We start from the raw sequence: 138,028 nt of genomic DNA, 5'->3' as shown, positions 1-138,028 counted from the left end.
GGCCTCTGTGGAAATCAAACAAGCAGCTTTGCCCATTTTTAAAGATAAATTAAATGCATCAGTATAAAAAACGTCAGGCAGCCATGCGGAGGGGTGAGGGCGGGAGGCGGATGGAGCTGTGATTTACTGGTTCCTTGATGAGTATTTCTGGAGCTGCTCTGGCTGCTTCCCACCAACTGCACAGTGCCCTAGGCCTCTCCACGGGGAGCAGAGCCGCCACCCAGACTTGGCACCCACTGGCCAGGCTGGAGAGGCATGTCTCCTCCCAGCTGGTATCTCAGGAACATCCAATACCAAGGAGCAGGGGCGGGCAGGAGGCCCAGCCCCAGCTGGGGAAGGTCTTACTGGCTGCTCTTGGGCTGGCTCCCTGTGTGCTTACACTGCGGGCCTGCGCTTGGCTGAGCGCCTCGCAGGGCTGCGCCCGGGTTCAGCAGCCGGGAGCTGGAGCTGGAGCTGAGAGGGCCCTGGCTGGCTGTGCTTTCCCGGGTCCTCAGCATGAAACTGCAAGGGCCCTGTGGCGCCACTGCCCTCCCTCCCTCACCCCCTCCCACTGTGGGTGCCTTTTCCCTGCAGCCCCCAACACCAGCCACAACCACCCTGTGATGTTTGCCAATCTGGTAGGTGAGAAATGATGTCTCCCGGTTGTCTGAATGTGCACAGCTGACCGGGGGAAGGCTGGAGCATCTTTTCATTTGTCTGTGGCCATCGTGGAATGTCTGTTCACAGCCATGCCTATTTTCTCTTGAGAGGCTGCTGTTTTCCTCACTGATTAATAAAGACCCTCCGACATGTTGCGAATGTTAACGTTCTGTCGTGTATGTTGTACATAGTAGCTGGTTTGTCGCCCCAGCACTGGCTCCAGTGTGGGGCTGGGAGGAGGGTTGGCCTTGACCTGAAGGGTGGTCTACAGATTTATGTGGATTCATATTCACTACTTTATTGTCAACAGATACTTAGTGAGGGCCTGCCTCCTGAGAGCCAGGGGGGACACAGCCAGAAACACAATGGACAGAGCGATCTCACATCCTAGTTGAGGGAAACACTCTTAAAACAATGAAACCTTGGGACGGGTCCGGTGGCGTGGTGGTTAGGTTTGCACGCTCCACTTGGCAGCCCGGGGTTTGCAGGTTTGGATCCCCGGTGTGGACCTACACACCACTCATCAAGCCATGCTGTGGCAGTGTCTCATACAAAATAGAGGAAGACTGGCACAGACGTTAGCTCAGGGACAATCCTCTTCAACAAAAAACACCTCCCCAAATACCAAGGAAACCGTGCAGTAAGTTAGAGGAGATGAGGGCTGCAGAGAAACAGTCACAAAGCCGAGACTGGGACAAGGAGGGGGCAGGGAGTCAGGGGGTCAAAAGTTTAAATAGGGAGCTAGGGGAGGCCCCTCAAAGACAACACTTGAGCAAAGATTTGAAGGAGGACATGGGGGGCAGCCAGCTGATGGGGAGAAAAGCAGTCCCCAGAAGAAGGAATGGCGCAAAGGCCCTGGGGTGAGCACAGGTCTGGGTGTACTCCAGGAACCGCAGGGAGGCCAGGGCATCTGGAGCGTCAGATGGTGGCAGACAGAAGGGCATATTAGGTGGGGCTTGTGGTTCCTCAGAGGACTTGGGCTTCTCTGAGGGCTCGGTTACAGGGCAATTCTCTTGGGGTGTAAGCAGGCAGCTAAAGGGGATTCCCAGTTTGGGGAGAGAGCTCTGAGGCTGGGAGCAGAGTGACTTACAGAAGTTTACTGAGCCAGTTAGAGGCAGAACCCCCCCCCCCCAGCCCTGGCTCCACAGGCCCCTCTGAGGACCTCCTGGTCTGCCCGCCTCTGCCCTGCCCTCCGTCCTCCCTGGGACTTGGGGTTTCTGATCCACACCCAGGCGGCCCTTGGGGAGCAAAGGCCCAGGCCTGGTGAGGGTCAAACTTGGCCCCTGGAGGCCTCCCTGTAACGGGGGGGAATGGGACTGGCAGTTCCCGCTGTTCTCGCGGTCACCTGTCTCCGCAGCGCGGCCTCCGTGCACAGGGGCGAGGTGCTGCCGGCCCTGCCAGCCATGTCCCTCTCCAAAGGCTCCCCCGAGCTGGGCTCCCGGGAGGAGGGAGCGGGGAGCAGCACCTGCTCCACAGCCCTCTCACTCGGGCCGTCCCGTTCCCCTTCCTGGAGGCCCCACCGGCCAGGGGGCCCCCTTCCCCGCCATGGGGTGGGCCTCACTCTCGGGCAGCTGAGCCCAGACACAAGCGAGTCCTTCCGCGCCCGGCTGCGGCTCTCTGCGGCCTTTGTGCAGAGCGCCGCCCGGCCACCTGGAGGCCCGAGGCGGGAGCGCGCGGCCGGACGGGGCTGGGGGCAGGGCCCGAGGGCTCGGCCGCGTGGGCACCGGGGCCGCCGCACCCGCGAGAAGCCGGGCTCCCGAGGGAAGGGGCAAGACCCTGTCCTGGAAGATCTCGGGTCCCCACGGGCCCTTCAGAACGTGGGATAAGTTATCTCCGCGGAATGGGCGGGGGTCGCAGCCGCCCTTGATTCTATTAGTTATTCCCCGAAGCAGAGCTGACTTAATGAAAATTCTCCCGAAGCCTTTTCTCTTAACCTTGCCGCTCGGGTGCAGGGCGGGGGGAGAGGAGGGGGAGGGTAAGGAGAAAAAAAGAGGGGAGGGGAGGGGGGAGGGGAGGGGAAGAGACGCGGGCAGGGGACGGAGAGGAGGAGGGCGAGGGCGGAAAGGGACCTGGGAGTGGGAGGGGACGGGGCAGCGCGGCGCGGGGGGGAGGGGCCTGTCTCGAATTTGGGGGGGGGTCGCGAGCCGCCGCCCAGAGCCCCCGCCACCCCCTGGTCGCCGCTGCCCGCGTCCGCCCGCAGGGCCGACAGGGACCCCCGCCGCTGCGGCCTCGGGGCTCCTTTGTCTCGGAATAAAGGGACCCCTCGCAGAACGCCGCGGCCAGATGTCGCCCACCCGGCTCCGAGGGGCCGTCTCGTAAATTCTGCCTCTCCCTTTGTACTAAAGCGTTTATTCTACAATAATGACAGTTCCGCGGCAAAACAGTGCTTCCACCTCCCGGTCCCGGCTGGAGGTTGGGGCTCCCGGGTGCACGGATGCGCGGCCAGGGGGGTAGGGGGGTTAGCGCCGACCCTCGGTTAGGGCGGGGGCGTCCCGGCACGGCCGGGAGGGAGGGGTGACGCATCTGCGAGAGACCCCTGGCCCGCGCCAGGACTTCAAACGCGTGGACCGCTCAGACCCGCGCGAGGACCACGAGGGCCGGGGCGCACTCAGGCCCAGCACGCAGCGGCGGGGCGGGGCCGCGCGCAGGCCCCACCGCGCACGCGCCCGCCGCCGCCCCGCCCACTGCGCTCCCATTGGGTGCTGGGCCGCCGCCGCCTGATTGGCCCGGGCGGTCGCGCTCTCGGCCAATGGGCGCGCGGCTCCTCCGAGCCCGGCGGCGGCGGGGTCTCCTCTTCCCCGGCCGCCCGCCGTCCGGAGGCCGCCGCGACCCGGTCCTGGGCGCCCCGGTAACGGACGTTCGCGCCGACCCGCGGTCCGCCCGGCTGGGGGCCCCGCCCCTCCGCGGACCCCGGGCGACCCTCGCAGGGCTTCGCAGCCCCCCCTACCGCTCGCCCGCCGTTCTAGAAACAAGGCCTTAGATGGAGACCAACAGTCTCGCCCAAGATGAGCGGTGGTCGTCTCTAGGGGCGGGGTGGGAGGAAAATGAAAAATGTTTGTTATCTCTGTAGCTTTTACATTCTTCTCAACGAATATATAGCTTGTAATGCAAACATTACTTTTAAAAATCAACGCTATACAGTAATAATAATGATGAAAGTAACCTGCGCTGGTGAGGAGGCAGAGAACTTGGAACCCTCACGCAGTGCTGGTGCCGCGTTCTGGAGAACAGTTTGTCCCCTCTCAAAGAGCTAAAGAGAGAATTGCCTTCCACTCGAGGACGCACTCAGAGGAAGTGAGGGCAGGGCCTCGAACAGACGCTGTACGCCAATGTTCGCTGCAACACTGTTCACAACAGGGGAAAGGGGGGAACAACTCAAGTGGCCGTCAACAGATGAGTGGAGAAACACGTGCTCCAGCCATACGATGGAATATTACTCAGCCACGAAGAGGAATGAAGTTCTGACACACCCTTGAACATGGATGAACCTTGGAGACACTGTGCTGAGTGGCATAAAAGGACAAATACTGTATGATTCCACTCATATGAAACATCTAGAGTAGACAAATTCTTAGAGATGGAAAGTAGATTAGAGGTTACCAGGGGCTGGGGGGAGGGAGAAATGGGGAGTTATTGCTTAACGAGGACAAAGTTACTGTTCAGAATGATGCAAAAGTTCTGGAAATGGGTAGTGGTGATGGTTGCAGAACACTGAATATACTTAAATGCCACGGAACACTTAAGACTTAAAAAAAGGGTTTTAAAATGGCAAATTTTATGTTCTATATATTTTACCACAAGTTAAAAAATTAATGATGTAATATACTGAAACCACAGAATTGTACACTTTAAATGGGTGAATTGAATGGTGTGTGAATTATATCTCAACAAAGCTGTTGAAACATTTAAAGCCGTAATACTGGAAACAGCGTCTGCCGTGTCTTTGCTCCAGAAGTGCTCTTGGCCTGGGTGTGGCAGGATCTGAGCTCAGAGGGAGGCGCTGGTGCCTGCTGGGTGGGCTCCCACGGGCTGCTTCACTGGGCGTGTGCTCCAGTTCCGCACGCGCCCCCTGGGCGGGGCGGGGCCGGCCTCCTCGCTGCGCGCTGCGGGGCGGGGGCAGACCATACCAGGGGCTGTGTCCATCACAGAGACAAGCCGGGGACACATCCGCACCTGATGGGGATAAAACTAGACCGAGCTCCTGACTGAGTGCTCCCTCAGCTCCTGACTTAGTAGTCCTCTCCCAGCTGCAGACCAAATGCTCCTCCCCAGCTCCTGACGCAGTGCTCCCCCCAGCTCCTGACTCGGTGCTCCTCCCCAGCTCCTGACCCGATGCTCCTCCCTAGGTCCTGACTCAGTGCTCCCTCAGCTCCTGACTCGGTGCTCCCCCCAGCTCCTGACCCGATGCTCCTCCCCAGCTGCAGACCAAGTGCTCCTCCCCAGCTCCTGACCCAGTGCTCCTCCCCAGTTCCTGACCCAGTGCTCCCCCCCCAGCTCCTGACTCGGTGCTCCTCCCTCAGCTCTTCATCAGATGCTCCTCCAGCTCCCGACAGTGCGCCCTCCACTCCTCCCTAAGTCCCTCTCCCCAGCCCCGCCCCCTTGGGGCTCCAAGAGGTGTCTGGCTTTTAACTCTTACAGGCAGCTCCCTCTTTGGTCCCCAAGTTACCTGCGATCCAGTCAGTGACACGGGGCGCCGTCCGCGAGGCCCGGCACTGGGGCGCGGCTTGGTCCCCAGGTCCCCCCAGCGCAAGCTCGCCCCGCGCGGCCGGCGCTTCGCAGCCTTCCGGCCGGCCGCCTTCCCGACCGCGGCCGCTGGAGGGCGCCCCCGCACCGCTCCTGCCGGCCGCCGGCTCCCGCCGGGGGCCCGCGGCGGCGCCGGACGTTGATCTCCTGGTTCACACCGGCATGGTAGAGCGAGGGCGGGAGCGGGAGGCCGCAGAGGCGACTTCAGACCTGCTCCCCAGACCCACTGAGCGGCGACGGGCCGCCCCGAGACTGCACCGCAGCTCGCGAGGTCGGGGCGAAAATGCGTCGCAGGCTCAGTGGACGAAGTGACTGCCGTTCCTTCCTTCCAGGGCCCTGTGCCCCCTTGTTACCTGCTTGCTGGCTCCTCCGCCGGCAAATGGGGGCTGACCGCACTCTCCGGAGTGGGAGCGCGCCACGCGGCCTGAGCACTCGCTGCTCTTAAGACAGGGCACTGGACCGCCCAGACCCGGCAATCCCTCTCGGGTCCCTCTCGCCCATCTCGGACACCTCCAAATTCTACCCAAGGGGGATGTGGGGCTGTGACTTTGGGGGTCCGAGTTTGAGGTTCCTTGGCGGGTGACATGCAAGCAAAAACCAAGAGAGTGCCTGTCACCCTGTCCCCGTCCCTCCCTGCGTCTTGTCTGCCAGCAGCTGGGCCTGGAATTCAGGCTGGCTCAGAGGGGCCTGGCTGGGAAGGGGCAGTGTCCACACTGGGGCCCCAGACCATGGGCTGCGGGGGCTGCAAGGGTCTCCCCATCTCCCGGTGAATTAACCCTGTCCCAGGCTAACTCCTGGAAGTGGGACCCTCAGCCAACCCCAGACCCAGGTGTTGGTCAGTGCCCTTTCTCAGCCTCTGCCTCGTCGTCCTGAGTGCTGACAGAGGAAGGGCTCTCGCTGACCATTTGTCCTCCATGAGTTTGCTGATGAGACACTCGTCTGCCTCAGGTGGCCTAGTAACGGTCACTTGACATCAAGGGACAGACGTGGTCTGGCTGTCTAGGGTGGCAGTGAGATCATTGCTGCCATGGCTCATGATGAGCAAAGGCACTTTGGTGAGTGCCTGTGCCAAGGATGGCAGCTGGGTGGGGAGCCCGGCCCGACTCACAGATACCCTGCTCCCTCAGAGCTGTCGCCCAAGGAGACGCCACCTGGCCCTGGGTCACTGGGGAAGGGCGTTTGAGGAAGTGGCCCTGCCACCCTTGCAAGAATCGAGGGACTGGGCACAGCTTGGGCAGGGGGATGCTTCGGCAGCTGCTTGGGCTCCTAGGGAGTGGCCAACCCTGGGTCAGCTGGGTCACAGAGCAGCCGGCCTATAAATCGTTCTGGGCCTGCCCAAGGGGGAAGCTTCCGCTCCAGGTGGGTGACCAGCGACCCTCACTATCACCTCCACAGTCTGTTTCCTCTTTCCTCTGCCGGCTCCTCAGGCCTCCCTGGGCAGCCTCCTCTCTCCGGTGGAGCCTCCCGGCTTCCGGAGGCCTCTGTGTGAGAGCAACAAAATGCCTTTGAAAGGACGCTGCGGTGTCGGGAGCTCTGGTGTCTGGTGCCCCAAAGGGTTGCAGGGCAGGCAGCCGAGAAGCCGAGTCAGCGCCTGCATCTTGGATGAGAAGTGGATCTCAGCCTGGCGGGTGCCACTCCCTCTAAGCTTCCTCCACATCACCCCCAGTACTGTGCCCCAGCACCCGGGGCTGGCTCTACCTTTTGCGCATGCCCCACCCTCCCTCACTGTGGTCAGCAAAGAGGGTCCCTGCCCCCAGACCACAGGCAAAGGGGTACATCCTGTCCACCTCTTCACCCTGAATTCTTGCCGGGGAGCCGCCCCCCAGAGAAAGTCTGTGCTGCCCCCTTGGCTCTGCTCTCCTCCTTTCTGTTCACTGGGCTCCGAGCCACCCCGATGGGGCCTGCTTAATTGATTCAATTTGTCCAACAGTAAAAACACTCTGCAGATGTCAGCCTCCCAGCACCCCACCCCCAGGGAGCCAGCAGACACCTGCCAAGGCCCTGAGGCTGGGAGTCCTTCTAAGGGCCACTCCAGCCAGGCTGCAGGGGAGGCCTCTGACCCCCATGCTGCTTGTTGGGAGCTGGAGCAGGTGGCCCAGTGCGCTCCAGCGGAGGAGCCACCTATGGCTGAGGGCCTGCTCCACCAACAGTATGGAGAGGCATTCTGAATGCTGAAGAGGCTAGAGTCTCTGTCTTTCTCAGGGAATTACGTGTTTTACAGACTCCCAGGTCCAGGCAGGTGACCTTGGAGATGACAGCCATCCCTGAGCCACTGTCAGGACTCCTTCTCCATCAGCACTGGCTTGGGGGCTTTTCCAGGTCAATGGGGGATGGGAGGGGCACTGAGGACTCCCTGGAGCCTGACCCCTTCTTCTGCAGAGGACCCGCCCTGTCTTGGTGGGCTCCACAGTTGCCACCTGGTGGAAGGAAAGGAGCTGAGCCTAGGGGTCCCTGGCTGGGAGGGGACCTCAGGCCCCGGACTAGAGATTGGGAGCCCTGTGCCTGCCTCCAGGGATGCGTGTGCCGCACCGCTCCGCTGGAAAGTGCTTTCAGGGAGTTTCTGAAGGGAAGGTGGTGGGCTAAAGGGAGAGCAGACCAGAACCCCTGACCCCCTAGCCCAGCTCAGAGCCCTCTCTCCCTGTGAGGGCCCCTGGCTCCTGGGGCCACCACTTTCCACCCCAGAGGGAGGCCACTTCGAAGAGAGATGAAGAGGGAGAATGATTTAGGGAGAGTTTGCACAGCTGGCCAGGCAGAGGCGGGACTTCTGCCTCATCCCCCACCCGGCCCATCTGGGACAAGAACCCCCAGCCATGATTAGGAAAGGACCGTCACTCTGAATACGGCTTGAGGTTAGCAAAATCCGGACACCAAGGCTCCCCTCCTCGGCAATTTCCCACGTGCTCCCTCTCAGGAAAAATCAGCGCCTTTCTACCATTGACTGGTTACATTTTAGAAAGAGCCCAAGCTCATTTTTTATGGGCTCTTCTTCTCCGCAATTCCTACGAGACCGGGGAAAGCAAGGCTAGGAGAACCGAGGGACGAAGCGCTGAAAGGGCTGGTCCAAGGTCAGCCCCTGCGCCGCCGCGTTTCAGGCGGCTGATCCTTTCTCCGGGTGAGCGTGTTGAGGGAGTTGTGAATGGGGCGGGAGGGGAGCTGGCCCCGGAGCGGCCACCTGGGAGGGGCGTCCGCCGCGGCCGCAAACCAGCGCCGGCTCCCCCGCAGCCCCGACTGGGGCTCCGCGGTGGGGGCGCCCGCGGCGCCGACGAAAGAACAAAAGGGAGCCCCGCCCCCTTCCCGGGCCGGCCCAGCGCGGCCAATCGGCGCGGCCACTGCCGACAGCGCCCTCTGATTGGCTGCGCGGCGGCCAATCGAGAGCCGGGGCTGCGAGCCCGTGCGGCCCCACGTGGGGTGGTGCGCGCGGCGGTTCGCCAGCTGCTGCGGGCGGGGCGCTGGGATGGGGGCGCGCCCAGGGGAAGGGACGGCGACCCGCGCCCCCGCGCCGCCGCCGGGACCCCGGCCCCGAGGACCCCCGCACCGCCGCCAGCCGTCCCCGAGGGTCCCCGAGCACCTTTTGCTTGCGAAGCTCTGTGCCATCTTTTGGATCATCTGCTGTGTGGGGCCGGGGTCGTGGCTGTCCCCATTGCACACGCGGAGGTGAAGTGACAGCCTCAAAGCCCCCAGCCTGTTAGGGTGGAGGACGCTGGGGACCTAGTTTCCTGATCCCGCTGCTCGGCCGCGGCTCCTCGCCTCCCCTGGGGGCCTGGGCGCAGGGCTTCTCCACCCACCCACCGCTGTATAACCAGAGGGCTGGCTCAGGGAAAGGAAGGAGCCTGTCACCTGGGCTTGGCCGGGGAGACTGAAGCAGGCCTGGTGGAAGGAAAGCAGAGGCGGTCTGCTATTGGGCGGTGGAGGAGCCGGGCAGGATCAACTCATTCATTGAGTCAGTTATTGACGCCTGCTGCATAATGTCCTGGGGATACAAACAGTGGTGGCCCCAGGGGAGGCTTGGGGGCTAGCCTCCCCCTAGTTTTCAATAGTCTTCCCTCCAAGCTACTCCAAGTGTAACATACAAGAATGTTCTCTGATATGGGCAATTGACATGGTCTTACATTTTACCGGTACCCTCAGACAGGGTGTTTGAGAAGAGTTGAATAAATGGAAAATGAATGAATTAAAGGAGAGATGATGAGTACCCAGGGCCAGTGACAAAGGGGAGCCGTTACTACCAGACCTGAAGGGCAGCTGTAGCCATAGGAGAGGCCCGTCTGGCAGGAGCTGTGACCTTGGGGAGAGGGACTCAGCAACCTGGCCGGCAGGAACCTGGTGATATATATACTGACCTCACTCCCTCCTGCCTGCTCCTCTGTCTGTGGGCTTCCCCTTGGCTGAATCTAGCCCGAGCAGGGGCAGAGGAGTCCCCAGTGATACTGTGCCTACAGCTCAGCCTCCGACCACGGGGCAGGGCAGCTGGGGTGGCGCACTGGTAAGGTGTCCAGCGCCTGTTCTGAAGTGTGAATAAAAGCATCTTAGAAACATTTCTGTTTTGTTTTGTGGGCAGTGACATACCTTGTAAATCACTGTGCATGTGCACAAACCCATGTGCATCCTACACAGAAGTAGCCTCAAAATGGGTGGGTGGGGGGTGCGCACTTGAGCTCCTTCCTCCTGCAAAGCCATTCAGAGCCTTCCAGCAGTGGGAAGACGTCCTGCAAGTGATGAATCCAACAAGAGGCAGAGCAGAGGAGGAACAGCGCACCTGTCAGCACACGTGGGCCACAAAGTTCAGGTGCCACCACCGCCTCTAGGAGGCCCTCCTGGATGTTCCATTGTCATTAAATAGTTGTCACAGGGCATAAGTCCCATAAGTCCCAAGGGCAGGGACCAGTCTTGTTCACTCTTGTCTCTTCATGGTGCCTGAATCTGCCAGGCACTCAGTACACACTGGAAGATGAATGAACCATGCCTTTTGCCTGGTCAAGGTCAGAGCCAAGGGCAAGGTCAGAGACAGCACTTCCTTCTGAGGCAAAGGGTGTCTATTCACTCAACAAACATTTTCAGGGAGGCCCTTCTCTGCTGGGCCAGGGCTCAGACCCAGGGGGCCCCAAGGAGGAAAGGATGTGTTTCCGGCATGAAGTTCACGGTCCAGTGAAGCCACACATAAGTTCAGGATGAGGCAGTCTGAGCCAAGGACCCTTGAGAGGTTCCGGAGGGAGAGGATTCCTTTCAGAATGGAGATGAGGGAAGGAGGTGGCACTTGAGGTGGCTTTGAGGGCAGGTAGGAGTTAGAATGGTGGCGAAGATGAGGAAAGATGGAGAGTGTGGAGGTGAAACCACAGTCCAAGGACGTGGCCCTGGGGGTCTGGCTGCGTGCACCCCATGTCTGCCTCTCGGGAGCCAGGGGTCCTGGGCGAGGCAGCCCGTCTCCATCCCTCACCTGTCACGTGGCGGTAATAAGAGGCTTATTGGCAGGTGGGAAGAGAAGTAGGTGATGTGCTTAGCGGAGTCTTGCGCTAGGTAATTACAGGCTCCATAGATACGCGTGAGCTGTCACGAGCATTCACTGTGGTTGGGGAGGTGGCGGTGGGTTTGGCGGAATTCGAGGAGCCTGTGTAGGGGCAGAGGCGGGTGCAGAGTGAGGATGGCTCTCGGGGACAGCAAGCTTGCCTCTCATTCCTCCATCACATGTGCCACTCACACATCAGCCGCTCTTTCCTGCAGAGTCCAGAAGTGGCCTCAGAATCTTTCTCGGCACATTCTCCAGGCAGCCTCCTAATCAACCGCAGCTAGCACATAAAATGACCCTGTTTGCCATCCCTGGCTTGGCCAGCATCAGAATTTGGGACCTGATGACCTGGAACCAGAAGTGCCAATTCCAGACCTGGCTTCTCTGAGCCTAAGCCCTTGTCGAGCCTGATTCCCACATGGAAGGAAGCCCAGGCAGGTGGATGAGATGCACAGGGAGGGTAAGTCCTTAAGAGCAGCATCTGGCGTGGGGGGTTGGGACGTGCAGGTGCCCTCAGCACTGTCAGAGCAGTCCCAACCCAAGGCCATGGAGGCCAGCGCCTGCCAAGGTTGAAGAGAGAGAATGGACCGGAAGGAGCCTCGGGAGGATGGGAGCAGGTGGCTGCTGTGCGTACGAGGGCTCGGCCTGGGGACACTGCAGAGCCGGGAGTCTCAGGGTGGACAAGAGGTCGGAGGAGGGGGAATGAGGGCTGGTCTGGGGTTACCGTGGCAGGGCCGTCACGCAGACCCACGCTCTGCATCCTCAGAGCACGTCTCTTCGGCTTAAGTCCATTTGAACCTGAGGTGAGCGCACGGACCACAAGTTTACAGGTGGGTGCATTTTTATGTTCATGTGCACCGCGAAACCACCACCATCCAGACAGCTGCCAGCCCCCCAGAGGCTCCCTCGTGCCCCTTCCATCTCAAATCCCGGAGGAGCTCCCACGCTGTCCCTGAAGATTTGCTTGATCTTTGTATTCGGATTAATGGAGCCACACCGCCTGTCCTCTGAGGCTGGCCTCTTCCTCTCAACACGAGCTGTGTGATGCATCGCGTCGCTGCGTGCCTGTGGCTGGTCCTGCTGTGTTGTAGTCCGCCATGTGGGTGTGTCACAGTTTATTTGCCCAGTCTCCTGTTAATGGACACGTGGGTGATCTCCAGAGTTTACAAATAATGCCATGAGCATTCTAGTGCGTGTCTTCCGGGTTTGTGCCTGGCAGCGGGGTTGCTGGGGAGCCAGATGTTCAGGCCTCCGATGGGCAGCTGACGGCCACTCCCACCAGCAGCGTGGGCTGGTTCTGGTGGCCACACCTGTGCCAGCACTTGGGATGGTCTGTCCTTTACTGTTAGCCCTTAGGGGGCTGTGGGGAGCACAGCCACCTCTCGATCTTCCTAACGTCCCTGTGGACAGGGTGCTCACCTGGGCAGGGCGGTATGTGATGGCTTCATAGGCAGAAAAAGGACGCGTCTGAGAAGTGAGGCCACACCGCCAGCATACGCTGGAGCTGCTTCCGGAACTCCAGTCTCCATTCTTCCCTCGAGTCTGAAGCCAGAGTTCAGAAAATAAAATGTGAGTAGTGTGGCGAGCTGGAAGGCCCCAGGGCTTGGAGCTCCAGTGCAAGGTCAGGACTGGCGCAGAGCAGAGAGAGCTGGGGAGGGCATCCGGGCACTGGGAGAGGGCGGGGGGCGGGGAGTGGCAGGGGCCGTGGGAGCCGAGGAGGGGAGCTGGCAGGACCGCAGTGTCAGCACGGCCAGCACCCACCTGGTGGGCGTTTGCTGATGCACCCTTGGGCCCGGGCCCCGAGCTGGGCGCAGGGACGTAATGGTGAACACACACAGGCAGGGCCCTGCCCTCACGTTAATGACAGTCCTGGGAAGCAGGCAATCAAGGAAATCCACAATAAATACATAATTACAGGCTGTGATGAGCACTCCATGCTGTGAGAGGGCCTGACTGGCAGTGACATCAGGACTGAGAGTGAACTGACTTCAGAGATCACAATGCCCCAGGGGCTCTTAACGGAGGTGTCCCAGCAGAACGGGGGTGCGGGTCTGGGAGGGAGGGGTGAGAGGCGGAAGTGGAAGTCAGCATGGACAAGCAAGTCTCAACAAAAGGGGAGCCATGGAGATCGGGAGCGGACTGAACATACCCAACACTCAGGATTAGGTTTAGTCTCCATAGAAACTCCAAAATAACAATAACTTAAGCAAGGGAAACGCTTCTTTCTCTTTCACATAAAGCCTCCAGGGCAGATTTGGAGGTGCCACAGTCATCAGGAACCCAGGCTCCTTCTGTCTTGTTGCTCTACTATCCTCAAATATAGCTTCCTACTCACGATCCAAGATGACTGCTTAAGCTCCAGCCATCACATGTACGTTCCAACCAGTAGGAAGGGAGAAGGGACAAAGAAGAGCACAGCCCCTATGTTTAAGGACACTTCCCATTGCCCTTGGCATTGCCGTTCACCTTTATTGGCCAGAACTTGGTCCCAGGGCTGCATCCGGCTGCAAGGGAAGCCAGAAAATGTGATCTTGACTCTGGACACCCAGGTGCCCAGTTACGAGTTGGGGGTTCTATTTCTGAGGAAAAAGGGGAAGACAGGTACCGGGGCAACACAGTCTCTGCCCCTCCTGGTAACAGGGAACGAGGACACGATGCTGAAGGCAGGCAATGACCAGTGGGCTGGATCGCTGTCCCTCCCTGCAGACGGTGTCGTTACTCGGTGCCCAGCAGCTCGGAGGCTGTGGGGTGACAGAGCCTGCTGTAGTCTCCACTGATGAGCCATCCTGCTGGGGTCACATCTGACCTCATTTTCAGCGAGGAAGAAACCAGGCGTCGGGGAGGCAAGTGGCCTGTCCAAGGGCCCTTGCAGCTAGGACATAAGCCAAGAGAAGCAGGCTCTGCTGAGAACTTTCCAGAATTTCTACCCACGTGGTCAGGGGGCTCAAGACCATGAGGCCCCCATCACTCCCTACCCTGAGACGCTCCTTCTCTCTCAGTCCATTGCTGACCAATGCTGTCACCGCCACCACTTCAAACAGGACACAGGAGTGGCTGTAAACCCCCTCCCATCCTCCCAGAGCATGAGAGGCAGGGAGGGACCAGCGGCGGGTGGCCAAGCTCTGGATGACTGGTGTGCCCTCAGCGCTGGATGGGAGCCCCGGCAGAGAGGAGAGGACCAGGAGCTGTCCTCCTTGTGCCAGCGCGCCACCACCTGGGCATCTGCCCTCCACTGGGGCCCGCGGGCAGCGTCCTCCCTGGGCCAGAACTGGGTCTTGGACCTGAGCCGCGATGTGACCTCCCTGCTGTCTTTTCTGTCTTCACATTTGCATGAAAACTTACAAAGGGCACACGCTCGTAAGAACAAAAGCAGACATTTCCTGGGTGCATAAGGTCAAAAGTCAAATCGCGTTGGACGCCGTGCCTGTGGGACGCGGAGCCGACCTGGGGCAGCTGTTTCCAGACAGTTTCTGTACTGTTTCAGGGCCGTATGCACACGTGCATGTGAACACACGACTAGTCCCGCACTGGGCCCTGCTCCCCTCCCGGCCCGCACAGGGCTTCCTGTGCTGTTGCCTGGGTGGCCGCTGCCCATTCCGTCTGGTTCGGCTGCTGCCGATGGGCACGAAAGCTCTGGCTGGAAGTCTTGGCATTGGAGCACTCATGCAGCGGCTGTGGCGGGGCGCGTCCCCAGAAATCCCACTGTCCTCCCTCCCTCATCAGGCCTCCGTTGGTCCCACCCCCTCGGGAGTGTTCGCGGGACCCTGGGACAGAGATCCAGAGGACCCAGTCCTCTGGCGCGTGGACTGTCACAAGTGGTTCTGTGAAATGGTGGCATCGGGGCACCTGACTGCCAGGGCCGGCACACCCAGATCCTCTGGTTACAAGTGATTGAATCCCAACTCACACTCGCTCAGCTGAAGTTACCACCTGAACGGCCAAGGGCTGCGCTGGTTTCTGGGCCTCCGAGGACTCAAATGTCAGAGGTGCATCCATTTCTGTCTGTCTCCTCGAGTTTCTCTCGTTGCTCGGCTTTGCTTCTCTCTGTGTGCTGGCTTCTTTTTCTCCACACATTTCCTCCGCGTGGCAGAGGTATGGTGCATGACCCAGACAGGGCCAGGTCACCCGTCCCAGCTTGGGTACCCAGGGGGGCACAGGTTTCTCACTCCTCGTCCAGGAAAGAGCTTGCTCCCTGGGCCAGGGGTCAGCGCTCTGTGATCGTCCAGGCCTGGGTCCCGAGCTCACTCCTGCACTGGCGGTGGGTGGTGGCTCTACAGAACCATGTGGGTCGGGTGAGGGCAGTTCCTGCAGGAAGCAGGGGCCACACTCTGGCCCTGTGGCAGCCACAATTCTTCCTTCACTCACACCCATGGTTCCAGGGAGCCCTGCCTGGCACAGCGCAGCTGTCTGAGGGTCAATAAAAACACTTCCTTCCCATCAGAGGACCACCCAGGCCTTTGGTCATGGAGGCAGGAGGTGACTGGGACCACAGTCCCCTGGGGCACGTCCACCTCCTTGAGTTCTGGCGAGGTTCTGCCCAGTGTCTGCAGCCTGGAGTAGATGCCAGAATTACCCACCGTCAGTGCACCTGCTGCACCACAGCAGGGGAAGGAAGAGGAAAGAAGGAGAGGATAAAAAACAGGCGACCTCAGATGAGTCAAGACGCTCTCCTTTTTCCCGAAGGGGTCACAAGCCCATGGGTGTCTGTGACCCTCCCTGCTGAACTTTCTCATTGCCCTCGCCGATAGGCAGTGGCTCCAAAAGGTGGGTTCTCCCCTGGGGGGCCAAACCAACCTTTATTCCTGAGGAGGTCTTAGCCTCTGTGTCTCTTGCCCCCCTGGGGCTGCAAAGGTCCCCCATTAACACATAAGCATGTCATAGAGGAATATTCCTGAGGTCTCCTGTCCCACCCATGTCCCCCCTGCCCCACCATAGGTCAGAATGGTAGCCTCACACTCTCTTTCCCTGTTTACCTGGCACAGCCGCAGCTCCCAGGTCCCTGGGCTGGCAGCGTCCTCCCCTGAGTACCACACTGCAGACCAGCCAGCTCTGAGTCAGGACAGGAGGCACAGCCCAGGGTCACTGCTGTGACATGAGAGCCTTCGCCTGCTCCTCCAGCTCCTGGCTCCAGGACCCATGGCTGGGGCTGAACAAGAAACACTCACCCCCCTGCCCAAGCCGGACCAGGCTGTGTCACTCCCGAGCTGTGGACGCCAGGGCCAGCATGGCATGGGGATGGTCGTGCTCCTTGCTGCACCTGTGCTCAGAAATGGGTTCCTTGGTTGCAGGGGCTGGGCAGGCTTCCCTGAACAGGTCTAGCGGTTCACTAGGCCCATGACACATGCAAATCCAGAGGAGTGTCTATTCCTGGTGAGGAAAACTGCTGCTCATGCCATGGTGGAGGGGCCCAAAGTAATCAACCTGCCACTGCACGGCTGCTTGGTTCCCGTGAGGCACAGTACCACGGCCGGGATGTGAGGTCTGTTGCTGCTGACAACTGGGCGTTCGTCAGTGGGGATCTAGGTCAGCCACTGGGAGGGAAGGTTCACGGGGAGTCTCCGGGCATATCCTGCCCGCCCACCCACTGTGCTCTTTGCTTGAGCGCACTGAGCAAGGCCGAGGCTGACCGGGCGGAGAGGAGATGACAGGCAGCTCTGGGGTAGGTCATGTGCGCACTTGACCGTTAAGAACTCATCTGCAGTGGGCCTCTGATGACCCTCACGTGGGCGGGAAGATGCTTGGCCTCTGGGCACAGTCCACAGTGTCTGTCCACTCTCCTCCTCCTCGAACCTCCTGGACTCATCTGTCGTTTGCTTCTTCCAAGTCCCTCACGTCTGGCCACATGACCAGGCACTGCCCAGGACCCTGTGTAGACCCCAGCCTTGGACATCCAGACCGATGCTCAATGTTCAGCCCCCTGGGGGGACTGTCCTGCAAGGCGGGGTTGTAATGGCACTGTGGTCCACCTGGGCTGGGCTGGCGCCTACCGAGCCATCTATAAACCCAGCTGCTTCTTTGTTAGGCAGTAGATCACGTGGCTTCGCAGAGGTGGTGGGTTTGGGCTCCTGTGGCAGGAGTGAGCTCCAGAGGCTCCTGTGCCTACGGGCCTGCTTGGCCTCTTCCGCGTGCACCTTCCTGCCCCATGAGGGACACATGCTGGGTGCACCTGCTTATGGCCAGGTGGGCTGGGGAGCACCCAGTTTATTTTGAACAGTTGGGTTTCAAGGTCAACCCATTGTCCCACAGTAGCAAATAAATATAGGACGTCGGGGTAAATTTAAATTTCAGATGAACAACGAATAATTTTTAGTATAAGTATATCCTGAATACTGCCTGGACCATAGTTATACTAGAAGCTCTTCATTGTTTATCTGTCAAATTAAACAGGGCGTGCTGTATTTTATCTGCTGACTCCATTAGGGTCAGGGGTTCCGTCTGCTGGAGCCCAGTACCAAGCCAGGAGACACAGGCCCACTTTACCGCAGGCACCACCGGCTCGGGCTGGCATCACACCTGGCTACCCAGGCAGACTGCACTCGCGCCTCGGGTCTGCCTGAGAACCCACGGGCACACCCTGATTGGCTTAGCCTGGGCCACTTGCCCAGCTCAAAGCCAATCGCTGTGGCGAATGGGGCAGAGGCTCCCCCCCCCCCCCCCCCCCGCATTGGCCCAGACGTGGTCATGTGACCAGAGGGCGGCATGGCGCCCGCGGGGCCTTCTGTGTTCGAGGAGGGGTCTCAGGCGACCATCCTTGGGCACGGGCCTCAGAGGAGGCTGTTTCTCGGACGGAGGGGTCTCTGGGCCCCGTAACAGTGGCCTCAAGCGGCCCTCGCGGGCTTTGCTGCTCGGCAGGCGGCGCCAGTAGCCCAGGGGTCCCGGGGGCTGGGGCCGCGTGGCTTCCCTGCTGCTCCCACGGAATTCTCCGGAAGCCTGGGCGGAGGCCGTCCCGGCTGGCCTGTCCCTGGCAGTGGCACGCGTCTCCTTCCTGTCAGGGTCCCTCCATACCTGCTTCCAGCCCGCGTCCAGCGGGCTCCCCAAGAGAGGGGCCGTCGCGGGGCCGTGGGGATCCCCAGGCCGGAGTGCGCCGCCCGGGACCAGGGGTGGCGGCAGGGCCGGTGGTGAAAATGTAATTACCCTGTCAGTGCGGCGCGGCCGCGCTCGCCCTGCTTGCTGCTGGCCCGAGTCTGTTTCTTATAAGTGAAAACAGATTTCCTGACAAGGGGCAAGATCTTAAACTTGTTCAAAGCCTCCCAAATAAAAAGGGTGGTTTTAACTTTCCCCTCTCAGCAAACCAAATTGTGAGGAGGCCTCTAGACCATTCCATCTCCGCAGGAAGGGCTCGGGAGCCCGGGGCTCCTCACTGCTGGGAACCTTAGGGGAGAGGGGCTGCGGGGGGCCTTGGGTTGAACCCACCCCACCGGCATCTGGAGGCTTGATCTCAGTGGAGACCCAGCCCCCACCCCCAGGCTCAGCACAGCCGAGTTCCTACTGGCCTCGGGGTCAGCCTACCCCAGGGTAGAGGGCCCAGGCCTGGAGGTTGTTCTCCTGTGTCACTATTTTCTGAGTTGATGCCAATGGAAGATGGTTCCCACTTGGCAAACCCCCTGGTCCTCCCTTCCTCTGAAAGCTGCTTTAGCTGGAACTTTCTTCTTCGGATTAAACCAGTTAAAAGAAGCAGCTGCAGTTGCTTTCTGCCGGGGGCTGAGTTTCCTGTGAGAGGAGCAGGATTGCTCCCCTCCCGGGGTCCTTGACCTGGATTTCTTGGCCCGCAGACGCTCTGTGCTAAGGAGGGGCCCTGCCCGGCGCCCTCCAGCACAGCTTCTCCATGGAGCTCTGGGCTTGCTGGATGCCTTGGCTTCTGTACCAGCCTTCTTCCCTGCTGGGCTCCGAGCTCCTGGAGGGTGGGAACTTTGTGCAATCCCCTGGCACTGCATCCCCGTGCCTGGCACAGGGCCCAGCACAAAGTAGGTCTTCAGTCCATACTTGTTGAAATGACAGACAATGGGTGGATGGGTGGACAGACAGAAGCAAGTTGTGTTCCTGCCAGCAGCAGATCACATCTGCAGGGGTTGAGAAAGATATGGGCTGTGCCTTTCTCTGATGGGCAGGATAACTGGTTCCTGGATGTTTGGAGTAGACTGGAGGTGTTGGCAGCTTCCCCGCCAGCCCTGGGTGTCATCAGGAGCCCGCTGTCCCTCTCCGTTGAGGGAAACAGGACCAGTGAAGGTTCCCTTGAACAGCAGGCATTGGCCCGCGAGCCTAGTGTGCTGGCTCAGTCCCTTGCCTTTTCTTTCTGCAGACAGATGCACTCAGCCTCGGGAACCCTGCAAAATCAGACAGGAAACACCCAAGCGAGTGGTCCCGCTAACTCTGAACTTGGGGCAGCATGTGATGGAGAGCACCTGAGAACTCAAGCTAAGCGAAAGAAAGGGGCAAAGGATGTTGTCAGGGGGACGTGGAACTTAAGAAAAGAAATGAGTGCCTCGCTGTGCGTCGTGCGCCTTCCTAGCCCTTCTCTGGGCTCCGAGTGGCTTGCTCTAGGTCGGCTCAGCAGCGAAGCGATGATTACGACAGTTCTTTGGACGCTCTTCAGGGATGGCCCCTGCTTCCTGTTTGGGGAATCCCAGCCGTCGGGATTCAAGTGGGCTCCGAACTTCAAAATTGATGCCTGGAGAGCTCTGGCGACAGACTTGATCCCCTTCATAGGGCACCAGACACAGACGGGGGGGTTGGAAGCTGCCCTGTCCTCTTTCCGCCTCAGCTGGGTTCCTGCAACACTCCTGAGGGTGCGGGGTGAGGACCCGAGGCCCTGCAGAGGGGAGGTCAAGCTTGCAGAACACTGAGTCAGGAGTCTGAACAGGCGAGTCCCTGCCCCTTCCCGACTGTCAGGTTTACAGCCTGATGATTCTCGTGTCCCGCAGCCGCCGCCGCTCCCTGTCCCGGCCTGGCTGGCCAGGTGTGACGAATCCGCCCTGCCTTGAGACACCGACCTGGCTCGTTGGTACCACCAGAGCTAGTCTGGGCTTCTGGTGAGGAGGCTGAAGAAAAGGGGTCCCAGGGCTGTCCATGACGGCCCACAGCCACCCTGTTCATCCCCACACCTCCCAGGGGTCTGGTCCCTAGTGAGTCTGATGGAGACTCTCTCCCTGGGGCCCAGGACCTTGGGGGCACGCAGAGCTTGACAAACGAGTAGTGTGTGTCCGAACTTCTGAGTTCCAGGGCAGCCGGGGCGGGAGGAGAGAGTAGGGGTGGGAGGGAAGGAGGGGTGTTGGCACCCCTCCCCCATCACTGCTCAGAGCCCCTCCTTGGCCCCCGCTTCTCTTCTCACCCCTCCTGGAAGCTTGGGGCTGCCTTTCCTTTCTCTTCCTCTGGTGCTCTTTGTCTCAGCAGCCCCCACCCTCCTGCCATCCTCAGGGCTGGGCTGGGGGCTGCACGGGGGCTCCACGGCCCTTGCGGACCTGTGGGGTCCCTGGCTAGTGTGAGGGAGGGAGGTGTGTCCACGGCTTTGGGGACTCCACCAGGGATCCTTCTTTACATGGGGGGCAGGGCAGGTGGATGCAGACCTGACACCCCAATGGCTCCTCGAACTTGTCAGAGGAGGGCAGGCAGTCCCCCTTGTGCGCCCCTAGGGAAGCCCCCGTGAATCCCTGGCCTGAGCCCCCAGGGAGGCTGCGGTGACCCTTGGTGGAGTTGCTGGGGCAGCTTCCTGGGCCCTGAGGAATCCCTAGGTGGGGAAGAGCCGCGCCCCTGAGCCAGACAGGGGCGTGGAATCTGGCTCCAGTGCGTCCAGCCCGGGGCCCTGTGTGTGTCCCCACGCTGCGAGCCCTGGTCACTGCCGGCCAGGACGGTGTTGGGGCAGCAAGAAAGTGCTGGCCCTTCCTACCCGGGGGCAGTGGTGTGAGGACCAGGGAAAGGGCCCGCCCGCCCACAGGGCCGCAAATGCCTTCTGCTGCCTCCCGGGCACCTCACCCCCATCTCATCGGCAGGCAAAAGTTGGGGACCCATTTCACAGACAAGTACTCTGAGGCCTGAGATGGGGCGCCCCAGGCCACAGACCCACCGCCGCCTCACCCTGCAGGCCTCCCTTCCACCCGGCCTTCTCTCTGGAGGCCAAGTTGCTCCACCCTCTTGGTGCTCCTCGTGGCGGGCCTCTGGCCCTGGGTGGGCACTGAGTGGGGGCGTGGGCTTTAATGACCCCCCAGCCTGGTTGTCTAGGGGAGCTCATCCACCCAGCAGCCCATATCTGAGCTAGCAGCCTGAGGCAGGTGTCCGGGGAAGGGGGCAGAAGGCTTGAATTTTAGAGGAGAAACGGCTTTGGAGGGGTGCTGGCTTGTCCCTGCGGCCCCTGGGGAATGGGACGAGGTGACAGCAGGGAGCAGGGGGAATGGAGCATGGAGGTTGAGACCCCTGGGTTCCTGGTGGGAGGCAAGGGAGCCTTTCAGAGTCACTCTCCTTGGTGCCTCCTCTGTCCACTTCCTCAGTCGGCACCCAGGGGCCCTGGAGGTGGGTCCCTCCTCACCTGGCGCAGCCTCATGCAGCTGCACAGACTCAGGAGGCTGCCAGGGGCCCGACCGGCCACCTGCCTTTGGCCAGCTGAGTGCACAGGTGACCCCTTGCTGGCTGGGCGCCAGAGCCGACCTCTCCCCCGTCCCTGCCCAGCCCCCTGGCCACCTCACCCAGGCTAGGGCACGAGCAATTAAAGCCTCTTGTCCCCAATTGGTTTGTGGTATTAAAAACGAATTGCGATGGGCCAGGTTGTCATTTCTCCCTGATAAAACATCACTTTTATTGATCTCGCTCCCCCAGTGCCATCATCCATCTTGCTTCAGTGTTTCACATCATGGCTCGTTTGTCTTGATCAAAGCACAGTCCCGCATGTTTAACCCTTGGGGCTCTGCAGCCTCACGTGCCCACCCCTGTCCCTTGCCCAGGCCCTGTTCTGGGGGGCAGGAGGTTCTGGAAGGCAAGGGCCACCCTGTCTGAATTAAGGCGGGAAGAGGGAAGGGGGGAAAGGAGGCAACCAGAGGGGGTTGGGGAGGAGAGGGTGGGGCTGGGGGAATGAGCAGGGCTAGGTGGGTCAGGTCGCAGTGGGGCTAGGGTGTCCCAGGGAGGAGGGGCCAGTGGAGGCCAGGCTATGTGTCCTACCTCAGTGCCCACTGCTGCCCCCTGCAGAGTTCCTCAGGGTGAGGTCCGACCCTCTGTGTTCCAGCAGTCACCTGACTCTTGGCTCACCCCACCGGCCCCCATTCCTGGGCCCATTGGCGGTCCTCCTTGTCATCCAGCCAGCCCCCCGACCCACGGTCCTGCCCTCCACCCCTTAGAGCCTTTCTCTGGGTGCCAGCACCTCCCCCAGGTGCCAGTCTGGTCCCTCCAACTCTGAGCCCTGGGTTACAGAGGGAGTGCTCTCAATTTGATGGCAGACCAGCAGCTCCTTATGCACCTGGGGGGTGGGTCTGTGTCTGGGTCACAGCCCCACTCCTTGCGCTGACCTTGCCCCTGCATACCTGCCCTAACCCAGAGTCCACTTACCAAGGTCCCCACTCCCAGCTGGGTTCTCCCTCCCTCGGGCCCTGCCTGGCTGAGTGGCAGGCTTCCCGGAAAGACCTCAGGGCCTGCAGCCTCACTGGATGGGGCTCTCTCTAGCTGGGGGGCGGGGTGCATTGGCCTGGCTTCTCAGCCCCCTTTTGCACCCCTCTTCCTGAAACCCTCAAGCTTGGGGTGTCAACTCTCCATCTGACAATCAGGGGCGTTGTTTATTTATTACCCCATGCGCAGCTGTCAGTCAACAAAATGTTTGCTGAATGAATAAATTCATGCTCTCCTTGAGGACGGTGTCTGCTCTTTGGTTGGCCCACGCCATTCCCTCTGCAGGCCACAGAACTTTGGGGACCACCCTTCCTCCTTGTGCTTGTGCCTTTGCGGGCTGACCCTCCCCTTCTCACCTCCAGGGGCGTCTGCCCTGGCCACATGGACTGGTTCATGCTAGACATCTGACCGACATCTGGTGAGATCTATAAAGACAGACCTTCAGAGGCCCCGGCCGCCCCAGACTCATTCTGGATGGACGTCCCTCTCACCGGCCTGAGGCCGGTGCCTGGAGGGGCTCCGCTCCGCCCAACAGGCGGCAGGCCTGGCTGAGACGCCCCAGGCCGGGGGCTTGGGCGTGTCTGCTGAGACCCCCCAAATCTCTGGGGCTCCAGGGAGTCACCGTGCGACACGCACACAGACCCTGAGGCACAATTAGGATTCCAGACCACCGAAAACTGTACAATAGTTCATATATTTATTCTTAAGCAAGTTATCAATAGAAAATTTAATACTAAAATGCCTTTACATAGAGTTTGCTGTTCATAAAACCTTTGTGTTTTTTTTTTGTTTGTTTGTTTTTAGTGTTTACATTGAAAAAAACCCAACCATCCTCTTCGTTTACACATTTACAATAGGGGAGCTTCTGCCAGGTTTAACCACGGTTGGGGGAGGGGCCGCACCATCCACACGCACAGACATAGATGGGGGAGGAGAGAGGACAGGACAGGACAGCGGAGACCCGGGGTGGGGGACCCCCAATGAGGGCGTGTTCCCTCTGCTGGGTGCTCGGGGTGAAAGCAGCCTTGGGCTGCGCTTCGCGGCTGGGCTGTCACCACGCGGAGCAGGGCGCGTCTTCCCCTTCGGCATCTTCCTGCTTCCCCAGCCTTGGCAGCCCCTCGGCCAGCGGATGCCACCGGGACGCCCCCACCGGGAATGAAATATTGCACTCGGCCAGACAAAGGGGAGCGTCGGGCGGAGGGCAAGCTGGGGTCCAGGGGCCCCTCCCCATCCCTGCACTTCCCATGGAGCCGCCGGGAGTGGGAGGAGGGCCCTCCAGGGGGGCCGGGACGGTTTTCTGGTCTCCTGGTCAGAAAGAAAGGGGTCCGAGGGCCCAGGTTGTGGTGCCGGCACCTGCTGCCACGCCTTGTTTCCTGGGCACCTGGGCTGTGGGTCACATGAGAACTCGTCCTAAGGAGCAGTGGCTAGCTTGGGGGGCTTTCCTGGGGCTCCTGGTGGGGCCAGGGGAGCCCCGGGGAAGTGGGACATGGGAACACATGGCCCTTGGTGAGTTTTGGGGACAAGGTCTGTGGGGCTACAGGTCCAGCTTGCCCTGTCTGTCCCTCTTGGCCGTGGGACAAGTGAAGGGTGACATGTTCTCTGGGGTTCCTGGGGTGGCGCTGAGGGTCTGGTGCCCAGGGCACTGGGCGGAGGGGAGCTCCCTACACTCAGGGTCAGGGTGTGGGCTCAGGTGAGCAGGAGGGGCCCTCGCTCCCTGCTCCCAACACTAGCCCAACAAGCTATTCGCCCTGCCAAGTGGCCGCAGGAAACCTCCACGTGTGTTGGCGGGGGCCAGTCCCTTCCCTGCTCTGAGTGGACACTGGACAAACTGGCCATCGGAAAAGAAATCAACAGTAACTTGGAATACTCAGGAAATAAAATCAAAACATCACTTTTTCATATCGGTACTTCAAAATATTTGTTCATTTTTGCTTTTTTTTTAAACAGAGGTAAGACACGTATGGCTGCTGTCACACTCCTGGGCTGGGGGCCCAGCTGATCCTGGCTTTCATTTTAGCTTCTGGGATCCCTTCTCTCCCCGAAGGACCCTCATTATTGAATCTCCCCCCAGAACTCTTTTTCCTAGGAGATGAGTTAAAAGGAAATAAACTTGTGTGACTTTCGTCTTATACAGTCCCCCGAACAGATCAGCGGGTGTCACCAGGGGTCCCATTCAACCCCTCCTATGGCCTCCAGCCCCCCGCCCCCCACCCTCAGCTGCCTCTGTCATCACAGATGCCCCAGTTGGAACTCAGCTATGCTGAGGAAAACAGTGCATTTTCAAAGAAAACCCTCCAGAACAAAATCTCTACACACACGCACACGCACGCACACACTCTCATCACGTGTGGGGAAAATCCTTTTCCACTTTTTTTTCCGTAAAACTTCCCCGCAGAAATACAATATTTACAGAGAGAAATAAATAGACAACACACCTGATTTCTGCTTTCCCTGGTGGGAGACAGTCGGAGGTACTAGGGAAAATATGGCTTGGATTCTAATCTCTCGTGAACTGCCGGCGGGAAAAGAGAGCGCGGCGGCCGGCGGGCCACAGCCGACCCTCCGCAGCAGACAGGGTGGGACTGGATCTGAGGCCCAGAGCTCTCTTTCCAGGGAAAATAGTAAAAAAGCCTGGGTCTCGCCTGGTGGGTTTGCATATTTGCTCAGACTCGCCCCTTGGGGTGCGGGGCTGGCTGCTGCCTGTCTGGCGTCCTCGCGGCTCCGCGCCCCGGGCACCACTGGGCGGGCAGGGCCTCCGCGGGCCAGCCGGGCGCAGGCTCAGCACAAGATGGGCACGCCGTCGGCCGTCACCAGGCGCCCCGTGGTGGGGTCGTAGGTGCCCGCCAGGTAGTAGAGGTCCCGCCGGTCCTGGTACTTGCGGCTCCGCGTCATCTGCTCGTACTGCTCACGCCCCACGACCTGGCACTTGTGGGAGATGGTCTGCACGTCATTCTCGTCCTCGTGGCAGGACTGGTACAGCGCGTTCTGTGGGGGCCAGGAGGGCGAGGAGCACTCGGGGTCGGCGGCCGGCCTCGGCCAGTGCACCCCACCCAATCCCTTGGCTCTGGAAGGGTCCCTAGACTAAGGAGCCTCTTCGCTGGGCAGCCAGGCGGAGTCGGAGGGACACTTGTTCCTGCACTGTCTGCAGACCCAAGCTCTCCTCAGGGCAGAGCAGAGAGGGCATGGGGGACGTTTCTGTCTCAGGCTGGCATTGGGAGGCAGGGAGCAGAGGGCCATGGGGCAGAGAGGCACTGCCTCGGATGAGACCTGCTTGGTGCCACTTGCTGCTGTGGGTCATAGCCCCCCACGAGGTGAAGTCATCACCCATTTCACAGAGAGCCAGGGAGGAGGTGCGGCTGGGGAGGGACCGGGGTTCCAGGGCACGAGCCCTCAGCTGCCTTGCTTCCTCCGGGGCCTGTGGCCACCCTGGGCAGAGAGGCTTTGAGGGGTGGGGTTGGGGAGGGGCCTCCGAGTTGACCACTCCCCTTGTTTTGGCTCTGGACCCCCCCAGAATCCCCACCTGCTCACAGCACCCCAGGGGCCTCACCTTCCCGTCGCTCTGCCGCTTCCCCAGCTTGGTCTCCTCTGGGTGGTAGAACCACTTGACCCTCACGACCATGTTGCTGCCCCACGACTCCCACATGCTCTCGATGCGGCCGACGTAGGGCAGGTGGGGCCGCCCGGCCGACAGGAAGACGGCGCAGTCCCCGACGCGCAGCGTCTCCTTGCCCCGGACGATGGCCTTGTAGAACAGCTTCCTGGCCTTCCCCTTCATGCCCCGCCTCTGCAGGGGAGACAACCAGAAGCAGAGGGCTGACGGGGGCCCAAGCCTCGGGGACCGGCGGTGGCTGGGAGGTGCAGGAGAGAGAATGACAGAGACAGAGCAGGAGGGACAGACGGCATGTTTCGTGTGTGACTGTGTGTGCGCGGGCATCTGTGAGGGCAAGACAACTGGCAGAGGAAGGCCACCAAGCCATGGGTCCAGGATGAGGTCAGTCATGCCTGGGTCTACCCTGCCCACCAGGTCATGACATCAAGACTGAACCAACTAAAGGAACGTGGGATCTGAAGGCAGAGAGGGTAAAACTGTGAGCCGTCCACTGGAGCGTCGTCTACAAGGGCAAAAACATGAGCCGTCCACTGGAGCATCGTCTACAAGGGCAAAAATATGAGCTGTCCACTAGAGCGTCATCTACAAGGGCCAAACTGTGAGCTGTCCACCGCAGCATCGTCTACAAGGGCCAAATTGTGAGCTGTTCCCTGCAGCGTCGTCTACAAGGGCCAAACTGTGAGCTGTCCACTGCAGCGTCGTCTACAAGGGCAAAAACATGAGCCGTCCACTGGAGCATCATCTACAAGGGCAAAAACATGAGCTGTCCACTACAGTGTCATCTACAAGGGCAAAACTGTGAGCTGTTCCCTGCAGCGTCGTCTACAAGGGCAAAAACCTTGAACAACTACATGTTCACCCATAGAACGTTGGCAAAGACAACGTTTGCATCCGTGCGGTGGTATTTTGAAGCCCTCCCAAAGCTGGCTGTGTTGTTCATCAACATGAAAAGAAGCTCAATGCAACACTGTGGACTGTGGACAAGCGGAACTGCCACAGGCAGGACAAAACACAGGGTACGTGCCCCAGTGCAAACTTTATTCACACGATCATATAGGCAAAGGCAAGGACTTGGAGGTGAAATTGAGACAGTGGTCATCTGCCTCCTTGGATCATGGGTGGGTGTTTGTTCTTCCCTTGAGTTTCCTAATTTTTTCCGTTGAAATTGAATAGAATAAACCCCAAAACAAGAGAGAGAGAGAGAGAGAGGGAGCTGAGGAGCAGGAACACGTGCCAGCTTCGCAGGGCACCAGGGCTCCCCACTGGGCCTCTGCCCACAGGGAGATGGCCCACCCACCTGCGTGGGGCTCCCCGACCACTTCCAGAGCTGCCGGGCGGGCAGGAAGGCTGAGATCTTTGGCCGGTTCTCCACGGAGGGCAGCCGTTGCCTCCGGGAAAGCTCTTTGGCTTTGGAGAAGCTCATGGCCTCCTTGCGCTTGAGCTTGGATTTGCTGCCGCTGGGGCCCGCGCCCCCGCTGGCCACCGCGGCCCGGGACAGGAAGCAGCGCTGGGCATGCGCGTGGGGGCCACTGCCCTTGGCACGCAGGGCCTCGGGCTGGGCCAGGAGGGCGGGCACTGGGTGGGTGAGGCAGGTCTGCAGCAGCAGGGCCGGGTCCTCATCGTCCGAGCTGTAGGAGGAGCCCTCGTCGTCCGAGGAGCAGAGGCTGGAGGTGGACAGGGAGCCCGAGGAGGAGGAGGTGGACGAGCCCGAGGAGGAGGAGGACACGGATAGGCGGGCGAGGAAGCGGGAGGGCACGCCGGGGGCCAGCCCGGGCTCGTCCTCCTCCTCGTCCGAGTAGGAGCTGTGGCAGTCACTGTCGCAGGGTAACGTGTACTCGGCCTGGCCCGTGAACTTGCGCAGCGCCAGCCCCACGGGCAACGGGTGGACGGGTGCCCGGCCCTTCCTGTCCTTGCCCACGAGGGCTGGGTGTGCGTAGCCTGGGCTGGGCAGGGGCCGCCCCAGCTTGGGCCCGAGGTCCTTGTTGCCCACGAGCAGCGCTTTGCAGTTCTTATTCTTGGGGGAGGTCACGCCCTCGTGGTCCAGCTTGACCAGGAACTCGCCGCCCGCCCGCCGCCGCCCGCCCTTCTCGGCCTCGGCCCGCTCGGCTTTCTTGGCCCGCAGCAGCTTGTGGGCGCCCCCGGGCAGGCCCGGCCCGCCTGCGCCGACGAAGGGTGCGTAGGAGCTGGCCAGGCTGCTGAAGGAGTCGGCACGGAAACCATTGCCGAACACGGGCGTGGCCACGCTGTGCACAGGGAACAGCGCCTCGCGGGCCCGCAGCTTCTTGGCGCTGCCGTTGAGCTGGAAGAGGTTCTGCAGCATGCCCGGCCCCTTGCCGCCCGCCGTCGCTGCGGCCACTGCCTTCCGCTTGGTCTGTGCCACTGCCGACCAGCTCAGCAGAGGGCTGCCCCGGCGGGCCAGGAAGTGGTCTGAGGCCCCTGAGGGGGGCTTGGCACCTGAGGTTAGCAGCTCTGCTTTGCCTGGGGGAGGCCAGGTAGGGTCAGAGGGACCGTCTGCCCACCCCTCCCAGCTCCTGCCCCCCTGCCCCACCCCGAGGGTGCATCCCCACCCGGGTTCTCAGGAGCCCCTCGAGTACCAGCTTTGTCTTTGCTGATGGATTTCTTCCCGGGGGTCTTCGAGGCCTCAGGGCTGTCATGTGCCTTGGGTGACAGGTTGGGGGCAGTGGCCTCGCTGGGTGGGGGGGCCTCGCAGGAATTTTTCTTAGTCCTCCGGCAGCTGCTGGACACCAGCAGGGCCGGCGAGGGCTCTGTGCCTGCAGAGTGGACAGGCGGCCTCAGCACTGTGCCGTGGGGTGACGGCCCCCTCTCGACCCTCCTCGGGAGTCTGTCTGGACCCAGGGGAGGCCCAGCCCGACTCCGGCGTGGGGCTGACCAGGCAGCGAGAGGCCTCCCACCGCGGCCCTAGGGCTCACACTGGATCTTGAAGTCCGGAGGCAGCAGCCTGATGTTGGAGACGGCGATGTGGCCGGTGTCCCCGTCGTCAAACTCCACCACCACTGAGTCCAGGTCCTCCTCCTCGTCACTGGAGGCTCCTGGGGACGGGGCCCATCTGAGCATGTGGCCCTCTGCTCAGGACCCACAGGGCTCTCCCTGGCGGCCAGGTGGCCGGGACGGTAGGATGACAGGATGGGCTCCCAGGCGCCTGACAAATGACGCTGGGCAGATTCTGCTCCCTGATCACATTCCACCTTGGAGGTGCCACAGCGGGAAGCAGACGGCCTCCCCTCTGCCTCCTGCACTGTGGCTGGAGCGACAATATTACCGCCATCCATCACCCCCACCCTGGGGCATGCGCACAAGGATTCGGAGCCCAAACCTCCCCCAACACACACGTGCATGTGTGCAAATACACCCCTGGCTGAGGCCTCCTGCCCGCCCACCTGCCCATCAGACCCCAGGGGCCCCACATCCCCTGCCTGGCAGGTCAGGAGGATTCACCCCAGGGGAGCTGGTGCCCACGTACCAGTTCATGACCCCCAGGACCGGGGCTCTGGGTCCCCTTCCCTGCCAGGCCTTCTGGAGAGCCAGAGCTCCCCACCCTGTCTCTACCCCAAGTACCCCCTGGCCTTTCCTGGTGACAGAGGAGCTGACCCCACTGTCAGCTCTGCCTGCCTTGGCTCGGCCTGGGAAGCAGGGCTGGTGGGAGGCGCCCCCCCCCCCCCCCGAGAGGCAGGAGCCCCTCCTCCGGCTCTCTGGGGGCCTCAACGTGGCCTCATCTGCAGCTCTGCTTGAGGAGAGGAGCTGATCAGCCTGGCTGGGGGCCTTGGCTGCAGCTTACCTCGGACCACGTTGCCTGGGTACAGGCAACGCGACTTCTGGCTCCAGTAGGCGCAGACCCTCGTACCGGGGGGAAGGTACCGGCTGGACTGTGGCCGGACATCAAGAACCTGGGGGAATAGCAGGGGCGGCAAGCCCTGAGCGGGCAGGGCTGGGCCAAGGGCACCACGACGGGCTTCGTGCAGCCAGGCCACCTCACCTGGGCAGCAGGCCGAGCGGGGGCTGTCCCCTTACCGCCTCCTGCAGCAGCTGCTCCAGTGAGTAGATCCTTTGCCGGTTGCCTCTCTCACCCTCGATGACGATGCTGTAGCTGAGAGGTGTTGGGGGAGTGTGAAGGGGCCTGCGCATCCACGGCCACCCATGGAGGCCACGGCCCGCGTCCCTCTCCCCAGCTACACCCGGGCCTCACATGTCCGGGGGCTGCAGGGTCCTGACGCTGCCCGCATACAGCAGACTGTCTTCCTTGGGGATAAGCACAGCCAGCCCGTCCTGCAGGTCCTCCTTGTGGATGGTGCACGAACGTGCTGGGGGGACCGTGGTGTCAGCACCTGGCCTCTGCCCGCCCCCGCTTCTCCCCGCCCCTCAGTGCTCCTCCCGCCACTCACCCAGGGCGGCGCTCTGCTCTGCGCTCAGCGGGCCACTGGGACCCTCCTCGTCCTCCTCCTCCTCCTCCGAGAAGCTGCTGCTGTCGTCAAACTCGAAGTCGTCCTCCACTGCGAAGCTCTCCAGTAGCCGGCTCACCGCCCGGCCCTTGCCCTGGGGGGCCAGAGGGGTCAGCTCCCTCTGGGGGCTGTGGGAGAGGTCTGTGCCCCAGCCGGACCCCAGGGGTGGGGGACGCTACCTGCTTGCCGCTGGCCTTGTTTTTCACCTTGGCCACCTTCCTGCCCCTCCCCAGGATGGCCTTGGCATTGCGGGGCGACAGGGCGATGGACAGGGCCCCGTTCTTCCGCTGTTGGGGCAGGTGGGAAGGGACTGAGGTGAGGGTGGCACCAGCTCCCAGCTGGTGGCCGGCCCAGGGTATGACTTGTGCTGACCCCGAGTGTGAGCCCCAGGCTGTGACTCAGCAAGGAGAGGGTGAAGCGAGGTCCCCAAGGTCTTTTGCATCTGGTACCCACCCTGCTGGGCCCAGAACCCTTGGGAGGGTGCCCACTGACTGTGGGGTGCCGGCTGGCCCTCACCCGCAGTCCTGGCTGCAGCATTGTGCTCTTGCGTGTGGCTCTCTTGAGGCGCTCGCTGGCTAGCTTGCTGCCCTCCTCGCGGCAGGTAAAGGCCCGGGTGGGGCTGAAGAGGGCGTCCCTGCTGGGGGTGGACCCCGGCTCTGCCCGCAGGCCACCTTTGGCCTTACCCTTGGCCTTCTTGCCTGGCGCGCCTGGGGGCCTGCGCCCCGGGGCCCGCTCCAGCTTGGTGCCCACCTTGGCCTTCACCGTCCGCCTCTTGATCTTGACCTCGCTCTCTGGGCTGGACAGGCGGCAGGCCCCTGTGGGAGGGAGGGGGGCGATTGCAAGGGTCCCAGCTGTGGGGTCCTGCTGGCCAGGCTGACCCCAGCTGCCCTTGCGCCTGCTTACCCAGCAAGCCCTGTCGCTCTTTCTTCTTCTTGGCTTTCTGGTTGGCTTCCATCTTGACCACGGAGGAGGGCGAGGGCCCCAGCGCAGCCACACTGGCCCCAGCATGCAGAGCCAGCCCAGGCTCCTTGGGGGGTGCCTCTGTCCCTAAGAGACCCTCGCAGGTCTCACTGTCATAGCCACTGCCTGGGGGGAGGTGGAGGGTCCGGGTGACCTGGCGTCAGAGCAGCACCATTTTGGGCTGGAATCAGGGGAGCTGACCGTTCTTGTGTGGATATGCTGGGGGCTGAGTGGGGCCCTGTCACTGTCATCCCTGGGGCGGCTCTGGGGGCAGGCACCTGGCCAGGCGTCCTGTGGAGGGGGAATGGGGATGGGAAGGGGAGGCACCTCTCTGCCCTTCTCCCTGCCTCCCTTTTCCTTTCTTATACCCTGGCCAGCGGGGTGCCCTCCCTGCCAGCTTGGGGAGCTTTCCCCAGGGCAGCCCCTCCCCCTTTCTGTAGTCCTCCCGTCAAATGGCCTCCCACTTCCTGCTTCCTCTTTCCCTCCCTTTGTTCCTTCTCAGGGGAGACCTGGGGAGGCAGGGGCTCGAGGGGAGGAAGCGTCTATTTTTCCAGGCTCCTGTTTCTGGACATGTGTGTTTGCTGGGGGCCTGATAACCCCTCCAGGTCAGCATGGCCGGACGCTGCAGGAAGGCAGGCTGGGCAGCAGAAGGGCTATTTTTAGCCCCCTTTCCAGGATGCATCCAGGGGCCTCTTTCCTCCTCTTTGCCCTGATGTGGGGGTAGGGCAGAGAGACCTCTGTGCTCTGCCCTGGGGCGGGGTCTTCTTCCCCTGCCCGTGCCAGCAGGAGGTCCTCCCTGGGTCCAGCAACCCCATGAGCCCTGACCTGGCTCCTGAGGCTGTCCTAGCCTCTGCCCGCCTTCTCCCCCAGCCTCCAAGGGACCACGGCCCGGAGGTCCTGGCTGCCACGCTCAGACCAATGACTTGCCTGCCTCGTGTGCCGTGGCCTCTGCCGGCTGGGCAGGGAACTTGGGTGTCTCCCTGCCGCCGTCACCGTCGGGCTGTGGGTGCCGGGCTGCCCCAGACACTGTAGTGCTCTGGGCTCGAGACAACTTCTTCCGAATTCGCCCACCTGGGGCAGCCTCTTTCCGCCGGAAGGGACTGAGGGTGGTGGGCAGCCCCTTGTTCTTGACTTTCGGCTTCAGCTGGGCCACCTTGTGGGCCACTGCGGACACCAGCTCGCCCTGACTACTGCTCTTCTTACACCGAACCTTCTCCTGCAAATGGGCAGGCAGCAGCTGCACTCACTGGGACCCTCACCCCAAGCCATGCTCGGAAGGTGTCACTTTCCTTGGCATTGCCCTCCAAAGGGCCGAGACAGCTTCTGGCCCAGGGGCACAGGGCCTGCCCACTGGAGCCTACAATTGTGCCTGTCCTGTCCCCCACCCCATAGCCACCCCCCGCCTCCCCTACTCAGGCTAGGGGGAGGGAGGCCAAGGGCCCAGGGGGCTGTGTGTTCTCTGGGAGGGATGGGCAAAGTGATATCATGCTCAGACCCGCCCCTCACCTGTCCCTCCCCGGACCCTGGGATAGAGAAGGGGCGGGAGGCGCCCCCTGCACAGAGAAGGAACGCATGCTGGCACCTGAGGGCCAGCCCACCCCAGGGCAGGGGCAGTTGCCATCAGCCTGCACTACACCAGGTGTGCACCAGGCCCCGTGGACTCCATGGACCCCTCTCTGTACCCTGGGGTTCCTCTGCCTTCCTGTTCCTTCTGCCTTTGTGAGCTGAGGGGGTCACAGAGCATAACCAGCTCCTTGTCCCACCCTCAGGGTCAGAGACCAGCCTCTCCTGAGGTCCTGAAGTATGCTGGGCCTTGGTTTGCTCATCTGAACAGTGGCAGCCCAGCTGGGTGCTGGTGCAGAGTAGGATGGCAGTGTCCCCGTGGGCTCAGGCCCTGTCTCTTCCACATCCCGCACCCTGAGCCCGAGGGCGGACCTGGGACTCACCACAGGGGCGGGCTGCAGGCTCACACGGACGCCCTTTTCCAGTCGGCTCCGCTTCTTCGTGGGCTCGTCGCTGCCGCCCCGCAGCTCAGCACACAGCAGGCTCAGGCTGGACCGCACGGCTCTGGGGGTGCAGGGGCACAGGTGAGTGCAGGCCAGATGCAGGCACACCTGGGCGCCCTGGGCCTTGTCGTGTGGCGGCAGCCAGGGCACCCCGGGGGGGGGGTCACATGGTGCAGCTGCATGTCTGGGAGACCCCCCTCTGCCAGTACTCAGCCCCCCTGGGCACCTGCCTCCCAGCCAGACCCTCGGCTCTCTGACTGGAGGCGCAGCCCTGGGCTCAGGAGCCAGGGCTCCGTGGCTGGCTGGGCCACTGTGTGACCGGGTCTGTAGCCTCAGTCTTTCCACTGGAAGATTGAGACAGTAACAACTGTGCCTCTCTGCTAGGCTGAGGCCCTCGGGGAGCCACTTGCTACCAAATCAGGAAGAGGGCGCTGGGAAAGGCTCCTGAGAATGCGGCTGCCTCTATCATCACAGCCACTGCCAGGAAGAGGGTGGCGGCAGCCACCAGGGAAGCTCTGCCTCCCAGTCCCCAGGGGGTCCCCAGGGGATGCTCTGCTGGGCTCAGACCCCTCAGAGCTCCATCCTCTGCCCTCAATTCAGCGTCTTGAGGGAGGGAACCCTGTACCCCCCGCCCAGCTCTCAGACGGGATCCGGGAAGCTGCCAGTACTGAGCCTCAATTTCCCCATGTCCCACATGTGTGAGTGGGGAGATGCCTGTATTCGCTGTCCTATGCTAGACTGGGGCTGACCTCTCACTTGCCCCCTCCTCCACCAACATGGCGTTAATGAAAACGAGTCACAGATGGAAGCTGAGAGCCCCGGCCTGGCCCCGGCCCGTGTGACCGGAAGTTCCCCTTCCCCTTCCCAGCCAGGGAGGAGGCTGGGCAGGAAGCGGGGCCCTGCAGCCATGCTCGGGCCCCCAGGCCCCAGCCCTCCCACTTCCTGCCTGGGCCCAACTGCCAGCAGCCCTGCAGGGCAGGGCCCCACAGGGGGATGGGGAGTGTAGAAACCCAACACGGGGAGGTGGCGAGAGGGAGCCCTGATCCTTAGGAAGGAAACTCCCTGGACTTGGTTTCCTTCCCTGTCCTGAGGCCACTGCCCTCCAGCCAGGGCCCGGCTTCTAGGGTCAGTGGAGAAAGTGGCTGCAAGTGAACAGCAGGATGGGCTTTCAGGGTTGGGGGCTTCATGCCAGGTGGGCTAGAGCACAGTGTGGGGCAGCCTCGCCAGGGGCTCCCCAACAGGGCCCCTGGCCAGACCCTGGCATCGGTGGGCACCACCCTAGCCAGCAGCCCCCACTGCGCTGGCCGGTTCTCAAAGGGGGACCCCTGGAGCCCCCTGCAGGGTAACACCTGGGCAGGGCGGAGGGACAGCTCGGGGAGGCCCCCCGGCCATATGGCGCCTTCCTGCCACCACCCGCAGCCGATGCAAACCCCTCCCTGTACCCTTCTCTGCGTTTGCTAATGTTTTGTGACATAAAGCCCCGAGATTAATTTTTTGCCTCTGTCTTAATTGAAGGAACCATTTAGTGCCGATTTAACTATTATTACCGAATCATCAGGATTGATGCAGTGCGCACACGCGCGCGCCAATCGTGTTTGGAGGAGCTTGGAGGATTTATGCAAATGGGCCTGCCGGGAGAGGCAATTTGTAGCCGAGAAGGACAATTATACCAGGCCCGGGAGTGCGCCAACGACTCTGCCGGGCGGGTAATGGATAATAACATCGCTCGGCAGCCGTGAGCAGCACCGCAGCGTGACCAACGACTTTATACAGCGCAGATAAAGAGGCTTTTACGCAACGCCGCCTCACGCTCGAGGGCGCCGGGCCACAGGCCGCGGCGTGGGTGGGGCCATGCCACAGCCCTGGCCACGGCCGGGTGTGTGGAGGTGGTGTGGCCGCCCTCCGGGCTCACAGTGACTTCCAAGAGGAAAGGAGCCCAGGTGGGGTCGAGTGCTGACAGTGGGCAGAGGGAAGGGGACGTCTGGCCTGGGCTCCGTCTGCTGGGTGGTCACTGTGGCCCAGCATTCCGAGAGGGAATGCTGGGTCTTCAGGAGGAGCTGTGAAGTGGGGGCAGCTGGGGAGCCAGAGAGGAGCCCAGCGCCAGCCCCACCACGTACCCGCTGGCCTGAGGCACCCCGTGGCCGCCCCGCACCCAGGACTCACTTGACCTTCTTGCCATCGCCCCTGGGGAGTGGGCCGCTGGCTCGCAGGGCAGGCAGCAAGCTGGAGTATTTGCGCTTCCTTGGCCGGCCCGGCCCTCGCCTCGCAGGGCTCCTCGAGCTCTCCTCTCTCCTGGGGGCCACAGGAGGGGCGGTCTGAGACTTATGCCCACTCTGGCTCCCGGATGGGGATCCAGGAGAGGGCACTGCCCTTGGGGAGCTGCGGGGGGCAGGCCCTCCCAAGACTTGACCCGGGGAGGCTGCACCAGCCTCTGCTGGCAGTTCTCCCACCTGGACCCCCCGTCCCGACTTGGTTTCTCTGCTGGGTGAACAGCTCATCATCCTGCTGCCTCAACGGACCCTCCCAGGCCCCAGCTTCTGACCAGCTCAGCCGGTCCACCAGGGTGCTCCCTGCCTACGAGGAGGTGCCCTGGGCTGGGCTGTACCCACATCTGTCCGGGAGCCTGAATCACACGTGCCCGTCCCCCCCGACCCCAGGCGTACTCGTGGTCATGCCTGCGCTGCAGGCGGGCCAGCTCCCGCTGCTTTTCCTTGTAGCGCCGCTGCAGCTCTGCCAGCTGCATGCGCATCTCCACCTCCTGCGTGTCTAGCCGGTCGATGGCGGCCTTCAGTGGGCATACCTGGTGGGCAGGAGCACAGGAGCTCATGAGCCCCGTCAGGGCCTCACGACGTGGCAAGTGGGCGGCCGGCCTGGGTGCTCAAGGTCCCCCCGGGCTCAGGGCACTGGGCTATGGGGGCAACCAGGGTCCCCCACTCACAGGCTTGGTCTTGGGGGTCCAGGTGTCCTTGCGCTGCAGGATCTGCATGCGGGGGGTGAGCGTGGGAGCCCTGCGGGGGTCGGCAGCAAGGGGCTGGGCTGAGGAGGCAGGGCTGTCCAGGCCAGCGGCCTCCACCAGGGACCAGGCTGAGGCCAGCGTGGCCAGGCGCTGCAGGTTGAAAGCCAGGACATCCTCCTCCTCTGCGGGGGACATGAAGATCAGAGTGTGTGCGGGTGGCGGACACGCATTGTTCCTCAAAGAGGTTCTGGATGCCAGCCTGCATCTCAGCATGGCCCAGACCCCTGGGGCTGCCCTGCTCCCTGAGAAGTGAGGACCAAGGATGAGGGTGAGGTGGCCAGGAACAGCAAGATGGGGCTCGGGGCTGCCTCTGCCTGGGGAGAAGTCCCCTTTGGCTACTGTGGGCCAGGCCAGCTGGGATGGCACAACCCCTCCAGACAGACCTCAAACCTAGTAAAGTCACGCAGCTTGTTACACTTCTAAGAGACACTGCCCGTGCATGTGCACCCACTCCTGGCTTCATGAAAACCTGGAGCATCACAGCCCTAGCGGGGTGGGGAGGGATGGCCCAGCGCAGGGTCAAAGGGCAGCAGAGGCAGCATCCATTCAGGAGAGAGTCCTGGAATGGAGACTTGGGACCCAAGTGCAACCACGGGGATGCAGTGGCAGCAGAGATGGGGCGCTTGGTGCACATGGACAGGCTGATCCCTGGAGGAGCCACAGCTAGGCAGGGGAACCCACCAGGAAGAGCCCTGGGGGTTAGACAGGGCACCTGGAGCTGGAGGTGCCAGTGGGCAGTCGTGTTTCCCAGAACATACAGCTAGCTCTGACCTCCTAGTGGGCCTGGGCGCACGACACTCGAGTAGCCAGGAGCACACCTAATGCCGTGGTCTTGGCCTCCTGAAGAAGAGAACTGGCTCCTTGGGGAGACGGCTGATTCCAGGGCAGTGGAGGTATGGGTGAGCCCGGAACACAGGAAGTGCTCAGAGAAAGACAGGCACACATGGGCACACACGGGCCAGCCAAAGGGGCTCCATGGGGCAAATGTGAGACAATTCGGTCATCAAAATAAATGGTGACAGCCACAAATTACAACAGATTAAAGAGAATAAGAATTCACGAGTCACACTGATATAGATAAACAAATGAATTGAATGAAGAGGAGGGGAACCATGTGGTTTCAGAGCGCCTCCCCACGAAGGTGGAAGTGCCCGGCCGATGCCACGGATGGAGCCGTGAGGTGCACCACCTCCACAACGGCACAAAGCCGCAGGGCGGACGCTGGAAGCTCAAAGCTCTGGACACTGGTTCTGGGCCAAGACCACGGGAGACCCTCAGCCCAGAGATGGGCTGCTGGGTCAAAGGTGCCCTGAAAATGGGGGCTGAGGGGGCCCTCTCCTCCTGGCGAGCTGAGCTGCTCCTGCCACCTACAGCCAGGGCAGGGCTATCTGCTAGCTTCATTTCAGCAGGAAGTTCTGCACGGTCTTCCCATCTCTTGGGGTCACTGTGAGCACTCAGAAGCCCCTCTCCTCGCCTCCCTCAGTCCTCCCCAAGCCCCACCTCCCTCAGGCGAAGCCTGTTGAGATTGTGCAGTCCTGAGGGTGAGCCTGGGAGGAGGGTGGGTGCAGGGAGAGGGCAGAGAGGGGGCATGGAGGGGTTGGGGGAGGGCCCTGCTCTGGGCTCCAAACACCACCCAGCCTGGCTCTCTAGTCTGGGGGGCAGTGGGGAGAGCCGATAATAGACCCGCTCCCAAGCCCCAGGGGTCTCAAACCCCTATCCCCAGGGCTGTGTGAAAAGACGTGGGACCTTGTAGGGCTGCCCAGGCAGGCAGCGGGCGTCACAGACAGAGACAATGGCCGAGACGCAGGCTTCCTCCCCACAGCCGTGCCTGGCCAGTGGGCCAGGGAGAAGGCCAGGGGGTTGGCCAGGGGGAAGGTTGGGGGGCGGGGGGCAGGGCAGTTCAAAGCAGGGAGGTCTGGGGGCTTTGATCCCGGGTGGGATCTTGGGGCAGCCCATCCTGGTTTTAGGCTCACTCAGGAAAGAAGGGCCATCCACACCTGGGAGGGAGAGGGTGCCCAGAGCCCCTCATAGTGCTCCCCACCCCGGGCAGGCCTCTGCCAAGGGAATTTGGGCTTCCCCAAATCCCAGGATGGATGGGAGGCCAAGGGGCACCACATCTCCAGGCAGCTCCTCCAAGAGCAAAGCAGGGCCTTCTGGGCGCTCAGGGCCCAGGCCCTGCCCTCGGGCCTCACCATCCAAGGCCAAACAGAAGTGTCCCACTCACCCCCACCCCAGGGCTCCATCTGTCTGGGGCCTGAGTCCCTGCAGCTGGGATGGGGGTTTGGGGGCAGCTCACCCACTGAGCTCCCTGGCTCTGAGCCCAGGTGGGGGCAAGTCAAGGGTCCCTTGGCAGAGGCCTGCCCAGAAGGGGGAGGGGGCGCTATGAGGGGCCCTGGGTGCTCAGGTCAGTGAGGGTGGGACGGGCCCCAGCCCAAGAGCAAACAGGCTGGGGCTCTAACCACGGCCCGGCCATGGAGCCAAGAGCCACAGAGCCGAGGGCCACATCGCCTCTCTGAACCCAGTTACCTCCTCCCACCTCTCTGGGACCCCCACCCGGCCTTTCACCAGTTGCTCTGTCCAGCCTGGGGGAGTACTTTAGGGGGTCCCCTCTGAGGAGGAAGCAACAGGAAACCCTGCTGTTTCTGGGATCTTCACGCCTCTCTCTCTGCTCCCCGTCTCACTCGGCCCCGATCCGAGTTCTCCCAATTTCTCCCTCTGAGTCCTGCTGTTTGTTCGCTCGGAGAAAGGAGCCGATCTAATTAATTTCAGGCAAAGCGGTCACTGCACTTGCATGGAACAGCTCTGCAGCTGGGAGGCTGCGCAGACCAGACAATTCACTGGGACAGAGGGAGGGTGGGGGCCCGCGGGTGACAGGAGGGGAGCATGGGGTGGAGACCTGGCTGTGGCCCCTCTCTTGGTCCACACACCCTGGTGATGGCAGCGCCTGGCCTGGGCTGGCAGCTGCAACCCCCACAGCGGGACACACGTGGTCTCCACGTGAGCATTCATTCAATGAATGGGCGCCGGTCCAGCAGGCATTCACACGCACAGACCGGGTGGCCACACACACGGCACCGGCATCCGCTGGGAGCAGCCTCATGCCAGAGACACTCACACGTGGGTCCCAGCAGCACAGGCCCTGCCCGGGGCACCCCCGCCTCACCCTACAGCCCTAAGCCCCAAACGAGGCCCTACTGGGGCTCCCCGGCTTACTCCCCTCGGCACAGCAGGGACCCTGTGCAGGCAGACAGGAGAGGAGGGACACAGAGGCCTTCAGGGAAATTAACTTTACAGGAACATTCACTTTATCTCCACGCAGCACAACAGGCGCCAGCGGCTGGCAACGGGCAGCAGAGAGCTTCACGTGTTGGGAAAACAAGTGGGCAAGTCTGAGGACTGTGTTGGGTTCTTCCTATAAATATCGATGGAGCACGATGCCTGACCAGGGGCTCCCCCAGGTAGGGGCTCCCTGTGGGACATGGAAGATGGGCTTCTCCTAGTGGACACCTGGGCAGCAAGGAGGGCCCGTGTGGGGTCCCTTTGGGGCACAGCGGAGGGCTAGAGCAGCCTAAGCAGAGACCTGGCCCATCTCGCTGGGGGGCAGCACCAGCTTTACGCCTGTGCCCCGGGGCTGCTGGGGGGTGTGGGGAGCCCAGGAGCACCTCATCCTGCACCCTGCCCCCAGCCCCCAGCCCTGCTGAGGCCGCAGGGGAGGTGGGAGTGCTGAGGCCTGGGGACCCGTCTGAGCAATCTTGCGTCACTTCCCCTGGGCCTGGGAGGCAAGCGCCAATGTGTCCTGAGCAGGGCCGCGCACAGGCCCAGGGCCAGGAGCCTCATAGCCCGAGGTGGAAGGTGAGCGTTGAAAGCTTGCAGAGGAGGATGCCATCTTTCTTCCCCTTTCCCTGGCTGTGAGGCATCTGTTCAGAAGCTTCGACCCCTGAGCCCCACCCTGCGGGGGCCTGGGCATCCTCAGGTTGGAAATGGAGACAATTGTGGGCCCTGAGGGTGTCGGGAACATCAAGTGCAGGGAGGTGCGGCCCGGAGGCCCCTCCTCTGACACCACCGTCCGGTGCACTCCTGGCCCCTAGTGGACCAGTCAGCAGCCAGGGCTGGGGGTGATATGGTGTGGGCACACTGCCTCCGGGTTCCTGTCAAGGGGCTGGTGGGTGGAGGGGCAACTGTGGGACCACACTGTGGAGACAGCTGAGCAGGGCCGAAGACCACTATCGCTTGTTGACCCTGAGCCCGTGCCTGCGGGTCCAGCCCCCGGGGCTCCAGAGGGGTGAGGGGGCTGGGGGCTCACCTGGCAGGGCTGGCTCACTCCTCCGCTGCTGGATCTCCAGGTCAGCCAGCTCGCTGAGCAGGGCGATTCCGTGAATTCCTGAGCTATGGGGCAGAGGGGCTGTGCTGGGCGGCCCAGGGACAGTGCAGGGCTGAGGGTCCAGCAGGCCAACAGCGGGCAGATCCCCCAGGTCGATGGTGGCAGCCACTAGGGCATCCAGGCCCAGCAGTGTCCTGGGCAGGTGCCTGCTGTCAGGAGTCGATCCCCAGTCCTCCTCCTCCTCCTCCAGCTCATCCTCCTGGAACTTGGCCTCGGCCTTGGCCGCCGGCTCTGCCTCCCCAGGGGCCTGCCGCTCGCCTGGCTTTGCCTTGTCCAGGGCACCCGGGCTCCCCGCCTGCTGCTCCAGGGCCTGGGGGCCGGCCCCTGACGAGGGCCCTTGCTCCCTTTCTTCCCTCCCCTCCTCCGTGGTCCTCTCCTCTCGGGCCCCTCCCTGAGTAGAATTAGCCTGGCCAGTGGCCTCAGGGCCCCCTCCCCTGAGGAAGGGCCCGAATTGCAGTTCTCGCAGCCCTTCCAGTGGGCTGGGGTCTGCTGCCTTCCCCGGGGGTCCCTGCTCTGCAGGGTAGGGGGTGGTGGCAAGGTCCTGGGTGGCCTCCCTGGCGCCTGAGGGCAGCCCAGGCTCCTCGAGGCTCGGGGGACTGCGGGGGGGTGGCTCCCTGGGTGGGAATGTCCTCGTTGGCTCAGGCTGGGCCCCAGGGGTGGCGGTTTGCATAGTTTTGGGGTCCGAGAGGTCAGATGAGTGCACGTTGGGGGGCAGAGAGCAGCCCGAGCCAGCCACAGGGCACGTGCATCCGGGAGGCAGCTCTGCAAAAGAGGGGCATCATTAGGAGAGCAGCAGGAGGAGGGTGGCCTCAAACCCCTCGGACCCCCATTTGGGAGGGAGGGCCCCAGCCAGCCCTGTGCCTACGGAACATGTCGGGCAGGAACGGGGACAGGTTATGTGGAGGGGGAGCCAGACCTCCAGGCTGGCCCAGGACCCTCTCTCTGGCCAGGACAGCTGTGAGGCCCCTGGCCCTGCCGCAGCCACAGGGACCCCTGGGGGCCATCTCCAGCATGGTGTGGTATGGCTCATAAGAAAAGGGGGGCGCTTTAAACCCAGACACTTGAATCAGGGCTTTCCCTGAACCAGAACGAGCGGCAGCCTGTCAGAGGCATTACGCCCCATTAACTGCAATAAAAAAAAAAAAAAGAAAAAAAAACTAAGGGGAAAAAAAAGCCTAAAAAAAAAAAACCACCTCTCTTGGCTCGGTCTCCTTGTTGTGGAACTGGGACGGTTTTATGTTCGCCACACGGGCTTCCAGTGTAAACTCTCAGCCTAATTCAGAGAGAATCCAGCAGCTGTGGGGGAGCTGGCAGGCGGCGGTGGGCGGGCTGCAGAGGCTGAGGCCGGCCAGGCCCCTCCACCGCGGGCCGCCTCTCTCGCTTCAGGCCCAAGCGGGGTGGCATCTCTGGCCCTGACGGCCGAGGATGTGTTCCCATGCCCAGCTTCATGGCTGGGGACAGGTCCTGCGGCTGCTGCCCCGGGGTCCTGCCACGGTCCCCAGCAGGCCAGTACTTCACCATTTACAAGGCCCAGAGCCGGCCGACTGGGACTGACCCTCATCTTGCCCCATCTGCCAGGGACCCTGAGTGCTTCCCCATGGGTGACCCAGAAGGATTGTGGAGAGGGAAGAGGAGAAAGAGCAGGGGACAGTCAACTTGTCCCAGGCCCTACCAGGGGGCCTGGGACCCCTCAGCTCTGGTCATTCAGCTCTGCCCGCCCAGGACGGGGGGAAAGGCCTCAGAGCGGAGGGGGCGGGTCGTGGCCAGCCCAGCGCGGCCCACTCTCACCTGGTTCCAACGCGCTGAGGTCGGCTCCGGGCCGCCGGGCCTCCCCACTCTTGTCCTCGGTGCTGGACAGCTTGGAGCCAGGCCCGGGGCTGCCGGTGGGGCAGAGGGATAAAGTGCACGGGGCGCTGGGACGCGGCGGCGGTGTGGGGCAGCTGGCAGGGGGCTGCGGGGCGGGCGAGTGGCAGCAGGGTGGCAGCTTGGCGGGGCCTGCAGTGGCGGGTGAGGGGGCGCCCTTGGCCGAGGGGGTTAAGGCAACTGGCTTGTGAGTGGACTTCAGGGCCTTCTCCTGGGCGGGCTCCTCCAGCTCCAGGTGGTGGTCCTCGGGCTTCCGCTGTCGGGGTTGGGGAGAGGCTCAGCCCGCTCGGCTCCCCTGCTCAGGACACCATGGTGGGGGTAGGGGGTGGGGGTGTGCGGTGGGGACACCTGGGCCAGGCCAGGTTGGAGCAGACAGGGAGCGGGCGGTACCCTGGGTCCCGGCTGGGTGTGGCTGTGGGGGTGGGTACCTGGAACTGGGCGGCCCGCTGCAGCTCCAGGGCCTGGGCAGCCCGCTGCTGCTGCTGCTGCTGCTGCTGCTGTTGTTGCTGCTGCTGCTGTTGTTGCTGCTGCTGCTGCTGCAGGGCGTAGAGCTCCTGCTGCCGCAGGAACTGGGACCGCGAGTAGACAGGGAGCTGACCTGGGTGCTGCATGTGGGAGGCGGGACCCCGGCTCCCGTACATGGGGGGCCACAGCGAGGCCTGGTCCATGACATCAGCTGTGGGCAGGGCCAAAGGAGCCATCAGCCCCAGCTGGGATGGGTGGGCTATGTCCCCAGCCACCAGAGCCGGCCCCGTCACCATCCCTCACCGCCGGCTCATCCACCTCACACCTGCCTCCCTCGCCCTGGCCAGGTCCTTGCTTCCCGCCCCTACCCCCACGTGGGCTGCTCTCTCTCTCAGATCTGCTTCCCACACCCCCACATGCAAACAGCCTGGCCAGGAAGGCCCTTACCAAGTGCATGGGGGGCGGGGTGGGGCGTGGGCTCTGAGGGTAGGATGACTAGCTGTGCAGGGGCATCCTGGGAGAGGGGGAAGACGGAGGGCATGGAGCCGGGCACAGAGGCAGGGAAGCCAGGGGGCAAGTTCTGGTGCAGGGCAGGGTGCCCAAGGCCTAGAGAGACAGGGCACAGTGGTCAGGCAGTGTGAGGCAGGGAGCAGGGACCGCAGGCCAGCTGGGGCCCATGCCACATCAGGCCTCCCACACCAGGCTGGTTGGCCCCAAGTCAGCCCTGACCCCCAAGCCCGGCCCAGACACTTGTCCTGCCCCGTCCTCACCGGCTGCCCCAGACCTGCCCTCGGAGCACTGACCGTAAGAATGTCCCCCCATCCACAAGGAGGGGCTACGGGTGCGGGGCAGCCAGGGGGGGTGTGCAGGGTGGGGGTGGGGGGCTGGGTCCCCGCCCAGCTGGCTGCTCTGCAGAGAGGAGCTGCTGCCGATCATGAGGTGAGGGGCCAGATCTCCGGGGCAGCTGCCTGACGGGTGGATCCGGGTGAATTCCACGAGGTCCTTGTTGTCCCTGTGTATCATAGGGACCACAGTCGGGGGGGCTCAGGATAGTCACCAGGCCACCCACCCTGTGACCATCAACCTTGGAGCGTGGGCGGTGGGGGGGGGGGTTGGTGGCTGCTTGGAGGATCAGGAGAGACCCCAGGCTCAGGCAGCTCTTAGTGTCAGAGGCCTCCGTCCTGGCAATGGCCCCGTTGGTGGAAAGGGAGTTAGCAGAGCTCCCCTCAAAGTGGGCAGACACCCCAGAAAGATGCTGAGGTGGAGGCACAGCCCTGCCTGCAACAGGCTGCTAAACCTGACATCCCATCCAATTTATCCCATGCAGGCTTGAGTGGGCAAGCCTGGGGTGCGGCCTGGCCCCTGCCCCAAAGGCCGAAGCCCCGGTTCTTACTGCAGCAGCAGCTCACGGCCCGAGAGCCCCAGACGGTCCTCACACAGGCGCGCCCTTTCCTCCTCGGCCTCCAGGTCCAGCGCGTGGGTGGTGCGGGGCCCTCCACCAGCTGCATGGGTGGGAGACAGCAGAGGGGACGAGGGTTGGGATGGCGGGGAGCCAGCAGCTAAAGCAAGCAGGGACCCCACTTCCAGCCAGGGTGGGTCTCCTGCCCTGTGGGCCTCAGGGGTCTGCCGAGGGCAGGTGAGGGGAGCCAGCGGGTTCACGGGGCAGGGGCAGGCCAGTCCGCCCTAGGAGGTACAGGACTGCAGACACGAGGAGGAGACAGGTGGGGGTGCCCAGGGTGCTTCCCAGGGAACTCAGGAGGGTGAACAAAGGTCCCCTGTCTCCCTCCCCATGGAGGGGCCTACCTTTGAAGGTGGGGGCTGCCCGGCCCTGCCGCCCGGTGCTGGCACCATAGGCCGTCTCAGGTCGGCTCACTGTGTCCTTCTGCCGGGCCAAGGCCACCGCGATGCCTACGGGCGGCTGGCGCACCTCTCCATCGCCGTGTGGGGTGTCGTGTTCCCGGCTTCGGGCACAGTCGGGCCTCTCCACCTCACCGGGGGCCTGGCCTGGGCCCTTGGAGGCCGGAAACTTCACGTCCTGCTGGGCGCAGCTGGCCTTGAGGCCACCCAGGCCCACAAAGGGCGCCTTCTGGCCCACGACCAGCGCGTGGCTGCTGTACTTGAGGAGGCTCTTCATGGCCGAGACCTCGTCGGGCGGGGCGGGCAGGTCCTGGGACAGAAGAGCTGCCTGCTGCAGGCCGCCGCCGAACGGGTCCAGGTAGGCGCCGCCCTTGCGCTCCTCGCTGATGGCCATGGTGGTGCCCTGGCTTGACTGGACGCTCCACGGGGGCAGGTGGGGCCCACCATAGCCCAGAGATGCCAGCTCCAGAGACTTGCGCTTGGCCTCGACCCCACTGGCCCCCGGCTCCACCTCAGGGGCCACCAAGTGCTGCTGATGCCGGATCCGGGCCACCTTCTGGGCCCCAGGGGGACCCACGGGCGCCTCCTTGCTGGCAGTCTTGTCTAAAGTGCAGCAGGCCTGAGTGACCTTCCCACCCAGCGGGTCCTGATGAACCGGCCGGGCACAGTCCTGTGAGGGGGCGGGCAACTCGAAGTAGCCGCCTTTGTCCAGACTGCCTTTGGGGAGCCCAGGGAAGGGGGCCTCGGGGCCTGCACTGTTGAGATACTCCAGACCCTTTAGCCGGGGGTTGAGGGCCGCCTCAAAACCCCCAGGCCGCCGCTCACCCTTGCCCTCGGCCTTCAGGTGGGCATAGGAGACCCCAAAGGGTGTGGTGTGGTCAGGGGCCACAGCCCCATCCAGGTGCCGATCTTTGCCCTCACCTGCCACGGCACAGGCCTCGGCCGCCTGGAAGGGGCGGCTCTTGTCGGCCAGGTGTCCCACAGAAGGCACGAAGGTGGGCCCGCTGGCCTTCAGGTCCCGGGGGACTTTGTCCTGCAGTGGGCAGAGCCCATCTGGGCTGCCATGCAGCTGCAGGCAGGGGAAGGAGCCGGTGGCTGTGCTGAGGGGCGGGGGGGGCCCAGCGGGCAGGCCAGACGGCACAGTGTAGGACACGGCGTGGTGCAGCATTTGCCGCCGCTCCAGGCACTCGCTGAAAGCCGGCCCGGGCTCCGCGGGGCCCGCTGCCTCCTTGGTGCAGCGGCCCGAGGCTGCCACGCCCATGCTGGACCTCGCCAGCACGCCCCCTGCACAGCTGGCCAGGGCAGCCTTGCCCATATCGCCGTTGAGCACCTTGGTGTTGAGCAGGCAGGAGGCCAGGTGCTTGGGGCGGCCCTCGCAGGTGCCCCGGGGTGCGGCAGTGCCCTCTTTGCAGTGCCCGTCAGCCGGCACGGGCAGCACCAGCTTGTGGCGCTCCTTGCCGCCGTCGTCCTCTGCGACTGGCCGCTCCTTGCCCTCTGCTGCCTTGCCAGCCTTCTCTCTGCCCAGCTCTTTGCCCATGACGAAGCGGTCAAACTCCTTGGCGCCCTTCTGCAGGGGGCTGGCCTCGCCCCGGTCTCGGCTGCAGGAGCCAATGGGGTGGCCAGGGGCAGCCCGGGCCACGCCGGGGAAGTTGTGGTTGGCAGGGAGGAGCGTGGGCTGGGGGGGCAGGTTGCGCAGGTAGAAGTTATCTGCGTGTTGAGAGAACCAAGGTCAACTGGGAGCAGGGCCGGGGCTGGAGAGAGACTCCCCCAGGACCCAGGTGGCTCCCCACTGCCAGCTGGCACTGACCCAAGGTTACTGTCTGAGGAAGGTTTAAAATTGTAAACTGCACATAACATAAAACTGAGTGCTTTAACCATTTTTAAGTGTGATGTTCAGTTGCACTAAGTACATTCGCATTGTCTGGGCAACCATCACCACCATCCATCTCCAGAACTTCCTTATTGTCCCAACTGGAGCTCTGATCCCATGAAACTCTAACTCCCCACCCCCTAGAAGGGTCTGACTGATGTTCAGCCACCCAGGAGATGGGAGCTGCAAACGGCCCGGTCCCCCCTGCCTGGCCCAGTGCCCATGGGGGTTAGTGGAGGGCGGGCAGGTAGGAGTGGATGGCAGTGTGTGCTGACAAAGCCAGAGGGATGAGGTCCACGGCAACAGGCATCTCCTCTCACCCCACATGATGCTGGAAGCACAACCGGTTGGTTTTTTTTTTTTGAGGAAGATTAGCCCTGAGCTAACATCTGCTGTCAATCCTCCTCTTTTTGCTGAGGAAGACTGGCCCTGAGCTAACATCCGTGCCCATCTTCCTCTACTTTATATGTGGGACGCCTGCCACAGCATGGCTTGACAAGCGGTGCCATGTCCGCACCCGGGATCTGAACCGGCAAACCCCAGGCCACCAAAGCAGAATGTGCGTACTTAACGTGAGCCACTGGGCCGGCCCCCTGGTTGGGTTTTTACAAACAGCCATTAGAACCTCAAAAGCTGAAGGAGGCTGCTGCCTCACCATTGGTGAACGGCTAAGTGGACGGCAGTGCACATGGCATGTGGCGTGATGTGGCCAATGCACAGTGTGCTGTGCCAGGATGCCAAGCTACATGGAGAGGCGTCTGAAAGAGCCCACTGCGAGTGGGGCCATGCGCTGTGGACGGCTAAGTGCCTGGCTCTCACTGGCCCCAGGGCATTGCTCAGACCCTCAGGAGGAAGTGAGACCCAGGGGAGAAGTGTGTCTGAGAATGGGCTGGGTGTGAAGGCCCCTGCTCACCTACCTCCTGAATCCCCCAGGAGGCCCCCAGCCTCTCTGCATCTTAACTATGGCTATATCTCAGGCTGGGGGGCTGGGTGGACCCTTTAAAAAAGGGAGGAAGGAAAAGGGTCCCAGTTGGCCATCCCCACCCCTAGCCCACAATCAGCTTTCAATGCCCCTGCAGCTCCGAGCCCACCCAGCCTGGGAGCGGATGGGTGTGCCCCCAGCTCCCTGCGCTGGTCCGTGGCCTGGGGGAAACCCTTCCTGCCAGGGTACAGCCAGCCCTGGGGACACCCACTGGTCTCCAAGCTGAGGCCGGTTACCATCTCTGGGGACCTTGGTGGCCCCCCTCTACACCGAGCTGAGGTGGCTGACAAGCAGCGTAGATATCCTGGAGCTGCGACAGCAGACAAGGCAGAACAAAAGAAATGTTTGGAACTTGTAAAACTGTCCTCAAGTCGCGTAAATTCCTTGTCAATTTCCTGCTAATTAAAACAAGGGGAAGAGGGTGGCCTGGGCGAAACCTAATTAGCTCTTTTTCCAAAACCAAAGCATTCTTGGATGGGGCTCTACCACAACGTGGTGAAAGCCGAGAGGCCACCAGCACTCCAATGGGGACCTGGCTCTGGTTCACTGAGTTGGGTTTCTGGGGCTGGGACCACCTGCCTGCCCCTGACAAACACCATCCCAACAGCTGCATGTGCCGGGGCTGCCCTGGGAGTCTGGGGGCCCCAGCCCACGGGCGGTGAGGGGCTGTCCTCGGGGCAGCAGAGCACCTGGCCTCCAACCCTGAGGAGGCTTGGACTTCCTGGGTGTCTGTCCATCCCCGGATTAGGGGTGGGGAGCTTGTCTGCACCGCTCCCAGCGGGCCAGCTCTAGGCCAGGCCAAGGCCCTAAGGTGCAAGATGGGCTCCAGGACATGGACATGCTGAGGGCCTGGAGTGGGAGGTCAGGAGAGAGAAGGGGCTGGGGGATGGCCAGGGCAGGCAGGAGGGCTGACCACAGGCTCACCTCGCTGGGGACCCCTTCCTTCTCTGAGACCCCTTCACGACACTCTCCAGTTTAACTGCTGCCTCCTGAAGCCCTGCCAGGTGCCCTGTCGACCTCCCGGGCTCTGCTGGGTGCTCCGTGGGTCCCTTCTTTGCTCCACTCAGAGCCCTGGCCTTGGGGCTCCCTAGCATCCTCTCTTCATCCACCCTCCTCACCCGGGGCAGCCCCTCTCCTTGAGCCTGGTCAATCTCCCAACCCACCCCTCTGGCACTGACCCCCAAGACCCCTCTGGCACTGTCTAGCCATCACCTAGATACCCCCAGGAAGGCCCCTCAGCCCCTCTGCACAGAAGCTGAACTCACCCATCCCCTGTGAACTGCTGGCCCCTAGGTGTGCCCCCTCCCGCAGCCGGGGCCATGAATCAGGGGTCATCTAGGACCCCCTAACCTTCAGGCTCCTTCCAGGGCCCTCATGGGATCCCACGTCCCAGTTCAAGGCCGTATCACTTGTCATCTGAAACATGGTAACTAACCCAATGGTCTCCCTGCCCCAGCTTCCTGGGTACCACCCCAGGGAGCGCTTCCCAAAATGCAAAAGAGATGTCACCCCACCCAGGAAAAATCCTGGAGATGGACACCAAGGCCTCCAGCCACTCCCTACACCTGTCCCATCTCCAGGCGACTGCATCTCCCACAGGCTCCTTGATGGGATCCACACCCTCAAACTGGGACTTTTGCACATATGTGTGTGTGTGTGTGTCTCTATGTGTGTATGTGGTATGTGTGCATGTGTGTGTGCTCTCCTGGGGCAATGCCCCTCCCACTGCCCCACCAGCCCTGCCTTCTTATCAGAGAAGCCCCAACCTCAGCCTCCCTTCTCCAGGGACACCTCCTGGGGGCCTCCTCCTGCCAAGAGGTGGGAGCCCCTCTCCTGTCCACTGGGCACAACGTGGCCCACCTGCCTGTAGCCTCTGTCTGTCCTCAGGCCCTGGGGTGGGGGTGGGGGACTTGGGCCTCAGGCCATCCAGTGAGGCGGAAAGTGCAGGCTTCTGGGGGGCCTCTTCTGCCCCCACCTGACGACATCCTCCCCTGAACTGCCCCTGGGACCCCTGAGCTGCAGGGGCAGGGCAGAGGGTGCAGGGCTGGGCCAGGTGCTAAGGGAGCTGGACACCACTCCCTCAGGGTCACGGTTACTTGAGATGCTTCCACCTGAGCCACGAGAGCTCCAGACGGCGTGCCTGTGTCTTCAGAGTGCTCACCTGACCCAGCACTTAACCTGCCACTTGGAGTTTAAATTCTCCAGGGGCCTGGGAAGCAGGTGCGCCCCACTCCTGCCCCTACCCCACCATGGCCCAAGACCCGGAGGGGAGGGTTCACCCAGGCTGGCCGCCTCTACCTGACACCCCAGAAGCTCCCAGTCCCGCCCTCCACCCCTCCAAGATCCCTTGGTCCCAGGCCCCTCATAGTCTGACGCCAGCACTTGCCTTTTTGGGTTCCATAGAAACGATGTTGCCCATAGAGAACATTGCTGTTTCCATGGTGATCCAAGTGGCTCATGGGTAGGAAGGTGGATGCCAGACTCCCCGAAAATCTGGGGTACCCTGGAGCTAGGGAAGCAATGAGATTGGCTGCAGAAGCGCCTCCAGGCCCCCCGGCCCGCACTCCCCTGACCCCAGGGAAGTGAGAAGCCGGCGGGCGGCCCAGGAGCGACGCCCCGCGGAGCCCAGCTCGCAGCCCGCCGGTGGGAAATCAACCCATCAATACATCATATTAACTCTGACTCGACTAATACCATCCCTCCGGTGCGGCACAAATTGAATTGCTGATGGGCTGGGGAGAGGGGAGGATGGAGGAGGGCCTCTTTGATGTCTCTCCCAGCAGCACTTAGCGGTGCGGGAGCTGCAAGGCAGGGCAACAAAAGGGGCTCTGGAGAGGTGTCTCGGAGGAGGGAGACGTGGTGGACGGAGGCTCCTGGCCAGGAGAGCCAGGGCCAGACGCCACCTCAGCCTGCGCCATCTGACAGGACGAGCAGGGATGGCGCGGCCTGGGGTGGCGGCCTTCTACCTTGCTGGAAGCAGCAGGCGCCAGGCTCTCCAGCGGCCAGGCCTCGTCTGAACTCTGACATCAGCAAAGGGAGCTAGTTCCCAGCAGGGGCAGCATAGCCCCCAGAGGAGTTCCCAGCCTCGGTCCTCAGCCCTGAGACCCTCCCTGGTGCCTCCCAGTCATGCCAGGCAAGACCCCCTCTGTCCCTCTGAGGGGCCTAGTCTGTCTCCCAGTCTGGCCCTGCCTAGCACAGGAATGCTAGCCACACCCTGGAGCTGGCCCCACTTGTCGGCCTTGGACTCTGGGGGGCTCTGGCCACCTGGACTCACACTCTGCCCCCCAGAAGGGATGAGGACAGACAGAACTAACCAACGGCCCGGGGGCCCATGACGAGGCACAGCGGGCAGGACACTTGTCTGCTGGACATCCAGAGCCTCCAGCCACTGGGAACAGGGCGCCTCACCACTGGGTGCTCCCCACCAGGTCCAGCAAGGAGGGGCAGGGTGGGCAGAGGGCCTGCAGCTGGGGAGGCCAAGTCACCGCTGGGCTGGGGTGGGCAGGACACTGTCTTACTCCAAAATTCATGCCTTGAGCTAATGCCCTGAACGTTCACCCCATGGAAAACAGGCCCCAGAGGAGCTCCTCTTGGGGACCCCATCATTGTCCCGAGACCCACTGGCTACTGGGAGCGGCTTCCCATCCGACTTCTGGGCTCCCTTGCCTGTGATAAGGCAGCAGGAATCCTGGGGTTTCCCCAGGGAGCGGCGGCCGCGGGGACAGAGCGAGGGAGGAGCCTGTGCAGGACCCTGCAGGCGGCAGTCCCCAGGAGCGGGCAGCAGGCTGGCTACCAAGGCGCGGGTGTGAGTGCCTGTCATAGATGTGCCCTGATGAAAGGGAGCTGTGAGCCACAGCCTAGGGAAGAGGGCCGCTGGCAACCCCTCTTAATGCGTCAGAATGAAGTCCCTGACAAGTCCCGAAGCAGAGAGCTCCATGCATCTTGCTCATTAACTGTTTTCTGAGCTCCTTTTATGACAGAACCCCTCTGCTGTTTCAGTGGCCAAGCATTCCACGGAACACACTCTGAGTAACCCCTTTCCAGAAGGGGCAGGCTCAGAACCACAGGACAAACCTCCAGGCCCACACGTCCCCAGATAGCCCAGGGCATTTGCCCGTGGCCTGAGGCTGGCCTGCCTGGACGCTGAAGCTATTGAGATGGAGGGTGGAGGCCGGTGCGGCCTGGCCTCCATCTTGGTACCAGGGGGTGGCTGTGGGTGCACTGCGGGGGCAGCCCTGGAGGCCGCCGTGAGCATCCCAGGAGACGCCTCGGCAGGCTCGAGGCCAAGGGGGAGCCATGTCAATGTGGGTCAGGCTATGGAACCCAGCTCAGAGGTGAAGATGGACAAGGGGCAGGGGGCAGAGCTCAGAGTGAGAAACGGTCAGGCAGCAAACGCGGTTACTCCAGGATCGCACAGGAACAAGGTCCCCAGTCCAAATGGGGCACACTGCACCCCAATCCCGGGGGGCCCCTCGGCAGTGGCAGGCTACCATTCAGACCCTAAAGACGCAGTTTGATGTTCTCTGGCCCAGTGGGTCCAAGGTGAAGCTGTGGAACACTATCCCCAAGAGATGCTCCATGTAGAATGCATCCTGGATCCCACACGCTCGAGGACGGCTACCCACACCAGCCCCATTTGGAGGCTCGTGACAAGCACACATAGTGAAGGCTCCGAGGAGTCCCTGGATGTCTCCCACTCAGGGCTCACACCTCCGGCTCGTCTGAGGACTCGGGCAAGGTGCCCGCTGCCACCCTGGCCTGTCCCCCTGCAGCCCCCCTTGCCGAGGGCACGGGCTGAGTCCGGAGAGCCTGGCCAACTGGCCTGGTTTGTGTACCGAGACACATCTGGAGCAGCTGTTTCCTAGATTAAACGCAGCTCCTGGAAGACTTGACAAAAGCTGAGAGCCGGGCGGGTGGGGGTGGCTGGGGCAGGGGGCAGAGGCCCATGTGTGCTATACGGAGGGGGCTAAACCCCACAGCTGTCCCCCTTTAATTGGCTGCTGTTAAATGTTTTACGGGGCCTCGTTTTGGTAAACAGAAGTCTGTAAATTCCTCCCTCCCAGACGCCGGTTCCCAGGCAGACTCCCCAGTGACCCCTGGGAGGTCCGGGCCTCCCACCCACCCATCCTCCGAGGGGAGCAGGCCTTCAGCCAGCTGAGTGGTGGGCTCCTTCATGCCCAGCACCCTTCAGGGGCAGTGTGAGGGCAATGGCTCTTCGTGTCCCTCCACTTCTGACCCCGAGCTGGTGGCTGTCCAGGGAGCAGGGGCAGAAATCTACCAGGGGCCCCAAGCCCCTGCCTCCCCCGTGTTCAGCCTGCCCGAGGCCCCTCCTTCTGGGACCCCAGAAGGGGAATTAAGGCTGGGGGAGGAAGGCGGGGGCAGATGGGGGTGACGGAAGAAGAAATGGAGAGAGCCTGGGCCAGGGGGCTGGGTGGACGACCCGGTGAGTGTGGGGAAAGAGGCCCAGACGGGTGGGGATGAGGGGGCAAAAAGAGGAGGGGTCAAGTCCTCCCTGCCTGGCCACAGAAAGGCCCCTTTCTCTGCCCCAACAAGACCGTACTCTCTGAACTGAAGACGAAAATACAAAATGATTTTTATGAATCAGAGCAGCTGTTCTGAGACGAGAAGCCAGGGCTGCTGTGGCCGGCTCAGGTGACGCTGGGTCCTTGAAGGGGCTGCAGCAGAGAATGTGGGGGCTGTTTCTGGGGAGGGCTAGGGGATCAGGGAGGGTGCAGGGTGGCAGGCACAGGACACCAGAGCAGGGCGTGCTACAGACACACCAAGGCGGCTCGGCGGCAGGGTGGGGGCTGGCTGCCGTGGAATCCAGGGCCAGAGCTCCTCAAACTCACATTCTTAAGGCGGCAGCACGGTCTAGGATCCCCCTTCCCAAACCCACACATCCCTTGGGGTTGGGGTTGCTGGGCTCACCCTAACAGACAAGTGGCCAACCTGTGTAAAGCAAGTGCCCACGGTGAGGAGCTGGGCCCCAGACCTGCTGTCCCTGGGTCCCCCTGCCCTTGGAGCCCTGGGGAGGGGCCCTGGGCCACAGTGGAGTCTCATTGAGGACACCCCCCCATCCTGCCCCCACTGCTGTGAGCTGCCAGAAAACTCAACCCAATCCTATAAGTGACAGTGGGGGACAAAGGGTCAACACCATCAGAACCTGATGAGGTGTAATGAAATGGAAGCGGTCAAGGGCTGGGCAGGGATGGCATATATCAGGTCCCTGGGGCCGTGAGGCAAAGTGACTACACCCCTCAGCCCCCCGGTAACCCCTGGGCCTTCTTGGGCCACGTCCGGAAGGTCAGGGATGCCGGTGGGAAGTGTGCGGAGCGGATAGGAAGAGAGGGGTCAGCAGGCAGCCTGCCCGGTGGGAACCTCCAGAGGGCAGGGTCTGAAGGACAGAGGGGTGGGAGGGTGGGCAGGGCACTTCACAGGGGAAATGCGTGAGGAGGTGGGGGCCCTGGGGTGGGGGGCTTCTCCTGCCCCCGAGTGAAGGGGCGGGGGCCCCGGAAGACACAAGGCCTGCTGCAAGCCTCTTGGCCAAGAGGCAGGAGGGTGGTCCCCCAGGGCACACACGGGCCGGCGCCTCCGTATCTGCCTTCCTCCCTCGGTGGGGTGACCTCAGCCCCACCCATCTGGCACCTCACTTCTCCTAGGTTTCATCACAGCACCTTCCCAGCAGCTAAGGTGCCCGCGACCCCACCTGCCCCAAGCCAGGCCCAGCACCTTCTTCCTCACCAAGCCGGGGAGGTGGCAACCGCCCCCTCCCAGGGACCAGCCTCCTGACGTCTCTTGGGAGGCTGGACACTGGGAGTGCTCCGGCCAGGCCCGGGAAGGGTGTGGTCAGCCATCCAGAGGACGAGGATTCCCCAGGGGTGAGGGAACCCCCCAGCGCAGGGTCACCTGGGAGCCCCCACTCCCAGGCCCACCGAGCTCAGCACAGACACGGCAGGTTTAGCAAACTCTTCTTGAGGCCTGACGCACAGGCTCCAACCACCTCTCCCCAGGGTCCTGCCCCAGTTCCCTGCCCACTGCCTCCACGCTCACGAGACAAGACCCTGTGCCACCTTGACAGATGGCATTGCCACCTCCCTGGAGGGCAACACCCACCCTGACCCTGAGGCTCAAATTGCTAGAAAGTTCTCCCCACCGTCGAGCCTTGAGCTGCAGCTCCCCACACCATGCCTGGCTGAGTCCTTGACCAATGGGGCAGGGAACCTGTACCTACACAGCCATACCTGGCGGGCTCCGAGGAACCCATGTCGGGCTGTCTCTACTGCCCTGACCTGTCAGAGGCCACATCTCCTCTGGGTCAGGCTACCTCCAGGCCTCAGCGGTGGGGAAGGCCCCTCTCAATGAAGCCCGGCAGAGCCCCCACCCCTGTCCATGTCCTGCCAGCCTTGACGAACGCCACCCTTACTCCACCCACCATGACCCCCGCCGAGATGCCCAGGAGACACCAGGCCTGGCAAACAGCCCTGGCTCCTGGGGCCCTGGCATACTCAGGATTCTGCCACACTGCCAGGGTGGGGGCCCCGGCCCAACACCCAACACTAACTGGGTGCTAGCTCTCTCCTGTGTGACACCCCTTTCACTCAGGGTGTCAATGTGTTTCAACTGGGGTGCACAGGTCTACTAAACCATAGCAACCACTCAGAATGCTGGGGTAAGAAGGATTCTGAGGCTGCGACCACATGCAGCAGCAAAAGTGCTGTGCTGCCATCAACTAATAATGTCTGCCCTGGGTACAGGAGAGGCATTGGCAGTGAGTTGGCAGGACATTTGCCACCCCTGCTGTAGTATCTGAAGTAAGTCACCTGGAACAGCCCCCTCCGCAAGCCCTCCCTGCTTCCTACCAAACGCCCCTGCGTCCAGCCCTAGGCCCCTCACACTCGCAGTCAGAACCCCTGGGCATCCAGGTTGTGTGTTCGAAGTGCAGCTCCCAGGATTGATCACCCTGGACTTTGTTGAGAGGAGCCGAGCGAGACCCCTTCTTGGGGCTGGAGTGGGTTTTGGCAGCTCAGCCCCTCAGGGTGTGTCCAAGCCTCAGCCTTCTGTAGCCAGGGGCTGGGGCCCGTGTAGACTCCTGCCGCATTCCAGCCCGTCAAAGGCGGCCCACCACACCGGCCTGTGGGGCCCCGGTTCAGGCGCTCCACACACACACTGACCCCCAGCCACCCCAGGGAGGGGCCTGGCAGCCTCCGTCGGTTCCCAGGCTGAGAGCCGGAGAGGTGCCAGGCTCCCGCAGGCACCTCTGGACCAGAAGCAGTGGGCAGCCTGGCCAGGACACGGGCGGCCGCGGACGGTCCCGGGCTCCTGGCACGTGCTCTGCCCGGGGCAGCAAGGCTCTGGCTGCAGAGAGCAGAAACGCAGAGCTCGGCCAGGGCCCCTGAGGGAGTCGGGGCCTGAGGGCTGGGGAGAGCTGGGAAAGACAAAAGAAACTCAGAGCTTGGAGCTAGCTGGCGGGACCCCCAAAACCTCCACCAACACCCCAAAGCTGCTCCGACTGCCACCCTGCCCTGCCCCCCAGACCTCCTGTCCGTGGCTTCCTCACCCTGGCCTCCCATAGGCTCCAAACCCCCCAGGGGGGTGTCCTGGACACTCACAGGCCATCATGCTTGGGGGTCCCAGATGCTTGGGGACACAGAATGCCCAGAGCCAGCCCCCGACAGACATGCAGTGGACAGGTGCACCTGCCTGGGCAGCAACAGCGGGTCTCTCCCCCCGCAATCAGACCCAGGGCTTCCCACACACACGTCCCTGCCGCAAATGTCAACCCAGGACGGTGCCAAGGCCCCCAGCTCAGCAGTGGACAGCTGCTACAGGGGACATGTGAGGACATGCGGATCTGAACGGCTGTCCTGGTAAGTGCAGTGTGTAGATGGGGAAACTGAGGCTCCGAGGTGCCACAGCTCTCCCAGCCTCCTCGCCAGGTGCCGAGGACGTGAGGCTAATACAGCTCTCAGGCTGTAAAGACACCCCTTGCAAAAGGCAGGTGCCTGGGTCCTTGTCGCACACAGTCCCTAGCGCCCTCCGGCTGTGGGCATCTTAGCCCTGGGCCCCACAGCTGCCTCCACACCAAAAGCCCCACTGAGTCCTGGCATAGGGACCAGCGGGAGCTGGGGAAGGAGCTGCCCAGTCCCGACACAGGGTAGGCGGAGGGAGACCTGGTTCAGAAGGCAGCCGGGGTGGGGGAAAGGAGAAGTGAGGCTTCGGGTTGGACTCTGGACTCAAATCCCGTAACACACCTTCTTGAGCCTCCATTTCCTTACCTGTGAAATGGGTGAACAGCCACCCACAGATGCGGGTATCGCCGGGAAAAGTAAATGAGGTGAGCGTCACATCAGGGCCAGGGGCAGGTACAACACCATCATCCTGAATGCCACCGGGTGGACCTAGAACCAGGGACTGGTCCCAGGATCCCTGCCTCAGGGCCACCTGCAGCTGCAGGAACCAGGCCCGCACATGCACACTGGGGCAGGGCTCTGGTGCCCACAGTGCTCAGGGCAGGACCCCCGCCCTCAGCAGCTGACAGGACAAGGAAAGAAGCATGCGAGGGAAATCGTGGTGAGCTGGGCTCTGGCTGCGACAGAGACCTGCCGGAGCGTGAGACTCGGGCCCGTCGGCAGGAAGGTGGTGCCCTGATGGGGAGGCAGGCCGAGGCCAGATGCAGCCAGGGGCCAAGGACTCAGGGAGGGCTGGCCACGCAGAGCCCTGAGAACGCTCTGCAGGGGTGAGAGGTCCAGACAGGATGACCTCCCTGTGCCTGTGGCAGCCCTGACCCCCATGTGGGGATCTGGGAGCTTAGGCCCCTCCCCTACAGTGTCCTCCTGTGGCCACGGGTGGGCATGGGTGGGGGCCAGGAAGGAGGGCGACGGGTGCCACTCAGACATGGGGGCATCTCCACCGGGCTGGGGGGAGAGCACTAGCGGGTGATCGCTAGTGGTCCTGTGAGGGCAGATTCAGAGGCCATTTTAGCCACTGAGGAAACTGAGGCCAGGAGAGAGAGGAGGAGCTGACAGGGTCTGGGAGAAAGGGACTCAGAGAGGGGCAGGTGGAGGGCCCTCTAGACAGTTCCAGAAGGTGGAGGTGTGGGAGCCAGGAGGCCTCCAAGGTCACAGGAAGTTGGTGGGCTCTGGGTGGGACCTCTGTCCCTCACACAGACATGCTCCTGGCTCCCACTCGCTCCCAGAAGCCCCGGCAAGCCCTGAGATCTCAGAGGGGACAGAGGGGGAGTGAGGGGCAGCTGGCGGCACGCGGGGAAGCTCGGGGGCCAGGAACAGCAGGGACCACTGGATAACTCTTTGGTGTAGCCCCTGCCTCACTGGAGGCCTGCCCAGCCCTGGATGCACAAGTGGCTGCAGGGATAGGTAAGGCTCTGACAAAGAGGCCAGCCAGGCTGACGGCCGGGGCTGGCACGTGTGCCCACTGCCGCCTGAGGCTCCCCCTCCAGGTGGCACAAGAGACCACAAGTAGCCTAGGCTGCAGAGCACAGCAGCTCCGGCCCCCACCCCTCCCCAGCTGAGCCCCCAGAAACAGAAGTCCCTTTCATCCGCCCTGTGGGTGGTCCCAGCCAGGCAGCTGGGGGCTGGGGTGGGGAGGGAGGGGGCCAGGCTTGCTGACAATAGGACCAGCTGTGCTGCGCCCCCGCTCCCCTCGACCCACCCAGGGCAGGCTTGCTGGACACTGGCTCACCCCTGCCCTGGGCCAGTCCCACCGCCCATTTGCACCCTAAGCTCCAGAGGGGGACATGCAGGCTCTGGCAGGATCCCTCACTTGGGTGAGCCTAGGGGGCCAAGAGGCTGGGGGACTGGACAGACAGGCTCTGGCCCAGGCCAGATGTTCCAGGGTGGCTCCTCCATCTCTGGGGTGCCTCCCTTGCACCCCAGCTGCTCCACCAGGGAAGCAAGAAGCCCGAGCCCACACTCTGGCAGCTGCCCCCCAGATGGTGGGCTGGGTCCACGAACGGAGGGGGGAGCCCTGCCTGCAGTGGGGGGCACCTGGCCCACCCAGCCCCCACTTGCTGCTGGCCCTGGCCTGCCTGCCCTTAAGATAAGAAACCCTTCAGGGGCCCAGCCCTGGCCAGCCCCAGACACGGGAGGGAGCGGTGAGCTGGCTTTTCAGGGCACCTGCCTCCCCATCCATCCTGGAGGCTGTGGAAGGAAGCGGGATGAGGGTGTGAGCCAGACCTCTGAACAGCCCGCCCAGGCAGCCCACCGTGCCTGTCGGCCCCCACCCTCCGGCCGTGTCGCGTGCCCCCCGCCCGCCTCCTCCCCCACACGCCCCCCCCCCCCGAACACACACGGCAGAGAAACAGGCCCCGGCACGCGGGGAGCCAGCTGGCACCCAGTCAAACTAGCAGCCAGGCACGCTGCCAGGGCAGCCAGCCAGCAAGCGCTGCCACTCGCTCCAGCCCCGCCCGCCCGCTGGCCTTTACGCTCCGAGCTCACAGCGAGGCAGTCGCACCACGTGGCCTGTCGGGGAGTGAGGCTGCAGCAGACAGGCGGGCAGAGGGCGGAGGGCAGGGGAAGCCCCACAGGAAGGGGATCCCGAGGTGGGGAAGCTCAACTGAAGGAAGAGAACGGGAGACGGCAAGGGGGTAAACTGAGGCATGGGCCTGGGAGGTGCATGTGGTTGCATGGTCCCCTGGATAGACACACACTAGCTACCCTCAGGCGGAACCTGTCGGGTTGGGGGGTGTTCTCCCCTCGACACCTGCTGCCTCCCCCACACCCGTCTTCAGACCTGAGGTGTACTCTGCTCCACACCCACCCTGTGTTCCAGAGCCTGGGTGAGTGGCCAGAGGCCACGTCCCACTTCTCCTTGTTCTGCGTCCACCTGTGCTTGCCCACCAAGCCCACAGTCCTGACACACCTGTCTTCCCCACTAGACTGTGAGTATGGCCAGCTCAAGGAGGTGCTGGTGGTGTTTCGGGGCTGGGTGGACAGACAGATGCCCACTAGCCCTCAGGGCTGGCTTCAGAGGGAGAGGCCCAGCCTCGACCCCTCTTCCTGCTCAGACCAGCCATGCCTTGAAGGAGCTGCCTCTCCAGGATGCAGGATGGGGCCAGCGCAGGCCAGAGTGCCACCCCCACACTGGCCTCCCACCAAGACAGGTGGACTCTCATGGGCCCAGGGCTGAGGGCAGGGGGCAGGCAGCCGTTGGCTCAGGGGAAGTGAGTGACTGGAGGCCGTTGAGGGCACTCTGTCTGCAGGCCGCCTCCCACCCCAGCCTCCCAGCAGCCCCCAGAGGGACGGGGGCACCTTCTCCCCGGGCCCCAGGGCAGGTGGTGCTGCCCACAAACCGCCCTCCTTGCCGGCGAGGTCCCTAAGGGTAGGAGAGAGGGGAAGGGGATGCATGGCTCCTGATGCAGGGCTGCTGCCACTCCTGGGGCCGACCAGGGGCCACCGTTGCAAGAAGGGGAAACCAAGTCAGCCAGCCTGGGGGCACCCACGCACCTGTGGCTGGGCCAGCGTCGGGCCGTGGCGGTTACTTCAGTTGAGGCAGTCCCACATGGCTGGTGCAGCCCTCCCCCAGGCTCAGCCACCCTCCTCCCTCCTGCAGACATCCTGGGAGCCAGATGCTCCTGCCAGGGCTGCAAGTGTGCCCGGCAGACACAGAAGGCGGGAGGGCTGGAAGGGGCAGGGGGGTGAGTGGTGCCAGGAAGGCATGGGGCCCACCCACGGCCAGTCCAGGAGGCCCCAAACCAGGGTCTGGACTCATCTGCACCAGGTCGCCCCTCAGGGAGGCTGCTAAGAGTGCAGCAGTGGGAAGCGGAGGTGGGTCTGGGCCAGGGACCCTGCTCTGCCCACCTGGGTCCTCAGAGCCAGTCTGGCCTCCCCTCTGCCAGGGGAGAGAACTGCTCCTTATCACCTGTCCAACATGTGTGCTCCACACAGAGCTTAAAGCCCAGATTATTCTAACAACTGTCCCTCACTCGTCACCTGTCCTGTCTGGAAAACAGCCCCTTTCTTATTGCACAAAGAGAGATTTCTCTCGCTCTCCAGCAGCGCCGGGCGCTAATCTCCCAGCCTGGAACATGGGCGGCGACGGTCGCGGTGTGTGGGTCCGTGCGCTCTGCAAACACAACACCCGCCGCTCAGCAGTCATTGAATTACGGCGGTGCCAGTGCCAGGAGCGGAGAGCCCTCTGTGCCCGCTGCCAACTGCAATTACCTCTCCGCGTGCCAGCCGCTGCCAGGCTTAACCCTTCCCACGCCTCGGGGAACTGGACGGCCGAGCGGATACTGGCAACCAGGGGCCAGGGACATTGGGGCCCAGGGCCACCACCCACGTCACAGCGCCAAGGGGCTGAGCAGACAGCAGGAGCTGGGTGGGGGGTGCCCCACCCTGGGAAAGCCAAGGGGAGCCTCAGAGACCTAGAAGGGCCTCCAGCGGCCCTCCTGCCAGCCACCTGGCCTGAGATCGATGCTTATTCACAGGGCACCTACTGTGCGCACAGGGGCTGCGTCCCATGGGGAGGCCAGGCCTGGGAGGGACTCCGTTGTTCTAGGCAAGGCCCCGAGGGTGGCAGCTGAGAATGCTGACAGCTCTCTCCTGACTGCCCCTCCCTCCCAGCTGGCACATCTGGAGCCCATGCCTCCCTGAGTCGGAGAAGGTGGGTGCAGCCCGGACCGGCTGGCCCAGCTGTGCTCCATGTTTCCTTGGCTCTCAGAGCCCTCCCAGCTCCACCCTCTTCTCTCCCTCTCTGCCCATCTATGGTGCACATCTGGCCAGGACCACTGCCTGGCGGGGCCCACCCCTCTTTCCAACCAATTACCACCTCCCCCATGGAGGCTTCCTCTGCTGGGAGCAGCCCCTCGCCAGAGCGCTTGGCAGGGTCTGCCAGCCGGCTCTTGCCTGCCACAGCGGGGGAGCCCTCTGCCTCGCCACTGGCCCTGGACACCACGTCGGTGGCTCTAGCCGCGGGTGCTGCCGGGAGCCCAGGCCCCTGACTTACCTTCGTGCGAGTGGGAGAACCAGATCTGGGAGGCGGTGGGGTGGGGGCCACGGTAGGCCTGCTCCGAGGGGGAGGGGGCGGGGCCACTGGGGTGCGCAGAGGCTGCCGAGCCCAGGCTTCCAGTGAGGAAACTGCCCATAAAAGAAGAGGCCGGAGAGTTGCCCATCAGACGGCTGCTGGCTGTGGACACAGGGGGCGAGAGTGAGTCTGGGCAGCACCCCCACCAAGGAGCCCCTCTCAGGGCCGACTCTCCAGCCCCAAGCTCCCTGGGGCTTTTGTCTTCAAATCCCAAGCAGCCCAGGCGGGAGAAGCTACCCACTCGAGCCCCGATGGTCACACTCAGAGTCCAGAGGTCCTGACGCCCTCCTGTTACTGCAAAACCCCCAAGAATGGCGCCTACTCCCACCCCATCAACCAGGGGCCAGGTTCTCTACTAAATAAACACTCAGGGTCCAGGGGAGCAAACGGCCCTGTGGGTGGGTCTTCCCTTTGCGGGCAGAGTCCCTGACTCCCCTAGGCCCAGGCGGTGAGCAGCTCCACGGCCTCAGCCACCAGCGGACCTGACAGAGGCCAGCTGTCTCTCCCCACCCGCTGGGCGGCACTTGGGGGGGCTAGCCTTTCCCCACAGTGGGGTCCTCAACCTTCTCCCCTGGTCTAATTAACTGGTTCATCAGACTGGGTGCCTTGTCTTAGGTGAGCAAGAGGAGAAACTGAGGCAGAGGAAGAAGGAAGGATGGGCAGAGCCTGAGGATGAAGTGTATGGATCTGCTTTTAAATCCCCCTGAGGCTTTCTCAGGGTCAGGCCCTGACTGGCGGGCATGGAGACGCAGACAGCCAGCCTGTGCAGCCTGCCCACCCCAGCTCTCCATGCCCGCCAGCCCACCTGCACCCTCCGCCACGGGGTCCCCTCTCTGCCCAAGTCCAGTGGCCAAGGCCAGCCCCAGGGAGCTTCCCTGGGTTTCCATGGCGACCAGTGGCTTACACAGGAAGGATATATGGGCACACAGAGTGCTGGGCACCTGGTGGGTGGTCTGGGGCTGCACTGCTTGGCCCCCACCCCGGCAGGGTGCCCTGGCACCTTGTCACCACAGTTCCATGGGCAGTGAGCCTGGCTTGGATCATCCCAGGAGTGGAGAGCAGGGACCTGGGGGCTCGCCACCCCATCAGACTGAGTGGAGGGGCCTGGCGGGGTTTGCAGGGGTTCTGGGGGCCCGGGGAGGCTGCAGGCCCGGCCCAAGGTGAGTCAGGATTGCTGTTTCCCTGCCCGGGAGGCAGGGGGAATTTGTGAATTTGTGATGCCTCATTCAGCCTGGCCCTGCCTTGGGAGCTTCCCAGACACGGGTGACTCAGCAGCAGAGAGGCGGCAAGGCCCGGAGCAGGGGGGGTGGGGGGGCTGCCCCAGCTGGCCGGGACCCTGGCACTCTCCTCCCCTCCGCATGTGAATGGGACATGTGGACAAAGGGGGCCTCTCCTGGGCCTGGGCCACAGAGGAACAGCCTGTGAGCGCTGGCTGGGGATTGGGGCACAAGCTGACTTCTGTGGTGGGTGTCAGACTGCAGGGAAACCCTGAAAGGACCCAGGGGCAGGGGGTGAAGGTGCCCAGGAGCCAGGGACTTCCCGGACCGCAGGGCTGGGACTGCCATGGGCCACGGCCAGACCACAGGCGCGTCCAGCCAGGGGAGGGGACTCTGGGCTGGGAAGGGAAGTGTTGCCCTCCTGGGGCTGGGGCAGGCAGGAGGAGCAGGGCGGGAGAGGGAGGGCGGCCTCTGCTGGGCTCCAGGGACCCTGGGGGGGCATGCCTGTGGAATGAGTGAGGCCTCTTCCTGCCTCACCCAGGCCCGCCCCAAGTCCCTCAGGCCTTCCCGCCCCCACACCCTCCCAGGGAAGTCCCTCCCACCCTGCTCCTCCCAGGGACAGTGGGAAGCAACCGAGTCCAAAAGTCGGGTCTGGATAAAGGATTTCTCCAGGAGTTTGGCCTGGGAACCCCGCACCTTGAGCTCTCCCACACCACGGCAGGCGGGGGCGGCAGGGCCCCGGGCTGGGCAGGAAGCACAGCTCCCATCCCATAGGCCCTTCCGGTCCTTGGATCAGGGAAACCGAGGCGCGGAGGCAGCTCCCTCACAGGGCGTCCCACGGCGGGGGGGGGGGGGGGGGGTCCCTGCAAGGGCAGCAGGCAACCTCTGAAGACCCACCACCCAAGCCCCAAGGCACCAGCCACCTGGGGCTGGGCAGGTGGGGAGCAAACCTGAGGCCGGTTGGGGTATCTGCCCCAACTGGACCCCTAAGCTGGAACCTGGGGTGGGGAGGCTTGGGCCACTGGCTGCCACGCCCCCTGGGAGGCTGATCCCTGTCTTGGGAGTACCCTGCTCTGATACCATCCCAGAAGGGGGGGTCCCACTGCACTGGCTTTGAGGGGTGGCGCTGCAGCTCAGCCAGGCCCCGGTCCTGGCTCCACAGGGCAGTGGACTCGCCAGTGACAGGCTGTGCTTCCTGCTGCAGCCAGAGCTCCCAAGCCTGGGGCTCCCCTGGCTCCACGCCTGCCTGTCTCCCGACTTGGGGGTCCCTCTTGGGGTGCCTCCTTACAGCTGGTTTCTCTGAGTCCATGAGGAAGGGACCCTTACTCCAGAGTGTGGGAAATGAGGAGCATGGGACAGCGTTCCAGCCCAGCTCCCCTGCCCCGGCCTCAGTCCTAGGTTCCCCAGGGCCCCGCTTTGCTGCCAGCCTTCAGGGCCACCCCTGGCCACCAGAGCTAACCCAGCTGCCCCTGCTGTGCCGCCTCTCCCGGCCTCGGGGGTGGCTCGTGGGCCCCCAGTGTCCAGACTCAGGCTGGACCATCCAGCTGGGGGGCTTCTCCACTCCTTTTGCCTTTCATGTTGAAAACAGAAGAGCCTTGTAATGCAAATAGTATGTCTTTACATCTTTTACATCTTCCTTATAAAATGTTCTGGCGGCATCGAAAAGGAAAGAAACAGAGATCGTCAGTGACCCTACTGCCTTCAGAGCACAGGCTACAACCGTTCCACAGACCACCTTCTGGGTACTTGCTCCGATACAGAGCCACAGGAGTCCTTCACCACGCCCCAACTCCACGCGTGGACGTCCTCCACCCTGGGGTCACCGTGGGAGACCCACGCGGGGACCCAGGAGGCCTCTCCCTCCTAAAACCCCAGCCCATGGCACAGGTCCTGCCAGGGGCTCTCACGCTCCCTGACCGGCAGGCCAGCCCTGAGGGGATGGGCACTGGGCAGACGCAAAGCCAGTGCCCTGATCCGCCCCTGGCCTGGGCCCTGCACCATGAGGCTCCACGACCCTTGCTCTGAAGGGTTCCATCTCTCCCCCACCGTCCTGGGCTAGAAGTTTGGAAGCAATCAAAGGTCCTGCAGGCCTTGCCAGGCGGGCACTGCCGTGGTGGATGTGGGGAGGGGACTGCTGGCTCCCGGAGCCTCCCCTCGCCCAGCCAGCTCCCGACATGCAGACAGAGTGTCCCCAACCCCGCTGTCACCTCCACCTCCGAGGAGTTTGGCGATGGCACTGTGCCCAGCCAGCAGAGGTATGGGCAGACCTGGCTGCCACCTCCCCAGCCCCCACCCGCCCGCCGACCAGCAGCCAGGCCCAGACAGAGCCCGAGCAGAGGCAGCCTGGGCCCTGGCCAGGGCCGGAGCTGTGCGGCCAAGTCTGGCCGGGAACTGGGCTGGAGGCTTCTTTCCTCTTGGCAGGGTCCTTGCCCACAGAGTGCTGCGGTTACCCGCCTGGGAGAGGACAGTGAGAGCTCCCAGCAGTGTGGAGGGCCAGGGGGGCTCTGCGCAATGACTTGCCGGGCTGGGAGCCCCCATTCCAGTACCATCTGCACCAGCCCCTCTTTTACCAGGGGCTATACAAACCCTCATACTAACTTGTATCCCCACGATCCCAGGTGGCAGGCCCGCCCCGGGGCTGATAAAAGAACGGGGCATCGTTAGTCTGGGCCCCACGTGCCCAGGCTGGGGTTTGAAGGAGGCCTGTCCACTCCAAGGCTGCCCTGTCCCCTCCAGTGTGCATGGGCAAGGTGGCCACGCCCCTGGGTTCTGAGGCAGCTCGTTTGGTACAGCATAGCAGCCCCCCACGAGCCACCCCTACGGCCCAGCTGGCCCAAGCCAGGGTTTGCAGCCCCAGACACAGGGCTCCAGCCCCAGCTCCAGTGCCGCCTCAGCCCTGCCGAGTACACCACGGAGGCCTGGCCCGGGCGCCGGGCTGGCTGAGAAAACCGCTCCGGAAGCCAGCATGCCCGGGAGGGCTGGTTGACATCCCCCTGGCGGCCCGGCTCCTTAGGCACAGCCCCCACCCCTGGAGGCCTGTCCGTCTCCATGCACCAAGGCCCGGACAACCTGGACTGAGAGACAGGACGTACCTTGACCCTGGCTTCAGCAGCCACTTCCCTCCCAGCTGCCCCAGCTGGACAGAGCTGGGCCGAAATGCCCTGACACCCCAAGAATCTCCAGTGACCACTGAGCCCAGCCTTTACCCACAGGGCCGCAGTATGGACCGGGTGGCACCAAGGAGGTAGTCTCAAGCTGCAATGGCGGTGGCAGAGGCGGCCCTAGACGCCCAGGCAAAACTGAGGGGAACGGGGCCTCTTTCACCAACCTGTTCTCCAGGCCCCCTGCTGCGGCCAATGGATAGCAGGTCCCGGGCAGCCCGAGGGCAGCGAGGGCGCTCCTGCCCGGAGCCCACGAGTGCAGGAGCCTCCAGGCGTCCGTCCACCCACCCTCCCTTCAGCCCCACCTCCCCTCCAGCCTCTCCTGGGGTGGGGGCCCCGGGAAGCCAGGCTCCATACTGTGACCCCAGGCTGAGGGCAAAGGGGGCAGAAGGAGGTGACGGACAAACAGAGGGACGGACAGACGGAAGGGCCTGGGAGAGCAGGGGAGAACGAGCGGAGCTCAGAGCTGCGGCAGAGCGAGCATTTGTTGTGACTGAAGTGAGCCACTGAGACAGCATCCTCCTTTTCTGGAAACTGTGAAATGGGTTGTAAAAAAAAAAAGGCCTCGCTGAGATGGCTGGCGGCCGCTCGTGAGAAGCAAGCCCCTTCCCAGGCTCCCGGCGCTCCCGGAGCTTCCGGAAGCCCAGCTGACGGGCTGCTGGCACCGGGCTCCCCGGCTCTGCGTCTGGCGGCTGCACCCGCCGCCCGCGCCAGCTCCCACCCTCCCGCTCACACCTGCTCAGGCTCCCTGCTTCCCCCAGGCCCTTGCAGAGCCTGCCTGGGCACTGGGGACACCCGGCTCCCCTTGAGCCATCCCTGGGTCTCCCCCAGGACACCAGGGGCAGCTGAGACACTGGAGCGACGGGTGGCCTGCCTGGGGGCCACAGTGCCCCTCCTGCGCTGAGCCAGGCCCCAGAGGGAGCTGGGCAGAGAGGAGGAGGAGGCAGGAAGGACCAAGAGCCCACCACATGGACCTGGCCCACATTCCTCTCATTCCAGCGGAGGGAGGGAGGGTGGAGGGAAAGTGTCCACACTGGGTGTCCTGTGTGGAGTGACGTGGAGAGGCCTCAGTCCAGCCTGCTCGGAGGCAGGTGGACATCCATCTGTCTGACTGCCAAGGAGAAGGGTGGGGGTGAAGGGGACAGGGATGAAGAGACCTGGCCCTGGTGGGAGGGGCCGCTCTGGGACTGCCCCCTCCAGGAAATCCAAAGCAGCTGCAGCAGGGGCCGTAGAGGCCAGGCCACACTGCCGCCCACGAGACTCACTCTGGGTGTGCACAGATTTGCAGGCTCGACTCCCCCCGATACCACCCAGGGACGATCCCCGCTAGGCTGGAACCCACCAGCGGCCCAGGCGTGAGATGATGTAAGGGGGGGTGTGTGTACCTGTGGGCACAGAGGCAGCAAAGGGACTGTGTGTGGGCACTCATGAGGCATACACTTGGCTGAGTGTGCACACGTGGCTATGGGTGTACACGGGCTAGAGATGTGCACAGATCTCTGAGGTGTGAGCTCTGAGTGTGCACTGTGGATATGAGTGTGCAAGCACGGCTCTGAACGTGTACGAGGGGGCGACACAGGCTGGGTGGTCCCCAAAGATGCTGCTTCCCAGGGTCAGGCCTCCGCCAATGGGTGCCCTCACTGGGCTGGACCCTGGAAAAGGCTCCTGGCCTGTGGTTCTGTCTGACCCCGCGGTGGCAGGGTGAGGGCAGCAGGCCACCTCCTTTTGCCCCCAGGGGTGACTCGTGGTGGAAGGGGAACCCTAACCTCAAGTCTGCACCAAACCACAGCTCCAAGACCCCTGACCCCTGAGCCAGCTACCAGGGAGTCAGCCCCGACCCCAGCCCAGCCGCTCAGCCCCCAGCCACCTGGCTCTGAGACTCTGCGGTGGAGATACAGCTCAGCCTGGCACAATGCCCTCACTGATTTGGAATGCCCGGCAGGACCAGATTGCCAGATTTGGGGCAGTCCCCTCTGGCCGCAAGTAGGCAGCCCCCCGAGGTCAGCGTGGCCAGCACACCCACTCAGTCTCACTGGACACGGGGCTTGCCCCACTTCAAGGCCCCTCTCTGCTACCACGGACCATGGGGCGCCACACAGTGACCCCCATGCTGCTGTCCTCGGCCCTGTGGAGGGGGCTGGACCAGAAGAGGAGGCTGAGACAGCCACAGGGAGAGAGGGCAGAGGTGGGAGGTGGGAAGGGACCAGATCGACGGCGTGGGGGGGCAGGAAGTGGAAGCCGTGGGTAAGCCCCCCGGCCAGCCCAGCCCTAGGTGTAGGGGTGGCCTGCAGTGAGGGCCGCCCGCCTAGAAACATGAGCACATCATGCGGGAAGTTCCTCTCGGCCGGCACAGGAGAACCTTCCAGAAGCCCTGGTTGGCCTAAAGGCAGTGTCTCTCAGGCCATAATAGGAAAACTCTGTGGTTGCTGAGCCACCCAGCCCACAAATGTGGAGGCAATGATGACAGGGGAGGGGCCCAACCACCAACAGCCCAGAACTAATAAAAGAAAAGGAAAATCGGATATAAGCCTGGTTCTTATTAAAAGAGTAAATTTAGCCCTTTGGTTGGTGGAGGGGGGCAGCCAGCGCTCCCCACTGGGGCCGCCCTCGGCCTCTGGCTGAGAGCAACTGAGAGCCCCGGGGGCGGGGGGCGGCCTCCCTCTCTGCCCTCTCCGTCCCCACACCTCCTCCCAGGTCTCCTCCTCCCTTCCCTCTCACACTCCCTGCAGCAGGGTGTGGGGAGACAACCATGCAGGTCAGCGCCACCCCTGCTAAGCCCCCAGCTGGAGGAGCATCCTTGGCCACGGCAAGGCATTTCCCTCACCACCATCTTGAAAGAAGCCGGCTGCAAGAAGATGAAGGCCCCGGTCTAGACATGGGGGCACACACACAACCACGCACACACACGCCCCAGCCCCACTGGTCCCCTCAGAGGGAGAGCCCATCCAGACAGGGTCAGGGGCACCCACCTTGCTCTCCTGCACCCCATCCCCAGCCCCAGGCCCCCAGCCCCTCAAGCCAGCCCTGGACACACCCATGTCTCAGCTGTGGGCAGGGAGAGGAAGAGGGCAACCTGGACAAGGACGTAGGGTCCCCCTGTCCGAGGCAGGTCTGCTCACAGGGTTTGGTCTGGTCTGGCTACACCAGCACAGGACAGAACTGGGTTCACAGGAAGGCCCCGTGCCTGTAGATGGTGAGTTCGCCCTGCTGGCTGGCCTTTCCCCATCCACCAAGTGGACCCCCCCAGAGCTGGGTGGAGACTGGCCTCTGGAGAGTGTGATCTTCCTCCTCCCACCCCAGCCCCACGAGGACGACATTGTTGACAGCACTGGCAGAAGCGCCAGGGCCAGCACAGCAGGAGAAATTAAGGGAGGAGGAGGCAGGTGCTGGCCGAGGGCAGCCTGGGGGCAGGCTTACCAAAACCCTGTGCACTCCCCCATCCTGCAGACTCATCCGTTTATCCATCCACCCCCTCCATCCCTCCATCCATCCCTCCCTCCCTCCATCCACCACTCCATCCATCCATCTCCCCCTCCATTCATCCCTCCCTCCCTCCATCCATACATCTCTCCCTCCCTCCATCCCTCCCTCCCTCCATCCACCAGTCCATCCATCCATCTCTCCCTCCATCCATCCTTCCCTCCCTCCATCCACCACTCCATCCATCCATCTCCCCCTCCATTCATCCCTCCCTCCCTCCATCCAGCCCTCCATCCATCCATCTCTCCCTCCATCCCTCCATCTACCCCTCCATCCATCCATCTCTCCCTCCCTCCATCCATCCATCCACTTATCCATCCATCTCTCCCTCCCTCCATCCATCCATCCATTTATCCATGCGTTCCTCCCTCCCTCCCACCATCCCTGGAACAGCCATGATGGTTCTGCAGGCAGTCACAGCTCCCAGACTGAAGGTGCACAGTTAGCCCCTCTCCTGCCACGCCTCGCCCCTGTGTGGAGGCGACCCTGTTGTGCGCCCACCTGAGCACTGGCCCTGGAGCAGAGGCCATCTGTGCTGCAGCTCCTCTGACCCAGGCCTCCTTGCCCCGTCACCCCAGCCCTGCAGAGGCAGGTCTCTGGGCACTCGGAGTTGGACTAAAGCATCACTAAGTCTGACCTCTCACTCCTGGCAGGGCTCATGAGCCCCTTTGCTGTCACAAGTAAACACAGGACTCTCACCCTGCCCGGGGCTGGCAGGTTCAGGCACCAGTTTCTGCCCAGAGTGAGGAAGGGCTGGCAGTGTTCTCCAGACGACTCCCCCACCTCCTGCCCCAGGTCCAGCCACAAGGCCCGGAGGCTGGGCTGGCTTGGACGGGTGTGGGGGATCTGAAGAGCCATCCCAACAATGCCTAACAAGGCTACAGGCTGACCCAGGCACCCCTCACCTGCACCCAGGCGGGAAAGACACTAGTCTGTGTCACTGAGCTCCAGCGGAGCTGAGGGGGCACGACAGTGGGCAGGGACAGCCATGTACATCATAGTCACTACCTCTGGCCACGGGGTCGGCCGCCACACTGGGCTGGCAGAGCTCCACCTGGCCACTGTGAGGACTCAGGCCAGCTCCTGCTACTTTGTGCCTGAGAGGAACCAGGGCCCAAGGGCCCAGCTCCCAGAATGGGCTGGCTGGGACTGCAGCATCCTGGAGTGGGGCTGGGAGGGGCATTGGGACCCCACAGGTCACTACAAGGACAAGCCTGCTGCACTCCATTTCTCAAGAAGTTTCGTGGGCCCCTGCTGCTGGTGCCAACTTTCTGTCCTTATTTCCCAGTCAACTGCTTCAGGTGCAGTTTGCTCCAGCCACACTAGAATTCACACTCCAGTGCCGTTCCTTCCAAGAGAACACATGGCTCTTCCCAACTCTTTATTTCTCAAGTTTACACCCACCCTCCTCCACGAAACCCAGCCAGACCCCCTTCACAGAGCTTCCCCTCCTCAGAGCTTCCCACCACCTCAGGGCCTTGGTTCTACACCCAGCCGTGCCTCCAAGGGGCTGAGCCCCCATCCATCACCTGCCACATGGTCTGGCACCCTGGTCCCAGGAACTCAACCCCGTGAAGGAACGTGGAAATGGGAGAAGAAAGACAGACAGGAAAGAAACAGGAAGAGGCAGGTTGACTGAAGATGCCCCAGAGAGTGAGGGGCGTGGGCAAGGTGGGGCGGCCGGAGGGACACCAGGACTCGGCCGCCTGATTCTAATCCTGAGCTGGGGCCAGGGGGCTGTGCTCAGGACCAACCTCCGAGCCTCAGGGGTTTCCCCCAATGGGGCGGCCTCTCGAAGGAGGGAGCAGCCAGAGAGAAGCCTGGGGCAACGGCCGCACAGAAGAGCCTGAAGTCAGGGAAAAAAATAAGTCGTGGTGAGCTCAAAAAAGGCAGCAATGCTTCACGGGACATGAGAAACGACAGCAGAACCAGGGAGATGGAGAAAAGGCAGGGGCCCAACTAATGTAAGATGCTGGTTATTTCTCAGCAAGGTTGCCTCACCATGTCGGGGGGAGCCAGGCAAGGGGCCCCTGGGGCTGCCTGCCAAGCCCACTGGCCTGCGAGGCCTGACCTGACCCCCTAAGAGAGTGGGTGTGACTCGGCCCAGAGATGCCGAGTGGGACCCAACCCCCAAGGGAGTCATGGGAGGAGCCTGCGTCTCAGCCTGCCTGCACCCAGAGCCAATGCTCCCAACTCATTCCCCACAGATGGGGGTACGGAGGGAACCAGGTCCCAGCCCCTCCAGGAGAGAGCTCCAGGGAGCCCACATTCTCCACTTTCTGACGGGTCCCTCCGCACCCCACCCCGCCTTCCAAGGCTCTCAGCAGAACTGGCCTCGCCACCCCACTCTAAGTCCCCACGGGGGGCAGGAGGAAAAGGCCTGGCGATGCCCGCCGTGGACCCCTGGGGGCAGTGCTCCCCCCACCCCGGGTGGTGAGGCAGTGGGGCACGGCCGGGGCTCTCTGCATCTTTGCAGATTCTTCCACCAGCACCACTACCTCTACAAACTGGTCACCCCCTTTCAAGCACAGAGACAAAATATTTCACTCTCTGAAGATGGTGAGCGCAAGTGGAAGGAAAACCTCAGTCCTCTAAGGTAAAACTACAGTGTTTCTGGGAACTCAAGAGGTGAGGGGGCAAGGAGAGCAGTTTCTGGCATGGGGAAGCCACACCCCACTGATCTGGGGACCCCCAGGACAGAAGGGGCAGGCCTGGGGCAGGAGGCAGTGGCCTCCAGAATGGGGCAGGAGTGACGGCCAGCCCAGGGGAGCCAGCGGGGGACCCAGCTCAGGTGGCCTAGCAGGAGCTGCCAACAGAGAGAAGACCCTGCATCCAGCTCTCCGCTCGGCCAGCCCCCACCACAGGTTGGCAGGGGCCGGGGTCGGAGCGCAGCAGGGAACCAGCCCTGGGCTTCCAGCCTGTCGCTCTCCATGTGACCACAAGCAAACGGCCTCACTGAGCCTCTGCCACCTGGACCCCACCTACCCCAGGGCAGGGGCGACAAGGAACTCGGCCCTGAGCTTGAGGACGGACCCCTAGCCCCGATTCACACCCTGGGCTCCAAGCAGGTGTTGTGTGCAGAAAAGGCTCTGCTGCCACACGAGGAAAGGAGGACAAGGTCCCCAAAGGGCACCCCAGACATAGCTTCAGAGGGTCTAGAGTCTGCCAGATGTACCCTGACCCTCCGGCCACTTGGCCTAGCAGTCAGGTCCCCACTCCCAAGGGGACCCAGGCCTGGTAGGGCTGCTCGGGCTCTGCCCCGGACCTGCTTCGATTCCAGGCAAGTCCGGGGCAGAGCCCAGGTAAGCCCAGGGCCTGCTGACCTCACTAGGGCAGGCGGCTAGAGCAGCACAGCAGGAAAAAGTGCTGCCCAGACCAGACAGCACAGACGTCCCTGTCACCCAAGCCACAGACGGAACCCTGAGCTGCGTCCAGAGAATGAAATTCTAACCGGACTCATTCGTCAGACAAACAGTGACTGAATGCCTGCAACGTGCAGGTCACCCACCCTCACCCTGCCCCAGCCTGGAATCTGAGGAAGCCACAGGCCGCCCGGGCACCCTGGCCTCCAACAGTCACCCTCCAATCTCTTCGTGGCCCACACCGCCCTCACAGCTGTTTTGGGGTGAATTTGTTGGCCTGTTGGTGGCACGTCTCGGAACAGACATCCCAAGGCGGCAAGATGACACTGCATCGCCACAGGCAGCAATGCCCGGCCAGCAGGAGGCAGGCTCACATTTGTCTGGGGGCATCCACTGAGCAGAGATCAAGCTTCTGGAGAGGACAGGCCAAGAGGAGTCGCCGATGAGGCAGGGATGAAGGGACTCCTGAGAGAAGACAGGGACTGAGCTGGACATGAGGGGACAGAGGCTGAGAGGGAGGGAGTTTTCTAGTGGCTTGGCCAGGCCACATGCAAGGAGGCTGAGGGTCCCTCAGCTAGCCAGCAGGGGAGGACAGGGAGGGCCCGGCTGCAGAGGAGACCTGGGTGTGGTTGGCATATGGGGACACTTACAGCCTCAGGAGGGTCCAGATGGTCCCTGCCTGAGCAGGGTCAGCAGGTGCCCTGGGCCCCCAATGACTCCTGACCCATGGTATTCACCCCTTTTATAATCCTCTTCCCTGACTGTGGGCAGGACTAGACTCGCTCTAGAAACAGAGTAAGGGGACATCCCTTCGGAGATTCGGTTGTAAAGTCACTGCGGCTGCTGTCTCCCTGGTCACCCAATGGAGAGGCCCCCGAGGAAGGAACTGCTGTCTCCAGCCAGCAGCTGGAAGGGTCCTGAGGTCTGGGACAGCCCTATGGGTGAGCTTGAAAGAGGGTCCCCCACAGCCAAGCCCCGAGATTCTCGGAGCCCCGGCCAACACCTTGACCCAGATTCCTGACACATGGAAACTGTGCTGTTTTAACGGTGTTAAGTTGGGGTGATTTGTTACACAGCAATATAATACTAACTAATACACAGTGAAGCTACAGAACAGGAGGGCGGTTGGGGGGATTGGAGGGGGTTGGGGGGGGTTGCAGCATTTATGGTGGAGCCCAGAGCAGAGAAGAAACCTTCAGGAAGGCAAATGGAGGACCAGGAGAGGAGTCAGCAACTCAGAGAGCAGGCTGCTTCTGCAGAAAAGTCTGAAATCCCGGTTTGTGTGTGAGGTCCCCTCACCCCCACCCTGGCCAGAAGGCAGCCTCCTGAACGCCCCCAAGACACAGACACATAGATGCAGCCCCAGCCTCCACACCCCAGCTTCCCCTTCGAACCAGGTCCAGGGTCAATTCAGCCCTTGACCACTCCACGCATAAGAAGCAGGGCGGCCCCCAGGGGAATCTGTGTCTTGTTCCCCTCCTCTTTTGTTTGGCATTTTAAGGACCGTTTACCCATCTCTCACCCAAGGGCCCTTTGGATTTAATAATTTTGGATCTTTACTAAGTATTTACCATCAAATCTGTGATGGGACGGAGGCTTGGAGTGGCCTCGTGTGCACCTTTCCAATTTTTCTCGATTTTTTCTGTATTCACACACATTAAGGGCTTTTCAAGAGTTAGCCTAAAGATGCATTACAATTTAATTTAGATTTAATTTTAATATTAATTTAAAATAAATTAAAAGCTTATTTTTAGGAGACCCAAAGGGATGCAAAAAGTCTCAAAAAGGGGATTGGCTTCAGGCAAACTGTCCACGAGTGACCAGCTAGGGCTGGGGTGGCCTGGGCATGTGGCACTGGACAGGGCACCTGCCCTCCTGGGCAGACCCAGTGTGTCCTGGGGGACCACAGAGTCCGGCTCCGACCCTTCCACCCTGTGCAGGGCAAGGAGAGCCCTGCACACAGGCCAGGGACAAAGGGATCTTCTGTCACCCTCCTGCAAGGCACCACTGAGGCCAGGAGGCAGGTGGGAGCCCCAGTCTTGCCCTCACCACGTCCACATCCATGCCTGGGTCCTGAACCCACCAGCTGCTGGACGCCAGGGCCCTGTGGAGAGTGACGGGGAGGAGGTATCTGGGCCCGTGTGACGCTGAGTGCCAAGTGCCCTCCTGAGTACACACACAAAGGCCACCACAGTGCAGGGACAGGGACGTGAGGGCTGCGCTGGGAAAGAAGAGTGACCAGGGGCCGGAGAGGCAGGGGTAGGGCTGGCAAGGGGACTTGTGGGAAAGGACCTGGATGAGATGTGCAGGCTGGGTGGAGGGTCTGCAAGGCAGGGGGATGTGCGAAGGCCCAGAGGCCAGCCAAAGCTCTGGGGTGGGCAGGTGGGAGGAGCAGGAGGGCCTGAAGTCTGAGAGGCCTGCAGAGGACACACATCTCCAACCCACTGCCACCAGGGGCCACCCCGTACCCACACTGGGGCAGCCAGCAGCCCACCTGTGCCTCTCAGCAGACGGGCGGGGTCAAGAGATAGCCAGGCAAGGCTCTGGGACTACCCCGGGGAGAGAGAGGAGGGAGGGATGAAGGGAGGAGGGACGGACGGGAGGGGGAGAGGGAAGAGCAGCAGCTGACCTCATAGTCCCCTGGTCTCCTGTGCTCAGTCAGGATCTAAGTGGCAGAAGACAGAGCCAGCCAGGCCATGGGTGGGTGACCACCCCTATCAACAAGTCACTGGTCCCCCCACTCTACCTCCTTCTGGGGGTCTCCCCCGTCTACCTGTCCTCACTGAACCTCACTCTCATCAGCCTGAATTGACCATGGGCTTTGGGCACTGGTGCCTGCCTGGGGTCAGGGTTTGGGGGTGCAGGGAGGAGGAGCCCCCAGGCCCTGCAGAGTACACCTACCCTGGGGGAGGGCTGGGAGCTGAGGACCAGGAGGGGTGGCCCTGGGACAGGAGGTAGAGAGAGGAGAAGCCTGGGCCTCCCCCTGGGTGTGGGGGAAGGGGCATTCACAGCTCGAAAGCTGGGATCCTGGCCCCCAGTCCCAGCAGCATCTCTTCACACTCAGACAGATAAAGATGAAAGAGACCCTCACAAAGCCTACCTTCCTAAGGAACCCACCCCAGGGGGCTCTGAGACCTGGCCCTGGCAGCCCTGGTACCTTTCAGTGTTTGTTTACAGGCAGCATCACCAGGATGCAGCACCCCAGTGTGAAGAGCCCACGGGGCACCCCGGAGCCTCCCCTCACCCCAGGCAGAGATAGCCCTGCAGTCCCTGCCAGGGTCCCCCTGGGCCATCATGCCTCTGATGCTGGGAGGACCCCCCAGCACCCCAGCTCCATCTACATGTCCAGGGCTCCCCAAACTGCACTGCCAGTGGCCCCAGAACCTGTGGGCGGCTCCCGCCCCAGAGCCTCAGAGCAGGGCTGGTGCCCACCCCCACCCCCAAGACATCAAACCCCATGAGAAGCCCCAGACAAACCCAGTGAGCTTCCACCTCCATACCCACAGCCCCCAGAAGCCAAAGCCCACCCAGACAGAGGGTGAGAGAGGTATAAACCCCAGGGCCGGGGTGCAGGAGTCAGGGCCCCTGGTTCCTAATTCTGTGGGCTGACTAAGGCCTCAAGACCCCAGGACCTCAAGACGGAGACCATGGAGAGGGGCTGGGCGGACCAGGACCCACAAGGTGGGGCCCCGAGGAGGCCCCCAGGTGCCTCCCTGCCTGTCCCCAGGGAAGCAGCTCCTCCTGCGAGGCCCAGGGCCAGTCACTTCCTACCCAGGACTCTGCGCAGGTCTTGGGGCAGGGGCGTGTACATCCAGCAGCTCCTGTGGGCTAGCTGACCAGGGGGTGGGGAGAGGGTACCCCCCCAGGACTGCATCGGTGTCCCACTCAACCCTCCAGCAGCGCCCAGGCACGGCCCATTTTAGAGGTAGGAGGCCAAGACGCAGAGAGGGACACAGCCTGCCCAGTCTCAGGGCTCCTAAGGGCCAGAGCAGGGGCCATCAGCGGCCAGAAGTCCAGGCAGCCAAACGCTGGCCCCCCACGCACTCCTCCGGTGAACCAGCAACACGCTCCCACGTCCAGAGAGCAAAGCAGCTCAGCAGGAAGAGCCCGACCTGGTGACACAGACCTCCAGCGCCTGCCCAGCCTGCCTGGGTAGGAGACCCGGAGAGGGCAGGAGTAAGACCACGGCCCCTGCCTTCTCCCTGCTCCCCATCTCTCCTGTGCCGTTGTTCTTCTTTAGTTTTTGCCCCCCAAGGCCCCGCCTCTGCTGCCACCACAGAGGGGAGCCGCAGCTCTCCTCCAGACTCAGGACCCTGCAGTCTGGTGGGGAAGGTGGCCCAGTGTGGGGAGGGGCACCAGCCCCACAGGCGCTGGTCAGGCAGCTGACGCGGGCTGCTACAAGGCCTGGTGGGACAGAGTGCCGAGGGCAGTCAAGCACAGGGGATGGGAAGTGGGCTAGAGGCCCAGGAAGGTCCTCCTGGGAAAGAGGGGGGCATGTGCGCAGAACTGGGGGGACACTTTCAGGGCTGAGGAGGCCTGGGAAGAGCTGCCGTTCTCCACCTGGCCTGCAGGTCAGAATCACCCGGTGGCTCTGAAAGGATGTGAGGCCAGGACTCTCCAGGATGAACTGTGGGTAGGAACCTCGGGGGCGAGGGGGTGGACACTGGCACCTGTAGAAGCTGCCCAGGTGGAGGGCCAGCTGGGGGGAGGCTCCAGGAGGGGCAGGCGAAACGGAGCCGAGAGAGGAACACAGGTGGCCGGAGCCTGTGGATGGCCGGGCATGGGAACCTTTGGCCATGTGGGAACCCTCAGGGACAGTGGAATGAAAAGGGCAGAGGGGGGAGCTGACCTGAGGTGCAGGGCTTGGGTTAGGGAGACCCCAAGGCCAGGGAAAGTGGCCAAAGGCATGCACAGGCTCGGGGCCGGCCTGCAGGTAGGGGCGGGGGAGCGGACCAGCACCTCCTGGAGGACAGGCTCTCCTGGAGAAACTCCAAGCGGCAGCAGCTTCCTGCAAAGCAGGAGCCTGGTGAGGGTGCTGGGAAAAGAACAGCAGGAAGGAAGGAGAAAGGGCTCCACAGTCACAGAGGCAAGGCAGGAGCTGCAGCAGGGCAGGTGGCCCATGAGGGCTGAACCCACAGGAGGGGCTCCTGGGGGTGCCGTGGAGGGTCACTGGGGACCTGTGGGCTCCACCTGGCAAGTGGCCAAGTGCTGAAGGATGGAGCAGGTGGCGGGAAGTGGAGGCGGACCAGAACGCACATTCCGGCCACTGGGTAGGCTGGCTCTCCCAGGGACCACTGGAAGGTGATTCCTTCATGGCCAGTTGTGAGTGAGAGCATGTGTGAGTGTAAGCGTGAAGACCTGCCCGGCAGTGTGAGCGATGTGGGCAGGTGACGTGCATCCACACGCTGTGGGCACATGTGGGCACATGTGGGCTTGGCAGTTTAATAGGCTGGCTGGCCGTGGGGATGGCCAGGTCTGCAGGGTGGTAATGCCTGTCCATGTGTGAGATGGAGCCTGCCACACGGTGTTGCTGTGAGATGCTGGGTGGACACTGGCTGGGCAGTGCAGCCCCTTCCCCGCCCCAAATACCCTGGCGCCACCCCAGGCTCGGTTCCCTTCTTCTCTTGTCCAGCTGTCCCCAATCTGCCTTCTCCTCACTCTGTCCAGCTTTGCTCCCAGCACGCCTGCCTAAGGGGGCCCCCCGGCCTGGCCAGGCTCTGTGATGGAGGGGCCATGGTGCCCTCCCCTGGAGACGCCTGAGAAAGGCACAGCAAGGAAGCCCCTGACTTTCTCGAAGGACGGGTAAAGGAGCCCAGCCAAGACCTGCCTTTCCCAAGAAGACGGTGGCTCAGTCCTAGTTTCACAGAGCTAAGGATTCTCTTTCTTGGTGGCATGCCCCAAGAAGGCATTGCCCCCAGGTTGCCCTTGGGGACCCCAGCCTGCTGCTCAGAGGCCTCTGTGGGCAGCACATCCATCCTTGTCCCCCCTCCACTTCTGGAAATTTCCAGTGCAAAACCAAGTCCCTACACTGAGGAAGTGGGAGACACTGCTTCATCTTTCCTTCCAGTTGCCAGCACACAGCGGGTGCCCCCCAGCCTCAAAAGTCTTTGCATCTAAAGATACCAGACTCTTTGTTGGGGGACCTGGGGGAGGGGGAGAGGGAGAGGGGGCAGGGAACCCAACCCACCTGTTTATTCCCTCCTCCTCCTCCCCCAACCCCAGGTCAGAATGAAAAAAAAAAAAAGCGCTTCCTGGCTGATCCGATCTGGAACCTAACCGTCTGGACAGCCGCAGCAGCCCTCAGATGCCAGCCGGGCTGGCTCCCAGCTCAGGCGCGGGGCCCCTCCCCACCAGGTCTGAGGCCTGCTGCAAACCCAGTGCCGACCTCAGAACCAGGGCCCAGGTGCCCCCCACCCCTTCCTCTGAGCCCACGCCCAGTACCCACCGTCCCCATCCCCCGGTGGCAGCTGCTTGCAGGGCCACAGGAGGCAGTAATATTATATATTACAACAAACAGGAGCAGCCCACTGACAAATAGGCCTGCGTGATCTAAACGGTATATTATCCCATAAAAACGTCAGCGGGCAGAGCGTCAGAGCAGAGGCAGCAGGGTGACCCGCGCCCGCGGGCTTCCAAGGCCTGCACCCCAGGTGGTGGGGGTGTTTGCTAGACATTGCACGCTAATTGTGATTTTGCTGTTGGCTTGTAATACTGAGTCTTTGGTGGGAGAGGGAAGGCTCCAGAGGTTCACTGGGACCAGGGAACCCTGGGGAGCCTCTCCCTGTTGGGCGAGGTGGGTGGGAGCCATGCAGACCAGTTGCTATCTACCAAAAAGACAGGCCACGTACTTTGCATCCTGAAGCCCCAAAGTCAGAGTGTGGCTAAAGTATTGTGACTCAAGGCCAAACAGACCTTCTATGAGGGTCTTCTTCAGGGGGCACCCCAGGGTGGCCACCCCTCCAGGAGGTTGCTGCCAGCGGCCTGTTTGAGACTCATCCCGGGACAGGTGAGGACAAGCTGGGGCTCCTTCACAATGGCCTGAGGCCCGCCTCTGTCCTGGGAGCATGGTTTCTTTTGGATGCTCCAAAAGAAGTCATTCAGGGTGGATGCTGGTCAATATGGTATCAATAAGGCAGGGAGCTACTGCTGTCTGAGGATGTGAGGCTAGGGGGCACCGCCCCAAAGGCTGTGCAGGATTTTCTCATTGGACTCCCTAGGCAGAGACCAGCATATACCACCCAGATGGAGGGCCCGCACGCCCCTTCCACGCCAGCCCCTCTCCAGCGTGACCAGGCCCCTCTGAAGAGGCCACTCTGAAGGAGGGCACATGCAGTGGGCTGAGATCAGGGGGTCTGGTGGGAATCCCCCCGAGACCCTGGCCATGCCAATCAAGGCAGCTACTGCACAGAGTTCAGGGGGTGGAGGGGCAGCTCCCATCCGCTGGGGCCTATATTCAGATACTTATGGTAGGGAGGAAGCCAGGCGGCCACGAGGCCTCTTCCAGGAGGAAGGGCAGGGGGTGCTGGGTGGTGACCAGGGCCCCCTGCCGGAGAGCACTCATTCCCAGTGGCACCGGCTGAACGCTAGTCCCAGGCTCGGACCCTGGAGCTAGATCAGGGGCGTTCTGGGAAGTGTAGTCCTTTGGGAGTTAGGCGGGTCTGCTGGGATTTCCGGGGGCATTTGGTTAAGAGCAAGCTAGGAAAAGGAGCGAGCAAAGAGGGTCACCCTGACCCGAATCCCAGGGTGGAAGTTGAACATTCCTGGGAAATGGCTGAACCTAGACGTCTGCTGTCTGAAAAGACACCAAGCAATTCCTGTCTCAGATGGTACTGCAATGGTTTTCCTGAGCAAGCCGTCTGGGGCTCTTATTTTGGTGGGGAAATCTGGGAACTCCCCAGAGAGGAAAGACCCCAACCAAAGTGCCCCCACTTCTGTCTTCCTCTGGCTGCCGCCCCCAGACATCAGGATAGAGAAGTGTCCGCCAGGGGACGGGGTGCTACCTGCCGGGCTCCGGGAGAGGCTGCAGCGCATCCCGCATGCTCTTGCACATTATTTATGCTCACAGCCTGCTCTGATGACATATGTAAGTTGACAGCGAACATCCTATCAACTTGCTGGAGTGTATCTTGATTGTTAAAACACACTCTTAAAGGTGTACCATCATTTATCAAATTAAAATAGGCGCGCCCCGCCTTGCCTGCCCACCCCCTGCAGCCTCCCTCCATCTCTAGCCTCCTGGGCATCCCGCCCTTGCACCCAGGCCCCACTCCTTGCTCCTGGCTCCATGGGAGACACTGCCTCTGCTTTCAGGGACCCGGGCCTGGCGCCCCCTCCCCATCCCGCCCCAGGCCAGGGCAAGCCCACTAATCGCCAAGAAGTGACAAACGCCAGAAGCCCCACCAATTAAATTTAAACTCATGAGAAGCTCAGTGGCTAGTAAATTATTATTTTTATTAGCTTGAACCAAGTTCCCGTAAGAGAGAAAGTCAACTTGCTCCCATGAATGGCTCTTGTATAATTTATTTAACTCTGTGCTCTTTGCCAAAGCCTGGAATATTTTTAGCTCGTTCTGTTGTTGGATTTGGCTTTTTTATGTGTGTTTCTGAGGGGTATTTTTAGCCTCATCCATGTTATTCTAACAGCCTCCTATGCGTTTTGTCCTGTCTGTGCCGGCTCCTGAACCCAGTCTCACAGCAGAGGAGGGAGATTTCTAAGAATAACCGGGGAGCGTTCGGGGGTGCCCGTGTTTTCCAGGGGAGACGAGCAATCTGCACAGGCCACTCCCTGCCTCGCTCGCTAATTTGCCTTATTATTCATGTGACCTGGATATTCCTATAGGAATGTCCTTATAGGAATAATCAGACATGGGGGGCAGCACAAGCCCTACTGAGAAAAAACCCACATTCCAAAAATGGCTTCGGTGGGGCAGGAGAGGCGGCCGCAGCCTGGCGGGTCTGCAAAGCCGCTGGATTCCCGGGGCTCCTCGGCTCGGCGGCGGCTTTGATGTCTGGTTCTGTCACTTACAGAGCAGGACGGGTAGTCTTCAGAAAGTAACTCTTTTCACACCTACTTAATGTTGGTAACTGTTGCAGAAACACTCCATCGTGTCATTGAGTTAATGAGGTATTTACGAAAATGTATTTTTTTCTTTACAAAAAAATATCACATAACGAGGGAGGGGGAACCTTTGATGGGGTCTTTTCACACTAGGAAATTAGTTTTCCCTCTACTGCATTTTTCTTTTTTTTCTTTTTGAGATTGTCGATCAGAAGCACTTTTAGCAGGAAAGAAGCCTGCAGTCCTCCCACTGGAAGGCACCTGCCGCCCTGTTTACTCCTAACACCCTCAGGCCCAGGGCACCTGGCCTCCAGACAGGGCCACGTGCACCCCAAAGAAGACCAGGGTTGGGTCAGGGGAGAAGGCACCCCACAGCAACCCACAAGCAGATCGCTGAGACCTAGACTTGAATGGGCACCTCCGCCTCCCCTGGGTGGACACCTGGATTCTCCAAGGCTCGGCCCTGCGGGGGGACACACACGGAAGGACAGAAGGACGGAGGACGGGGGCTGACCCGGCGGAAGAGGGGGCACGGCCAGGCTCCTCCCAGGCCCGGCTGCCTCCTCAGTCAACGCGCTCCCCAATTGCTCCAGGCAGCAGTGCTGATGAAAAATCTTGGGTTGGTGCGTTGTTGATTTTCCTTTTCTCCCCCCTAGATTTCACAGCTTTGCCTCCGGACCATCTGTATTAGAGACAAAATCTAACACTGCACTAAAAATAATGATTCTAAACATTTTAATTGCACCTTTTAGTGACAAGGTTACTGGAACAGCACTTTGCCATAAAACCCTACAGCCCGATTATAAAGCTGCCGGCACTTTCATTTTTAGAAAAACAATAGGAGCAACCCTGGAGCCCAGCGTCCCATCAGGGTCCCCCGAGCTGACACTTTGAAAGCACTGGATGGGGATGAGCAAGGACGGCCCAGGCAGTGGGCGGGGAGGGAGACCCTCAGCCTGGTGCGGGTGGCCGTGCCAGGGCTGAGCAGTCCTCAGAAGCCAGGGACTCCATCTCCAACGGTGGATCCTCCTCCCCTGTTGGAGCCAGACAAATAGCAAGGAGCTCAGAGCAATTTTCCCTTCAGTGGGGCAGTCAGTGCTGGGAGGGGTGGCTGGGATGCTGCAGTGTGGCCTGCGGACGCAAGGCCATCCGTGGAAAGGGGACGGAAGTTCGCCAAACTGGCCATTTGGAAATCCGCATGAGATGCGAAAAAATTTCTCACTTAATTATACTTTTTTCTTCCTAAACTAGATCGTATATAGAAACAAACCAAAGCAAAATGATCTGGTGTATAATTCCTTTAAAAAAATTGATGTAGCTAAATTTTTAAAACCAATGCAATATTCTGGCTTTCAGCAATTTCAAAAGGCTTTCGGCAGCAGATGTTTCTAGCTGGACGCCCGCTCAGCGGCCAGCCTTCCCGTCACAAATGGGCTGAACATCTCCGAGCACAATAGGTCTCCCCGGTTCCCCAGGGGGGTGGAAACGACCTCCAGGAGCAGGGGACACGTGGCCCTCCAGCCCCCATCTGAGGGCACCCTGGGGGCCTCCAGCGCCCTCTAGAGCCCCCTTCACGTGGGGGAGGCTGGGAGTGTCTGGTCAAGGACACAGACCCAGACAGGGCTCAGCCCAGTTTCTCCAAACCCCCCAGGGCCTACACTCTGAGAACCACGTGGTCAAACTTGGAATGAGCAAGACAATGGTTCGGGCCACCCGACCACGTTCCCACCTGACTTGGTGGTGCCTGCACCAGGAAACATGGCAGAAAGGGGAAATGGCGGCTGACCAGGACCTGGCCAGGCTGTGGGCTGCTGAAGGAGATGAGGAGGAGGCAGTGACCTGAACCGATGGGGCATGCGGCCTGGCCGAGCCTCGCAAGGGGTGACGGCCCCAGCTTGCCTGTGCACCACCAGGAAAGCCTCAGGGTCAGGGGTCCTCCCAGACCCTTGTTTCTATGGTTCTGTTCCCTGCCAGGCTGGAGGGCACGGCATTTGGAGGGGTATGCAGCCACTCCCTCCCCATCCCCCAACCTGCAAGCTCAGCCTCCCGCGCCTCAGGGGCCACCAGCCTGCAGCCAGGAGCAGGGGCTGGTAGGGAAGCTGTGGCAGTGTCCCTGTTGCCACCACGAGCCCCCACTCACAGCCCCCGAGTGTGGACTGGGCTGGGCGGGCAGCATCTCCAACGAGGGGCAGGAGAGACACAACCGCAGGGATAGCAGGATTGATATTTTTAAGTCAGCAATTGCCCAGGCAAGTACTTTTTCTCTCTGGAGTTATAAATCTAAAGGAGAAAAAAGAAAGAGAAGGAAAGAAGAGCAAGGAAGAAGCAAAGGGGCAGGCGTGCGGAAGGCTCGCACAGCAACAGGAAACACAGCGGGCCGGGGCTGATTCCCGGAGAGCCGGGAGCCCAGCCTCGCAGCTCCCACTCTCTCGAACTTTTTGAATCTCCTTGCGTTGTAAATGCTAAAAGGCCATTTGTAATTAAGCAATTTCTCATATTTTTTCTTTTTAGGAAATTTATATTTTTCTTTCTGACGGCCCTCCCTCCTGACATTCTCCCTTCTAGCCCGACTCTGCCATCCGTTTTAATCCACACACTAATTGTAATCCCATTAAAGCAGATATAATTTTATTAGTATTCACAGTTCATCAAGCTAGCAATAATAACTGTTACTGCCAAATTAACAACAACAACAAAAAAAGCGGCAAACAACATTTCTGATGTTTAGAACAAACTGTAAACAAAAGCATGCCAGCCTTCCACGGTGGCCATCGGGTCCCCACGCGCAGCCGCTCCAGCTTCCTGCAACCTCGGTGGGTGCTGGCCAGTGACCTCCAGGATCTAGGGGAGGTGGAGGTAGCCGCCTCTTCGCCACCATCCGCCTGGCCCTACCTTCTCCTCTGACCTGGCTCAACAGTAATATAGAAGCCACCAGAGTGGGGGACTGCTCTGGAGGCCTGGGTCATCTCTGCCAAAAACTGACCCTCTCCTCTCCAGGAGGGGATCCGACAGGACGGGAGCGCCGGCGGCCCTCGGGTCTCTCCTCCTGGAGCAAATTCGCGGCGCACTCGCCTGCACCGAAATCCCAAGACGGCCCCCGCGCCGCCCCCAGCCGAGCCGGCGCCGGGTGCTGCCCTCCCCCTGGGCTGCGGGCCGCGAGGCTGGGCCGCGCTCTGGCCACGCTTTGTCCGGCTTTAGCAGGATACCAGAGGCACTTGTTAAAGCAAATGCATCCCCTGCAAACCCATTCTCGCCCTGACACTTCAAGGCTTTATATAGAAACAGGATTTGCTCGTCTTACACCAGCAGTCCCTATTAACGCTTACCCCATCCACACACCGCCCTAATCCGCGAGGCCGCCGCGCGCCCCGCGCCCCCCACCCTCAGTCACAACAGCCGTTTTGTTCCCGCAGAAAGTGCCTCGTTGTCCCAGCCCCGGAATGTCTTAAGGATGTGAATGCAGAATGCAGAAATGAGGTTTCCGCGGAATTTAGTTCTTCTGCAGGAAGGGGTGGGGGAGGGTGGCAGGATCGGAAAGGCTTTATTTTTAGCCGGCTCTGGGGTTGCCCCTCTGAGAACCCGGGGGGACCCCGGGGAAGGCCGCTCTAAACCGAGATGATCCTGCTCGGGGGCCTGCGGGGAGCCGCTCCACGCGCGGGCGGCCACCGATGCCAGAGCGGGGAAATGAAACCGAAGGCTTCTCCGCAAATGCTCCAAGGAGAGGAGGGCGGGCGCGCATTCGACCCTCGACTGTGCCCACCTCGCGGCTGGGCCTCCTCTCCCGCGCCCGCCCCGGGCGGCACTGACCTGTGTGCGAAGCCATGGGCAGCGGCGACGGGAAGTACTTTCCGGGCTGGAAGTGTGCCGGGGGCTGCGCGGCGGGCCCGGCCGGGGCAAGGCGCGCAGCGGCAGCGGCGCTGCGGTGGCCCAGGCTCCCGCGGTCCGACAGCAGATGCGGCGGCGGCGCGAAGTCGCGGCCATCCATGCCGGGCCCCGGCCCCAGCCCGCCGCCGCCTCCCGGGAGCAGCGTGGCCGGGGCCCGGGGGCGGCTCCGCGCGCAGGCGGCGCGCGCGGGCGGCGCGGAGGAGGCGGCGTCCGGGGTCACCGGCGGTGTTGGCTGGGCCGGTCAACACGCCGGCAGGCTGGGTTCCTTGGCGGGCGGCCGCGCGCCCAGCCGGCGGCCGCCGTGCGGGACCATAGTCTGAGAAGACAAGCAGAAGAAACTCGGTGACTCCGGGGCTCGGCTCGACCAGGGGTCCCCGCCCCTACGCCCCTACGCCCACCCCGGCTGGAGCCGCGGCGGGGCCTCAAACGCTCAGCGCGTCTCCCCGCTGCACGCGCGCGCGCCAGACTACTCGGGCCGCCCTGGTCCCCGAGCGCACACGCACCGTCCCAGCCACGCTTGGGCCGGAGGAGCCCCGGGAACCCGGCCGCACCGCTCGCCGCTTCCCCTTCGCGCACCCGCGGGTCCCTGCGGCGAGGGCGCCGCGGCGGAAGGCTGCTGGCTCCGCTGGGTGATAAAAACCCAAATCTGCGAAGCCATCACGCACGCACACACACACACACTCGCGCGCACAATCTCTCCCCTCCCCCGCTGCCCAAAGGTGTCTCAGAGGAAAAGGCCTGGGGTCCACGCTTCGCTTTTTTTCCTCTCCCCCCCTCATTCCGAGGTCCAGCTTTTACTGCATTCCGCTTAACCGAATAACCATGCTAATTAAGCGAGTAATTTTATTGATTGTAACTCAAGAGGTTTTTTTTTTATAACCTTCCTTTTCTCTCCTCTCCCATCCCCCCATGCGTCTTTCGGTCCATTCTTTTGAACCCGCCCCCCCACTCCCCGCCCCAAGACCAGACCCCCACCCCACAGCACCGAGCCAGGACCCTTGGACCAGCTCCCCGGAGCCCCGGCGTCTGCGTCTGCCGCCGGCGTCACCTGGGCCGCCACGCCGCAGTGCCCAGCCTGCCGTCCCCCGAATCGGGAGCTTCCTGGCGAGGCTGGAACAATCACCCTACTCCCCAATCAAATTCGCCCAGGATCTTCCTCTCCCGATTGGGGGCTTTGGCGCGGGGCGGGGTGGGGGGGGGGCGAGGGGGGCGCCTTGAGAGTCAGAAACTGTTCTCTCTCAACGCCCCAAATCGGTCACGGGATTTCTCCCTTCAGCGCCTGCCTCAGGTCACCCAGCCGAGGCTGGTCTCTGCCCGACCAGGCAGCCTGGGGACCCGGGGTCTGCGGCGCCTGGCTCTGCCCTCCGGGCCCAGCGCAACCTTCGCCTCCCCCCTCCCAGCTCCCAGCAGACCCCGGGCCTCCGTTGTCCACCTCCACCTCCCAGCAAGGCCACATAAAAATACCCCCACCTCCCTTCTCTTCAACCCCCACCCAACGCAGAGAGTCAACTCCGAGGCGAAATTGGGGACAATTTCAGACGCTGACTGCGGACGAAGGGACAGGAACTGCATGGCTGTGCGCCCGCGAGGACCTCTTTCGTTTTGCGTATTTCTCATTTCCTACATCTGCATTGTTTTAATGTTTGATATCACCTCCAACAAAAGGGAGATGAATAGGCTGATATTCTTAATTGTGAACTTTGCAGAAAACCTGATTTTTTTAAAGCCGTCCCACTGTGACAACAAAGAGATTAAGATGTTTTCCATTTCGTGAACACCATTTTAAACTGCTATATTTAATGCTACAGGTTCTACAGCGTCTTATTTGCAGACTATTTTGTGTTAGATTTAATCTATAACCGAAAACATAATGTATTAAGTGAATACATATTTGCTCAGTTGATAAGCTTTTTTAATATTTATTCGGGGAGCTTTTGCATTGTAAATAAACGAGACCTACACAAAGAGTTCCCTTTGTCTCAACTTCATACAAAGAGGTTCGGGGCTCCCTCCCCTCTGGGGATCGCCAGCGCTCTCCCCGGGTCTAACAAATAACTCAGTTCGCCGCCGCTCGGGCCTGCAAAGCGAGCGCCAGGCCGCCAGGGCCGAGGGCGCGCCGGGCGACGGGGATGCCTGCGCTGGGGTCAGAGGAGGAGCTGCCCGCGCCGGAATAGGGGCCTGGGGGCAGCAGCGAGGCGGGAGCTGGGGGGCGCGGGGCGGGACAAAGGGAAAGAAGGAGGGGAGGGAGGTCGAGAACCTGCGGCTTCAAAGGCGCCGAGAGCCGGAGGCTGCGTGCACGGGGGTGCGGGGCTTCCCGGCGGCCTCCGGGGAGTCGTGTGTGCTAAGCTTTTGTTTTGTGGGGTTTCTTTCTTCCAGTAAGAAATTTCAAAATTGCCGAGAAAGAGCGAGCTGCTCGAGATTCTCGGGACGCGGGCTCGGCTACCAGCAGGAATTTTAATTTTCCACCTTCTGCGGGCGGATCGCTGGCTCGACTGAGCCTTCTTCACCAGCCCGCCAGACTTTTTACGGAAACAGGGGGTTGATTATTGTCGCTCGTCTGTGCCGCTGCGATTCTTACGGGATTGGGGGAGGCTTTTCTTTGTGTTCTTTGCTCCGGGGGAGAGGCCGCGCCGCGCCTCCTCGTCCGCCAGCGCGCGGCTCCCGGGGCCTGCGGAACCCGAGCTGGGCAGGGAGCGGGCCGGGGAGGCGCGGCCGCCGCAGAGGCCTGGGCCCGGAGCCTGGGAGCTGCCAGCCGCGAGTTCCAGGGCTCCGAGCCCCCTCCCGCCAGCTCCTGGAGAGGCCGCCGCATAGGACAGCGCCCCAGCCCGGGTCCAGCTGGTCTAAGGGAGGAAGCGGAGCGCAAGAGAAGGTGGGCAGGGACCCTGCGCCGCCCGAGAATCGCTGACAAGGGCATTTTGGAAAGAACCGAACCTCGGAACGCCGGGATCCTCCCCGGGGTGGCGGGGCGCGGTCCTCAGAGCAGGAGGTCCCCTCCTCGCGTGGCTCGCGCGCTCATGGATGTGGGGTCCTTCACATTTGCTTTGGTTTTAACTCATGCACCTAAAAACCTGCTCTCCCTTCGGCTGCACGCCCAGGACGAGGACCCCATCCCGTCTGCCTCCCCCGGCGCCGTCTCAGAGCCCGCGGGCGCCGGGTGCGGGGGAGGAGGCTGCAGGCTAGGCTGGGACCAGGCGCACACCGGCGCGCGGGCTGCTCAAGCGCCGCCGCAGAACCCGCTCCCTGCGAAACGGCCGCGCCCGCCCCCCCCCACCCCGCCTCGGAGAGGACTGAGGGCCGGGCCCGCGCCGGACCCCTGCGTCCCAGGGCGCACCGGCCCGCAGACCCCACCCCGCGGGCCGGGGCCCGAGCCCCGTGCGCTGCCCGGAACGCGCGCGGTGAGAACGCCCCGCTGCGCTGGCCTCGCTCGGCCCCCTCCTCCACCCTCACCCCAGGCAAAAAAAAATCTCAAATGTTCTGAAATGAATTAGGCTCTGGAAAGCGAAACCCAAAAAAACTCGCCATTACCCCTCCCGGTCCGGGCCCCTCGCCCGCACCCAGCCGGCGGCCAGAAAGCCCCTCTGTCAGCGGCCCGGGCCGCCTCGGCCACCACAAGCCGGCCGGTTCTCCGCCGCGGAGCGACCGGGCGGGGTCGACCCGGGACTGCTCGGAGGAGGGGAGCAGGGTGGGGGAGCAAACAATTGGGGTTCGTTGGTGCTGCCGCAAGAGCCGGGCGCGCGTTGCCGGCGTCCGGGACCTCGCCGACTGTCCGCCCAGCCGTCCGCGCCGCTCGCGCCGGACGCAGCCTGGCTGTCCCTGTCCTGTTGCGATTATTTATTTTTAATGCTGGGTGTCGATCGAGACAACAAGAGCTCAGAGCAAAGCAAGGACGCATTACGGGGGGAATTTTAAACCGATCGATAAGATTTTTCAGAGGAAAAAAAAATCGCCCTTACATATAGTCCATCTTAAAAAAAAAGCCTGCTCCACATTATAACGGATTTTTAAAAAGGGAATATATATATTTCTTAACATCGCAACCCTGAATTTCTCTTGCTAAAAAAAAAAATGTAAATCCCCAAAGCCAAAATAAAAAATAAAATAATAAAAATACAAAAACAAAAAAATGAAAGCAATTTCAGTTACTTACTGGAGGCTGTTTCCTGGATACAACTGAATGCAATACAATTAAACCAGTAAATGTGACTTTGTTTTGTATTCCTATTGGTATTTTCAATGTGCTGACTGTTGCACTGTAAATGCACCGCTTCCACAACAACGACTCTAGCGAGCCCATCCAGAGCGGCTCTCAAACCTGCAGCCGGCGCGGCGAGCCACGGGCCCTGCATACTAATAAGCTCGTGCCACTCAGTCCCGAGCAGCCCGCGCGCTGATTGGTCGCGCGGCCCTCCGCGGCCGGGAGCTCGTGCCACTCATTCGGCGTAAACAGGCCTCCCAATAGGCTGGCGCCGGGCCAGGGAGCTGCCAATCAGGGAGCAGCAGGGCTACTACCGAGCCCGATGGCGCCTAATTCAAGCCCGGCGACTGCGCAGCTCCTCTGCGCAGATCGTTGCTGCTGAATGGGAATGTGGTGGCGCAGGGCGGGAGAGGAGGGAGTAGGGGCGAGTGGGAGCGCGTGTCCACGCGGAGGGGGAGGCTTTTTTTTTTAAATTTAATCCACCAGGTCTAACGTTTGGTTTCTGGTGCACGGAGGTCAGGAGAAGAAACAGCAACACCCGTTAAAACATATGCTTTTTTTTTTTTTTTAATACCTGGGATCTGTCTGGCAGGTGGCTGAACCAGGCGCAGGTAGGCCCGAGCTCTAAGAGTGGAGGCCTCCTCGTGTTGTCCGGCCCTTGCACCACTCCGAGGCCTCCGCCTGCTCCGACTGACGTTGGGAACGCCTGCGTCCTGGGCAACAAGAGCTCCAGAGTCGTCTCCTCCCCCTGGCCCCGGGGATCAGACCCTGGGGAGAGGGTCCTGCGTCTCTGGCCATCTATCTGCGGACCCTCAGTTTTTTATCTCTCTCGGCTCTACTTTGCAACAGAGCACCGATCAACATGAAAATCAGAGACGTACGGTCAACACAGAGATTGCCCTTTCTTCATCTGCAACTAGATTTTTAAAATATGATTTCCTTGATATGCATGGTGCGAAACCATGCGTAATATTTCTCAATGCCGCTCTCCTGCATATCCGCTAAATCCTCGCCCCAATTAAAAAGAGCCACTGAACAATTATCATCATCGTAATCAGATGCAAATCACTTTTTAAAATATTCTCCAAATAAATATTTCTGTTAGAATTTGGTTTTCCAACAAAATGCTATTTATTCTTGGCGAGTTAAAGTGATGTCTTCGTAGTGATGGATACATCATATTTATTCCTTTCTCCCTGTGAATCTCTGCCTCCCCCTCTGAAGGACAAAAAAAGGATATTTAAACTATATGCCAACCAACGCACTCACACGCGTTAAAAACTCTCCACCGGCTCCTTCCGGGGGGACACGAAGGAGTTAAACCCGAGGCTGTCTGTTGTCTCTTTCCTTTCCCCGCCCCCCCGCCCGCTCCCACGGGACCGCCGGGATTGGCTGGCACTCCGCCAGCAGGCTGTCAATCACAGAGTGTAAACAAGGCGCTGATTGGCTGTTGTCCAGTCCGCACAGGGCCTCCTGAAAAAAGCAATTACTGGCTCCGCGGTTTCAAGGCGGCCCAAGGCCGCTTGATGAAAGGAGATAAGCTGGGGACCGTTTCCAGGATCCCCGCGGGCCGACCCGGGCAGCCCGGGAGCCGAGGTGCGGCGGAGAGCCCGCGGATCAAAGGAATGCGGAGAGAAAGGGGAAGCAGGCGCACGGCCCCGGCTGGCCTTCCCCCGCGGGCGTCTCTGACCAGGGGTGGGGGCTCGGGCCGCGGGCGGGTCTCCGGGATTGGGCTCCCGCTTCGGCCGGCGCGGCCGGTGGGGCAGCTCCGGAGAGCCCGGGGCTGGCAGGTAAGCGCCGGGGCTCCGTGGGCCCGGGCCGGGGATGCAGTCCACGGCGCGTAAACCCGACTCCCGATTCTGGCGACGCCCCGCCCCGGCGGCGGGGACCCCTCCGGCGGCCCGAGCCCCCGGCCAGTCTCGAGGCCGGCGCCATCGGAAGCGACCCGGGCCGCGCGCGGCGGCCACGGGAAGAGAGGCGGCATGCATAAATCCATAAAGCGCCCGGAGATCCGATTAGCGCGCGGCTATTCATTAAGCCGGGGGCGATTGAATTAGGTCCCCTGGTGCGGACCGGGGGGAGCGGGCGGCGCGGCTTGGGCGCGGCCTCCGAGGTGGGGGTGTCTGACGCGAACCTGCGGTCTCCGGCCGTGGCTTCCGGAGGATGAAGTCGCAGTGGCGGCCCCCGCGTGTGAGTCTTGGGGGGAAGGAGTTCCTCCGGGTCCCGACCCCGCAGACGCATGCGGAGGCCGCCCGCTTCCCACGCACACCGAGGGAAGCCAGCCCCGGCCCCGCCCGGCTCCGGAGAAATCGCGCCCGCGGCGGCGGGGGTGGGGGAGGCGGCCGCCGGACTCGGCTCCCGGGTCCCGCGCAAGGGCCAGGCAGGGCCGAGGCACGAGCTGGGAGCGGCTCGCTTTCCCGTCCCCGAGCGCACGGGCTCACACTGCCTCCCGGCTCCAGTGTCCTGGCGCGCCGAGGCTGCCTGGTCCGCGCGCCGCGGGGTCCCGCCAGCTTCCCGCCGCCCTCCTAGTCCTGGCCCCGGCAGGGCGCCCTGGCTGACGCCAGGTTTCCTACTCTCTTTTGGAAGCGGAGTTCCCCATTACTGACTTTCTCCGATGAGCTTGTTTTCCATCCCAAGAGTTTTTTTTTTTTTTTTTAACTTAAGACTCAGTTTTAAACCTCCATTTGAAATAAAAAAGAGAGAAAAATATATGAGAAAAGCCCTCCATCCAACAGGCAGAGAACACCTTGGCAACGGGCGGTGTCCCTGGAGTTGCTCCGAGCTCCTGGAGCGCACGCCGCGGCGGCCCCGCTGACCCTTGGTCTGGGAAAGGGCTCCCGCCTTGCACTGCCGGGTGGGGAAGGGGTGGGGGGGCTCCAGTCTCTCCGAGCCCCCAGTCTCCTCCAGGGTGTCCGCAGGCTGGGAAGCCCCCAGGGCCCCCAAACTCTGTCCCCAGCTCCCTCAGGCAGAGGATTGTCTGAGGGTCCCGGAACCTGGCTGATGGGCCCCACCCCAGCCATAGACATGCAGGCTGTGGGGCAGATGGGATGGCACAGGACAGGATGCGTCAGGCCTCCCTCCCCTCTGCAGACTTGCTCTGGTCCTTGCAGCTTGCCAGGGCCAGATTCCTAATTCAGGGAGCGAGAACTGGCTTTCAGAACCCTGCCCCTCCTGTCTGGCAGAGAGCGGCTGCCCTCTTGGGAGGGCCTGGTGGCCTTGGGTGCATCTAGGCCACCAGCAGCTCCCTGCTGGCCTGGCTTCCTCCACTTTCTTGTTCTGCCCCCAGCATCACTTACAAAAAATCTAGTGGGCTTTTTTTTAAAAAAAAAAAATACTCTTTCAAGACAGTTGTTACAGCAAATAGCTGCAGACGGGCCTGCTGCATGCGGCAGGGGCTGGCAGCTGCCCAGCGCTCACAGCTCCCGCAGTACCAAAATAAGCTCCCTGTGTCGCGCCCGCTGTGAGGCTCCCGGTGGCCAGGGCGTGTTTGGCTGGGCGCTATCAGCTCTGAGGAAACCTCCCCATTTCCTTTTTTACTCTCCTTGCTGTCCAGAGTTAACAAATGTTTTTAATTTTAGAGGAACACCGTGTAGCGATCTGCAGACTGGCCTTCCACTGGGGAGGGAGACAGCAGAGGGAGAAGAGAGGAGGGGGGGTAGTAAGGTGAGGTCAGGGCTGAGCTGGGATGTCCAGGTCTCTGCAGTCGCCTGCAGTTTCACAAATGAATGGGCTCCCAGTCAGGCGAGGCCAGAGGCCCACACACCCCCCGCCAGATCACATGCCCTGCCCCAGCCTGGAACACTGCCAGGGGCATCCTTGAACCCCCAGCGGGCTTCCTCCCTAGCAGGAGCACAGGGCTTCCACACTCCTGGTAGACACCACTCCCAGCTTGCCCTCTCCTGGCAGACACCACTCCCAGCTTGCCCTCTGGCCTTCGGACAGGATAAACAGATGCCCGGGGCAGCCTTGACACCTGGGCATGCACACTACAGTCATGCATACATACGCCACTCATGTGTAGTCTCACATGTGCGCACACACATTCATGTGGGCTCACACATCACACTTGCGTACACGTACACAAACACATCACACAGGCACACACTTGAGCACGAAGCACACCACACTCCCCCGTGCACACGTGCACAAAACACGCATGCACGCATTTCCACAGCACACACCGCACCAGCCCTCTGGAGAACCTGCCTTCCCACCCACAGCTTCGGGGCCCCTGGCGCCCCAGAACCTCTCCCCCCCCCCCCCCGGAGCCGCCCAGCACTCACCCACACACTGCTACCCGAGAGTGGCGACAGATCTAGGTCTTCCAGCTCCCAAAAGACCATGATCCCTGCTCTGTCTGAAATCATGAAACACAAGGGGGTGGAGGTGTTGGGTGAGTTACATAAAATTGTGAATTAGTCGCTGCTCCAAATAAATGCCTGTTGGGCCAGAGAGCAGCAGAGCTGTGCGCCTGGGTAATTGTGTGTCGGGTGTCTCTCCATTGTTCCCTGGGCCATTAGTCAAAGGGCAAATTAGAAACAATTTCTTGACAAAAATTGACTCTTAATTCTTCCCACCAGAGGCGCAGAGGGCCAGTTTCAGAGGCCGGGGCCGGGCACAGGCAGGCATATCTGGAGGGGGCCTGTGCCACGGGTTTGCCCTTGCCCAGCATCCAGGGCATGTGGGGAGGGGGAGGAGGGGTGGGCTGGGGCCCCAGGTCGGGGCTGAAGTGGTTCACAGCACCCCAACCCTCCCTCAATTGGAGGGCAGCGTTCCCCACCCCCACCCCCACTCAGAATCCCACCTGCTACAGCCCACTGGGCTTCCAAGGACAGTGCGAGAGTTAGGAGTCTGCATCCTTCCTCTCAAGGAAGAGGGGTAAAAAGAAAAATCACACATTCCCACAAGCGTCCGAGCTGGAGGAGCTCCGCCCCCAGCACCACTCCAGCCTCCAGGAAGCAGGGCTCGGCTCCCACCCCAACCCCCTGAAGGAAGTCTACTGCCACCAGACAAGGGATGCTTCTTTTCATCAGAGCCTTTGGCTGGTGCACTGGAGGGGGCAGGGGCGTGAGGGGAGGTCAGAGGCGCCAGCCCCAGCCCAGGTCTGAGAAGCCCCTGCCCCTCCCTAGGCACTCCCCAGAGCAGCCTGGACCCCTGCCTTCCCAGGAGCCTTGTGCCCTGGCTGTGGACGGGGTTAGGACGCCCCCTGGGGCCCCCAGAGGTCCTCCCCCAGGTGCTGCACCAGGAATTCATGCCTACACTTGGGGCGGCCTTCTCTCTGCCACGTCCTCTGTCTTTGGGGGCTTAAGCTTTGTTAGGGCAGGCCTGTTTTGCAGGGGAGAGGAAGGCGATAGATCTCCTGGAACCCCCCAGGGGCAGGGGTCTGCCCCTACTGAAAACAAAACTTCCAGTCACAGCCTGTTCATTATCTGCTGGGGCCAGAGGACCAGGCAGCAGGGGAGGGGGCCGCTCAGAGGCCCAGGGTTGGGGGGAAGCAGCCATCAGAGGAAGAGTTGTCAGGAGCCAGGCCAGGCCCTGAGGGTCCTCTAGTCCCGTCTCCCCCGGGGAGGCCTCGCTGGGACCTGAGCAAGGGGCCCGCACACCGAGGCCCAAGCCCCGATCACTTGGAGCCCCTGGGCCCCTCGCAGAGGCACAGGCCACAGACAGGCTGCAAGACAGACTTGGGGACGTGGCTCTAAGTTTTAAAAGGCAACCAGAGCAGCCAGCGAGAAAGACTTTGAAGTCAGATGAGCAGTTCCCAGCCCCTCCCTCTTGGGGGGCTTTAATTCTGTTGTTGTTTCTTCCAACCAGGTCAGGAGGCTGCCCAGCCCCCTCTGCTCAGGGAAGGTGCTTGTTAAACACAGGGTTGCAATTTGTGGCTAAATATAACCCAGTGTGTTCACACAGAAAGTATAATTCAGGGTGCTGGTTGTGTGAGGTTATCAACCAGGAGACCCATCTGGGTTAAATTGAAGTGGTTTTCATAAACGGGCAGGAGTGTCCCATTGCTAGGCTTCTCCTCCCTGACTTTATTAGTGACAGTGATTGCTGTTACTGTTAAAGGGGATAATGGGAGTGGGGAGCCGTCTGGGACACCCAGGGGGCAGGAGGGCCCAGGAGAGGGGGCCTCCCATCCCCTCCCCACTCCCTGCGTCCTGCCCCTTCCAGCCTCCTGGTCACTTTCTCATGGAGGCTGGAGGAAGGCAGTGGCCCCCCAGGGAAGCCCGGAAAGGAATCAATAGTGCGGTGCAAGGCCGCCCTCCCCAAAGGCAGCCCTGCTCCTTCCATGTAGGAAGTGGGCCCTGCCAAGTGGGCCGGAGGGAGGGAGGCAGGGGGAAGCAGGTTCTCTGGGGATCTGTACTCACCTTCTAAAGCTGAAAGGGGGGGATGCGTTTTGGGGATCTCCTTGCAGGAGGCTGACCCAAACTGGGCCCTCCGCCTTCCTGCTCCTGAGGAAGAACCCTACTGATGACCAAGGCCCAGACCCGGCTCAGTGGCTGGAACTGTCCTGCTCGGGGACAAAAGCTCTGGTAGAGCCTGATGAGGGGACAGTCAAGTGGTCCTTCCAGACCGCCCCCCAACCAGGCCCTGGCTGCACACCCTCCCCAGGTGGCTACCTGCCTCCCTGCAGACAGGCCTGTGTGCACGACCCAGCTAGAGGGAGCCCTGCGCCGCTGGCCCAGGGCCGTGCTTGGGTGTGTTTACACGTGTCGCTGTCAGGGTATGTCTAGATGGGCCGGGGTGGACTTCAGGGCCTGGTCTCACCCTGGCGGGAGGACCCTGGGAGAGGGATGCAGGCTGGGTGTCAGTCTCCTCTGATAAAACCCAGCCGGCCCAGGCAGAGCCGCAGTGGGCAAGCAAGGCCAGGAACAGAACCCAAAGTATGGGGACTGGAACTGACCAACCCCGTTTGCTCTGCAGGGCCCCAGCTCATCAGCCCCTACCTCCACCACTCGGGTCCAGGGTCCAACCAAGTTCTCAGAGCACCGGAGCTCAGGCAGCCAGCGGGAGGGCAGGGCCCTGAGACGCAGGCGAGCACGACAGGCACCGGCCCCTGCACACCCGGGGCTCCCAGGGTGGCCAGGAGCCTGGAAGCCCGCTTCCCCATTGGATTTCTTCACATTCCCAGATTTGGAAAGGCCCCAGCCCGGCCAGACTCCCCCTCCCACTTTTGCCCCAGCAGAGGGCTCCAGAGGGTAAGGCGCTGCCCGTTTGGACTTGCTTCCGACACAAAACGGGAGACCTGGGCCGTTCATCACCCAGGGTCACACAGCGACCCTCCTGTGCTCTTCCTGTTGTAAAGCTGTTGCTGGCAGAGCTCCCCACTCACACCCTGGCCCCAGCTCTATAGGGTGGGCCTACCCCACAAACCCCACAAACCTCCTCCTGCCCCTGGGCTGAGCTACACTCCCCCTGCTTCCTGCAGCCCCTAGGACTTTTTTCCGGTGTCCGATGACCAAGGCTTGAGGCTCCATTCTGGGGCTGCTTTTGGGACGACACCAGGGCTGGGCATCAGGGCTGGGCAGGCGCCAGACCCGCCTCCTTCTCCTCCCTCTTGTTTCTGGGGGGACTGAGTCCTTGGCCTGGTTACTTGCGGCATATATAGACCAAAAATAAATTATTCCCATCAAAATTCCCACAGAGCAGCCTGGGCCTGCGGCAAAGCCTTTCCTCCCAGTCCCCAGAGGCAGGCATTGGGGCTGGCCAGACACGGCCACACGACCACCCCTCCGGCCTGACCTGAGCATGGCCACCGCCTCTTTTGTTAACAGGACAGTCGATCCATTTAATTAAAAATCATTCAATAGATCCGTTTTTTCCCTCAATCTGCACAAACAGATATTCCACCCAATTCATGACACATCAGACCCGCTGCAGTCTGTAAGTCCCCAGCGGAGGTGGGAATGAGGGGTGCCCAGCAAAGTGTCCCAAAGGGACACTCCCCGGAAGACTCCCTCTTCCAACAGCCCAAGCAAGGGTAGCCAGAGCAGCCTGCCCGGGGCCAGCGCCGAGGCCAGGGGGCCAGGCGGTGCCACCAACTCTGGCTCATGACTTGCACGAACCTCTTCCAGCACATTCCAAGGGCCCAAGGGCCGGGTCTCTGGCCCACGCTGGGCCCAGGTCCCTTTCAATATGCAAACCCCAAGCCCAGCTAGCAGCTGTCTGCTCTGCGTGATGGAAGCGCAGACGCAGATCGAGGGATTTTCTTTCCACCAGAACTGATTTTGTTTGGTTTGCATTTGTATTTTTTAATAGCAGGCATTTTGGATGCAAAAAGCCTCCCCAGGCGGATGGAGTAAAGTCAAAGCCGCCGCTTCCCAGCCAGAAACAAAAGCCCTTTGGAAACTGAGCCGCGGGGCTGGCGGGCGGCGGGGATGGAGCCGGCCGAGCGCCCCCGGACCCGCGTCGGGAGAAGCGGCGCAGCACCTACCGCGCGGCGGCTGCTCCGGCTGCGCTCCGGCTCCGGCTCCGGCTCCGGGCGGCCGGGTGTCCGGCAGAGGCCGTCCCGGCCTGCTCGCCGGAGTCCGCCCGGTCTCCTAGAACGGGGAGGCGGCCGGAGGCGCCATAATCGCAAATTTATGGCCTGGGTGACGTGCTTCCCTCTCCCACAATGGGGCCTGGTGACATTAAACAGAAAATTGATGAGAGAGGAGCGAAATCTAATCTCTCTTCCCTCCACGCCAGCTCTTCTCGCTTTTCGGGGAGGGGGGTGGGGGACGGGAGGCAGAAAGTGGTCGCCTCGAGTTGGTGCGCTCCTGAGCCCCACGCCGGATGCTTCCTCCCTAATTCGGGCTCCTGGCCGGCGGGCTGGGGGTGGGACCGCGACCCTGGCCCTGGGCCCCCACCCTCCGCGGCTCGCCGACTCTCCGCCGCATTTCGGGCAAAATCTCTTTCCACGCGCCTCGGACGGAGAGGAGAGCCAAGTACCCCAGTCCCACCCGCTCGGAGGGCCCCGGGCCCGGATGGGGCTGCGATGCGCCCCCGGCCTTCGCTCCGCTCCCCAACTCCGGGGGCCCCCAATCCCGCGTTGGAGCTCCCTGCCCCCACCGCGCGGAGCCAGCGCCAGCAGCCGATGGGAAGACCCCAGCTGCCCAGCCCCCACCCGGAGCAAGTGGGAAAAGAAAGCAAGTGACCACGCGGGTCGCGCCCGGGGTGGCTGGCTGCGAGCGCCCGCGCTCCTCTGCCTGCGGCGCGGCTCCCCCGGGGCGCGCCCGGCGCCTCCTGGCACCGACCCCGCCGTGCTTCGTCCTTAAAGGCGCCGCCCGCCCAGCCGGCCTTTGTCCGCGCCTCAGGGAAGGGTCACATCAAGGGAGGTGGGGTCGGGGGGCAGCGGCAGGGCTCTTTTTCCCCCTACTCCCTCCTCCATCCTATCTCCACGGGGCAAAATTCTGCGGTGGCCTCCCCCTGCTTGGAGGAGGCCAGGGCCCAGCAGCCACCCTGCCGTATGCTGCCTGAAACCTCCAGGCTTGGACAGGGTGCTTGGTCGTGAGGACCCAGCCTCAACAAGTGGGGGTGAGGAGGGTGCTTCTCAGAGAGAGAATGAATGAGGGAGCTCCAGTGGAGCAGCTTGAAGAATGGAAGGGCCACCTGCTCACAAGAGAGAACACATCCCTGCCAACCAACCTGGCAACCTGGCTGTGCTGGGCCCCGACCCACAGGTGAGGGGCAGCTGCAAGGAATGGACAGAGCCCTGGTTTGGGGCCCAGACCCGGATCCAGTGGGCAAAGTTATGAGCAACTCCACTGGTCCCCCTCTCTGGCCTAGATGACATGGGCATCTGGGTGCCAGATGCTGTCCTAGGTACACGTTTAATCCTCTGGACAGCCTGGGACACAGATGATAGTGATGATCATGCCCATTTTAGAGATGAGCAAACTGAGACTGAGACGGTGTAACTTACCCGCGTTCTCACCCAGGGGCTAGGTACCTGGGCCCCGGATTCTTCCATAAAACCAAGACATGGATTGGCTGGACTTTGGGTCCCAGAGAGCCCCAAGACTCATGGATGGGGCAGACTTGATAGGTCCCCACTTTCACAAGCCCATTATCCTTGTAGACAGAGAGCAGAAAAACATGGGCCTCATGACCGCAGTTGGGTGCTTTGGGCCACAGGACCCACAGAAGGATGCCACCAGGGCCCCATTCTTCCTGGGAAGCCCCCTCCACAGGCTCCAGTGGCCCAGCGTCTTTCTCTGAGTCACTGGGATGAAGACACAGCCGGGTAGGTCACCATCTCTGCGGCTAGGAAGAACTGCTAATATATGGCAAGAATCTGGAAGCCAGATTCCAAAAGGTCACATTGGACTGAAACCAACAAGATTACATTTAACGGGCTGGACATGAACCTCCACTTTTAGGTTCAAGATTCAGTTGTAAAAATGCAGGCAGCTTCCCACGGCAGACATGATGAGCCGACTTGCAGCTGTCTGTACCGTTCAGGCAGAACCGCTCCCCAGCGCAGGCCCCTTGTGAATTTCCCCGAGCCCCAGCAGCTGCGCCTGCGCCCTCCGGGGCCCTCCTGGGATGTCATGCTTGCTGGGGGAGGGGACGCAGCTGGGGACGGCCGAGAATGGGGTCCTTGTGCTGCTCTCATCAAACCCAGCCTGGATGAACACAGCTTTGTCTGCACCCACACGCCCGTGGTGGCCACGGGACCAGGGATCAATGCCTGGGGCTGGGGGCGCTTCAGAACAAGAGTGGCTGCTTTTGGCCTCAGTTAACCCTTGAGTGGATGTTGGATGTACAGTCTTCTCCAGCTCTGCGCCTGGGGGTGGGGGTGGAGGGGTGGAGGGGTGGAGGGGTGGAGGGTGAAAAGCAGTGTCAAGTCCCAAGTTTCAAAAAAATGTTAAACCAATTTTTTTTTTTTAATTCAAATGGCTGCAGCCATTGGGGGAGATGAGAAGGTGGCCTTGGGTGAAGAGGGTAACTCTGAGAATTACTTGGCCTTCTTCACAGAATCCCCCTCCCACACCAGGCCCGGCTGGGAACAGAAGCCTAACTTGACAGCGCCCCAGTCCTGGTCTGGCTGTGGCATGCACGTCACTTCCGGGGAATTCTTGGTCATCCAGAGAAGGAGGCCCCCACTGGGCATCCATCAGCCCGACAGGATCTCAGCTCCAGTGGGGAGACCAAGGAGACCCAACGACAGAGGGGAGAAGAGCCTGGAGACCCTCTGCTGGAACCTGGAGGGCCTTGCAATGACTTCAGAGCAAGTTGGGGTGGAGGTCAGTCGGGGAGGCCTTCCTGGAGGCAGGAAGGGCGGATGGAAGTGGGGAGGGGCGCATGAGGGTTACTTACAGGTCTAATGGCTTGAATTGGTGCAGTGGGTCTGGGCCAGGAAGTGGGGCTCCTTGTGAGTCAGCATTGTTCCCTCTTGGTGAACAGAGCCGGTGGCAAAGGGGCAGCAAGAGGACAACAAGAGGTCCCCAGAGGACCCGGGGGCTATAGCACCTCTGGTCCAGCTGGGACCTGCCCAGCCCGCTCCTCCTCCTGGGCAGGCGGCCTTGGGGCCGAAGGAAGTATACCTGGTAACAGCATGAGTCGGTTTTATTCTCTTCTTTACAATTTTCTGTATTTCTCAAATTTCCATTTTGAAATGCATTCATTTTGTAATCAGAGAAAACAGAAACAATAAACATTACCCCTAAACAAATCTCCAGGCCCAGAGATGCTGTCTCAGGCTGTTGGGGAGCCCTGAGGCATGCTGGCCCCTCTCCAGCGGCCTTGCGAATTCACTGCCCTGGCTCAGTGCTCATGGTTCACCCCAGGACCCAGAGGTCCCATCCCGGCCCCACAGACCCTTTGAGGAGTGGTAGGCCCTGGGGGGTCTCAGATTGCCCGACACCCTCTCCCAGGCCTTATAGAGGCCACCAGGACAGGTGCCATCGGCTCTGGCTCTAGTCCCTCAGTCCACTGCATCCAGGGGAAACACAGACCAGCCCCCAGAAGTCCTTCCCACTCCCCCGAAAGCACTTGTTTCCTGAACATCCCTAGTAAGGTGAGCCCCGGGCAGTCAGACCCCTGCCCACGAGAGGTCCACGGCCCTGAATGTGCCATGCCAAGGTAGGGGGCCAGGTACCTAGCAATGGCAGGGTATAGGGGGCCCAGTCCTCAGGGTCAGGGGCCTCGGGAAAGGCTCACCCGGGGGGTCAGAGGCCACTGCTGACAGGCATACCAGCGAGTCAGAGCCCTGTCCAGGGTGAAACCGGTTAGCCAGTGTGTAGGGCCTGATGTAAGTGAGGGGCTGCCTGATGTGGCAGGGGCCAGACAAGGCCGAGCCAACTTCCTTTCAGATCCCTATGTGGATCCCTGCACCCCCTGCAGTGGCGCCTGTGCTGCGGCCCCACCTCTGCCCAGGGCTCCTGGCCCAGATGGCAGTGGGGCCAAAATCCCCTCACCAATCCTGCCTTGGTTGGGCTGCCCAATTTTCACCATAGCATAGCTCTCACCCTGGGCTGGGGTTTGGCTCTGCTCCACCTGCACCCCAGGATCCAGGGCCATGAGCAGGAAACCCCTGGGAGCGTTGGCTGTGGGGATACTGGAGGTTTCCAGGAGAGGGTGCTGGCTGAGAGGCTGGCTCTGGGTACTCGGGGATGAGGGGGTGCCTGGAGTCCTGCGTGGACCCTCAGACCCCTGGGGAGGGGGCGGGAGAGATTCCCCAACACAGGGTCAAAGAAGGAATCTGTAGGGGTAGGGGGGCAGGAAGAAACATGGCCGTGGCCACAGGCTGGGTCTCGGGGCACAGCAGCCACCAGCATCCTGCTTGGGTTGGCTGCTTCCCCTCGCTGACAAGAGGAAGAATTGAGGTTTCCTGAGCACTGAGCCTCAGACAGCAGGTGACTCCCCCTCCAGGTCAAGGTCATGCAGCAGGAAGGAGGAGAGCTAGGATTTGGCCGTCCACCCAGCCTGAGCTCCAGCTGCTGTACCACCCAGCCCTGCAAACCCCGAGAAGTGTAGGATTTGGGTTCTGATGGGAGAAACGCAGAGGGGACCACTGCTGGCCTCGGGTTTAGGACAACCAGAGTTCACCTAGACGTCTGAATGGCCAAGGGGGCTCTGCAGAGTATTGGGGGTACTGCTCCCATCCTTGGCTGAGCCCAGTCCTTGCATCCTCCCCTACGGCCACAAAGCAGACCCCTCCCCCTGCCCTCAAATGGAGGTAGGGTGGGGCAGAGGGGGCTCTTCGGGTCTACCTGGGCTCCAGACGCCCACAGCCTTCCTCTCCTAGGAAGGCCTCTCCGAGTGGGGAGGCCGAGGCTGAGCGGTGGGGGCCATGGGGAAAGTCAGCCAGAGGCCAGAGGCCAGAGTGCCTGGGAGAGACAGGGGTAGGGTCCAGCCCTAGGAGGGTGACGGGCATGGAAGGCGGAGGCAGATGGCACTCTGGCGGGTCAGGCCCAGCCCCTGCTTCCCCCTCCTGTTGGGTGATTTACGTTATTAATAGAGCCGAGGTCCGAAGTTCAAAGGTTTGAGCGGCATACCGATGGCAGAAAGGCCCTTGGCCCCCAGGCCTCATCTGCTCCATCGCTCCCACGCGCTCAACGAGAGAGACTGTGTCAGGCCCAAGCCAAGGCTGCCCTCCGCCCCGTGGAGAGGAGGTCGACCCCATAAACCCCGCATGTCTCGGGCTGCTTGGGCGACCCGAGGCCCTAGCCTGCACCCACGCCTGTGCCCCGTCCCCCATCACATACCATGCAAGGGCACATCTAGGGCCCACACCACACCAAACACCCACAGGCCCTCTGTGTGACCTGGACCCCAAGGAACCAGGCCTGCTGGGGCTCTCCTGCGGCCCCTCCCCTCTGGTTTCTAAGGGACTGCCCAGTGTCCACAGGGACCAAGCCCCCCGATGACCTGAGACCAGACCCTTCACTTTCTGCAAACCGTTTCTGGCCCAGCTGCACCTGCACATGCTCAGCAGGAGCTATAGGGCCGCCCACCGGCAAGGAGTCAAATACCTCCTCGGTCTCCGGAGGCAGCAGGACCCCCGGCTCAGACAGACCCGGAGAAGCCTGGAGCCGAGCATCTGAGGCCGAGGGCCGTTCCTTCTCGCCATTCTCCTTCTTGGTCACAATCGCAGTCATGTTCACCGAGGGCCCTCTGGGCCAGGCCCTGCCCCTGTGACCTCAGCCAGTCTCCAGCCCCCGCTGCCAGCTTGTTTGTGTCTGGTGTTTCTGTTAAGGAGTCTGTGACTTGCCCACAGCTCTCAGACCCCACGCCCCACAATTGTAACCACATGACCAGGAGCAGCTCTGTCCCTGATTCCGTGATATCTTGGGAGTCCCACTGGAGGAAGTTGAATGGTGGCCCCCAAAAGACACGTCCATCTGGATCCTGTGAACAGGACCTTATCTGGAAAAAGAGTCTTTGCAGATGTAACTGAGATGAGGACCTCCTGATGAAATCATTCTGGATTAGAGTGGGCCCTAAACCCCATGACAGGTGTCCTTATACGAGGCAGAGGGAAATCTGGGAGGAAGGAGGGAAAGGCCACGCAAAGAAGGAGGCAGGGGTTGGAGAGAGTCGGCCGCAGGCCAACGCCCACATGGGGCCCCCGGGAGCTGGGAGAGGAGAGGCAGGCAGGACACTCCCTTGGAGCCTTTGGAGGGAGTGTGGCCCTGCTGACAGCCAGATTGTGGACTTCCGGCCTCCAGACATGAGATAGCACGTTCCTGCTGTTGTAAGCCAGCTCGTTTGTGGTCACTTGTTACGGCAGCCACAGGACACCAACCCCACACTGGCCTGGCCCGGGGGCAGCTCTCCCCATCCTGGGCAGAAGGCGAGGGTGTGAGTTTCTCAAGTTTCTCCCGGACAAAGTACACAGAGACAGGACGGCGGGAGGCGGCTTTCTCCCTCTCCGTTCCCAGGGCAAAGTGGGGCAGAGGGGAGCATTGCGCCATCAGCCACCCAGGGAAAGACCATCCCCAAACCTGCTCCGACAGCTGGGGAGGGAGGTCTGAGGCCTGGGGGCGCCTGGTTGAACTTGGAGTCACCAATGAGGACTCCAGGAAGCTCAAACTGGGTTTTGGCAGCACTGGATTTTCTATCTGGATAAGGGGCAGCAGGACGGCCAGCCTGCAGGGAGTCTCTGCCGGGGCTCAGGGACCATGGTTTCTGCCTTCGCTCCTACAGGCTCTGTGAGTCTCTTTGGTTCTCCTTGTTGGCGTCACACAGAAACCTGCCCTCCTCTAACAAGGCTGCTCACGGCCCACCTCAACTGAGCACCCTGTGTCCAGAGCTTCTGGGGCTCCAACCCAGTATCTCACATCACCATCCCAGCTGCCCCACGAGGTCGGGATTGTTCTAGGTTATAAAGACGGGAACTTCTGCAGGGGAGCCCTCAGTCTGAAATGACTACCTTTCCATGTGTCCTGGCTGCCTCCTCACCCCACTCTTACCCCCGGCTGAATGGGGAGAACTTGGCATTGGTCTGTCTTTCTTCTTTTGAGAAAAAGCACTCCAACTGTGCTCCTGGAAACGGGAGATCAGAATGACCAACTTTCAAGGTCCCCTCCAACTGAGGACCACCTGATCTGACAGTGGGAAACTGAGGACCCTGAGGGCTCCCTTGCTCCCAGATGTTTCTGGGGCACTTGAGAGCTTCTCCAGACCTGCCGCCTGGCCTAGACTCCCAGCCACCTTCGGGTCTAGAGACACTGCCCCTACTCTGAAAATGTGGCGACTGGGGCACAGAGAGGTGGAGTGACTTGCCATGGGCCCACAGCATGTGAGGGACAATCAGGTTGGTCTGCCCTGGCTGTTCTATCTCCTGTAACCGCAGCTGTCACCCCTAAGAGAGTCACGGGGCCAGGGGCACAGCAGGTGCTCACTGTGAATTCCAGGGGAATGTCCCAGTCCATCCGCTGTTCTCAAAGGGCAGCCTGAGACGCTTCCCACCTGGCCACACACTGCCGAGGATGCCCCCTCCTGCCTGCCTGGCCTTTACCTGGCCGTCTGGAGCAGCGTGCATGCCTGGTCCAGTGGGGCACCCTGTTCTGTCTGGGGTGAGTGCACCCATCACTGGGTGAAGGAGGGACCTAGGACATCAGCTGTGGATGATGCTCCCGCAGGCTCTGGTGGCCCACCTCCCACTCCCACCTGCCTGCCATCCCAGCCTGGAAGTCCTCAGGCCAAGGAGGAGGTGAGGCCTGTGCTGCCTGCGCCCAGGCCCTTCTGGCTCCCTCAGCAGGGCTCTGCTCTGCCCTCGGCCCCCGCCTCCTGCCTGCTCCCAATTCTACCCAGAGTCTCCCTAAGGTCTGTATTGCCTGGCCCCAGCTCATCCAACGCCCCAGGAGGCCACTTTCACTGACCAGCCTCTTTCTGGATCATCTCCCCTGTCTCCCCACTGCTCTGCTTCCAGCCTCCGGGGAAATGCAGGAAGACACTTGGGCAGGGCGGGACACAGAGGGCCTGGGAGGACATAGACACCACAGTCCCAGACCTCGTGGGCCCAGGGCTGCATTGCCAACATGAAGCTGACCAAGAAAGAAGCACAGGTGGACAGACAGGCAGCCCTGTGGCTACTTTCCAAACTGCCAGGGCTGTGCCAGGCTGTGGGGAGGGGCAGGACAGCATAGCAGATGCCTCAGAGGGGTTCTCTGAGCTGGGAGAGGGGACCAGGGAGGGGGATGGCCCCTGGTTCCTGAGAAATTGGCAGCCCCAAGGGTCCTGGGGGGCCCGGCTGTGACTTAATGAGGCGCAGGGGGGCAGGGGGTGGCCCTCCCTGATCTAGGCCTCTCCCAACTGTCCCCCATCTGCTTGGACGGATTTCGGCCCAGAGTGAGAGCGGCTGAGGGAGACCTGTGCGTGTGAGTGTTGGTCCACATACATCTTGAACTTAGACACTTGACATTAATCTTTTTTCCGACGTGGAAAGAGCTCCCACACCTGGGTCACCTTACACAGAAGTGGGCTTCCTCGCAGCCCCAAGCTAAGCCCTGCAGGGTGACACTGCTGTCACAGCTTCTGCCCTCAGTTCTCCGACGCCACCCCCACCCTGCCCCCAGCTCGCTCGCTGCGGCTCAGGCTGCAGGATTCTCCCGCTGAACAGCAGCCTGCAGAGGGGCCAGAGGGGGCCGGGGGATGCTGGGCGGCCTTGAGACAACGTGGGTGAGACCTCCCCACATGGTTGATCAAGCACCGGATGTCCGATGCTGGGCAGCCTCCACACATCCGGCCACAGGCTGCCCCCTTGCCCTGGATGGTACGGGCAGGTGACAGGGACTGGCACCTCCCCTCAGCCACAGCCCAGTGCCCAGGCCCAACCCAGAGCCCCCTGGAACCCCCTGAACCAGACCACCTGCCTGGACATAATGTGTGGGTCCATGTGGAATGAAAATGTGGGGCCCCTGGTTCAAAGGTTATTAACGGTTTTCAAGATGGAGAGCGTTCTATCCAGCAGGCCCTGCACTAGAGCCTGGGGGAGGCCCCAGGGAGGGAGACTTCTGGATGCTCCGCCCCGGTCACACCCTGGTCCTGTCCTCCCTCTGCCCAGCTCCTCCCTGATTCATCTTCCAGAGCAGAGCTGTCAGACAGAAATATCATGGGAGCCACACGTGAGGAATTTAAACATTTCTAGTAGCCACAGGCCTCAGCCTCCCCCTCCCCAACCTTAACTTCTAGGTAATATCTTCACGCATGTGCACATATGCACACACGTGTGTGGAATGGTTGCATGCGTATGTGCACACTCATGCATGCACACCTGCAGATGCTGGTTTTGGCCTCTTGCCTTGAGCTGGCCCTGGTCCCTCGCCCTGGAGTGAGCAGTCCCCCACCCCGGGCGGATGATGTAAGATGAAGACCCCTTGGCTCCTGTGGAAGTTGCCGTCTGTGGGGGGCAGGGCTCACACGCTATCTGACAGACGGAGAGACTGATGTTGAGAGAGGTAGAGTGAGGTGTCTGAGGCCACCTTCAAACAGCAGAGCCTCTGACTCCCCCCAAGCTCCGCCAGCACCCCTCTCTACCATTCCCCAAACCCAAAGGTGGGTAACCCTGCCCCCAGGCTTCCCTTCAGCCTGAGGTCTTGGTTGGGTTCCTTTTTTTTTTGAGGAAGATTAGCCCTGAGCTAACATCTGCTGCCAATCCTCCTCTTTTTGCTGAGGAAGACTGGCCCTGAGCTAACATCCATGCCCATCTTCCTCTACTTTATATGTGGGACACCCACCACAGCGTGGCTTGTCAAGGGGTGCCGTGTCTGTACCCGGGATCCGAACCAGCGAACTCCGGGCCACCGAAGCAAAACATGCACACTTAGCTGCTGCGCCACTGGGCTGGCCCGGCTCCTTTTTTCAATTAGGGTGGAACATACAGACAGTGACATGCACTCATCTTTAGCTGCAGCCCGACACGTTTTTACCCATGAGCACCAACACCCCCAGGTGACGACAGAAAGTGTCCCGCCCCCGTGGGGTGCCCTTGGGGCCTTCCAGTCTTTAAACCCACCCCCCACCCCCCACTCCAACCAGGGGACCACTCTTCTGACTTCTAGCCCACGGATTTGCTTTGTTTCTTTCGTGTCTGTCTTCTTTCCCTCCGAGTCACCCCTGTGAGAGTCACCCGTTTTGCCGCATGCGTCAGTGGTTCCTTTTCGTAGCTGAATTACCTTACATTGTAGGAATAAACCGTAATTTGTTTATCCGTTCTCCTATTGATGGACATTTGGGTGGTTTCCAGTTTGGGGCTTGCTGGATGGTGCCCATCCCCCCACCAAAAAAAGACGTGTCCCCCGGATCCTGTGAGTGCAGCCTTATTTGGAAAAAGGATCTTCGTGATGTAATTAGTCAATAATCTCGAGATGAGATTACTCTGGATTAGGATCGGCCCTAAATCCAATGACAAACGTCCTTATAAGAGTGAAGCAGAGGGGATCAGACAGACACGCAGAGGAGACCTGCAGAGAAGGCCACGTGACGATGGAAGCAGCGATGGGAGGGATGCGGCCACAAGCCCAGGAACGGCGAGGTTTGTCACAACCAGCAGGAGCCAGGAGAGTCGTGGATAGACTCTCCTCAGGGCCTCCGGAAGGAGCCGACCCTGCCAACACCTTGATTTCAGACTGTCGGCCTCCAGAATGGGGAGAGTATAAATTTGTGTTGCTTTAAACCACCGGTTTGTAGTCCTTTGTTTCAGCAGCCGCGGGCTCTGATGAGGAGAGCTGGTGTGTACGTTCTTAGTCCCGCCTTTTGGTGCTATAAGCCCTTATTTGTTTGTTTATATTTGTATGTATAGCTTGTTGATATGCATATGAATATATATTTTATAATAGACATAAATAAATATATATATGAAGAGATAAAGAGATTTACTATAAGGAATTGGCTCACACAGTCATGGAGGCTGACAGGTCCCGAGATCTGCAGCCGGTGGGCTGGACACCCAGGAAGAGCTGATGTTTCAGTTCGAGTCCTCAGGCAGGAAAAAATCGATGTCTCAGCTCGAGGCAGTGGAGCTGGAGGAAGCCCCCTGCTACTTTCCAGAGGCTCAGCCTTTTTGCTCTCGCCCGACCTGTCACTGCTTGGACGGGCCACCCACCCTCGGAGCTCAGTCTGCTTCCAGTGAATGTTAATCTCACCTACAATCATCCTCACAGGCACACTCAGAATAATGGCCGACTGAATGTCTGGGCGCCCGGTGTCCCGGTCATGTTGACACGTAAAATTAACCATCACAGGGAGACACCTAGAAATGGGATTCCTGGGTCATAGCTCAGGCACAGGAATTAGTAGAAATTGGCAATGGGTTTTTGAACTTTGACCCCACCGGAGGTATATGAGAGCTCCCGCTGTTCCGCATCCTCACCAGCACTTAACACTCTCAGATTTTTCACTTTTAGCCTTTCTGGTGGGTGTGAAGTAGCATCTCATTGTGGTTTAAATGTTATTTCCCTGGTGATTAATGAGGGAGGTTGACCAATTTTGCATTAGAGTATCAGCCATTTGGAGATCTTGAGGTCTGCAGAGTGCCCGGTCAAGTGTGTTGTTGCCCATTAAGAAAAACTGGTTTGTTTGCATTTTTTTTTTAATTATCGATTTGTCGGAGTTCCTTATAGCATATTCTGGACACAAGGCTCTTCTTGGATCTCTCCATCTCTCAGGATGCACAGAGGTTTGGAGGCAATCTTGTCTCCTGTGTGTGGCTTGCCTTTTTGCTCTCTTGATGACATCTTGATGAGCGGACAGTCTTAATTTTAATGAAGTTCAGTCTTGTCTTTTATGGGGAGTCCCTTTTGGGTCCCATGTAAGAAACCTGTGCCAAAGACGATGTCTTGAAGAGATTCTTTTATGTTTTATTCTAGAAGATTTTTGGTTTTACTTTTCACATTGTGTCCTGTGGTCCATTTTTAATTAATTTCTGTATTTGGTGTGATGTAGAGATCAAGGGTCATTTTCCCCATCAATGTCCAACTGACATGGCACCTTCAATGAGAAGACCATCCTTTCCCCCTGCACTGCAGTGGCCTTTGTTATAAATCAGTTGATTCGAGAAGGGTGAGGGGCATCTCCTTCTGGATCCTCTCTCCTGTCCACTGGTCTGTCTGACTAGTTTTGTGCCAATCATCTGCAGCCTTCTGTGAGCCCACCCAAAGGCTTGAGCAGAGGAGGTCCCCGGGATGAGGCTGCAGGGAAAGCTTATCTTGGCCTCCCGGGCCCCTCATTGTCCACTCAGCTTGCTTCTCTCCGTGCAGTGGCGTTCTCCTCTCAGAGCCACCCTGACCACATCGCAGCAGAGCACAGACTCCCAGGCCAGCGGCAGGCCAGTGGCCCTGAGACCCAGCTGCAGCTCCCAGGCAGGGGCCCAACCTCTCAGGCCAGTAGCTGAGGCTGAACACGCCTCTTAGGGTACCCTGTGGATGAGTGTGGGGACAGCTCTCAGGGAAGGGACATTCCGAGGTCAGGCTCACCTGCCATGCAGCAGTCCTCACGGCCAATCCTCTCATCTAGGCACACCGGGAGCTGGGACCTTGTAGAGCTGGACACTGGGAGCCTACACTGTAGTGGGGGTGTGAGTGGGGACAGAGCATGGACAGAACAAATAGATCAATTATATAGGATGTTTGAAGGAAGTGCACGGCGCCTGGGAGGACGGAGGGGTGTTGCAATTTTAGATAGGATGGTCAAGATGACATTTGAGCAAAGTGCTGCAGGAGATGAGGGAGCAAGTAATGCAGGTATCAGGAAGGGAGTGGGGTAGCATTTCAGGCTGAGGGACTGGCAGGTGCAAAGGCCCTGAGGCTTCCAGGAAGGAAAGGAGGCCAGTGGGGCTTCAGTGGGGGCAGGAGGGAGGAGAGGAGAGGCAGAGGGTGGGGAAGCTGGCAGCTGGATTCCAGAGGTCCCTGCAGGCCACTGGGAGCGTGGCAGGGGAGGCCAGTGGCAGGCTCTGAGCGTGGCAGGACAGCTGTGGCTGTTGGGAGAAAACCCAAGGGAGCTCAGCCGAGTGAGAGGAGGCTCTGGGTCAGGGAAGAGAGGGTGGCACTCTGGCAGGCTCGGAGCAGGTGGGAGCTCGATTTCGCATGAATTTGGAGACCTGGAGCCACGGGGATTTGCTGTGGGAGTGGGGAGGGAGTGAAGCAGACAGCAGTCATGGGCCTGAGCCCAGAGGGATGGGGACCCTTCGCTGAGATGGGGCGCCGCGGGCCGGCAGGTTTCGGGGAGCCTCAGGGGCTGGTGCGCACGTCTGCTCGGCCTGAGGGGGGTGTCAGCGACCAGGTCCACCTGGACGGGGAGAGCCACCGCCGTTTGCAGGCTCGGACTCGGGAGGCCAGGCGTGGTGTGGACGGAAAGCAGAGGCATGGGTGAAGTCAGCGCAAGGGTGAGAGAGGGCAGCCTGAGAGGGTGGGGAGACCAGAGAGGCAAGGGGGCCACCCAGCCTGGTGCGTCCCAGTAGCCTGAAGAAAGAAGGTCCCATCAGGTGGGCATCAACTCTGGGTCAACCAAGGGCACTGGCCCTTGGCTCTGGTGCAGCGGAGGCCACTGGCCACAGGGACAGGCCCCTGTTTCACTCCCCCTCCCAGCTCAGCTAAGTGCTCCCCACCCCGGCGTCCCCTCCCTGAAGTGGCCTCCTGGCTTCAACTTTCTGACCCTGCAGGGAGGCCCCGGACCTGCAGTGCATCCTTTCGGCGCCCTGTGACCCATGCCATGTCCCTGCAGTGTCCAGGTACCTCCTCGTTACGACCAGCCCTCCTGGCAGGCTGTGCTTGCGAAGGTCCCCGTGGACTTACACTGGGTGAGGGGACGGCCTCCGCCTCCCGTCTGACTCCTCTGTGACCCCAGCAGCCTCTAGTTTCCTCCCCACCTTGCTGGCCCCCCTCCCCAAGCATCCAGCCTTTGGTGGCAGCCTGCTGTTGGTGTCCTGGGGCTGCCGTGACAAATAGCCACAAACCAGGAAGCTTGGAACAACAGAAACTTGTTCTTTTTTTTTTTTTTTAAAGATTTTATTTTTTTCATTTTTCTCCCCAAAGCCCCCTGGTACATAGTTGTATATTCTTCGTTGTGGGTCCTTCTAGTTGTGGTATGTGGGATGCTGCCTCAGCGTGGTTTGATGAGCAGTGCCATGTCCGCGCCCAGGATTCAAACCAACGAAACACTGGGCCGCCTGCAGCAGAGCGAGCGAACTTAACCACTCGGCCACGGGGCCAGCCCCCTAGAAACTTATTCTCTTGCAGCTCTGAGGCCAGAAGTCTGAGATCAGGTGTGGACAGGGCTGGTTCCATCAGAGGCTCTGAGGGACATGGGCCCCAGGCTCGGGGCTTCTGGTGGCTGTGACAATCTCCCCGGGTTCATGGCCGCATCGCTCCAACCTGTGTCTCTCGTCACATGGCCTTCTTCCCTTCTACGCCTCTGTATCTTAAATCTCCCTCTGCCTCACTTTTTTTCTTATAATTTTTATCCATTTTTTAAAATTGCGTTAAAATGTACATAACATTTACCATTTTAACCATTTGTAAGTCCATGGCATTAAGTACATTCACATTGTTGTGCACGCATCTCCACCCTCATTCCCAGCGCTTTGCTTTTAGGACACCAGTAACTGGATATGGCTGCCCCCTACTCCAGCGTGACCTCATCTTGACCGTGTCTGCAGAGACCCCACTTCCAAATAAGGTCACCGTCTCAGGCGGGACTTCAACATATCTTTTGGGGGACAAAATTCAACCCACTAAGGGAGGTTGCAGTGAATGAGGCGGAGGACGCCTGTGGGCTGCCCCAGGCAGAGATGTCCATGTGGCACTGCACACTGGGACCCGAGGTCCAGCTCAGGAAGCTGGCTGAGTCCTGTCTCCCAGCGCCCCCACCTCTGCATGGGCCCTGCTTCTGCTTTCCCCGAGCCTGGCAGGCCCTGGCAAGCACTCTGCCCGGATGTGGCTTTCCCAGTCAGTTCCTGGGGACCCGAGGGTCTCTGCTTTGTGGCTGCCCTTGTGAGGGCTTGCTCTGGAGGAGAAGATTTGAAAAGAGAGGGCCTCAAGGGAAAGAAGAAAGACAAGCAGTTTGAGCCAATGTCTGGAGAAAAGCCGAGGCCGGGCGGACATGGGTGTCAATCGTCACCTTCGCCATGTGGGCCCACATCCCAGGGAGCCAGAAGGCTGGGGCACGGCAAAGTGACTTCCTGGGTTGTCCAGAGCCATAGCAGAATGCCACCCTCACCCACCGGGCAGGAGCAGGGTGGTGGGCTCTGCCTGAGCCCAGGGGCTGCCCAGGGCCCCGGGACTCCCCTGGAATCTGCTCCTCCCCCTCTGTTTCCACCTGGGCTAGCAGGTGACCCTGGGGGCTCTGATCCTGCTGAGCCTCATCCGAGAATTAGACTAACTAGCCTCCCTCAAGGGCGCTGTGAGGAAGAACCAGCCCACCTGCACCTGGGCACAGAGGAGGGGGGCCAGCTCTGCCAGGCCCAAGTTGGGGACCATCAGATGCACCTCCCAAGCAAGTCTCTTGTCCTACCCCTGTCCTCACTGAGCCTGCCAAGGTGACCCCTTGGGGAGACTTGAGGTGCCTATAAGCCCCTTTCACTAGAACCGTCTTACTCAGTTGCCCCAGTTAACGTAGGTCCCGACCCCAAGAGCTCCAATGCCCATTCTGTGGATGCAGAAACTGAGCCCAGAAAGGGCCAGCAGCTTCCCTCAGGAGCCCTGGGCTGCCCGGTCCTTCACCCCATCCTAGAGGAAAAGGACTGGGTGGATCGAAGGGGCCGAGGCAGTTGGGGCCTAAGAGGGCAACACGTGGATGGGGTGAGCTGGCTGCTCCCTCCAGGAGAGAACAGCCCCGAGTCCTGATGGTTGACGTCACTGTGAGCCACGCCTGCCCCAGCAGCAGGAGGCCAGGCAGCTGGGGCTCTGGGGAAGCTGGGTACTGCCTCGTGTCCAGCAGGTCCCAACAGCAGCTGGGAGTCCTCTGGCTCACCTGGGGAGCCTCAGGCCCCTTCTGTCTGCCCCCCTACTTCCCACAGGTACCCTCCTTCGCCATCTGAGGCTGGCCCGGTCAGCCTGGTGCAGGGACAGAGCTGCCTCTGTGCCCTGGGGCCCCGGCCTCTCAGCACCGCATCGCCCGCCCCCAGTAGGCTTGGATCCATGGCCCTCTGTCTTCCTGACGGAGCTCTGGGCCTGGTCCAGCTTCCAACATGGAGGAAAGTGCCTGAAACCTTGGTCAGGTTTGGGACGCTGGGCTTCCCTTCTGTTCCAGCCCCGCAGGCCCCACACCTTCACAGATCAGGAGTATCACAGGGGCTCGGCCACCTCCCGAGCTGGGGGAGCACAGAGCGCAGGACGGGCTGCCTGCCTTTCCTCCCAAGGCCATCCTGGGGGGAGACTGGTGCCCTGGGAGCAGCCACCTGATGGAGAAGGGCCTCCATCTGCCTACAGGTGAGGGACAGAGTCACTCGGCTGAGGCTAAACGGCTGCAGCCAGAGTCCAGGCTGCCTGACCCTAAGCACGGCACCCTGCTGGCTCCAAGGCCATGTTTGGGCAAAGCGCCACCGGCGGGAGAGTCAGCCCAGGACAGTCGGTCACAGCTGCCCCGGGCCTGCCGAGCCCTCTCTGCGCCGCCCACCCTCTTGGCTCCACTTGGTTTCTGAGGCACCTGGGAGCTGGCCTCAAATGAACATCCACAGTTTGATTGTGTTTTTTCTGGCATCTTCCTTCTCACCTGCCTCTTCCTCCTGTGACCCTAGACCTGGGGGCCAGCCAGGGTGGCCTGGGCCTGAAAGGGACGGTGGGAGGGCAGCCCGGTCCCCACATATCCAGGTGCCCAAGTACCCGGAGGCTGAGGGCACTGGCCTGGGCCAGCCCCACTGAAGGGCTCTGCACCCCTCCCCAGAGGAGGGGCTGGGCTCCAGGGCCCTGGGCCCTCCTGGTTCTGATGTACGTTGTTTCCAGCCGAGGGCTTCCTGGATTTGGGTTGGGTTCTAAACCCCGTGACAGGCACCCTGGGAGAGAAAAGCAGAGGGCAATCTGAGCCTCAGACCCCCGGGGAGCAGCCACGGGTGCAGGAGGAGGGACCTGGTGGTGCAGCCACAGATCAGGATGCCCAGAGATGTCGGAGGGCTGGCGGCCTGCGGCTCCTTGATTTAGGGCTGCTGGCCTCTCTGCAAACTGGGCAGGAATAAGTTCCGGGCTCCAAGTCACCACATGTGTGGAAATGTCATGGAAGGTCTAGGAAAACAGAGGGATACTTAAAAAAATCGCAAAGGTAGAAAAACGATAAAGTGCAAGGATGCTCCCGGCGCTGGCCCTCTCCCCTCAACCACACGGGACACGTGCAGGGGGAGCCACTTTGTGTCAACAAACCACACACCACACACACCACACAACACACCTGCCACACAGGCACACACTGCACAAGTCACGCGCCACACACCGCACACGCCACAGACCACACATGTCACACACACACGCCACACAGGCACACAGGCCACACAGGCATACACACCACATATGCACACACACACCACAAACACACATGCCACATACGCCACACACCACACCACAGACACACACACACCCCACACATGCCACACACTGCACACGTCAAACCACACACCCGACAGACACCACACACCACACAGGCCACACACTACACACACACGCCACACACACCAGACACCACACACACACACACACACACACACACACACACACACACACGCCGCTCCCTGCTCCCCCCCGCCCCCCCTCACTGCTCTCGCTCTGCCATCTTCCCCAGTGGTCCAGCCTCAGCCCCAGCCCATCCCCGTGCCGGGTATGAAAGTCCCTGCTCACATCCTGGCCCGCCAGCTTGGCTGTTGGGAAAATCCCTGCAGGTAGAAGCTGAAGCGAAGGCACACCCGTCTTTGGATAGACACTGCTAAGGGACCCGCCAGGAAGGCCGTGCCAACGCTCACTGTCCCCAGCAGACCCTGAGGGTGCCCCCTCAAGTCCCCTGTCACAGGGAGCTTCGGAGAGGGGCCTCCGGAGCCAAGGGACAAGCGCTGCGGGGTGCCACCACAGCTGCCCCCAGCCCCAGGCACGCTGCTGGACGCGCCGTTAGCCTGCCTGTGGTTGTGTCAGCAACGGAGCTGGAACAGGAAGTCAGCGCATTAACCGGGGCCTTTCGGGGTATGACACACTCATCAAACACGGCCCTGCGGGCAGAGGGCAGCATGCCCCCAGGCTCCATGGCATTGGGAGTAAGGTCCTCTCCAGCTCCGGGAACAGGGAACCAGGGCGCCTTCCAGCCCTGTTCGGCCCCTCCACGTGCTCCAGGCCCTTGCTGCCCATGCCCCAGACAGAACTGAGCCCGAGGCAGGGCCTGGGGCTGGGCCCAGTGCCCACACCGGCAGCTGTGCTCTCCCTCTGGCCTTGGTTTCCCTGCCTCTCTGGTGAGAGCTCCCCCACCCCCACGCCCGTGAGCGGCTCAGTATCATCTGATTTCTCTGTTAAATTCCGAATCCCAGACTTGGGCTGATGCTACTAACACCCCAACAGGATCCCCACTGACCACTGCGCAAGAGCAAGTTCTGGAGCCCCCTCCTCTCCGGCGGCCAGTGCTCAGCAGCGCCTCTGGGGAGCACGCTCTGCCTGACCCACCAACACAGGGCCCCTCGTCCCCAACAGCCCCGAGCAGCTGGTGCCTTTCTGCTCAGGGCTGGTGCTCATCGGGCTCTGGCCGTCTTTTACATTTTAGGCCAAGGATGGATTTCAAAATGGCCCTGATGCCACAGCAGATCCTGAATAGTCAGGGGACGGGGGTGTAGCATCAATCCAAGCCGGGGATCCCCCTCATCTTACAGGGAAGAATCTGAGCCAGGGAGGTGCTGGCTCCTGCTCGAGGTCACTCAGCTCTCACACTTGGGGCAGAAGGGGGACCGAGAGAACCCCTTGTATAGACCCCCTCAGCGAGCACGTTGTCCACAACTCCCCCAGCCCGGGAAGAACCGTGCAGCCTGTCCAGACCTGAGACCTTAGGCTACTGCAGCACCAAGGCCAGAAGATTCAAGTCAGGGGTTCCTTCTGGGGCTTGGGGCTCAAGGCTGGCTGCAGTGCAGAGGATCCCCAAGCCAGCACTTCTCTGGCTGCAGGTAGAGTGAGACGACATGGTCCCCGGACAAGCCCTCACAGCCTGCAGGCAACTGGCCCCGTCTTTCGTCTCCAGCGCTCCCAGGTGGGCGCGGCTGTCACACAGCCCTGCCCCACGGCTGCCCCCTTTGCCCTTGGGTGCCCCCCAGCCCCGCAGCTGAACTCAGACACTAAGCCCAGGGGTCCTGCAAGACTGTGAGGCAGCGAGACCCCGGGCTTACGACAAACGCAGGTTCCACCCTGTTGTGGGCTGAACTGTGTTCCCAAGAAGATGTGTCCAAGAAAGTCTTAACCCCACACCTGTGAGGGTGACCTTGTTTGGAAACGGGGGCCTTTGCAGACGTGACCAAGTTAAGGTTGACTAACCTGTCTGTGGTTATGTTGGCAACTGAACTAGAACAAGAACTCAGTGTCATAGACCAGGGCCCTAATCCAACAGCTAGTGTCCTTATAAAGAGGGAAATTTGCACAGAGACACAGAAACGAGAGGCCATGTGATGATGGAGGCGGGTTGGAGTGACGCAGCCACAAGCCAAGGGACACTGAGGATTGCCAGCAGCCACGGGAAGCTAGAACAGCTATGAAACAGCTAGATTCTGCTCCAGAATCTCCATAAGGAACCAATGGTGCTGACACCTTGATTCTGGACTTCCGGCCCCCAGAACCGCAAGAGAACAATTCCTGCTGTCCTCAGCCACCCAGTTTGTGGTGATCTGTCACAGCAGCCCTGGAAAAGTCATACGCTCCTCTTCTGAGTTTCTCTCTTCCCTCCCCTCCCCTCCTTTTCCCTCCTCTCCTCTTCCCTTCCTTTTAGTTGGGGCCAAGGAACAGGCTCACGCAGGCAGCGCGGGAGGAGGCAGGCAAGTAGTCGGCGAGTCACACGCAGGGCAGTCGAGAAGTTGCTAACTGTCTTCAGGGTGCTGGGGCCGGATTCTCACCGCTGGAGACAGGAGTGTCACACATGGGAAGGAGGAAGCCTAGGACCGGCTCTGTGGAGCTGGATGACAATTGTGGTGTTGGTGCCAACTCACATTTTTCAGCATGGAAATAGATGTTGGGGTGTGTGTGCTTCTTAGCTCCGCCTGCCCAAAGGGCCCAAAAACAACGAAGCCCCAGCTGCAGTGGGCACCTGGTGCCCAGCTCTTGGTTTCTAAATTCCATTCTCCAGTGAACAGAACAAGCGCTTTTTGGAGCAATGGCTGATTCCAGGGCTGGGACGGGGAGCACTCCAGATGAGCCCGGAGCTCACGGAGCATCTGGTGGTGCCAGAAAGTAAGGAAGAGTTCAAAGAGTGATGGAGAGGTCACAAGGCCAGGATAGCTTGAAGGGGCTCCCACTGGCCCAACTGGGAGCAATCCATTGCTCTCTTTATTTATGATATAAATAATTCATGATATAAATGAAAGAATACATGAATGGGGGAGAACGCTGACTCCGAAATGGAGAAGGAAAAATAGAATCAGAAAACTTCAGTTTGGCAACGAGCGTATTAATAATTGATTCAGGGAAGAAACAACAACAAATGCTCCAACTGCTGTGACAGGCGGACGGGAAACAGGGTGCTTGACAGACTCAATGTAGCTCCTCACAAGGTATTTGCTAATGATTACTTATTAATTAGTAAATTCAAAATACTAATTAATTAACTTTCCAGTGGAGAAACCCGGCAGACATGATCTTAACCAGGTGATAAACGTTAATGTCACCAGTGTTGGGACACACAGACGTCGTGTGCCTCCTGATACGATGCACGGAGGAGAACGCAGCATTGCCACTGAGCTGTGCCTGCCAAAAGTGCAGACGCTCCATCCAGTCCGCAGGAAATGTGGGACAAGCCCAGACTCAGGGATGTTCTCCAGTCACTGGCCTATATGCTTCAGAAATATCACAGTCACGAAATATAAAGAAAGGCTAATTGGAAAAATAACAATTTATTTATCACGTTTTACATTAGATTTTTCCAAAGCGACCCTCTTGCCCCCTGACCTTCTGGGTTGCCTTATCAGTTAGCAGCGACATCCAGAGTCCCACCTCAGAGTCTACGTGGTCTTAGGGAAGGGGCCAGTGAGCCCCGAAACCCTACTGTTGGCTGGTTGTGCGATCCTGAGCGAGCCCCACAATTTCTGGCCTCAGTTTACCCATCTGCTAGACACAGTTTGCTCGCCCTGCTTCCTCCCTGGATTCCAAGGCGCTGACCTTGACTGTCAGACCCAAGTGTGGAACCCAAGCTTTCTCAAGCCTAAGGGACGGAGCCACAGAGAAAAACCTGACTTCCACATGAAAGGAGACTCAGGAAAGATGACAGCAACCCAGCGTGGCCTCCGGGGTTGGAGTCTGCGCTTGTCTAAGATGTTATAGGGCCAATCCGCGGAATTCTGCCGGGGTCCACAGGCGGAGGGCAGTGTCATGTCCATATCAGCATCCTGATTCTGACCGTTATGCCCTGTTACGTAGGAGCTTGTCCTTGTTTTAGGAAATACACACTCAAGTGTTGAGGGACAATGGGCATAGCCTGCAACTTTCTCTCAAATGATTCAAAAACTTAAAAAAAAATAGAATAAGAAAATGTGATAAAATGGTAATACTCGGGGAATCTGGGTGAGCAGTATACAGGAGCTCTTTGTGCTATTCTAACAACTTTCCTGTCAGTTGGAAATTATGCAAAAGTAAAAAGTGCAAAAAAAAAAAAAAAGAAACCAACAAAACACCCTATCCAGAGGATGAAGAGACAAGCTGGAGCCGGCAGAAGAGACCCGCAGCCGCAAACCCAGCCCAGGACTAGTGTGGAAAACATGCGGAGTTCGTGGTAAGGAAGATCGGCCCTGAGCTAAAATCTGTTGCCAATCTTCCTCTTTTTTTTTTTCTCCCCAAAGCTCAGTACATAGTTGTATATCCTAGTTGTAGGTCATTTCTAGCTCTTCTATGTGGGACGCCGCCTGGGCATGTCTTGATGAGTGGTGTGTCGGTCTGCATCTGGGATCCGAACCGGAGAACTCTGCGCCGCCGAAGCAGAAGGTGCGAACTTAACCACTCGGCCACGGGGCCTGCCCCACAAAGAATTCTTAAAGCTTAGCAGTGAAAAAAGTGAACAAGTGAATTAGAAAATGAGCAAAAGACATAAAAGCCACCTCACTGAAGAGTCTATGCGGACAGTGAATGCGTCCAAGAGAAGATGCTCAACGTTGTCCCCCGTCAGGGACACACAAAACAAAGCCACAGTGAGAGATCAGAACACACCTGTCTGAATGGCAAAAATAAAAACAGTCACGAAAGCAAATGCTGGTGAGGCTGCAGAGAAGCTGCATCACACATGCATTGTTGGTGGGAACGTAAAGTGCAGCAGCCTCGCTGGAAAACGGTTTGGCAGTTTCTTTAAAAACTAAACATGCAACCACCTTAAACCTTGCGATTGCATTCCTGGGCATTTATCTCAGAGAAATGAATGCTTACGTTCACACAAAATCCTGAACATGGACGTACATAGCAGCTTTGCTCGTAATGGCCAAAAACGAGAAACAACCCCGATACCTTCAATGAGTGGATGGTTAAACAAGCTGTGGTCCATCCACTCTCCGTGTGGAATACTACTCAGCAGGAAAGAGGAACAGCTCCTGACACAGCAACACCCTGGATGAGTCTCCAGGGAATTATGCCGAGTGAAAAAAGCCAGTCCCAAAGGCCACATACTGCATTTATATAACAGTTGTGAAATGACAAAATTATAGAAATGGAGAAGAGGATGTTGGTTGTCAGGGGCTGAGGTAGGGGTGGGCAGAGTGGGCGTGGCTATAAAAAGGCAACATGAGAGATCCTTGTGGTGACGGAATGTTCTGTATCTTGACTGTATTGATGCCAATATCCCGGTTGTGATGTAGTGTAATTTTGCAGGATGTCACCATGGGAGGAAACTGGGCTCTCCTGTGTTCTTTCTGACAACTGCATGAGAATCCATAATTATTCCAAAATAAAAAGCTTATTTGTGCATATATATGTGATTGTATATAATTGCCAAATATATATTGCTCTGTTTATTTCAGATATTTGCATACACTTAAGAAAAATTGTAAGTGCTTAGAAAAAAATGCCACTTCCTGGGTCTCCTCCAGACCCTCTAAATCGGATTGGCTGATGGTCAGGACCACGTGTCCGCAGGTTCCCGAGTGGATTCTGATGGCCGCTTAGGGTGAGAACCACGAGCTTTCCAGGGTCAGCAGAGAAGAGAAAGGTCTCCTCAAGCCCTCAGCCTCCGCCAGGCCACAAGCCCACCTTCCAGTCCACTCACATTTGAGGATGTCCTGTAAGCAGGCACCGGGCCAGTGCTGGGGTACAGAAACCAAAGAGGGGACCCTGTCCACATGCAGCTCACAGGCCAGGAGGGGACTTAGTGGACATTAATGCTCAAAGACAGTCAGGAAGCAAGGCCAGTAGCCAGGGACCAGCCCCTCCTGCCCTAGCTCCCCTCTCTCACATCTCCCACCTCTCACGGACCCCTGGGGCTGCCCTTTACTCGCATGGACCCCTGTTCACACTCAGCTCATCAGCCCCTGTCCAGCCAGGCCCCAGAGTCCACCCCTCAATCACTCATCTGCCCAGCACTGGCTGAGGGTGGGGGTGGCCATCCTGAACACCTGCGGGTTGGAAAAACCAGGAGAGAATTACTCTGCTGTCTCTCAAAGCGAGATGCCCCAGGAACTTGCCTCAGAATCACTAAGGGAGCCCATTATGGGAGCTTCTCGGGCCCCTTCCCAAATTAAGTGGCCATGGGGCCCACCCGGTGGCGCAGCGGTTAAGTGTGCACCTTCCTCTTTGGTGGCCCGGGGTTTGCCAGTTCGGATCCCGGGAGTGGACATGGCACCGCTTGGCAAGCCACGCTGTGGTAGGCGTCCCACATATAAAGTAGAGGAAGATGGACACGGATGTTAGCTCAGGGTCAGTCTTCCTCAGCAAAAAGAGGAGGATTGGCACCGGATGTTAGCTCAGGGCTTATCTTCCTCAAAAAAAAAAAAGAAGCCCAATTTCCTGGCCAGGAATCTGACTTTAAAACAAACTCTCCTGGGGATTCTTCTGCGCATGGACAGGAATTTGAGCAGTCAGATTCTGGCTCCCTAGAATTTTAACCCTTGAGCAGAGTGACAGAAATTTGGACATTTTCTTCATGTGGTAGTTGGAAAAAAAAGGTTCACAATTCTTCAATCCTCCTTCCTTTAAGGGGCGGTTCTACGTTTCCCCCACCCCCTCAAATCAGGGCTGATTTGGGTGACCAGCTTGGCTCGTTCAGAAAGCCCTGCTGCTTCTACCTGGTTCTCAGGGGATACTAGCCTTTGGAGCCCTGAGCTACCGTGTAAGAAGTCTGAGACCCCGAAGGCCACCATGTTGTGAGGAAGCCCAAGCCACAGGAGAGAGGATGGGTAGATGCAAGGACAGCCCAGCTGAGGTCCCAGTGAACAGCGAGTATCAACCATCAGATGTGCGAGTGAAGGTGTTTCCAGGTGATTCCAGGCCCCAGGCCATTCAAGTCACCCCCAGCTGTCTTTCCAACCACAATGTCTTTACTCAGACATCATGGAGCAAAGACAAGGCATCCCTTCTGTGCCTGGTCCAGATCCCTGACCCACAGAATGTGTGCACATGTGGTTTTAGCCACTGGGTTTTGGGTCTGTTTGTTACGTAGCATTAGTAACTGGAACACAGCAGATGCATCTGTGGCGAAACCCAAGCAGAATGCCCAAGGGTTCCTGCCACCTCCATTTCAGGACCACCCCCACCTCTGTCCCGTTGGACGCCTGGATGTGCAGCTCTCCCCTCCAATCCGTGAATCAACTTCTGTCCTTCCACGTTAGCCCCAAGAATCCTGCCTGTTGCAGTTATGCTGACCATGAGGTGCTGTGGACATCCAAGCAGAGGTGACCAAAGGACAGGGAGGCAGTGAAAGTGTTTGGAGTACAAATTTGGCTGTACTGAAAATCCAACTCACAATGCAATTATCCAGAGAAAGTACGCAGAGAGAGAAGAGAAATGGGTCCAGGACACCACATTTCAAAGGATGGGGGGAGAAAGAGAAATCTATAAAAGAGATCAGAAAGAAAAGGAGAGGTGGGAGGGGCCACGAGAGGGCAATATTAGCGAAGAAAGGAGCAGAAAGGGTCTCCGGAGTCGCCCAGTGAGACACGGGCTGAAAAGTGGCAGGAGGTCTTTGGAGACTTTTGCTGGAGCAAGGCGGGGTGGCAGCAGACGCCAGATGGTGGGGGACCAGAGGGCGTGTAGGTGGCCCCAAAGTGGGAGCAGCGCACAGGGTGGCACTCTCCATGTGTGGCGGCACGCCACAGTGCGCTGCTTGTCACTCATCCACATCAAGGTAAGTCCAGAAATCGAGAGTGAGCCTTTAGCAACTTTTACAGCAGCTGGACGGAGCAACTTATGTCTGTTGAATCCAGTAACACCAACTTGGGGTCTACACTTTGGATGTCTTTGGGACTTCTAGTTCACTTTTCTAGTAATTCATTTCACTACATTTTTCGAAAGTATTAGTCTGCAATGGATTCGGGCAAAGCCAAAACAAAACAGAAGCACTGGCGTAGACTGAGGGGGGGAGGGAACAGCGCGAGCTGAAGGGCGGTCAGTGCCGAAGGGGGGATTTTTGGCCGGTTGGTTGTAATTGATGATGAGGATGACGTCCGCCATTAGGATGGGGGAAACCTGAGAAGGTTTACATGCCAAGAAGAAGAGCCAGTGGAGAAAGAAAGACATGACAGGATACAGCAGAGCAGACAACTGACGGAGGGAGGTCACCTCGCAAGTGAGCAGCAACAAGAATCAAGAGAGAAGATTCACACACACGGAATAAGAAACGGGACCAAAAGTACAATTGCAGAGTTTGTTTTAATTACGAGAATGCTAGGTACATCTCTGCACCCACAAAATAAAAAGAAATCTAGATTAGATTATTTTCTAGGAAAAAAATGCTGAAATTGACTCAAGAAGTAGAAATAACCTCTGGAAGTTGGCAAGGTGGTCAAGAATTTATCCATAAAAGTGTCACCAGGCCCAGATGGTCTTAGGCAAGTTCTACCAAGTCTTCAGGGAACAGATAATTACCATTTATGTCAACTCCGCCAAAGTATAGAAAACGCTAGGACTCTTCTCGACTCTTCCACAAATGCAAAGTGGAAAAACCAAGAGAAACCTATGTTTTAACTTCTTTTATGAACACAGATGCAAAAAAATGACTAAAATGTTGGGGTTTCTTTGTTGTTTTTATAAACTTCTCCAACTGAGAGCTCAATTTGTTCCTTTTCAATCTTTCCTGTTTTCCAAAAAATGTACTTAAGGGTATACACTTTCCATTTTTCCTTTGGGATATCCCGTGGGTTTTGAGATAGAGTGTTCTCATTGTTTCTTCATTTATAAATAGTTTGCAATTTCTGTTTTGATTTCCTCCTTTAGCCAAGAGTTATTTAGAAGGGTGGCCGCAAAGGGCCACGTGACTGACGTTTATGTTATCTTCTTCCTCGTAATTTCTAAATGATTTCATTGTAGCCAAGGAATGTGAACTGTATGATTTCTGCTTTGTTAATCTACAAGATTTCTTTTGTGGCCCAATCAATGGTCAATTTTTTGTGACCGGTCCGTATGTGTGAAAATAGTAGAGTCTCTATTCATTTCTCACAAAGTTCTATTATAAACATCTGTTGGATCAAGTCTGTTAGCTGTGTTTTTCAAACCTACTAAATCCTTAAGTTTTTGTCCACTTGGTCTCTCAATTTCTGCGACTGATGTGTTAAGATCTACTAACTGTGGATTGGTTAGTACACGTGCTCTAGAATTTTCTGCTCCCTGCATTCTAAAGATAGGTTGGTTGGTCCATAGCAGTTCACAATTGGTGTGGAAGACTCTGTGGAAAGAGGTTCATGACCTACTCCAAACGCTTCTCTTTTGCGTTCCTCTCCACTATCAAAAGGAAATGCCTAGATTCCTGGTCTCCCTTGGAGACGGAGGTGTCCATGGGACCTAGTTCTGGCCAAGGAGATGCAGGACTTCTTCTAAAAATAAGGAAGTCTTGTGGCCCTTCTCCCTTCATTTTTGGAGACACGATAGAGGTGGAGGTGCAGCAGCCTTCTTGCAGCCATGAGGACAAAAGCCAGAAGCCACCAAAAGACAGAATCTGTACCTCTGGTGATTTCCTCGGGTAGTTGTATCAATCTTGGACTTTCAACTTCTGCCCTTCTTCTGCATGAAACAAACCAACCCCGTGTTTGTATAGCCCACTCTCTGCTAAGCTTCCTGCTATTTGCCACTGATCAGTTACAGAAACATCTGATCCAACTGGCACATCACTGTGGTGGCTGTAAGGAAATATAGGGGTTTTTTTTGGGAGGGGTCCTTTAAATGCTTTTTGCCTTGAATTCTTTTTGTCTTTTATTAATATGATTATACATGCTCTTTTTTGCTATCATTTGTCTGTTATAGCATGTTTTTTGTCATCCTATGAATTTTGTTTTGTTTTTATCGTAGTAAAATATACATAACAAAATTTACCATTTAACCATTTTTAAGTGTACAATTGAATGACACTAAGAACATTCACAATGTTGTGCACCTGGCACCACTGATCCGGCGTCTTAGAACTTTGTACTAAAGATAAAAATGTTCCTAACTTAAATGTGCAGGCCTTGAATTCTCACATAATGAGCGCACCATGCAACCAACACCCAGATGAAGACACGGAACTTTTGTCTGGTGCCTCTTTTTCCCCTGCCTTTATTTCCTGTGCTTCTGCGGTGTTTTCTTCTGGGTGGGCGTGCGGGTGTCAGAAATTCTGCCTTAAACTGGCCTCAACAATAATGAAGTTTAACGTTCACGGGACAGAGCTGGGCAAGCACCAGAGTTAGCGCCTCAGAGGTCCGACAGTGTCTCCCAGACCCCAGCTCTTTCACGAGACTCAGGGAGGTGGGAGGGGTCCCTTCTGCCCTCAGGCTGGGCAAGGTGGATGGTAGTTGCAGCTTTCCCACCCAGATCCAATCCAATGGAATCCAGGGGAAGGTCCGAGCTTCTCCTCCTGGAGCGTTCGCAAGAATAAGCAGCTTGCCCCATAGTCCTGCAGCAGGCATCGCCTTGCATGCCTGGTGCAGACCTGCCCCCACACCCACCCACCAGGCTCTGGCCTCAGCAGTGGAGTCACCATGATTGGCCTGGGCCCCTCTTGGCACCTGGTGAAGTCTGTGGATTCGTTCTCAGAATAAGGTTTTTAAATACACGGAACAGATACGATTATACAGGAGACCAATTATATTGAAATGCAATCATCACAGTCTTGATAGGATTTTTAGATGTATTTTGTACACACATATATACATTAATATATCGCAAAAATTGTGATGTGTGATATGTGATATTTGTGCTTCTTCACTAACACATAAGTAACTCCCCAAACTTTTAAGTACTGATGGACAGAAAGAGGATTTCAAGATATCTGTAACAACTGCAGCATGATTTGAAAATAACTGTCATTTCAGTTAAGTCACAGATTCATATCTGAAGGAAATGAGACATTGTGGTAAGAGATCAGTGAAAAGAAAGGTTTAACAACGTTGTCCCTTCCAGGCTCGTGGACTCCCTCACTCTGTCCGTGACCTTCCCAACTGGGGTCTTTCCATCAGCCCGTGACAGGGACCCCTGGCCCTGACCAGCCACCAGTTGGGGTCAGCCTCACTGACAGCACTGTCCGGATGTTGAATTTTTATCTAACTCAAGTGTCTCTGTCTTTTAATGCATGACTTTGCCTTGCTGGCATTTATTGCGGGTTACCAATACACTTAACCCTATTTCTGTGACCTATTGTGGGTTCTCATTCGCACGTTTCCAGCTGTTCCTATGGGGGGATCCTCCCAATCCACTTCCTGCTTTTGTTAAGTAAGGCAAACTGTCTTTGTTCCAATTTTTCTTCTAAAGGTTTGGAAGGTTTACTCGAATTTCTGTTCACCTGGTGGTTACTTAAAGTTGACACGCACGTGTGAACTCACCTTTCCCAACCCGCCTGAAACTAATAAGTACCCAGACTGTCCCCACGAATGAGACATGGCACTTCTTGGCTTCATCTCCCTCCTCCTCTCGCCTCTCCTGCCTGGGATGAGATCATCCGGAGTTCCCTTCCAGAGAGTTGAGAGTATTTTCCAGGACGCGTCCCCCGATAAAAATAGATTCACTGGCTCCTGTAGCCCATGCCTTCCCCTTGGATTGTTTTGTTTTGCTAGAGTATATAATCTAGCAATTATTTCAGATAGTATTTGTTGGAAATAAACTCTCTAAACACTTGGCATGACCCAAAAAAGTGTTTGTTTTTCCTCCCAACCGAATGGCTGTTAGGCCTGGCAGAGAATTACAGGCCCCAATAATCTTCCGTCCAAACTGAAGGTGCCCCTCAATCGTCTGGAATCCAAGGCTGCCGAGGTCTGATGTCAGCTCATCCTCTGCTTTCTCTTTTTGGCGGTAATGTTTCTTCCCTTCGGCGTTCCCTTTTGATCTTCTCCTTCGTGTCCTTTTCTTTTTTTTTTTTTTGAGGAAGATTAGTGCTGAGCTAACGTCTGCGACCAATCCTCCTCTTTTTGCTGAGGAAGACTGGCTCTGAGCTAACATCCATGCCCATCTTCCTCTACTTTATACGTGGGACGCCTACCACAGCATGGCTTTTGCCAAGCAGTGCCATGTCCACACCCGGGATCCGAATGGGTGAACTCTGGGCCGCTGAGAATCGGAACATGAGCACTTAACTGCTGCGCCACCGGGCCAGCCCCTCCTTCATGTCCTAAAATATCTTCATGCATCTTCCTCAGGGTGGTGTATTGTTCCCCAAAGGCTCTATCCTTTGGAATTCCTCCTCAATAACTGGATGAGAAAACTGTGGGCTTATTTTCCATGTTTCTTAAGCTTTTCCTTCCTACTGAGTGTTGTAGAGAATTCTTGAGTTTGAGCTTCCAGCTCGCTAGTTCACGGCCCTGCTGGGTCTGTTCCAATCCTTGGCCCACCAATTGAGTATTTTTCATTTCAACGTCCAAATTTTTTAAGTCCCAAGATATCTAGTTGACTTTTGGAAAGTACATTTTTAAACTTATTTTTATTTTGTCACAACAAACATGATTTTGGTTTTTTTCCTGAAGATATAAATAATATACTGTATTCTTATAAAAACTTATATGAAACATAAGATTATAAAGAAGAAAACAAAAGTCACTCAGAGTTCAACTCTCCAGATGCTGTTTTTAAAGGATGAAAATCTCTTTTATTTTTTCTCTGAAAAGATGCTGTTTTTAGCATGCTCCACTTCAGTGGCCTGGGTTCAGTTCTGGGCGTGGACATACACCGCTCTGTTAGCAGCCATGCTGTGCTGGCAGCCTACATACTAAGAAATAGAGGAAGATTGGCACGGATGTTAGCTCAGGGCAAATCTTCCTCAGGAAAAAAAAAAGTTGTTAAACATTCCATGTGTTTTGAAAACTCTGGCTTCCTCGTGTGTTAGTGTGGGCCACACTGATGTAACAAGGAGACCCAAACAGAGCCGTTCACACAAATTGGATTATTTGTCTGGTACCTACGCAGGGCAAGCAAGTGCTCCAACCAGCCCCGGGCTGTAGTTGCACCTGCAACATGCGGCTTCCATGTTGCTCTGACTGTCTCCTCTCCGGCCACGGGAAAGGAACCACAGAAAAGGGCTCACGGGAGGTCTACGCACCAGCCTAAAATTGGCCAGTGTTGCTTCTGCCACACTATGTTGGACAGAACAAGTTACGTGGCCACACCTATTGCAAGGGAACCTGGTAAATGCGGTGCAGCCAAGGGTCCAGGGGCGAGGGGAAACAGCTTTTGGGGGACAGCTGGACATCTGCAGTCTGCCCTCTGGCCCCAGATATCCACGAGCACCCAGCCTTCTTCTCACATGGAAAAAGATCCCGTCCGACTCAAGGAAGACACCCTGGCCCAAAGCCCAAATCTCCCAGCCTCTCACTGGGTCCGGACGCGTGTCCTCATTGTCAGGCAGGTCACCCGCTGTCTGGCCCCCTCCCCACAATCCAATCCTTAATCTGATCTTCGCTGCAGCCACCGTACGGCCCTCCTTTTGACTGAGCTAACTTCATGGAGGCAACCTTTTCTCCCACTGTTTGGGGTATAAATACTCGGCTCTTCCAACCTGAGTCCCGGATGCCTGGCCTCTGTCTACTGTGTGACAGCCCTCACCCTCCGGCAAGGCCACGGTCGAGCAGCCAGGATCGGCCAACATGCACGCACACCCTGCTCTTTCCCGTCACCTCCCCAGTTTCCCCAATGTCTTGCCATGGTCTAACAAGCGGAGTGTGTTATTATTTCCAGCTCACCACATCCGTTTCCCTGCCATCCACAAGCCAACCACTAAGGCAACACCACATATTTCAGCGATTTGTCACCCCAGCTCCCCGGGTACCCATTTCTGTATTAGTTTGGGTGGGTGTATTAGTCAGCTGTTGCCACAGCAATGCTGTATAACAAACCACACTCAAGTCCCGGGGCTAAAACAACAGTCACTGATGCTCACACTCAGGGCTCTCAGGGCCGAGCAGGGCGGGTTCAGGTCTGCTCCAGGGTTCCCTCATCCTCCTTGGACCAGTGGCTTCCCATGAACCACTCTTCCAGGGGCACAGGCTTCCTGTGGACAAGGCTGATCGTCACTCAGCCTCTGCTCACTCCACATCTGCCAACAAGCTGCCATTGGCCAAGGCAAGGCACACTGCCAAGTCCCAAGTTGGGGTGAGGCATCCTACCCCACCAGGGGCCACAGCATGGAGGTGGAAACGAAATCCCACTAGAGGGGACCAAAGAGCTGGGATTAGCTATTTCACCTGGCGCAGGAAGTTAAACTGCTCCAACGTACAGACCCTTGTCCAACAGCCCAAACAAAAGACAAGCTTACTCTCTCTTAAGAACCCGTGGCAAGGCTTCCAAGTCAACAGTGGCCTCGACTCCTGCAGTGGTTCAGGGCCCCCGGCTGACGGGGATTTGAAATCCTGGTAGTGAAGCTTCCTGACTCACTGGTGTCATAGCCATTCGGGCCCACGGGAAGGGGGAGGAGTGTGGAGGGAGGTGTTGCCAGGCACAGGAGTGGCACCTGTCATGTCTGCTCAACTCCACTGCAGAGGGGCTGGTCACATGGCCACACCTCCTTGTTAGGGAATTGGGGAAATGGAGTGTAGCCCATGCACGGAGGAAGGAGAGCCTGACCCAGACGGCCCACTGCAGCCTCAGCCAGCTCATGAGTCGGTTCATTTGCGGTGTTTGGTGCTTCCCGTGGGGCCGGCATCTGTGCTCCTCTTTGTATGTGAAGTTCCCCGTTTGTCCATCAGCAAGCGGTCAGTTGCCTCAAGCGACCGTGTGGAGGGCCCAGCAAGTCCAGGGACATGAGACTCTCTGCTCCTTCCAGGTGTTGTTCACCAATGGGAACTTCTTTGTCCACTGCCTGCTGCTTAGGATAGTGAGGGGTGGGGCCGAGCTCCACAGACACCCTGTGCATCACCCTGAAAGTTGCCCCAGGCGCCCTCAGCTGCTGCCTCTGAGCCCCCGTCACCTGCCCGCGGTTTCTGCCTCAGTGCCTTTGGCTGTGGTTTCTTCCCTCCAGCCAGAGCAACGGCCTCCACATCTCCCCAGGATTCCTCAGGATTTCCGGTTTAAGGGTGCCCTTCTTGTTCTCCTGGTTCTAACGAATTTTAATTTTTTTCTGTCATTTCCAGGCACTGAGGGCAGGAGTTCTCAAGCCTTGAATGCTTAATCCCCAGGAGCAGCATTTCCAAGGCCACGTTGATGGGGTCTGTGGACTGCAACCTGGCCCGGACCAGGGCAGGCTGCTGGGAGGGGCTGCTTGTCCCTGGCTGCTGCATGGCTCGCTCAGGACTCCCCTGATCCCAGGAGTGAGGAACCCCGAGGTGGAGCCTCAGAGGTCATTGTCTAGTGGCTTTAGTAATGAGGTGTTGGACGGTGACTTTGGTGACAGCAGCTCCAGTGATGTGGGGGCCTGACCCTCCTTAGGCCAAACCTGGCAGGTCTCTCTGCCATGCAGCACCTTACTTACCTCCTGGGTTCAACTCAACCCTAGATGGACGAACTGGATCCTACAGGTGGGCCCTTCCTGATCTCTCTGTCCACTGCTTTCAAACCGAACCATCCACAGATGCTTTGCTTGAGTTTTATTTTGGTTTATTTGTGATTTCATTTTGAGGCGAGGTTTGGAAACCAAGGAAAATTGGAAGCCACCCTTCCTGACACTGGGGACCACCAAAGCCCATGCCCCTGTTGTGGCTCCTCCTCCTCATGGAATTAAGATTGTGTCTGCTACTTTGAAGAAAAGTGTAGGACTAGAGTCCACAGAAGTCGTCATCTAGAAGCAAGCCAACCTGCTTTGTGTTTCCTTAGGGAAAAGAAGACCTGGAACTAGCAAATGAGCATCCCAAACAGGTCTCATCACCCACCCCCAGTGGGGAAGCAACAGAATCCTTCTCCTCCCCTCCTGCCGTACCACAGGGCTGAGGGCAGCGGCAGGCCCTTCCCTTGACCTGTCTTCCAGATGAGCTGGGCAGAGGCCCACCTCCCAGGAGGGCTCAAAGAGCAGCAGGCATGCAGCCCTGGCCGTGGAGACTCCAGATCTGAGAGCCCCAGGGCCCTGGCTCTTGGGGTCCTGACATTTCTCCCTCAGTATGACCCAGCTCCGGGGAACAGGAGTCTGCTCCTCATTCGGGGTGACCCTGAGACAACGCCAGGCAGCGCGTAAGACCCGGACAGGCTCCTGGGCCCCTCTCCCACGGCCATCCCCCCTGGCCCACCCCAGGGGACCTCGTTGCGGGCAGAGACGCTTCTAAGCAGCACCTCCCTCCGGGACTCCGGGGCGCTGTCCCATCCTCGCTCTCAGGGCACCCTCCTTCCCTCTCGGGAGTGCTTCGCTTCTCTGCAAGTCCTCGGGGAAATGCGCAAGGCGCGGGGCGGCCCCGGGGCGCGGGGCGCGGGGCGCGGGGCGCGGATCAGAGCTGTTCTTAACCAACTCCTCCTGGGCCTCCGGGGTCCTGCTGCCGTCCTGCTGCGCAGCCGCCACGCGGGGGTCTTCCCCAACCCCGCCTTCCGGGGCGCGTTTCCGGACAACGGAGGACAGAGTCAGAGCGGGGAGAAAACGCGGGGGACTGGGGACGGTGAGTCTCCCGCCTACCGAGCCTCAGTCCTGCCCGCCGGTGCGGGCCTGCCCGACGCCGCCCGGCCGCGCACGGACACCGGGGCCGCGGCGCCTAACCACGAGGCCCGCCCGGCCCGCCCATTGGCCCAGACGCGCGCCGCCCGCCTCTCCGCGCAATCCCATTGGCCCGCGCTCGCGGCCCAGACAAAGGGAACGGCGGCGGCGCGCGGCGATTGGGCAGGGTGCAGGGGGGAGGAGGAGCGGGGAGGAGCGGGGAGGAGCGAGGCGGGCGAGGGACAGCGGAGGGGGGCGGGGGGAGAGGAGACGAGGGGAGAGGGCGGGAGTAGGGAGGGGACGGGTGAGGGACGGCGGGGAGGACAGCGGGGCGCGAGGTTGGGGGAGCGCGGGAGTGTGCAGCGGGAGAACTCCGGCGCGGGCCGGGGGCGGGGCGGCGGGGGCGGGGCGCCTCCGCGTGGGCGGAGCCCGGGCGCCCCTCGAGGACGGCGGCCGTGGAGCGCGGGGAGCGGGGCGCCTGCCCGCCCCTCCGCCCGCCCCTCGGCCCGGCACCCCTCCCGCCCCGGGGCTCCTGCCCCTACCGCTCCCGCCGCCGCCGCCGCCTGGTCTTCCCCGAGGGCTCAGCGTCCGTCTCCGCAGTTTGGTTGGAAACGTGGGAAGGCGGGAGCCCAGGCGGAGAAAGACGCCCCGGGCCCGGACCTGCAGCTGGAGCCGCAGCCCAGCAGCGGGACGCTCGGCTCCGCGGCTTCAGAGTCCCCTTCTGGGTCTACCGGCCGCGGGGACTCTGCGCGCCCGCGCACGGGGAGGAGGTGCGGGCCCTGGCGCTGGAAGATGGACGCAGCGCCCAGACAGGAAGCTCCTCGCGCTTCCTGGAGAGTTGGCTCCGCGGGGTGCGTCGCCGGGGAGGGAGGGACGGGCTGTGGGGCGACCAGCCGGGCGGGGAGTGGCTTCTGGGGGCCCCCTCGCCAGCGGTGGGCCCGCGAGGCCGCCCTCGGAGCGCCGCCAGGTATGTGCGTTTTCCTTGTTTCCCGCGCGCCCAGAGCGCACGCCGGGTAAGGGACGAATAAAAACCCGGTTGGTGTGTAAGAGCCTTTCGCTGCAAACGTGTCTTTCTGCGGGGCTCAGGGAGGGTGGGTCAAGCGCGGGTGGACGCCGGCCGGGGATAGCCTGCAGCCTCGGCTGGAGGACCGTCCTTCGCTCCACCTCGGTGTTCGGAGCGAGTGCCCCTTTGGCAAAGCTGGTCGTTTTTCTCTAGGTTCCGTTTAATTCGCTTCAGAGACCATGCGCCTTGCCTCCGCCCGGAGCCGGGGCAACGGGGCTTCGTTCCCTGCTGTCTTTCCAGCCCTACCCCCTGCAAAACCCGGATTCTTTGTCGAGCGGGGACGCTCAGTTTCGAGGGGAGGTCGGAGGAAGCTGGGGATGGGGAAACCCGACCTTGGCCCCATGCTGGGCGTGCAGCTCCCCTTGTCCTGTAGTGAGCCCGTCCTAGCCCCAGGAGCTCCGGACTTGCCGGTTAGGGGAGGCCCGTGGGTTTTGTTATCTTGGGGGGGTTAGGAGAGGTCCGGTAGGCAGGCCGGGGCGGGCTCTTTCCCCTCCCCCATGCCCACTTCAAACAAAAGAAATCCTCAGAGAAGAGTCGTTTTGGGGGGAGAACTCTTCTGAGTGTGAACCTGTAGTTCCCCCCGCCTGTTCTTAGGACGGGAGTGGGTCTTGATAACAAAGGCGTGGGCCAGAGAGAGTTCCGGAAAGGGCGCGCTTTTATTTGGGGATACTGTAAGAGAGAAGGAACCTTCACTTTTTCTCCACTTTCGTACCTGATTAATGGGACTTTAGATCACGTTTGGATTTGGCGTGGTTTTGTTTGAATACTGTGTCAGAAAAGGAAGAGTCCTAAATACGTGAGAAATTGGAAATTTGGTCTCCACCCGGTGGGGAAAAATCCCCCATGGAGTGAAACGTACTCCTTGCCGTTCGGGAGACTGAAAATGAGGGATTTGATGGTTAAAGGGAAGGGTGCGATTTTGTGTCCTCCCCCCCACCCCCATAAGTTAGAACAAAGGGCCGAATGGGGTGGGAGGCTGAATGGGTCAGGCAGTAAAAAACGCCTCACTTCCCAGTCCCCGCGCACACCCGAGTATTCTCATTGGAATTTGGGCTGGAAAGAAAAGGAGTCCCCCGCCCGCTTGGGTTCTGTACCAATTCCCAGCCCCGGAGAACCCCGCTCGTCCCAAGTCTCGGTTTCTGGGCTGGGCAGAGAGGAGCCCCGGGGGCGGCAAAGGCCCTTCCCTGGGGCAGAGCGCGCACTGTCGGTTTCCACCCTCCGGTGGCGAGGCGAGGGGTTCTGGGCGCCCTCGCTGCGCGTCTCGCCCCGGCGTGGCGCTCCCGGCGCAGACCCGCATCCACCAAAGCCCCGGACCTCACTTCTCGAAATAAAACTCAACAAGCCAGAAAGGCTCGCGACTCCAGTGAAAAAGGCGCCGAGGATTTATGGTCCCCCGAATTCCCTACACTCTAATTATCCCTGTTTTTAGTTGACTTATGGGTGGTGACCAGTAAAATCATTTTCCACTTTGGAATTTTTTTTTTTTTAAGACGTGAAAAATGCAAGCTCCGCTCCTTTCTTACCCGCTTGGGCGGACCTTTTTCCGTGCGGGAAGAAAAATCGGGCCTCCCTCTGCCTTCTCGGCCGCCTCTGGTTGGGCTCACCCGGCCTGTCGACCTTCCTCCACGACCTCCTTCATTGCAATTTAAAGGAAAGGTTTTTTCTTTCTCCCGGCACCCAAGGGCGTTCACAGGGATTCCTCCCAAGAACCCCTGTCGGATGGTGGGCTGGGTGCGGTGCCGACAGCGCTGGGTTCTGAGGCTCATTCGGGGTCGCCGCCTCCACCCTGGCCCAGCGGCTGCGGGAGAGCCAAGCCGGAGAGCGAGCGCCCCGTGGTCCCAGTCTAGTCATTCTTCATCCCTCGCCCTCCTGGGGGCCCGCGCAGGGCAGGGGGCTGGGGCGTTGTGGGGCCCCCACGGTCCTGCGGGAGGACCCCCAGCCGACCCCTCGCGGCTGCCTGGCGGCCCCATCCCCCATTCTCCTCTCTTTGTTCGTCTCTCCGGACACTCAGTTGAAAGTGGCAGGAAAAAAATAATTAGATGGAAATCAGAGATTAGACGGGGTGCGCTGGCAGCCTCGGCCAGGCCTGGCCAACACTCCGCCGGAGCCTCATAAATCTTCAGGGGCCTGACAAAGCCGTGTCCTCCGCTTACCTGGGGATTTCGGAACTTATCGATCTCCTCCTGGCCGTCCACCGAACACCCCTCTTCGGGAGCAACGGCGGAGAGTCCTTAAGGCCCCCAACTTCTGGCCAGAACACAGCGCCCCCGGCCCAAACCTGGAGTCAGTTAATTCTCAGAAATGGATGAAGGTGTCGCAGCGGGAGGGGGTGGTCTGGTTAGCGAGTGACTGGGGCCCAAGAACCCTGTCCAAGGAAGGGCAGCCAATACCCTACCCCATTTGCGGACCAAATAAATGTTTTTAGGGGGCTGCATTTTCCTACTCCAAGCTGCGGAGAAGGATGCGCGACAGATTAACCCCTCGGGAAGGATGCACGACAGATTAACCCCTCGGTGGCGACTCCTTTGTCTGGCCCGGCCACTGCTGAGACGACAGAGCGGCGCCCTCGGCCTGAGGACTGGGCACCAGTGCCCGAGGAGCGCGCCGGCCGTCCGAAGGCCCCTTCTCCAGCCCAGGTGTGCAGGCTGCGGGCGGGGCCTCGGCGGCAGGTTCGGCTGAGCCACGCGGTCTTCGGGGCCCACGAGCTGCGCCCCTGACGCCACCAGCCATGGAGCGGGAGAGAACGTGAAGGAAGTCTTGGGCCGTTTAGATTGTTTTAAAAACTCGAATTAATTGGGAAAATAGTAACTGTGCTCCCCAACGCAAAGAAGAGGTTGAGAGGGGAAGTCTTTTTTTAATTATACCCCCTTGTTGTGGCGGTTGTTTCTGACCTTTTCCTACTATTAAGAGAAATGTTGCCACATTTAATTTTTGTTGCCATGAGATATGCAGAGGGTAGCCCCACATTTTGAAGTAATTTGATAAGCTTTCGAGTAGCAAATCCGAAAGGGAGGCTGGCGGCCCAGGTATAGTTTCTTTATAACCTGAATTTACAATGAAAGCATTCTCCTTTATGGATATAATAGATTAGATTTCACAACTTAATTCACCGGAATGGCTCCGTTTAAGGGAGCTCCGGCTGATTTTATTACGCCAAGCCAAATTGGATGTTTGTGGTCTTAACGAAAAGCGATTGTGACATAAAATATATAATTTTTAAAGTAAAGAAACCCAGCGGGTTCGACCCTGTCCCCTCCTCTCCACCCGCGGTCCTCCTCACCCCCGGTTCCCCAGTTTGGGGAATGCAGAGAACTATTTGTTTGTTGATTTCCGCCAGAGACAGGAACTCACACCCGGGAGGGGCCGGGCGGGAAGCGCCGCTCGGGCGGGGGCTGGGCGCCGGGGGCAGCGGGCCTCGCCTCTCCCGCGGCCTCTCCCGCTGGGCCCCGCCGCTCGCCCTTCCCACGCCGCGCAGGCCTCGCCGGCGGCGCGCACGCGGTGCCGTTTCCCCCCGAAGGCGTGGGGCCCGCTTCTCGGGCTCCTTCGAAACGTCGAAACCCCCGGCACAGGCTCCGGAGTCTCGGGGCCCTCGGAACACCCATGGGGGCCGAAGCGTCTGCTCGCCCCGCGGCGCAGGTACAGCCGCCCCTGGAAGCGCGCGTGGGATGCCGAAGGGCGCCCCTCTAAAAGCCCCCGCGCGTTCCCCAGGCAGGGCCTTGCGCAGGCCGAGCCGCGGGCCTCGGCGGGACACCAGGAATGGAGCAGGCTCGTCTGCGCTACTCGCTGCGAAATGACTGCGCTCCCGCAGGGCCTGCTCCGTGCCCGCGCCGACGACGAGGGCTCGCCCAGGGTGCCA

At 60.4% G+C, this 138,028-nt stretch overlaps 1 protein-coding gene and 3 long non-coding RNA genes across 16 annotated transcripts in view; 1 reads left to right on the top strand and 3 right to left on the bottom strand.

The window, feature by feature from the left end:
• Window positions 1-2,789: 2,789 nt before the first annotated feature.
• LOC139039998 (uncharacterized) lies at window positions 2,790-9,327 on the bottom strand. Its single transcript, XR_011493532.1, has 3 exons — window positions 8,951-9,327; window positions 5,306-6,979; window positions 2,790-4,742 (listed from the first exon to the last, which is right to left on the bottom strand). It is a non-coding gene; the product is annotated as an uncharacterized lncRNA (long non-coding RNA).
• A 13,819-nt stretch (window positions 9,328-23,146) lies between these two features.
• BAHCC1 (BAH domain and coiled-coil containing 1) lies at window positions 23,147-98,924 on the bottom strand. Of its 11 annotated transcripts, XM_070483817.1 has the most exons (29): window positions 98,767-98,924; window positions 94,619-94,692; window positions 86,063-86,456; window positions 61,901-62,080; window positions 50,325-50,447; window positions 45,033-46,793; window positions 44,623-44,731; window positions 44,033-44,241; window positions 43,677-43,835; window positions 43,193-43,440; window positions 42,690-43,020; window positions 40,824-41,663; window positions 36,443-36,642; window positions 36,168-36,304; window positions 35,668-35,796; window positions 33,445-33,565; window positions 32,422-32,714; window positions 31,442-31,620; window positions 31,055-31,353; window positions 30,718-30,825; window positions 30,482-30,632; window positions 30,286-30,400; window positions 30,111-30,186; window positions 29,878-29,986; window positions 29,012-29,131; window positions 28,676-28,852; window positions 27,379-28,559; window positions 26,019-26,255; window positions 23,147-25,456 (listed from the first exon to the last, which is right to left on the bottom strand). In XM_070483817.1, exons 3-29 carry the CDS (start codon window positions 86,238-86,240, stop codon window positions 25,250-25,252), a joined length of 7,977 nt encoding a protein of 2,658 aa, XP_070339918.1. In that variant the 5' UTR covers window positions 86,241-86,456; window positions 94,619-94,692; window positions 98,767-98,924; the 3' UTR covers window positions 23,147-25,249. The 11 variants fall into 11 exon arrangements, with proteins under 11 accessions (XP_070339918.1, XP_070339920.1, XP_070339915.1 ...); XM_070483819.1 differs by lacking the exon at window positions 94,619-94,692 and having other exon boundaries at window positions 98,767-98,920; XM_070483814.1 differs by lacking the exons at window positions 94,619-94,692; window positions 98,767-98,924 and adding an exon at window positions 90,288-90,509 and having other exon boundaries at window positions 61,901-62,031.
• A 183-nt stretch (window positions 98,925-99,107) lies between these two features.
• Window positions 99,108-101,985, top strand: LOC139040093 (uncharacterized). The gene is made up of 3 exons (XR_011493982.1): window positions 99,108-99,994; window positions 101,292-101,560; window positions 101,721-101,985. It is a non-coding gene; the product is annotated as an uncharacterized lncRNA (long non-coding RNA).
• An 18,971-nt stretch (window positions 101,986-120,956) lies between these two features.
• Window positions 120,957-138,028, bottom strand: part of LOC139040092 (uncharacterized) — a 23,373-nt gene continuing 6,301 nt past the window's right edge. For 2 of the 3 annotated variants that reach the window (XR_011493980.1, XR_011493981.1), the window contains 3 exons: window positions 130,815-138,028; window positions 130,440-130,706; window positions 123,923-129,272 (listed from right to left, as the gene is read on the bottom strand). The exon at window positions 130,815-138,028 is cut by the window's right edge. This is a non-coding gene — a long non-coding RNA (uncharacterized lncRNA). Of the gene's footprint in view, window positions 129,273-130,439; window positions 130,707-130,814 lie in introns of all 3 variants that reach the window. The other variant, XR_011493979.1, reaches the window with a different exon arrangement.

This window comes from Equus asinus, chromosome 13 (genome assembly GCF_041296235.1).
Source record: "Equus asinus isolate D_3611 breed Donkey chromosome 13, EquAss-T2T_v2, whole genome shotgun sequence".
Taxonomy (NCBI): Eukaryota; Metazoa; Chordata; class Mammalia; order Perissodactyla; family Equidae; genus Equus; species Equus asinus.
This window is presented reverse-complemented; position numbering and strand designations above follow the sequence as displayed.

Bases quoted from the DNA above. Each gene is read 5' to 3' on its own strand.
- BAHCC1 (XM_070483814.1), bottom strand. From the start codon at position 90,486: ATGCAGGGCCCGTGGCTCGCCGCGCCGGCTGCAGGTTTGAGAGCCGCT. The intron at 36,643-40,823 runs GTGAGCCCCCAG...TGTCCCCCGCAG, and splicing joins GAGTGAGCCAGCCCTGCCAG to AGGAGGAGGATGTCCTGGCT. The intron at 35,797-36,167 runs GTACGCCTGGGG...TGTGGCCCCCAG, and splicing joins CAGCGCAGGCATGACCACGA to GAGAGAGGAGAGCTCGAGGA.